At 55.3% G+C, this 106329-nt stretch overlaps 2 protein-coding genes across 3 annotated transcripts; one reads left to right on the top strand and one right to left on the bottom strand.

Annotated features, from left to right (window-relative positions):
• The first annotated feature begins 37475 nt into the window (after positions 1 to 37475).
• SPDEF (SAM pointed domain containing ETS transcription factor) lies at positions 37476 to 44811 on the top strand. Its single transcript, XM_004424246.3, has 5 exons — positions 37476 to 37926; positions 40058 to 40255; positions 41596 to 41643; positions 41752 to 41898; positions 44102 to 44811. The coding sequence occupies exons 1-5, from the start codon at positions 37491 to 37493 to the stop codon at positions 44278 to 44280; spliced, it is 1008 nt and encodes a 335-aa protein (XP_004424303.2). The 5' UTR covers positions 37476 to 37490; the 3' UTR covers positions 44281 to 44811.
• A 2575-nt stretch (positions 44812 to 47386) lies between these two features.
• On the bottom strand, positions 47387 to 103196 carry PACSIN1 (protein kinase C and casein kinase substrate in neurons 1). 2 transcript variants are annotated; one of them, XM_004424247.3, is made up of 10 exons: positions 103053 to 103196; positions 55590 to 55715; positions 54483 to 54639; positions 53071 to 53306; positions 52547 to 52702; positions 52276 to 52451; positions 51732 to 51852; positions 51506 to 51633; positions 50669 to 50856; positions 47387 to 50180 (listed from the first exon to the last, which is right to left on the bottom strand). In XM_004424247.3, exons 2-10 carry the CDS (start codon positions 55650 to 55652, stop codon positions 50071 to 50073), a joined length of 1335 nt encoding a protein of 444 aa, XP_004424304.1. In that variant the 5' UTR covers positions 55653 to 55715; positions 103053 to 103196; the 3' UTR covers positions 47387 to 50070. The 2 variants fall into 2 exon arrangements, with proteins under 2 accessions (XP_004424304.1, XP_014638289.1); XM_014782803.2 differs by lacking the exon at positions 103053 to 103196 and adding an exon at positions 65801 to 65875.
• Between the last annotated feature and the right edge of the window lie 3133 nt (positions 103197 to 106329).

The raw sequence follows: 106329 nt of genomic DNA, 5'->3' as shown, positions 1-106329 counted from the left end.
AGGGAAGGTTGCTGCTTGAGTCTTACAGACCAGGACTCAGGGCTCCCAGATGCTGGCATTATTTTCACTTAATTGCAGACCCCAGAATTGGGCCTTCACCCTGCCTGGCAAAGCTATGTATTCTAAATGATGGTGGCCCTGGATGTGAGCTGGGCCATCTAGGCTGTGGGAGTTGTGGGGAGGGGATTCCCTGGCCAACTCCCCATAGGCAGCTCAGTACGGGAACCTGTGGCCACAGATTGCGTGAGAGAAATGGAGGCACCACATGAGAACTGGTCCCTGTCCCAGAGGCCCAAATGCAGAACTATTTCTCTGTATATATAGCCTGATACAGAGCCCAGGGCGAGGGAGCCTGGAGATTGGCCTGAGACCCCTGGGTGAGTGCCCTTGCCCCCGCCCATGGTGCCATGACAGTGCTCCTGCAACCTGCTTCCTTCCCAGTGCCCACGGAAGTTTGTTCTCTGCAGGAGAGGGGCCCCCACCCTGTCTGTCACCTGGGTCTTTTGGCAGCTCAGACCCATTCCCAGGCCTTCTCCAACACCCCCACTGCTGGACAGTTATTTGCTTGGCAGAATCTGTTTGTCTTTGGGGCTGTAACCTGTCAAGAAGTCGCCAGGCCCTGGGAGAAGGGAGCAGGTTTGTTGGTAGCTCCTGGCTTGAGCCATTCCCACGGGGGCTAGGTGACAGGGAGGGGGCTCTCAGCTGAGCTTTTGTCAGGGGGGTGGGGAGTGGGGGAGGCAGTTGCAGTGGACCGGGCCCCGCCTTTCTGGCAGAGCAAACAGGTCCTCAGGCCGCCTCCCTGCCCCAGCTCAGGTTGTACTTGGTGCCTCCCACCGTGTTCTTGAGAAGGCCCGTCCCTCATCTGCTTGCTGTGACCCGGTGACTTTCCCAGACACCGCCTGGTGTCCAGCCCTGTCTGGCGGCCAAGAGAACCAAGGGCACTCGTAGCAGCCCTGGATTTTGAAAGTAGGAGTGGAACAGGGAACAGACGAGACTGCTTTGAGATAGGGGAGAACGTGTGTGAGTTTGGGGGTCAGGGTGTCCGCAGAAGGGGTTGTGACAGGCCAGCATGACTTTGGGTCTCAGGTGCCTCCTGGATAAAATGGAGGTGTACTGGTTTAGAAACCAGGACCTGGATGGAACTCGTGCAAGTTTTTTATGTATATCCTTTTTAGCCTTGAGTTCTGAGATGCTCTGATCTCGGGCAGTGCTTCTCAAACTCAAACATTTTAAAATGCAAATTCTGATTTAGTATATCTTGGGGAAGAGGGCAAGATTCTGCGTTTCTAACAGGCTCCCAGCTGGGTGGACACCGTTGGCCCTCCCCTCAGACCACACTTTGTGTGAGGATAGTAGGGGATGGCCTGAAGTGTTGCATGCCTTCCCTCCCCCATCCACCTGACCTCTGAGACTGAGTCGGATCTAGCCAGGGCTGTGTTGGCCAGGCCCACTAGAATTAGAGGGAGCTAAAGTCATCTAGAACAGTAATATTCAAAATGTGGGCCATGGTTCCCAGCACTTCCCAGGGTTTATCCAGGCTGTGATTTCTGGCTTAAATGTTATTTTCTAGTGTGCTGCTTTTCTATCACAAACAGCAAATATCTAAGTGTCCACTATAATTATGGTAATATTGGCTGATGGTTATTGACCACCTCCTGTTAAACTCTTTATTATGAATTACCTCATTTAATCCTCACAACTATCCAGATGCAGCAATCGAGGGCAGGCTGGTCTGGTGCTCAGTTTGTGACAGGTAACTCCTAAATGTCACAACTACTGTGAAGATGGAGTGCAGGTGCTGGGGAGCATGGAGTAAGCGGCCTTAACTTAGTTTAGGGGTATCTGGGAGGCTTCCCTGAGGAAGCGACACTTAAGCTGAGACCTGAAGATTGGGGAAAAGGGAAGGGCAGCGAGGAAATGTCCTATGGGAAGATGGGAGAGAAGTTGCATACTTGAGACACACAAAGGAGATCAGTGCTTCTATGAGGAATATTCCTCCCGGGTGGTCCTGTTGCTGTCTGTATCTGGAGAGGATGAGGTATGAAAACATGGGCTTCCCAGTTGCTGCCTCAGCCCATCGTGGCGAGCTCTGCTGCCCTTCCCACTTTGCAGGTCATTTACTCATCCATTTATTGAACATTACTTATGTGCCGGGCACTATTGTAGGAGCTGGAGATACAGCAGTAACCAAAAGGGACAAAACCCCTGCCCTCGTAGAGCTGACGTTTTAGTCAGAGTAGACAGACAATTAACAAAGACATGTGAAGAGGTGACAGGTGCTGTGGAGAGAAATAAAACGGAGGATAGGGAGTGCTGGTGCGGGAGAGGATTGCTGTTTTGTACAAGACGGAGAAGCCTTCACTAATAGGCACAAAGGGTAAGAACGTTCCAGGCAGAGAACAGCAGATGCAGAGGCCCTGAGATGGGAGCGTGGCTGTTGGAGAGTGAGCAAGGAGAGTAGTAGGAGATGAGGTGAGAGAGGTGAGGGGGTCAGGTCGTGTGGGGCTGGGAGGTGACTGAAATGGCTTTGGCTTTCACTCCGGGGGAGGTGGGAGCCATTGAAGTGTTGTGAGCACAGGAAAGGACACATCCGACATCCTTGAGAAGATCCCTGTGGCTGCTGTGTTGAGAATAAACTGTAGGGACCAGGGCAGAAGCAGGGAGACTCCATGTTTACTGGATGGTGTCAGTGGAGGTGGTGAGAAGGAGTTAGATCCTTAAAAGATTTTGAAGATTGAGTCAACAGTTATTTGCTGATGGGTTAGAGGTCTAGTGTGAAGAGAGAGGACTCCTGAGATTGGGGCCTAAACAGCTGTCATCGACTTACTAGATGGATGAGTTGCTCTTACCTGAGACAGGTGGGGCTGCATGGGGAGCAGGCTTGGGGGTAGAAATGAGGAGTCAGTTTGGGACCTGTTTTGGCATCCATGGGAGGTGCTGGGCCAGCGGGTGGATATAAAGTCTGCAATTCAGAAGGGAGGTTGGGACAGGAGATATAACGTGAGAGTCATCGCTAATTGGATGGAATTTCAAGTCTCAGGACTGGATGAGATCATCAAAGAAGTGTCAGTGGGTTTGACCTCATCTGTCAGAGACTCCCTCAAAGCCTGCTCTTAGCCCCAACTCTCTCTGTGAGGGTCTTCTCTGACCAAGAAGACCCCTCCTCAGCTCCAGAGCTCTGATGACTGCAGTTGACCTCTCCCCTGTCCTGGCAATGCCTGTCCTGTCCCTAGACCTTTGTGTCCCAGCCTTCTCCCTGCTGGTCCCTCCTGCAGATGGTTATGGAGTGAACAAGGGGCTAGATGCTGTCCAGGCCAGGGGTGGCCCCCACCCAGGAACCAGGCAGCAGGGGCGTGAGGAGTGGAGCCAGGGCCCACTTAGCTTAGCTCTTGTGGTCCTGTCTTCCCTGGAGCCAAGTTCTAGAAATTCTTCCTGCCGGGCTATGGGAAAGGGGAGCAGTCTGAGAGAAGGGGCCTGTGTCTGAGTGGAGGCCTGAGGAGAGAAGCCCTGTGGGGGCCACGCTTACCTGCACCAAGCCCCCAGCCCTAATCAGCAACCAAGACACACAAGATCCCTGAAAGGCTGGGCTGTCACTGCTTGGGGCCTCTGAGCAGCTGAGGCCCCCGCACACAGAGGGCCGTGGGACAGCAAGGGCCAGGGAGGGATTGCGGCTGAGTGGCGACGAATGCCTTCTCAGGGGTGGCTGCCCTGAGCCATGTTGTGGGTGGGGGGGGGGAAGCGTGGAGTGCAGGAGGCCCTTGAGGGGACTGCACAAGGCCAGCAGAGGGCGCCATGTGTCCCAGGTCTTGTTTGGAAAAGGCTGGATACTGTCCTGGCCTGACGCCCCCTGCAAGTATGTTTTCCAAGTCCCACCTCTTCCAGGGCAAGTGCTGCCTCTGCTGTCCACTCCAGGTAGGCAAGCTTGGGTTTGCATGTGGGCTCTGCTGCTTGTCTGCTGTGTGACTGCTTTACTTAAGCCCTCAGAACCTCAGTGTCCCAATCTGTAAATGAGAGCAGTTCCTTTCTCCAGAGGTATCATGAGAATTAAAACCCATCATAAAAGTCGAGCATCGTATGCCTGGCACATAGTAAGTGTTCAGTTTGTGGTGACTGTTATATTTTTGTGACCTGCCAGATGTGGGAGGTCTGGGCTCCTGAGGAGAGGGGACTGGGACACTGGGCGTTTGGGAGGCAGAGTCCAAAAAGTCCGCAGCCTGCTCAGGAATTTCTCCCTAGACCACAGGTCTTATTTCCTTGCCTTGCTGATATTTCTTAGTCAGGTGGAAGTTGGGATGCTGGAAAGGACCATTCTGGAAGAGAGTCTAGACGAATCCTAATTTCTTCTAAGAGGCTCTAAGGGAGGAAGCTGTACTCAGCAGTTGCATACAGTAGGCTCTCAGGCCACATTTGTTTTTGTTGTTGTTTTTGGGGGTTTTTTGTGAGGAAGATCAATCCTGAGCTAACATCCAGGCCAATCCTCCTCTTTTTTGCTGAGGAAGACTGGCCCTGGGCTAACATCTGTGCCCATCTTCCTCCACTTTATATGGGACACCACCACAGCATGGCCTGACAAGCGGTGCATCGGTGCACGCCCGGGATGTGAACCCAAGCCACGAGCAGCGGAGCACGCGCACTTAAGCGCTACGCCACGGGGCTGGCCCCCAGTCCACGTTTATTGAATGGAAAAGTGAACAAATGTGTAGGAGAAACTGGGGGAGAAAGACTAGGAGAGACTTCCTTGGGCTGGCGTGATTTCTGGAGCTGGACACTGCCCAGCCCAGCTTAGACCCCAGACAGTGGTGGGGGCTCCTGGAGAGAGGCAGGGATCACAGGTGTGCCCAAGGTTGAGAGTGACAGCCCAGAGACTGGGAACTGGTTTGGCTGCTGTGGTTTACCACTTCCCAGGGCGCGGCATGGAGGCTGACACGTTTGCATCCAGGTGCCTGCAAGAATCCGTGTCAGCACCAGGGCCAGGGGGGAGGCCAGGCCACAGGTGGGCACCGAGGTGGCATTTGCACCCCATCCTCATGGCACTTGCTGGTGCCAGACGGCACCCGAGTCCTCCACGCACCTCCAGGTGTTGCTTCCATGCTGCTTCCTTCACTTCCACCTCTCCTCCCACACATCCCGGCTTCCTGATAGTTGAGCACACTCTAACCAGGAGCCATGGGGTGAAGGCTTGGGGTTGGGGGTGCCCACAGAGAGCTGATGGGTTTGGGGCGGTTGTTACCAAGACGGGTCAGGAGGGCAGTGTGTGTGTGGAGCCCCCTTTGTGGGCCATCCAGGGCTCACGAAAACGCACGTCCCTGATGGGGAGACAGGACCTAGGAGACAGGAAAAGTGAGCACCGGCGGAGAATTGGGTAGGCTGAGAGTCCTGTGAGTGGGGCCCTCAGTAAATATGCCATGCAGGAGGGTCTGGGAGAGCCAGGCCTCTCTCCAGCACCTTGGGTTGGGGACGGTGACATTCAGAGCATCCCCAAACAGGAGGCCAGGAAGAGACTTAGAGCCCCACCAGAGAGAGCACTGCGTTTCCCAGAGTCCCACAGCCAGTGTGGGCCACTCCCAGCCCAGGCTGTCTCCAGGACACCTGAGCCGGCGGAGAGAGCCAAGGCCCCCCTAGGGAAGAGAAAGAGTCACTGGTTGGGAAACGGGAACCCACTCCAGCTGGCTCCTATCCCCGAGCTGGGTAGCCAGGCCAGGGAGGTCCGGGGAGAGTGGCGGTGGTTGGGCCCCGAGGGGAGGCCGCCTCAGCTCTCAGAACTCATTTGCATAGGGCGAAGAGGTATTTGCATCTTTGAGAAGTTACAGCTGTGGGAAGGGAAGGGGCCCTGGGAGCCGTTACCCAGGCCTTCAGTCTCCTGTCTCCCCCGGGAGGCGTGGGTGTGGGGGAGCAGGCCCTATGCCAGCCTGGTATGAGGAGCACAGCTGAGTCCCAGTGCCTTTGGCTCAGCATTCAGGCTCTGTCCGGTGTATAACATGAGGGTGCAGAGAACAGAGTCCTCTACATACCTGCACGTGCACACACATTCACAAGTATGTCCTCCAACATACATGTGCAGGTCTGTGCAGCACTCAGACTCAAGAATGTATGTTCACACAACACACGTGAATCCACTCACACAGGGCACTCATTACCTTAGTTCATACACAGACACACCACCACACCCTTAGGGTCATGTAATCTTTTTTTTTTTTTAAAGATTTTATTTATTTATTTTTCCCCCAAAGCCCCAGTACATAGTTGTCTGTCATAGCTGCACATCCTTCCAGTTGCTGTATGTGGGACGTGGCCTCAGCATGGCCGGAGGAGCGGTGCCTCGGTGCGCACCCGGGATCCGAACCCGGGCCGCCGGCAGCGAAGCGCACGGACTTAACCGCTAAGCCACGGGGCCGGCCCCAGGGTCATGTAATCTTATACCAGCCCATGCCACACCAAAGCTCACACCCATATGCACACATTCATACTTAATAATAGTTGATATTTTTTAGTAATTTTCTTTGTAAGTCAGGTATATTTGAAATTCTTTCTGTTCTGTCCTCACAAGAACCTTCTGGAGTCAGTACAGTTTTTCTTTGTTTTTGAAGTACACTTTACATGCAGTAAAAAACACAAAGCTCAGGGGTTCAACATGATGAACTCTCGCCTATGCACACCCTGCCTAACCGTCACCCAGGTCAAGATCTAGAACACATCCAGAGCCCCAGCAGGTTCTCTAGTGTGCCTTCCCACTCAGCAGCTCACATGAGGAACCAGTATTCTGTTAAGGTAAGTGCCCGTTATTCCCATTTAAGAGGTGAGAAGTCCGAGGCTCAGACCCACCGGCACATACTAAGAAGCGGCCAGACTGGAAGTTCTCTGCCTCTGGACTACCACACTCCATAAATACCCATTACTGTACGTGTGCACACCCTCACATTAATAGAGGGCCATGATCACAAAAGGGCTGGAAGGGCCTATTTTGTTTTTTCCATGAGGAAAGCAGCAGAGACAATTTAAGCTTTGTTTTCAGCCTGCCCTTAAATGGGCGTATCTTGGCGCACAAAGGATCATCGAGCTCTGTGAGCTCAGGGGCTGCGGCTCCTACCCTGAGGCATAGTGCATCCATTGCGTCGGGGGACACATTTGAGGAGACTTCGGCACTAGAAAAAGCCATTCAAGCATTTTTATCGTGCCCTCCATCTGCAGAAGCACTTTGGTCACGTGTCGCTTAATGACGGGGATACGTTCTGAGAAATGCGTTGTTGGGCGATTGCATCATTGTGCGAACATCGTAGCGTGTACTTACACAAACCTAGACGGTATAGTCTACTACATACCTAGCTATATGTTACTAATCTTATGGAACCACCGTCAGATATGCAGTCTATCATTGACCGAAGCATTGTGATGTGGTGCATGACTGTACTGGTGAGGCTTGACATTCATTCATTCATTCTGTCAGTGAATATGTATTGAGCACTTACCTACCTTGTGTCTAGTCCTGTCCTAGATGCTGAGGATGCAGCAGTGAAACACAAAAAATATCCCTGCCTTGTGGAGCTGACAGACAGTGAAATATCTGGTATACTGGGTGATGAAAAGGGATGTGGAGAAATGAGAAGGGGTAGGGAAGGGAGGGGGAAGTGCAACTTTAATAGAAGGCGAGGGGGTCCCCACTGAGAAGATGTTTGAGGAAAGATGGGAAGCAGCTGAGGGAGTGATCATTGTGGATATCTGGGAGAAGAGCATGCTAGGCAAGGAGAACAGCCCAAACAAAGCAAAAAGACAGATGCCTGTTATATTTAGATGTCGATTATGGATTTTGTGAAATGCACATTCTGGCACCTGCCTTGCCCTTAGTGCTGTGTGACTTTGATGGAGCCACTCCCCCTCTCTGGGCTCTGTCTTTTCACCCACGTGATGTGAGGCTTAAATAATGAGCTGCACTGTCCACCCGAGCACTCTCTGTGTCCTCGAGGCCCTGCCCTACCCAGCAGAGGGCATCTATGGTCACCACCAGGTCTGGTCACAGGGCCTGGCAGAGTTCCACAGCACTGTCTCTGGCCTCGGCACCCTCACTCCACAGCTGGCCACAGCCTCAGTCCAGGGCCCTGACCCCTTTGATACAGTGGCCAGGGCTGGTAGTAGGGGAAATCCTGGCATATTAGAGCATTTTCAAATGTTGGCTACATGTAATTGGGAGAACGGGGTGGTGGTAATGGGGACTTGTATGTGCTTTGGATGCCATATGTTTATCAGCAGATTTATTGTTGAGGGGAACAGTGGATGAGAGCTGAGTCTAGGACCCTCCCTGGACACTCCCAGGCCTGGGTGATCTCTAGAGGATCTCTCTCCTGGGTACCCCCTGACCTCCTCCCAAGTTGGCTTCACATCTATTCCCTGTTCCCTTCTCTTCATCCCCTTTGCTTCTCAAAGCCCTCCATAAGTGAAATGGTCATCCAAGACCATCTAGACAAAGAAGGAGATGGCAAAGAAGAAGATATTAACAGGCCCTCTTGAGTCATTTAAGAATTGCATTTGGCTGCAAGTAACAGTCCTGAAAGACAGTAGCTTAAACAAGATAGGGATTTATTTATCTCTTGTTAAATGTCAAGTCTGAAGGTAATTACAGGCTGGCTTCCATCCTCGGGGCCTCCTTGTGGTCACAGTGTAGCCACCACAGCTCCAGCCATCACATTCCAGTTCCAGGCAGAAAGGAGGAAAGACTGAATCAATCCCTTTTTGAAGGAAGTGTCCTGGAATCCTTACCCAACAACTTCATGTATATGCCATTGGCCAGAACTTGGTTAACTGTTCTTTCTGTCTGCAAGGAATGCTGGCATTATTTCATCCAAGAAAATTGGGATTCCATTTGTAAGAAAGAAAGAAAGAATGGATATTGGGGAAGCAAATAACGCTCTCTTCCCTATACATGCTCTGCACTCTTCCATCTCTGTACTTAAAAGGCTCATGCTGTTCCCTCACCTCTGAGGCCATCTACCCTCACCTGCACCTGTATATTCTCTCCTAAGGAGCCCGCAGCACATTTTCTGAACCTGTGGAGGTCACCAGTAACAGAAACCCTCCAGGGTTGCTCGAGGGAAAGAGGCAGGATGGAGGTAATTGTAAGAACACAGCACACCAGCCTCTGGTGTCCATCAGAGGCAGGGCAGGGCCTCCCCACCCCACTGCTCAGCAGGGACCAGAGCTGGAGACACAGCAGTGGACAAGCCAGGTCCAGTCCCTGCCTCCAAGGAGCTGACATTCCAATGGGGACAGACAGTCATCACACCAAAACCTAAAGAAGATTGATTCAGGCTCCTCCAAGGGCCAAGAAGATAAACCAGGGGAAGGCGGTGGATAGAGACAAACCAGGTGGTCGGGGAGCATCAGGCGCAGTCGGCACTCGGTAAATGTGGCCCTCAGGAAAGTGGCCCCGAGTCAGAGGCTGTAGACCCTTGAGGGGCAGGTGATGGGACACAGCTCCAGGTGGAAGGCCCAGGGCAGGTGTCAGGCAAGCCTGGAGAAAGGACAAAAACATCAGAGAGGGGTCTGGGTAGGGGCTCCTGTGCCAGTACTGAGGCTTTTCAGAGGAGCTGCTGAGTCCAGACACCTAGCAAATGCCAAAGGTCCAAGACTGTGGTCCCTATGGGTCCCCTGAGTGGTCCTCCCTAGTGGGTTGGATCCCAGGTTGTGGTTGAATGGTGGACTCCAGGAGGCCTGATGAAGGAGGCAGGGCCTCCCCACCCTGGATCCCTACAGTCCCAGGCAGACCCTCCTGGCAGCTCACTGGGCTTGGAGAGGAGCCAGCCCTACCCCCAAACCCACCATGTGAAAGAAGTAACTTTCACCAGCAGGGCAGAGACCTAAGTCCCGGGCGCCTTTCCCCCTGGAGAAAGTGCCTCAGGGTGCTGGGGAGGAAAGAGAACGGGCTGGCTCCCGGAGCTGTCCCTTTCTGCAAGTCCTGCTGCCCAGACTTTGGCTCTCACCATAATATCTCTGAGGCCCTGAGGAAGATCAAACAAACTCCTTCTCACCAAGGAGCTACGGACTGATACTGCTTAAGGTGGCAGTGCTGTTAGTGCGTTATAATACTTCATGTACACATGATGCATTTTCTCATACAGCGGCTCCCTGGAGCCTCCCATGGACCCTCCACAGAGAATATTGTCTGCACCCCCGCCCCCCGACACATGAGAAGACTGAGGCTCAGAGCGAGGAGACAAGCCTGCTCATACTCCCCCAGAGGGAAAGGGGAATGGCTGTGGGGGAGGGGCAGAGCTGGATCCTGCCGTCAGGGGTCTCAGATGCCAGGCTAGGACATTACGCAGTGGTAGCAGTGAGCACTGTGGGGTCGTCAGCTATCAACCCACATGATACGGACACACGCCCACGTCCATCCTGGGGCTACTGTTTTCTTATCCTTCTGACCGTGGTCACAAATTCTGCCTCAGCTGTTTCTCCCATCCATCAACTCAGAAGGTGTATATTATCCCTATTCTACAGTACAGGAAACTGAGCCCTAAGGAGGTGGAGACCCTTGCCCAAGGTTTCAGAGCATCTGGGCTAGGTCCTCTGGTCCCAGGCCTGCCCTTTGTGCCCAGCGCCCATGTGGCAGTGCTGAGAGGCGGGTAGGACACAGGCTCCAATGTCACTCATACCTGGCCAGGTATGACCTCAGGCAGTTCACTGATCTGCGGGGCCTCAGTGTCCTCACCCATGATACGGGGCTAGTTCCTGCCTCATAGGGTCTTCGTCAGACTGCACTGGGCTCACGCCCACCTGAGGCCCCCGCCCTCCTCTTGAGGCCAGGCAACAGCTGGGGGGCAGCTCCCGCTGTGCCCCGGTGCCCCCTTCCCCGCCCTGGCCCTGGGCCAGCTAGGCCCGCCCGTGCCACATCTTCCAGATGGCACCATAAAGCCATCCCCAAACCTGGGCCGCCCGGGAACAAACAGCCCCTCCCCGGCCCCTCCCAGGAGGCCACACCCTCTCGGGCCCACACCACATGGTCCACTTGCAGGGTGCCTCGTGGCTGGGGCCAGGGCTGTGGTCTGTCCTTTCTGGGAAGGGGGAGGGGAAGCCAACCAGGGAGACTGAGGCCAGAGCAGGGAGCTGTGAGAAGGGGCTCAGGACAACTGAGACCACCCCCTGTCCTTTCCCTCCCTCACCTTCCTTCCTCTCTCCTCTCCTCTCTGTTTTCTGCTCTTCCTCCTCCTCCTCAAGAGAGGCAAACCCACCTGCCTTGAGTCAGCTCTGTGACCTTGCGTAAGTCACTGAAACTCTGAGCTCTAGATTTTCCCGCTGTGAAATGGCCCCGTACCTGGGCTGGCTGTGAGGACTAAAGGATGTTTTAGGAGGCCTCAGGTGAAGGGCAGCCTGCTGGCCTCTCATCTGGCTGGCCCCTACTGTGTGGGGGGAGAGGGGATGGGGGAGGAGGACGGGTGATGGGACAGGAAACCTGGAGAGCTGAGGTCCCGGGCCAGGCAAGCAGGGCCCACATCTCCTCCTGGGCCCCCAGGAACTCATCCCCTCAGCCTGATATCCCCACCCTTCTTCTCAGAGGGCCCTGCTGGACGGAGCTCGGGCCTCAGTTATCCCATCTGTGCAATGGGAGGGGCAGGTTGGTGTGGGGGTAAGGAGGTGAAGTGCCTGTAACCTGTGAGGTGGGGACTCAGTATCTCGAAGGGATCAAATGCCTTTTCCAGGAGACCTGTGCCTCAACCCTGACCACCCCTTCCCACACTTGGGTCACCAGGACTCGGGCTTTCTCCTCTGGAACTTTGATCTCCCTCCCGCTCAGCTTCCCTTGGGCACAGAGTCTGTCCTGTGCAGTTCAAGTCTTAATTACAGATTGCCTGTGAGCTATTGTCCTTCGTTTCATGTGTGTTGGGCGGCAGTAGAGCGCCATCGGGCCAAGCTGCCAGGGTTCAAGCCCTCACTCTGTGCCTGCTAGCCGTGTGTACCCGGGAGGTGATGTAACCTCTCCTCAGCCTCAGTTTTCTCGTCTGTAAAATGGGGTTGATAATAGTAGTGCCCGCCTCCTAGGGTAGTTGGGCGGATTTAACAGTTTAAACGTGTACAATGCTGAGAACTGCCAGGCACTGTGCATGGTCTTACTGTTATTCTTCTTGTCCGCCTAGTGAGGCAGAACCTCCCAGAGGGCAGGGCTTGTGCTGCATGGCGGCACCCAGGGAAGCTCGCTGGTGGAGCAGCACAGGGGAATGGTAGCTGCCACTCACCGTGGTGCACGCTGCCAGCCCCTGCCTGTGAAACGCTGAACCGTGCAAAGATGGTGCCCCCAGGATCCCAGCCGAGGCCTGAGCAGCCCCAGGCGGTGGGTGGCCACCAGGCAGGCCCAGTGAAGGCACCCCGTCCTGAAACCTCCGCCAAGTCTGTTAGGCTGGAGGACAAGCCAGTTGTGGTCTCCACTGGGCCAGGTGACCATCTACCCTGCGAGGAGAGGCAGGGGCATGAAGATTTTGGCTTCTCATTCTACCCACTTACCTACTCTCTGTGGGGCCTTGGCCGCCCTCCTACCTTCTCTGGGTCCCAGTTTCCTCATCTGTAAACTGGAAATGAGAGCTTCCTCAAGGGTGTGTGGAGATGAAATGAGGCAGCATATGAAAAGAGCCTGCCCAATCAATGTGATAGTGTTGTTGGGAATGGTGATGGAGAGTAAATTCAGTGAGGGGCAGAGGCAGGTCTCTCCCCACACTGAGAGGGCTGTGAGCATGTACTGAGAGGGCCCACGAGGGACCTAATGATAGACTGTCTAATCCAACCTCTCAGCTTTCAGGAGACCAGGCTCAGGCCCAGAGAGGGAAAGGAAATTGTGGAGGTTGCACAGCAAGTCAGAGGCAGGGCTGGGGCTAGAGCCGGGTCTTGAGTCCCTTGTTCCAGGCCCTTGGCCCGCCCACCTTTAGGGGTACAAAGAGAGGGTCTCCAGCCTCAGCTCTTCTCTGGCCCCTGGACTTCCAACCCACTCCTGCCTCAAATGCTCTGGGATGCCTGGTTAGGCAGGCCCTCGCTCTAGTGGCAGGGCCTGCTCAGTGGCAGCTCTGCCACTGCCCAGCAATGGGCAGGTCGCCTCACCCCTGCCCTGCCTCAGTTTGCCTGTCTCTGAAATGGGGGGAAGAACAGAACTCTGCACAGGGTTGTTGTGAGGACCCCCGGGTGATCAGCCCCCCCACCCCCAGCACTTGCTTTACGCGTGTCAGAGGTTAATCCTCGCCTCAACTCAAGAGGTCTGCACTGAGGCCCAGGGAGGGGACACAACTGAGGTCACATAAGTTGTCACCCTCGCCCCACTCATATGTATGCCTCACATGTGAGAAATGCCAAGCACGGCGCCACCTCGGAAAGCTCTGCACGTGTTTGTTCCCTTCCCCCCTCACACCTCACCAAGTCCTGGCCTGTCCCTCAAGTCCCGGCTCTGACGGCTTCTGCCATGATGCCTTCCCGGCCTCTCAGACCCCCGAGACCACCCCCGCTTCCTGCTCCTGGTCCTTCCTTGTCTGCCTGTCCTGTTCACACGGGCAGCTGGTCTCAGCTCCCCAGCCGAGGGCAGGGCCTCGGCCAGGCACACGTGGGGCTGAATGAAGAAGTGGTGGATGACTGTGAGTAAGGGAGTGGGGGAGAGGGGGTGACCGGCTGCAGGGTGAGGGCTTGTGAGTGACACCCGAGATGCTGGGCGGGTCCTGCTTCCTGCAGCTGCTGCCAAGTGTGTCCCAGACTGGGCGCGGGGATCCTGGCTTCCCCGACATGACGCAGGAGCAGCGTCAGGTGGCAGAAAGGGGCAAGGGTCATCGGCAGGGGGTAGGGCAGTTCCTGGGGGCCACCAGGCTGCTGGTCCAGTGAAGGGTGCACATGACAAGAGGCCTCCAAAGGTGGAGGGAGGGGCTGGACAGAACGACCTTCCTGGGACTGACTGACTCTGACCCCTCATCCATCCCGGCCCATGTACAGGCAGGACAGAGTCGTGATCAGAGCTTGGGCATGGCTAGCTTTGCATCCTGGCTGTTTGTTATTACCTGTGTGTCCCTGGGCAATTTAATTAACTTCTCTGGGCCTCAGTTTCCTCATCTGCACGTGAAGGTTATGATACCTACCCCATAGGGTTATTATGAGAATTAAATGGCATTATGTCGAAAAGGCCTTTGTTCACAGTACCTATACCATAGAAAGGCTCCAGTAAGTGCAAATAGTAATATTATTATTATATTTATTAGTATAAAGGCACAGAGACAATGAGAGACTGAACTGAAGCCACACAGCAGGCAGAAGCCAAGGAGGGACCAAGATTCCTACTTGGTAACTATAGCAAGGGGTAACAAAACTTGAGATTATGCACGAGGCCCTGGAGCCAGGCTGCCTGGGCTCACAGATTAGCTCTGCCACTCACAAGCTGTGTGACCTCAGGCAACTTCCTTAACCTCTCTGTGCCTCATCTTCCTTAACCTCCATCTGTGACTCAATTTCTCCATCTGTAAAATAGGGATTATAATAGTGCACCTGCCTCATAGGGTTGCTGGAAGGATTAAGGAGTTAATATGTGTAAAGTGCGTAAAAGAGTGCCTTATACAGAGAAAACACTCCATAAGCTCAGCAGTTATAGTGCTGTGTGACCTTGAGAAAGTCCCTTTCCTCTCTGGGCCTTTGCTTCATCCCTGTAAAATGAATCATTTGACTAGTTCAGCTGGAGCTTCCAGCTCTGAGATCCATAGTTCTCGGGAGTGGAGGCACACTGGCTTCACACCCCTCTCCTGCTTTTACAGTCCCCACACACCTGATGACATCTCCCCTCCCTGGCCTCTGTTTTCCCTCTCTCCTTTCCCCTCCTCAAGGAGGGCGGCCAAAGGAGAGGGGCAGCCTTAGTGGTGAAGGAGGTGGGGAGGCGGTCACAGGATCGAGACACTGGGAAGCTGATGGACTTCCTCCCACCAACCCTCTGTCCTGTTCCCGCTGCCCACTGGTGCGCCAGGGATGGGCAGGTGGGTCAGGCCCCTGCTCATCTCCGATGTGGGTGGGACCCTCAGAGGCAGGCCTGGCTTGCCCCCTCCATCAGGAGGGAGGACCCGCAGAGAGGCCTCCTCCTTGGCTTGGCAGAGCTGGGCAGGCCCTGCCTGAGAATGAAGACGGCAGAGGCCATGAGTGTCACCACAGCTGTGTGACCTCGGGCAGACCCCTTATTCTCTCTGAGCCTGTCTTGAGGTCTGAGCACAGGACAGGCAATGTCTCAGCCCCTCCTGGAGCTGATGACACAGAGGTCACAACCCAAGGAGGTAGGAGCTCCGTGTTTCCCACGCCCAGGGCCCGACGCAGGTGGTCTGTATGCCCACGTCCCCTGCAGCCCTCTCCACTTGACAGAGCTTGAGTCACTTCAGGGGAGGGGTGCCTCTGACTGGAGCCCCAGGGTGGGGTGGGAGCGGCTGGAAACCCCAGACCAGGAAGCAAGTCCTATTCATCGTCACCCCTCCCCTGACCCTCCTTCTTCCCACAAGCCTGCGGCCATTGTTGTCCAGGGCACTCAGGTCTCGCACCGGAGTCAGGAGGAGGGAACCGGTCCCTGCACCCTCCCCACACCCTCTGCCCTCCCAGAGACATTCCCAGACATACCTCAGCCCCAGCCCCCATTCCCCTCCCACTTCCTGGTTGGTACCCCCAGCCCCAACACATTCCACCCATCCATCCATCCATCCCTTTATTCCGTGCACAGCTGTTTGCCAGGCACTGCACTGGAGTCCAAGGGTGCCAAGCAAATAAGACAAAGCCCCCGACTCTGCACCCCCAGCCCAGAGCAGGAGACAGACAACAAGATGGACTGTTTGATAAGGTGGGATCCATGCTGTGATCCCAGGGTCCGGGAATGGCAGGGTCAGGGAGGGCTTCTTAGAGGAGACGACGCCCATGCTGGATTCTGAAGGTGAAGTACAAGGGCATGTAGAAAAATCTAAAAGCAAGAGCCACTGTCAGCCCCATGAGGGCAGGGCCTGTTTTGTTCACCCCTGTGTCCCCAGTGTCTAGAACAGGGTGACATGCAGTCGAAGTTCAGTAAATGTTGGAATAAGTAAATTTGGGGAGAGCTTCTAGCAGCTCCTAGAGCTGAACCAGCACCTGCGGTTGTGAGCTGAAGCAAAATGGGCGACTGGGGCAGGGTCACACACGGCCTCCTATGCCCCACAATCCCCTTGCACTTGCCCTGAGGACAATGGGGAGCTGTGGGGGACTGTGAGCTGCAGAGTGACAGCCCCTGCCTCACCCTCTATTCCCTTCCCAACTCGGACTCTCGGATCCAACGCACAGCCCAGCCCCAGCTGCCCTTTACTTCATCCAACAAGTCTATATCTGTTGATCTGTGGAAATATGCACATATTAAGCACCTACTGCATGCCAGATGTTTTGCTGTTAGCTGGAGGTGAATCAGACAGTCCTTCCCACACATTACCCAGGATCCAGGACAGGGACTCTTAATCTGGGGTTCATGGAGGGTTTTGGGGTGTCTGTGAGCCCCTGTAATTATGTGTGTGTGTGTGTGTATTCTGAGTGGGGGATCTATAGCTTTTAGTAGGTTCTCAAGAGTGACCAGCTCCCCCATACAGGTCAAGACCCACATGTGTGGGGAAGACAGTGGCTTCCCCGGGCATTGCATCTGGACACCCCAGGACCTCCCAATCTTAGCCTAACCCTGACTCTGCCCCAGACCCCAAACCCTCCCCAGCCCTACGTCAGGAGCTGGCCATTCCCGGCAGCAGGTGAGGGCACCGAGCACTTCCTGGCTGGTGGTGCTGCTGCCCGGCAGGAGCGTCCCGCCCACAGTCTAGGCCCCTGAAGCAACTTTAGCTGTATCGGCTTAGGATGGTTCTGGGAACTCTGTGGCTGCCACTGGATCTGATAAGTCACCATGGGGGAGGGGGCAGGACTCAGGGTCAGGGCCCGGGCAGTAGGATCTGAGGGTCAGATCCACACAAAGGGGCACAGGGGCTCCCTGAGTGTGGCAGCTGGTAAAGGGGCATCTTTCAACACTAAGTCCCACCTTGCCCTCCCCCAACCCCTCCCCACCCCCCAGCTCTCAGAAATGCTCTGTATTTTTTTCTTTTAATGTCTCTTTTCCCCTTCTAGCATCCTCATTCATTCACTTATTAATTTCTTTCATTTATTCTTGGGCACCCCCCGGAAGGAGGCTAGGAGAGTGATTAGGAGCCCCAGGCTCTTGTCAGTGAGCTGGGCTGGGAGGAGTACTGGGTGGGGTCGAGAGGGGGCTGTGGGAGGCCCGGGCAGGCAGGGAGTGCAGGGCCAGGCAGGCTGCTCCCAGAGGCTCCCCTAGGTGTCAGAGCTGTGGAAGATGGGGCCCTGCGGGGGGAGGGGGCTGAGCCTGTGGTCGTAATCCCCTCAGCTGAGCTACAGGACATGGCAAGGGTGGGGTGGGGGTCATGTGAGGACATCACTGTCCAGGGCTCTGGAGCCCAGAACAGGATGTCAGAGGAAGAACGTACCTGGTGCATCTCCAGCATCCTTCAGTGGAGAGGATGCCCGAACCCTCAACTGTGCCTCAATTTTCTCATCTGTAAATTGGGGACAATTTAGAACAAAAGCTATGGGACTGATGTGAAGAATAAGTGAGTTAATACATGTAACATTGGTCCTGGATTGGCAGTGGGTTCACAATATTCATTATATTATTAAAAATTAAGAGAGGGCTGTGCATGGACTCATGGTGGGTGTGTGTCATAAACCCAGGATTATGACTAATCTGATTAACAGGGGTCCTTTAAAAAAGCCTCTAAGGGGCTTGGCCCATGCTGAGTGCTCTCTAAACTCTGGCCACATCTAGAGGAGCGAGACAGGGGTCCCGCAGGGAGAACCCACTGCTGACAGCCTGGCTGTGTGCCAGGCATTGCACTCCCTCTCGTTTGCTCCTTACAACATCCCTTGAAGAAGGAATCCTTGTTGCTCTTTTACTGAGGAGGGAAACTGAGGCTGAGAGGGGAAGTGACTTGCCCAGGGTCACGCAGTGAGGATGCAGCAGAGCTGGGATTTGAACTCGGTTTCCAGACTCAGTGCTCTTCTCCAGCAGCCCAGCCGCCTCGGGCTTCTCCAGCTCATAGAAACAGTGTCCTGAGGGCCTCTGACACCATCCCCCACAGCCCAGGACTCCAAGGGGGTGGCCTGCCTGGCGGCCCACTAGCCTGAGCTCCCTTCAGCATCCACTTGCTCATCCGTCTCCTCAGAGCCCACCGGGCATGAGTCAGACCCCAGGATCTGCCCAGCCCGGCCCTGTGACTCCACTGCCACCTGCCCATGGCTGCTGCGGCTGCCCACTCCTCCCTTCCAGGCCACTGGCCCCTTCACAGGAGAGCAGGCCTGTGTTGGGAGTAAGGGGGTCGGGAGTAGAAAGGGGCTTCTAGAAGAACATGCCCTTGAGGTCAGGCCATTGGTGGACCTGGACCTCCAGGGGCAGACGGAGAACACAGACAGGTAGGCGAGGGAGCCAGGGGACCACGACACTGAGCGGGCGCACTGAGGGCGGAGCTCCCAGCGTCACAATGCCATCCACATGCACCCCGTAGTCATCCAACCAGGGTCTGAGCCCCAACCCTTAGCCTCAAACAAGACCTAGCGGGCCCCTTGGCTGCAAAGGGCCGTCAAATGGCTGTAAGCATCTGCACTCTTAGGCTCAGCCCACCCCCCAGACTGTCCTGCCCAGGGCCCTGGCCGTGCCCCAGGCTGGGGGCAGCAGGAATGGAGGGGAAGGATCCTGGCTGGGCTCTAACTCCTGCTTGGCTCTGCTGCCGTTGTCCTGTGTGACCTTGGGCACTTCACTGCCCTCTCTGAGCCTCGGTAAAAAGGGAGCTTGTAAGACTGGTTGATCTCTATCCTCCTCTTGGCTCTGCCCTTCTGTGTTTGTGCGTCTAACCCCACAGAGAGAGAGAGTTAGAGCCCTTCGGGTCTTGATTCAGACATCACCTTCTCAGGCAGGCTGTCTCTGACCCCTCGCCCCTCACACACTCCAGATTGCCCCAACACCCCTGTCCTGCGTCCCTGCTGCACCTGTGCCCCAGAGCAGCAGTCACCGCCTTCTGACATCTGCTGCTACCTATTTGTGTTTATTTCTCCTCTGCCCCCAGCACAACAGTGTCCGCTCCGTGGGAGAGCGGGGCTGGGTCTGTCCTGCTCACTGCTGTGCCCACAGCATGTAGTAGGTGCGCAATCAACATTTGCAGAGGGTGTGACGGGGGTGCAGGCGTGTCATGGGCCTGGCTGCTGAGGGAAGCCGGCCAGGGGCCGGGGGGAGGGGAGGGAGGCTGAGCAGGAGTGCTGGCGAGAGGAGTCTGGATGGAGGGGTGAGGGGGCTGCGGGCTGCAGGCTCAGTTCGAGGGGGCAGTGTGGAGGGCAGGGAGGGCCAGCGCTGGGGCAGGGCAATCACTTGGCCTGGGAGGTGCCAACCAGCAGCCCAGGTCTGTGTGTGTGAGAGGCAGGGCCCCCCTTCGGTGTCTCTTTCCCAGCACGCGTCCCCCTACATTGTCTCCTCTGGGCAGAGGCCGAGCCAGGCGGAAGGCCGCCTTCCGCAGCTGGACACGAAGGCATACCAGCCCTCCCCCAGAAAGCTCGCCCCTGATAAGGTGGGTAAATTTCAAAGGGGCTAATGGGCAGGGGGTGGGCAGAGCCGCTGATAGCAGGGCCCAAGGGCTGCCAGTGGCCCCGCGCACTTCCCATCGCCCCGCGGCCCAGCCCCCCAGCCGGCCTGCGAGCAAAACAGGTTCCGATTGTGCTCTTATCTGGGCCTGCGGTTTTGTCAGGCCCTGCTGGCTCTGCACTAATGGGGGGAAAGGCAGCGTCCAGCTCTCGGGTGTGGGCAGTGACGCAGCCCCTCCACCTCCACCCCCCACGACGGCCGGGCCGGGGGTGCACCTGGCGCTCTGGAGCGGGCCGGGAGGGATGGCTGACGCACTGAGCAGGGAGGGGGTTGCTTCGGATCTTGGCTTCACGCCTCACACAGAAGCTACCACCCTCTCCATGCCTCAGTTTCCTCACTGAGGTTAAAATAGGGACACTACGGATAGGGGTGCCATCTCTATGGGCTGTAAAGACAATTACATGAGTTAACTTCTGTGAAGCAATCGGCATGACATCTGGCTCACAGTGCACCAGACAAGTGAGGCACTTGGCAGGGAAGGCTGGAGAAATGAGGGGCCGCGGCTTCAAGGCCCTGGAGTCGGCTCTACACCGCCTCCCTGGCCTCATCCCCCTCCACACACCGCCCCCGCTCCAGCCACCCTGGCCTCCTGGACACTCTGCAAGCATGAGCCACCTCACGGCCTTTGCTCAAGCTTTGCCTCTACCTGGAACACTCCAGATAACTGCAGGGCTCATGGCTTCACCTCCTTCATGCTTTCATTCAAATCCTACCTTCTCAAGGAGATTGGCCTCGACCACCATATTTGACGCTGTTCTGCACGCCCCACCCAGCACTTCTGACGTCCTCCTTTTCATGGTGCTCATCGTCTTTTAGTGTACTATATAATTTACTCGTTTATTACTTTTACTGTTGACTGTCTTTTTCCTCTAGAATGTATACCCAGCGAGGGTCACTGCTAATCCCGGGAGCATGGCCCACAGGAGGCCTTCAGCGCGTGTTTGTGGAGTGAGTGGGTTCGTGTAGCAGAGACCAGGCCAGGGACACCACCCTGCTCCACCATCGCAGGGATCTGCAGGGTAGGGAGGATGTTTTGTGTGTGTCCTGTCTGCCTCCAGGCCTGCAGGGTTCCCCAGGCTTGGAGCCCGTCTCAGGCAGGATCCCTGCCTGGCTCGATCCACAGGGAAACTCCAGGGACCCTAAGGGCTGTGCTGGGGCCCTGTGGTGGGGTGAGGCCTCCTCAGGTGGTGTCCCAGGTGTGAATGGCAATGGGCGTGGGTGGGTGAGGCTACAGAGAAGGGTGTGTGGGTGGGGTACAGCCAGGCCTTGGACATAGGCCCATCTGCTCAGGCCCCCTCTGGTGCTTGGGGTCTCTCTGAGGGGTCACTGTGGGGACAGACAGAAGATGGCATTGGTGAGGACGTCCAGGGCCTGGGGAACAAGGCCCCGAGCTGGGCGGCCTTTGGCATCTCCCACCTGTCAGCTTCTCCTAGAATGGAGAGGCTTATGCATACAGTAGGTGTTCATGAAACCAGTAAGCCCACACATGGCCAGCCTTGGGAAGGATGCTGGGGGTCATCTGTGCCCTCTAAGGCAGAGAGACACTGAGCGGCTGTGGCCACCAGGCCACGAACTCCCAGGCGAGACTGTGCCTGGTCACTACTTCCCTGGTCCTCGTGCAGGGCCTGGCACAGAGTAGGCACTCCAAGTGCACGGTGGCCTGTGCAGAGCAATGTGTCAGGGCCCGGGGGCACCAAGGGCCACCCTGGGCCCAAGTGGGCTCTGCATACTCCAGTTGATGGAAATGCCTAGTTATGTGGCCCCTGAGGACCCAACTGCCACCCCCTAGGCTGTTCCTGGTCCCCTTGTCCCCCATCTAGCTGCAGCGTGGTGTCCTGGAAAGAGGACTCCAACAGAGCCAGCCCGAATCCCGCCTCTGCCACTTTCTAGCCTGACTCTCGGGAAGCTCTAGGAGCCTCTGTTCCTCGTCCGTGAGTGAGAAGGTCAGCGAACCCCTCAGGTGCTGGACTTAGTAGGATTAGATGAGCTAGCACGTGCCACATGTGAGCACGGTTCGGGGTCTGCATTCAGATCCCAGCCCGGTTCCCCAGCCTCTCTGGTCTCAGGGTCTCCCTCCGCACCACAAGGGCTGCATGGTCTCTGAGTCCCACAAACCAGGCTTCCTGCACATCCTGCCCCACAGTCCCATTTGGGTGAGCAGCCCCAGGCTCTTCACACGTCAACAGGGGAGCCCTCCCTGCTGCTGTTCCCACCTTCTCATAGCTGGAGCCTGGGATGAAAACAGAGCCCTGTGTCAAGGGGGCAGGGGGCAGGCAAGAACCTACTGGCAGGCTCGTCTCTCTGTGGCTGGCATGGGTCCCAGCCTTGTCCCTGCCGTCACCCCCAGGCTGCAGCTCCTAGCAGGGCAGGACCCAAGTAGGAGGGTGGGGGTGCAGGGAGATGGGGGCAGAAGGGAAGATAGGAAGGCCGCAATCTGACCAACTGACCAGCAGAGACAGACTGCCCTTTCCAAAGTACAGCCACTTCTGTCAGTGATGTCCACTCCTCACAACGTCCTACCCCACGGGGCAGCAGGGCGAGTATTATTTCCATTTCCGGGGAGGTGAGGGAGGCTCAGAGGGGCCTGAGATGAGCACACCACTAGGAAATGGCAGCACGGAAACCGAGCCCCAGGCCCTGCCCCATGCTCTTCACTCTGATGGGCTCTGGTGGGAGAGGACGCACGGGGGAGGGGCGCGCAGGCCAGCTGCTCCAGAAACCCTAATCTGCGCGTTGGGTCTGATGCTGCCACTGCTCCAGGGGCCCTGCGCTCAAGGAGTTGGAATCCTGGGGAGAAGAAATGCTGGGAAACAACCGGAACACAAAGCACTGTGCCGTGTGAGGCCTGCCCGGGCTGGAGCGGCCGCGGGACAGCGTTCTGGAGGAGAGGGCTCTTGAGGAGAGGGCTCAAGTAGAAGAAACTCAACTCAGACCCCTGTGAACAACAGAAGAAGGAAGCGACCGGTTCCTCCAGGTGTTCACACGGCGGTGTCAGGAGGGTCCTTCTCCTCTGCGCTGTGGCGGCACACTCTCCCCGAGGCTGGCAGCTCCCAGCTTACACTCTCGAGCTCAGAAACCCCAGTGGCAAGAGAGAATATGTTATCTCAGTAGGTCAGAAAAAAGTTCCAGGATAGAGTCACGCGGGGCCAGCGTGGGTGGTGTGCCGGGGTGGCTATGGGGCAGGCATCGCCCACAACAGATGGGTGGGGTCTGGATGGGGAGAATGGGGCAGTGGGGGGCACATTTCACTCGATGGGAGCTGGCCAGAGGGGGGTTGAAGAGGAGACCAGCCCGGGGCAGCTGTGGGCAGGAGGCAGAAGGTCTGGTGGAGCCAGTGACCCATGCCAGGGACCTGGGACTTGACCCTGAGGGGGCGGGGGAACTAACAGGGTCCCCTCAGGCACAGCGTGATCAAGGAGACTGCAGATTTGAGTTTGAATCTGCTTCCCAGCTATGACCTTGGGCAAGATATTTTAAACATTCGGGCCTCAGTTTCTTCACCTGAAAAATGGGCCTAGTAATATCTATGTGGAAGGGCTGCTGTGGGGAGTAAGATGTCATGTGTCAGACATGGGGTGTGTGGTTGGTGGCTAGCGAGGCTTTGGGACAGGCCGTCTGGGTTCACAGAGCACTTTCACCAACATTATCTCCCTCCTCACAAGGGCTCTGAGAGTTCTCTGGGGATGGTGGGGGGGGGGTTGTCCAGCAGGTTTCAGACACTTGGCCAAAGTCACCAAGCTGGAAGGTGACAGAACCAAGACATGTATTTGGGTCAAATGCTGAGCTGGTGCCACAGCACTATGCTGGATGGATCAAGGTGTTGAGGGGTGTCTGCATCCCGGGGTCCCTTCATGGGTTAAGGATGGGTCCTAATTGGCCTTCTCTTCCCCTGGAGCCCACCACAGTTGCCCCAGGGTGGGCACCAAACCTGCCTTGAGCCCGCCACTAATGTCCATCCCAAACAGCCTCTTAGCACTGTAGTCTAGTGCTAAGCGCGAGCTGAGCAGATGGGGAGTCCTCTCCTTGCTGCCTCCTGGACCTTTCCAGCTTCCAGAGGCTCCAGGCTCTTTGATTCCCTGCTCCAGGCTTGGGCAGGTAGAATCACTGTCCACACTCTGCACGGCTTAGCCTGATCCGTCCATTAAGACCCACCCATCCCTGGAGACACCTATGAAATGCTCCCTTGGGCCCAGAGCAAGGCTGTACCCAGCCTTCAAGGAGTAGACTTCCCAAGGTCAAGGTTTTTTGTAGTATGACCAGGCCCCTTCCCAAAGCCACCCAGCAGTGAGATATCTTCTCTGACTACAAGAGTGTTCTGTCTTCATCTGTCTGTCTGTCTTCTGGTCTATCTTGGCTAGGACCAGGCTTGGCTTTGAATAATAAAGACCCCAGTTAACAAAAGCAAAACGTCTGTTTCTCTCATAAAAGTCCTGAGGTAGGCAGTCCAAAGCCAGTATGGGGATTTTATGCACTCCTCAGAGACCTAGGCTCCTTCCAGCTGCTCCACTCTCTTGTCCTCATGGTCCAAGATGGCAGCCAAAATTCCAGCCATTACAGCTTCATTCCAGGCAGCAAGGTGGAGGAAAGATAAAGAAGAAGAGGGCAAATGGTACCTTCCAGTTTACTTTTAAGAAAGATTCCTGGAAATTGACACATGACACTTTTACTCGGTCACATAGTCACATCTAGCTGCAAGGGGGTCTGGGATAGTCTTAATTCCAGGTAGCTGAGTTCCCAGCTAAAAATTAGGGGATTTTTTACTGAGAAAAGGGGGGAATGGACCTTGGGGGTAACTATGTATGACACCCCTTCCATTCCATGAGCATTTATTGAGTACTCCTTGTACTTACCCATGTTGTAGTACTCATACTATGATTAATACCCTAGCATCTCATGAGCACTGAACAGTGCCTGGCATACAGTAGGTGCTCACTGAGCAGCGGCTGTTATTGTGACTGCATCAGATATAAGCACAGGCTTCCTGAGAGTGGGGAGGAGGGCTGGCTGCTGGGCAGGGGAGCAGGGTATAGAAAGGCATCCTGGAGGAGGTCCTCCATGGGAATGTTGGGGGTCTTTCTTTTTATTGACCCTGGAGGGCTAGGATGGCTGGCTGTAGCCATTTTAGGACTTTGTGTTACCTCCCCCAACCTCCATCCTGTCCTATCTCAGCCTTCTCTGGGGAACGACTCTGACAACTCATCCTCACCGAGGTGCCCATGACAACAGCGAAGAAGAGGGCTCTCCAGGGGGAAAAGTGCAACCATATGTTGGAGAATTCTGGCATCAGTTAAGGTGAGGGGCTAGTTCTGTAGGCCTTGGAATCTTCCTGAATCCCCAGAATACTCACGCTGTGGGCGGTCATACAATTCCTACTGAAATTAGAAAATAACAATACACATTATCTAGAATGCCCTCATCTGACAGAGGCAGGTACCAGGTGCTTGGTGCCCTTCCAGAGTGATCCAGAGAAAGGAAGAGCCAGCCCCTGCCCTCCGGGGACAGCCCTCAACCCACCTGGCAGGACGAGGAGGAAGCTGAGGGCTTGACTGCGTGGCCCTCCTTGGATTCATGGGGGTGGAAGAGCCCTGGTAGTGGGTGCCCGGATGTGGTCTCCACCCTTCAGGGACTGTGGGAGAGAAAGCTGCTGCTGGCCGAACCCCCACTCTAGGCCTGGGAAAGCGAGCTACCAATCTTTCCTGAGAACCGCTGTGTGATGGCCCTATGCCAGGCCCTGTGGGGCACAGACAGCATGGCTGCCATGTGGGGTGGGTGGGCCCATGAGCCTCAGGTCCCTTTCCCCAGGGTTCCCTCCATCCCTGGCCTGGAAGCCAGACAGCACTTCCTTCAGGAAGCCCTCGCTGACTTCCCTTGCCTCAGTGCTCCCGTAGCCCTGCACTGGAGTGTGAGTGACACTGAATTTCCACTGCTGTTTGCTTGTCTGTTCCCTGCTCTCAGCTGATCCCTCTTAGTGCCCCGGCCTGGGTCCCCCTCGATGTATCCCCAGTGCCCCGCACATAATATGAGCTCGGTAGCTATGCATAAACTAATGAACGGGTAAGTGAGTGAGTTAATGAGTGAATGAATGAGTTAATGGATGAATGAATGAATGAGTGAGATCCTTGGCTGCCAGGGTGTAGGTCCCCCAGCAAGGAGGGGAAGGCCTGCAAGGGTTAACCGGGAGCCCGCCTGCGGTCTGAGGTAAGCAGGGAGCGTATTTGTTCAGGTAAATAAGGAAGGATTACTTATAATGGGAAATCAGGCCCAGGCCAACTCTTCATCTCAGGCTGCCTGACTTCCTCCCAGCACATTCCTGCACTCCGCCTGTGTCCACACTGCCCCACAGACCCGGTGCCCTGAGCCCACCGTGGCCCCCCCTGTTAGTCCCTCTGGCTGGGTCCTGCCACGGTGCCAGCAGGTGGCCCTGGGCCGGGGGCCAAAGGCTCCCTCAGGGCACACAGCCCTGAGACCTAAGAGGGCCACCCCTCAAGGGTGGCCAGGCCCCCGGCGGCCCACCCGAGTGCCACCTCTGCCCCCAGCCCTGCTGGCCTCTGGTCCCACTGGCCCCTCAGATGCCTGGCTGAAACCCAGCAGTGGCCCCAACTGCCCACGCCTCCTCCTGGTCCCCAAGGCTGGCACTGCAGCAGACGACTCCTTGGGCACAAGGCAGCTAACAGGTGAGTATGTTGGGGGCACAAGGATCCCTGCCATGGGGGCTTTCCCCTGCCAGCTGTGGGGCAGTGGGCGACTGAGGGCAGGACTTGGAGGCACACGAATGATCTCCCAGGCAGCTGTGACCTGAGTCCTTCACCCTCAGAAGCCCCTGACCTCTCCGTGCTGCCCGCTCTGCCTCCCTGGGCTGACACCAGAGCCTGGATGAGCCCCCTTGGCCTAGGGAGGCATGGGGTGCCCATGTCTTGGTGGCCCACATCTGGGCTCCACTCTGCACCCAGCCAGCACAGCCTGAGGGAAGGCAGCTCGGCAAATGCAGAGCCTCAGCCCCTGAGACCAGGCCAGTTCTACTTGGCTAGCGAAACACAAGCAGCCTTTCTGCTGCTGCCAGCCGCAGCGGCTCTGCCAAGGAAGGGTCTCCCTGGGGCCAGGCCGCAAGTAGCCAGGGGCTTGCTAGAGCCTGGAGGCTCAGGGCCGGGGTCTGTGTTGGAGTACAGCGGACAGGCCCAGAGCCCAGGGGCTGGACGGGGCAGTGGTGGGCACAAGAACCAGGTGGTCTGGGGAGCTGTGGAGCAAACCACCTGGGTGCTTGGATATGCAGGGAAGTGGAGGGCCTGTGGGCGGGGTCTGGGCACACTAGGAAAGAAATGGGGCTGGGGGGGTGGTCCTTGAAGGTGCTCATTTCTAAGATTTGCCAGGTGCTTCCTGTGGGGAGAGAAGAAAGTGGATGGCAGAGAGGACAGAGTGGAAAGTGGAAGGATCTAGATGGCAGGGGCTCCCCGAGGCTAGACAAGGGGTGTGTGTGTGTGTGTGTGTGTGTACGAGCGCACATGTGTGTGTGCGTGTGTGTACATGTGTTTGTGTGCGTGTTGGGGAGTGAGCAGGCCTCAGCCCCAGACCCCCTCACTCACCCTGCCATCTGGGCCCACCCAGCAGCCACGCCCAGGCCACAAGCCTCCCATGGCCCGTCCACTGTATGACGGTCATGGCCTTTCTCCTCTTTCCTGGCCAGGGCTGGGACTTGGCCTCACTTCCTGCCCCCACCTCCCCAGTAAACAGCCTCACAGCACCCCCAATAAAGCGGCATCTCCCCAGCACCAGCTGCTCGGCTGAGTAACAAAGCAAACAGGCATCCAGGCTGCCCCGGGCTCTAGGTGGCGGGCAGGGATGGGCAGGAGACTCGCCACCAGACAGGTAGGCCCAGGCCACGGCCCAGCCCAACTGGGCCCGTCCTGCTCGCCCTCTGCCCACCTGGGGGAGGGCCAGAGCCAGGGACTCCCAACTTGGGGTCTTACCACCCCAAACTCACAGAAATTTGGGGAGAGGGAGCATCCTCAGGGCTCCCAGGGAGGGTGGGGTGTGGAGGAGGTGGTGTCTCTCTGGGCAGGAGACCACTCTCCCCTTTGAGAGCCTGAGAGTGAGTGGACAAGCATTTCCTCTGCTCCAGGCACTGTGGGGGGCCCCAGAGCTGAAAACTCAGTCCCTCCTGGACATGTTTATTGTGTGTTACCAATTATAAAACACTTCGGCAGATGCAACCTTCTGAATTAGATAGAGCTTCTCTGTCAACCAGGCCTGAGGGAATAGCATGCAGTAGGTGCTCAATAGATGCTCAGAAACTATGCTGCCGGCAGTAAGTAGAAGAACCACGAGAACCCACTTTTTACCACTGAGGTTGTTGCAGATATAAAGTTAATGGCCCCAAAACAATTAGAGCACAATTTTGTGTGAAACACTGCAGCTTGAGTGTAACCTGGGTAAGTCAGTTCAGGTTGACGTAGGGACAAAGACGCTCCGGGTGGAGGGCAAGAAGGGATGGGTTAAGACCCACACTTGTGACCTCGGGTAAGTCACTTTTCCTCCCCGCACTTGCTGGTCCTTGTCTGTGTAGTGAGAAGGTTAGATAAGGTGGCGTTTTCTGTTAAAAGAGGCTTCATGGAAGAGACAACTTGGAGCTCGGTTTTGAAGGCTGTGTAGGAGTCGGTGAGACAGGCTGGCCAGCTGGATTTGGCAGCTTTGCAAGATTTGTGTGCTTTCCTAGGCTTGTCCCCTAGGCTGAGTTCAGCAGAGGTGAGTGGCTCTGGCTTTGGCTTCTTCTAGAGGCCAGGGAGGGGTGGGTGAGGCCAGCAGCTGCCCTGCACTGGGCTACAGAGCAGGAAGATCTCAGGGCAAGGCCCAGGCCTCCCTCACCACTGTCCTCAACAATCCCGCAGGCTCCGCCCTTCAGCCCCGCCCCCCGCCCCCCCACCCCCACTTCTTCCTTTGTTCCCCTCATTCCTCGCCACATTGCCTTTCCTTCCTCTCTTCCCAGTGCCATCCCCTCACCTGCTCCCAAGAGCCACCTTCATGCACGCTCAGCTCATCATGATTCACAAGGAATTTCCATCCACCCTCTCCCTCAATCTTCACAACCCCTTTAAGCCATGCTCTTGACAGCCCATTTAACAGACGGGACAACTGAGTCTCAGAGGAAGCCGAGTCACTTGCCCCAGGCCCAGAGCAGGGAGTCCGGACTCAAATTCCATCTGGACCCTCCCCCTGCCCCCATCGCCACCCCACCTCATTCCACACCCCACCCTGTGCCCCCAGCTAAGCCAGTGGCCTGTCAGGTGGAACAACACTTCCCAAAGCAAACTTTGCACAAGCCCAGTTGCCTTGGGCTCTTCCTGACATTTAATGCAGGCTCCTTCTCTTGCCTCATTTGCATGTTCCCAGGCGAGAAGTGCCGCCTGCCAGATGCTTCTCTCCACCTCTCAGTGGCTGGGCAGGGCCTCCAGACTAGGGGACCACTGCTCTCAGCCTGCGACCTGAGTGTGACTCTGCTGGGGGCCAGACGGACCAGAGCCCACTGGGACCAGAGAAAGGGGCCATGAGGTCTCTGTGGGCATCACCAGAATCCAGGCACCCTTCCCTCTCCCTCTGGCTGTGGGATTGAAGACAGAGGTCTGGGGGTGACCGCCCAGGCTACGGCCCCAGCACCTGAGAGTGGTGACAGGGGCGGGGCCCAGGTCCCTCTGCTCCTGAGGCAGCAAGTTGGCTTGAGGGCCACTGGGATCCAGCTCTTCCTGTCTCCAGCTTCCACATCCCCCCCGCCCCCACACACACAGGGCTCTAAGACAGAAGGGCGATATGTCTCTGTTGACACTTCACGGATGGGGTTGTGTCCCAATAACCCCCTCATAACCTATCCTCGCCCATTTAAACCTTTTTTGTGTGTGTGTGGGAGGAAGATTGTCCCTGAGCTAACATCCATTGCCAGTCTTCCTCTTTTTGCTGAGGAAGATTAGTCCTGAGCTAACATCTGTGCCAATCTTCTTCTATTTTGTATATGGGACGCCACCATAGCATGGCTTGATGAGCACTGCATAGGTCCACGCCTGGGATCCGAACGTGCGAACCCCGGGCCGCCGACGCGGAGCACGCAAACTTAACCACTACACCACTTGGCCAGCACCCCCTAAACCTTTTTTTGAAGCAATTCTGTTCTTAGCCTCTCAGAACAGTTCAGAAAATTTTATAATTTTCTGTATTGTTTGATTGTCTTGACTTGTCCTAAAATCCCCTTTCCAAGCCCAAGGTGGGCTCCCTGGCCCTAGGCTTGGGGCTCAAGGCACATTTCCTCCCTCAGACATGTCAAAACTTTACAGATTCACCAGCAGGAGTTTATGAAGCGCCTCTGCCTTTCCGTCGCTGTTCTGGGCCTGGAGGAGGCTGCAGAGACATGGAGGATAGAGATGAGAGTAACCGACGTGTACACACACCTTTTGGGAGAGTGTCGAGTCTTCCCACATCACTGTCCTGCCTTGTCGTGCCAAATCCCAGAGACACAATTATCATTACGAGTCCCCATTTCACCAATGAGGAGACTAAGGCCGAGAGGATGGACCACGGGGCCCCAGGCAGAGCCAAGTGACATTCACGTGTTCTCACACCTTCAGGGGCCCGCCACCCAGCTGGGACTGGAGTGTGGGGAAGAGACACCCACAAAACCTCAACACCCCTATGGTGTAGCGAGTGCTGGGAGGGTGGTACAGATGAGGTGCTGGAGGAGGGTAGGGAAGAGAGAGGGTGCTGTGACCCAGCCCCTTCAAGGAGGGTTTGTGGGGCCCAGGGGAGACTGTGCTAGAGAGAGGAGGGGCAGGGGGAGTATGCAGATGGCCGGGGTGTGGTGGTCGAGCTGGACTGGGGTGCTGAGACATGAAATGTATTTCCACACAGTACGTGCTCCACAAGGGCTGAATGAAGAAGTGATCTGCAGTTTCTGGAAAGCCCTGAAAGTCAGGCAGGATTTGTACTTGATGTGGCTGGAAATTGGGGTTCTGGCCGGACTTGCCTGGGCAGGGAGTCTCCGCTGACTGGAAGACGTGGGGAGGAGATGCTGCTGGGGCGGGAACCTTGGGAGGTGCAACTTGGGAGGTAAGGGGCGGCCTGGCCGTGGCCCTGCTTGGTCAGAAGGGTGGGCCAAGTCTTTGAGAGGCTCTGGACACCAGCTCCAGAGGAGGGTGGGCAGAGGGAGACGTAGCCACACCCCTCATTCTGCCCAAAATGTCATCCCTGAATTATGTCTCTGCTTGCAAGGGGAGTCCCTGGTGTCCACCTCTGTTTCTCCTCCACCTTCCTTCCAAGTCAGGCTGAGGGGGAAGATAGGGGTCATGCAGTCATAGAATCCAAACAGTGTCTGGGCTAGAAAAACCCTGGGAGATGACTCACCCCCTCGGAGAACAGAGGAGGAGACTGAGGCCCAGAGGGGACCAGGGGCTGGCTGCCCAGGGCCTCACATGCGGTGGGAACAGTGCAGGACATGAACCCACATCTCCAGATGTTGAGGCCTCGAGTTCTTTCCAGACCACACACCCCCTTTGGAGCAAACTCAAAGATGGCGGTGAGCTCGAGGCTGAGGTGGGTCCCTGTACTCCAGGCTGCAGGCGTCCGTGCCACCTGAGTCCACCAATACGACCTCTGTGGGGCTGGGATTTTCAGGGGCTGGGTCAGTGGGCAGCCTGAGCAGAGGCAAAAGGGGTGGTCAGCAGCAGTGACCCTAGAGGTCGGCAGGTGCTGAGTCATTAGCACCATCTGAGAAGAGGGTGGGGCTCAGTCTTGAGTTCCAATCCCTGCTTGGTCACCTCGGACGTGTGCCTGTAGCAGGTACAGCACCATGTCGGTCAGGTGGGAATAATACAGGCTGCCCCAGGGCTGGGAGAGCCCAACGAAGCCATTTATTTAGTTGGCCTTCACCTTGTCCCAGAAAGGGTTGGAAGCGATGTCAGTGAGGCGCTGTGGATGCCAGCTGTACCCAGGCAGTGGGAGTGAATGGGAGACATAGCTGGAATAAATGTGCCTTCGGGCTCTGGCTGCCCCTGGGAACTGTGGGCAAAGCAGACTAGACCAGATTTCCTTGATGCTCCCCTGACCCTTTCGTTTCCTGTGCCCTGTCCTCCTGCTCGCTGGCCCTGTCCCCCAACTCCCTACCCACCCTCTGATCTCTCCATAGCCTCACCCCATCCCCAGGTCTCCCCACACACCCAGCTCCTGGGCCCAGAAGCTGGCTCCTCAGTTGAACCGCCAGAGAGCAGGGCTCCTGAGAAAGTTAGGTCAGTGGCTGGACAGGTCTGGGATCTGAGAAGTTGGGGGAAACCCAGGGATCTAGAAGAAACCTACCTCCCCTACTCTCAAGCTGAGCCTGAGACAGGCAAGTCCTCCGTCAGCCACCCCCTGGACCCACCTCCCTTCTCTCTGCCCTGGGGGGCCCCGGGGCAGTGGGTGCTTGGGAGGGGGCTGGAACTGCCTGGGGGAGGCCTGCCGGGGACCCCTTCCTGGGTAAGAGGGTGGTCTGTCCAGTAAGGACCGTCTGGGCAGTGAAGCGTGGTCAGTAAGGAGGAGGCTGGGCCCTTTTCTTGGGTCCAGCTAGTTAGAAAAGCAGTTTCTTAGGGCAAGGGAGCTGGGGTTCCATGGGAGGGCAGGAGCTGTCTGAGGAGAAGTGAGGGGCCGGGAGGGGGAGCAGAGGCTGAGAGGGGAATGTCTAGGAGAGAGGGAGGCTGGCCAGGGGCAGGGAGGGTTCAGGGAAGCCAGACACAGTGCAGGTCAGGGCCTCCCTGTGGCCTGGGCAGGCCCGGCTTCTCTCCAAGGTGCTGACCAGCTGACTGGGGGGCAGGCCCATGTGGCCCCTGCCTACTCTGCCTGACTCCTGGCCAGATCCTAGTGGCACCCCCACAGCCCCCTGATTCTGACTCATTAAAGGAGGCCCTTAGCTGGAGGGAGGGAGGGGCTGACAGCCAGGGCTGTGGGCCGCAGTGGGGCAGCCAGAGGAGGTCTGCTCCCGCTGGTGGAGCAAGGCCGACTCAGGGCTGAGTGGTGGGCTCTGTCACCCCCTGCCTCACCCGCTGTCCCTCCGTGCTCTTCTCACTGAGGTCTGCGGCCAGGGCCTGGGGTCTGGGCAGACTGAGGTTGGGTCTCAGGATGGAGGTGGGGCTCAGGCACATTTATCCCACTCACAATCCCCCTGGGGGGAAGACAATCACAATCCCCCTGGGGGCCTGGACTGAGCAGAATGTGGGAGACAGGCTCCAACCCCATAACTTTAGTAAAGACCTCCCCGTAACTCCGCTTCCCTGAGACTGTGGATTCAGGGGGTATCAGGGGATCTTTTGCTGGTGCCAGTATGAGTGTGAGTGAGAACCTGGGAGGCTGGGGAGCTGCAGGGCACATTCCTGGCCCCAAGAGGTAAGTGAGAGCAGGCCGGACAGTGGCAGGAAACAGCTGCTATAAATCTGCCCTCTCTCCTGGATCTGCCTTCCTGGGGGGATGGAGGTGCTGAGAGGAGGGGCCTGAGGTGGCTAATCCCTCTGGCCGCTGCCCTGCCCATCTGGTTCTGTGTCTGGGCCTTGGCCTCCACCAGCTGTTACCAAACTTTCTTTGTCTGGAGTCAGAGCCAGAGCCTCTGGGGCGGGAGGGAGCCAGGACATGCTGAGCCTTAATCCAGACACGTGGCTTAATCCAGAAAAGATCAGCTCGAGGTTTGGGAGCTGGACGCATCGCTCAGGAGACGGGCAGCCCCTTGGGCCTGGCCAGCAGAGGCAGTTGGGAGAGCTGGGCCTGCCGTCTGAGAGACCTGGACCTGGCAAACGTCAGGCTTGTCTCAGGACCCTATGGAACCATAAGGGTCAGCAGGCCTCTAGTCTGGTCCTGGCTCTGCTGTGTGACTAGGGGCACATCCCTGCCACTCTCTGAGCCTCATTTTTCCCAGGGCACATGTGTCCTCATGGACAGACAAGCACCCATGAATGTAATCACGGCTGAATTGCATGGCACAGATGTGGAGACCTGGGAAGTCAGAGGAGGGAGATGTTGGGGAGGGCTTCTTGGAGGAGGAGGGCTTTGGGCTGAACTGTGATGAGAAGGAAGGGGCATCTTCGGCAGGGGGACAACAACACAAGAGAAAATAGCCATGTCGTGCCCACAGCACAAGGGCCGAGGGAGAAACACTGTCCTCATTAGATCCTGGATATGGTCACCATGTTGATGGATCTCTGGTTCTGGTTCAGACCTTGCCACTAACCAGCGAATGAATCCCTTCCCTGCTCTGAGCTTCGTTGTTCCTATCTATAAAACGATCACATAATATGCAGTCCCTTCCAGCTCTGATTATCTGCGCTGGGTAGGAGGTGGGCTCAGAGGTGGGCACCAGCCATAGACATCAGGCAGGGTAGGCAATGGGGAGCCATGGGAGGTTCTTGAGCACAGGGGTGCCCGATGAAAGCGTGTTAGAGGGAAATGAGCTTGACAGTGGGGTGGAGTGAGCAGCTGGGAGGCGGGAATGGACTTTGGAAGATCAAGCTGGCCAATCAGGAGGTGGGAAGGACCCTGGGAAGATGGGACGGGCCACAGCAGGAGCCCCAGAGGGAACATGGTACGATGAGCAGAGCCCACACATGGTCAGCTGGGGACCTCAGGCAAGCTGCGTAAGCTCTCTGAGCCTCACTGTCCGCATCTGTAAAATGGGCTCTCGAGTGCACGTCACCCGGGCTGTGGGTAGGAAAGGGGGTCACATGCGTGGGTGCTCTGGGCATAGGAGGCGCTCACTGTGCAGCTCTCCCTTCCCTCCCGAGTCCAGCCCTGGGTCCTGGAGGAGATGCTGGAGTTGCAGACTGGGCCCACCAGCCCCTGGCTCCCTGACCAGTAAACCAAGGTCCATCCAGACCTGGCTGCTGGGGTCAGAGCATTCCCCCCACCTCCCCACCTGCAGACAATCAGATCTCTCCTCCTGCCACACAGTTAATCATTAACTTATTTCTCACCAGGGAGGTGTTGGAGCTGGGAGCAAGCCTTGGTTGAGAACAGGTCCCTTGGCACTTAGGAGCAAGGTGACTTGGGGAGCTGGAATGTGAGGTGTGGAGGACGAGGCAGGAATTCTCTGCTGGTGAAGGAGCCCTGTGCCAGGCGTTGGAAGCCCTGGCTCCAAGTCCCTCAGCTATCTGTAGCTGAACCTCCCCATCCACAGAATCGGAGTGAGAACAAGGCCTGGGGAGGGGACAGGTGCGAGGGCTGTGAAGGTGACTTGACAAATGTGTCAGGGTTGTGTCATCACATCCCAGCCTGACAAACACTGCCACCTGCCCTGCCCATTCATCCTCACTGACCCCTCATGCCACAGTGCCCGGAAACATAGCAGCTGCCTCCCGTCCTACCTGTAGCTGAGGCCCAGCAATAGGAGGCCGCGAAGGAAGCAAGTTCTCCTGCTTGGAAAGATTTCTGTCTCCCTGGCATAAGGCCCAGGGTGTTGGCAGAGACTGTCCTAACGTGGCAGGGCTGAGAGCTCTGGGGACGTGGACGGGGAGGGAGCTAGGCAGGGGGTGATGAGGGAGGGGTGGGGGGTTGAGAGGGGCTCTCCAGGGGTGGGGCTACCTAGGGGGTAAGGCGTGGGCACAGGCCAGGGTAGGGACCCAGGGACAGAGCGAGCTGTTGGTGCTGCCTGGGTAAATAATACGGGCCCACAGCACACACGTGTGTTTGCACAGAAGGACTTGAAATGATTCCAGGCCTACCCTCTGTCCCCCGCAGCCCCGGCCCCCCTTCCATCCCTGCGCACCCCACCCCACCCTGGCCTTTCCTTCCTTGTCACTTAAAGGAGCCCTTAAAAGAGAGAGTTGAAATCAGAGGGAACACCTTTCTATTTTTCTGGTATTCTCTCCGCCACAGGAAAATGCAGGGCTGCCATGTAAAGTGGGGAAGGTTGAGGACAGCGCAAGAGAGGGGATGAGAGGGAGCTGAAATTCCTCCTGGGCTCCATTCACTGAGCTGTGCTACCCAGAAAGAGAGGGTCTCGTTTTCTGAGTTGTACCAAGGTGTGGAACGGGCTAGCTGCAGCCCTAGAGGAGCTGGAGGTGTCTTCCGAACAGTTCTTTCCCTGTCCCACCTGCAGCGACAATGCCACTCACGCTGAGGTTGAGCAGGTCAGTCCCATGGGGTGACTGGAGATGCTCCAGGGAGCCCCCACTCTGTCCCAGTGTGGCCCCAGAAATTCCACCAGTAGAGAGTCTAGTGGTCCTTTGATGAAAGTCTCTCCCTCTTGCTGGCCTGATGCCATTAAAGCCGGGGTTCCCAAACTTGCCCATGCCTCACAATCGCCCAGAGGGCCTGCGGAAACGCATTGCTGGGCGCCCCCACCCCACCCCGGAGCTTCTGACTCAGGAGCTCTGAAGAAAGCCTCAGAATGTGCATTCCTAACAAGTTCCAGGTGCTGCTGGTACTGCTGGTCCAGATGCCACGTTCTGAGAACCACTGCTTTCAAATATAAACACCCCTGAGAAAGGACACACATGAGCAGGCGCTCCTTCCCTCCTCTCTGAATGGCCCCCTGTGTTATTGGGGGCGTATGTTTGTTGGTAATCCTTCACCTCTGTCCTGATTTATTCTTGAGTCTCGGGCCCACAAATCACAGAAATATCCCAGAAACCCCGGTATTCTGGTATCCGGACATCTCTCAAGGGCCCCGCCTCACCTGAACCACATACTCCAATATGGGGTTCAGAGAAAAGGCCGGGCAAAGCAGAGCCTGGGTGACCAATGGGAAGGGAGGCCTCCAGGTCCTCGTGTTGAGCCCAATGGCAGGGAGGAGAGGGTGTCTGAGTGGCTGAGGGCCTCTGTCGTTCCCGGAGCCTGGGCCTTCTCACCACCCCCAGCCCCCCTACACCCTGCACCCCACCCCGAAAGCCGGGCCTGGAGGTCAGCACGTGGGCACCGCCTCGGGCAGCTGCACGTCCCTCCAGGGCGTGAGGGGAGAGGAGAGGGCTCTGAGAGCAGGGAGGGGCCTGGGGGCTGCACTTTTCAGGGGAGGACCACGTGGGGTGCATACAGGAACCCAGCCCTGAGCGGGGGCCAAGCACACCAGCAAGTAGTTGCTCAGTGGCCACCTCAGCAGCATGACTCTGGGAATTTATTCACACCCCCCAAATGGCCCTGTGGGAGGGGGACATGGCCCCTCCTCCCCAACTCGTGAAGGGATTCTACCCTGCCACACCCCTCCCTTGCTCCTTTCTTCCTTCACCTGGCTGGTGAAGATGGTGGTAGCCTTCTCCCTTCCTGACCCACTTCAAGGGCAGAAAAAACGAAAACAAGCTTTGCTACAGCAGGAAAGATTTAGATTAGCTCTCAGAAGGAACTTCCTCCACAGAATGGCAGGGACTAGGATCTGGGTGTGGGCCGGCCGAGAGACAGAGGGCTGGACATTAAAGGCTCTTTGTCCAGGCCTCAGTTTGCTCATCTGCCAAATGGGGCTAATCGTGCCTTCCACTGTGAGGACTGCGTGAGGTCAAGAACCCCAGAAGGTTGTTCGAAGCACATGACGTGTCAAGATTGGCTGCTCCCAGCCAACCTGGCTCCCTTGGGGGAGAGGGAGCTGTCCATTTACAGTCCTACCCTCCTCCCATCTCACTCTCTCCCAGCCAGAAGGCCAGTCTGCCCAGCCCTGGCCTAGCTGCCCAGTGACCCGGAAGCCCCAACTCTCTCCCAGGCCCAGCTACTGCCCACAGGGCCCCTCATCCCTGTAACCAGCTTAGCAGCCCCCACGGGGACAGGGAAGCAGCCAGAATCTGACTCTCCCTCCTCTTTGATCTCTGCAGACGCAGACGCCGGGCCGAGCAGCAGCGGCATGGGCAGCGCTAGCCCGGGCCTGAGCGGCGTGGCCCCCAGCCGCCTCCTGCTGCCCCCTGACACAGTGTTGCGGACAGGCCTGGAGAAGGGGGCCGTGGGGGCAGCAGGACCTGAGAGCCGGGACTGGAGCCCCAGCCCACCTGCCACACCCGAGCAGGGCCTGTCCGCCTTCTACCTGTCCTACTTTGACATGCTGTACCCTGAGGACAGTGGCTGGGCCGCCAAGGGCCCCGGGGCCAGCCCCCGGGACGAGCCGGCTGAGGAGCCTGAGCAGTGCCCCGTCATCGACAGCCAGGCCCCCGGGGGCAGCCTGGACTTGGCGCCGGGCGGGCTGACCCTGGAGGAGCACTCCCTGGAGCAGGTGCAATCCATGGTGGTGGGCGAGGTGCTCAAGGACATCGAGACGGCCTGCAAGCTGCTCAACATCACCGCAGGTGAGCCCCTCTGCACGCCCGCCTCCATAAGGCGGGCGCAGGCAGAGCTGAGGTCGCGGGGAGGGGGACGCTGCCTGGCCCAGCCTCAGGCAGCCCCAGGATGCCAGTCCTTCTACACATACAATCAGCCCAGGACACACAGCAGCTGTGAGCCTGGGCTGGCAAGGTTCCAGCCCTCTCTGTGCCCCAACTGCACCAGCCCAGTGTCCCCAGGTAGGTGATGGATGAAGTGAATTCGAGTTCTCCACCGTCTGGCCCACCACTTCCTCTCGGGCTCATCGCCACTCTCCTCATTCGCTCTGCTCCAGCCACACCTGTCTCTGCTGTTCCACAACACTCACACCTCAGGACCTTTGCACCTGCTGGTCCCTCACCCTAGAACCTGGCTCACCCCTCACCTCCTTTAGGTCTTGACTCAAATGGCACCATCTCAATGAGGCCTTCCCTGACCCCCGCTATTGACATTGCTGCCTATACCCCCGCCTCTTTTTCCTCCTGCCTGCTTTCCTTCTCTCACAGCACAGACCATCTGATATGCTGTGTATTTTATTTATTTATCTTGTTTACTGTCTGTCTCCCACCCTGGAATGTACACACCCCAAGGGCAGGGGATTTCATTTGTTTTATTCACGCTACATCCTCACTTCCTAGGCTGGCACCTGGTACATGATAGATGCCCGAGAAACAGTAGCTTCTTTATATGCCAGGCCCTGTTCTGGCACCGGGGGATTGAGTGGTAAACACAGCGCAGAAGCCCCTTCATTCGTGAAGCTGACAATACAGTGAGGGAAACAGATCATAAATAGATAAATGTGTCACTGGTCCAGTGGTGATGACGGAGGGGACATTAGGAGGCTGGGCGTGAGTGTGTCTGCCAGGGCCTAGAAGGTGTGGTTGTGGAGCTGATGCCATGGGTCAAGGGGCTGCTGGGTCTCTAGCCCCTGTTCCTCCATCGTCTCTCCAGCTTTGGGCAGGCCTGGCTCACCTCCTGGCCTTCGGATCCTGGCATTTGAACGTCCCACTCTCTGTGCTGCTTTCACACAGGAGGGGTCTCAGGCATCCCTCAGGCCCAGTACCTCCTCCCCGGAGTCATCTGGGCTCAGCCCCTGCCCCCCAGCAGTCCCAACTGGTGTCCCCTGGAGGCAGCTCCTGCCCATGCCCCAGTCCTCCGGGTGCCCAATACCCAGGCCTGGCCCTCCCAGGGAGGTTCTCCCACGGGGCCTCCGCTCCCACACTGGCCTGGGGAGGGGCCTGCCCTCTGAACAATGGGAACAGAAACAAATTGCTTTGACCCTGGAGAGGAAAATGGGTTTATTAAGTGGGGGCAGCCCGGTCTGCAGGTCACCCGGCTGGGGCACCAGCTTAGATCACGAAGTTCTCTTGGAGGTCCCATTGTGACTGTGCCCACAGCCTAGCCCCCACCCGTGTGCCCTGCCGGGCTCCCCCCAGAGCAGCTCCCTAGAGAGACATCTAGGACCCAGCCAGTGACTCCCCTCCCGGCCCCTGAGGCCTGTAGCTGCCCCATGACCACCCTGTGCCCTGACACTCATTCATTCGGTGCACGTGCTCTGAGCAGCTACTAGGCGCCCAGCCCTCTGTTGGGTGTTGGACAAGGGGATGGAAGTCTTTGTGCCTCAGTTTCCTCATCTGTAAAATACAGTGGGAGTTGGGGGCGGGCGTTGAGGGCTAATTCCTGGTTGGGTTTTTCTCTGGTTCCTTGAGGGGTTTGGGGAAGGCAAGAGGCATATGGGAAAGAAGCTCGGGTGTTTCTGGTTTAATGTCACTGTCCCCTCCAGGGCTGAGGCTCCCCAAAAGGTCCTTTGGAGAGGCTGGAAAGGTCTGAGAGGACTTGAGGTCTGGGTGGAGTGGGGGGTACAGAGGCCCCAGGCTACCCTACCCCAAGCTGAGTTTGTTTTTAGGGCCCTGGCTCCTCCCTCTCACTCCCCTCTCTTCTTGGGTACCCCCCTCCACAGGGCCCCTCAAGGCCTGTCTGGCCTGGCCTGGCCTCACCCCAGGAGTGCATGGTCCCAGACCACTAGTGCCCACTGGCGCCCCATCAGAGCAGAGCGGGCCACATTCGGGGTGGTGCCCTCAAGCAGCCCCTGGGGCTGAGGGAGTGTCTCTTGCCTAGACCCTGTGGACTGGAGCCCTGGCAACGTGCAGAAGTGGCTCCTGTGGACGGAGCACCAGTACCGGCTGCCCCCCGTGGGGAAGGCCTTCCAGGAGCTGGGGGGCAAGGAGCTGTGTGCCATGTCGGAGGAGCAGTTCCGCCAGCGCTCGCCCCTGGGTGGGGACGTGCTGCACGCCCATCTGGACATCTGGAAATCAGGTGGGACATGGCGTGGGTGGGGTCCCTCCCAGGCTCCAAGCCAGGGGTCCCGATGGGGACAATTAGGCCATGATGTCGGCCAGGAGGTTACTCTCCTCTGGGGAAGAAGCCCCTTGGTCTCAGTCGGGGCTCCGTTCTGAATCCCAGCCCCAGTTGCAGCTGCCTGCCTGTATCCTGGGTGAACTCACCAGCCCCGACCCACTCCCAGCCCTGGTCAAGCCCCCAGAACTTAGGGAAGAGCACGTGGGAAGTTAGACTGTCGAGGACACAGGATCTCAGAGCCAACGGGGACCGTGGATACCATGAAGCCTTTCCTCTTCGTCCTCTTGTTATTTTGTTTGTTTGTTTTTTATTAAAGAAGTAATGAGGTAATAAATGTGCAGGATTGAAAAAAGACCACAGTGAAAAATAGTCTACCATGAGAAGTAACTCTGCCTCCCACTCCTGACCCCCAGCCTTCTAGTCCCCTCCCTGGAGGCAACCACTGTGACCATTTCTTGGCTGCCTTGCCAGGGAAAGTCTGTGCATATACAAGCAATTAGATATGTGTGTGTTTTACCCTTTTTTAAAACATGAATAGTATCAGAGTATCACCCTGTTCTGCGCTTAACAGTGTATCTTGGATCTTGTTCCCCATCAGTATCTATACAGCTGCCTTGTTTTCAACGGCTGTGTGCCAAGCCCTTCATGTTTAAATCGTCTCAATCTCACTGGGCACCCACAGTGTGCCCGGCACAGAGCCATCCATGCCAGTGCTTGCCCCTGCCATTAGGGGTCTGGGATGAATAAGGGGACAAGACCCACTCATATGCCCAGTCAGAGACCAGTGGTTGCAAGGGCAGTGGACAGTGCCAGGCTGAGAGCCGGGTGGTATGTGGGCAGACGTTGGCTGCCTTTGCCCCCTCTGCCTGGTCTGGGGGTGGGAGAGACGGGGAGGGGGCCAGGAGGAGAGCCGGAGGGGACGGAAGAGCTCGGTGAACTCTGCAGTGGGAGGGCACTGTGCAGACTTCATCACCCTGGATCCTGGCAGGACCTGTGAGGGGGTCCTGGCCCCACTTCACAGGTGAGAAAAGGGAGACAGAGCAAGGCCCTTCCGCTCTCCAGTCTGGACAAGGACTGCGTGCAGGGCCTCTATGGCCCCTCCCAGCTCCCAAATCCTCAATTTTCTTCCAGGCAGCACCTCTGTAAACAGCTTGTCTTCCCAGACTGGCAGGAGGAGGGGAGCCAGAGGGGAACCTCCAGCCGCAGGAGGGCTTCTGTGGCCCCACAGCCCCACCCAACGCCCTCCTGGACCCATGGGGTCTCTCCTGGGTCCCCAACTTTCTCTCCTTGTCCCGCAGCGGCCTGGATGAAAGAGAGGACTTCCCCGGGGACGATTCACTTCTGTGGTGAGCTGGCGCTGGGCAGGGAGGGGCCGGCCCGGGGTCTGGAGTTGAGGGGGGGCTGCCACTGAAGCAGGGGGCCCCCACTCACCGCTCCCCTCCCTGGCCGCCCAGCCTCGCCCAGCGAGGACAGCTGGGCCGACAGCGAGGTGGACTCGTCCTGCTCCGGGCAGCCCATCCACCTGTGGCAGTTCCTCAAGGAGCTGCTGCTCAAGCCGCACAGCTACGGGCGCTGCATCCGCTGGCTCAACCAGGAGAAGGGTGAGCGCGGCCCGCGCGGGCCACGGGGGCCGGGGCGCTGGTCAGCGGGGGCCCGCCGGGCTCCCTCCCGGCACCGGGCGCGGGGCGGATCGGGGGTCGGGCAGAGGGGTGGAGCTGCCCCCACCTTGGCCCCGAATGCCAGACGCGCTGCCGTCCTTGGACGGGACGGGAGTCTGTGCGCAGTTTAAGGCCACGTCCGTCCCCCAGCCAAGCTCTTGTTTGGGATCCCCAGCCCCGCACAGCGCCTGGGACATAGCAGGGGCTTAAAACTGCTGAGAACGGGACACAGTCTCTGCCCTAAAACATCCTAGCTTCACGGGGGAGCCTGATGGTGTCCAAAGAGAAATACAGTGCGAGCCTCCTATGCGATAGGTAGCCACATTAAAAAAGTTTTTTAGGGCCGGCCCTGTGGCTTAGCGGTTAAGTGTGCGCGCTCCGCTGCTGGCGGCCGGGGTTCGGAACCGAGCGCGCACTGACGCACCGCTTGTCCAGCCATGCTGAGGCCACGTCCCACATACAGCACCTAGAAGGATGTGCAGCTATGACATACAACTATCTACTGGGGCTTTGGGGATAAAAAGGAGGAGGATGGGCAATAGATGTTAGCTCAGAGCTGGTCTTCCTCAGCAAAAAGAGGAGGCTTAGCATGGATGTTAGCTCAGGGCTGATCTTCCTCACAAAAAAAAAAAATTTTTTTAAACAGGTGAATTTATTTAACCTAATATTATAAAGTATTATAATTTCAACATATAACCAATATAAAAATTATTAATGAGATGTTTTCACTAAGTCTTTGAGATCTGGTGTGTATTTTACACTTACAGCACATCTCAGTTCGGACCCGCCACATTTCAAGGGCTCAAACATGTGGCTGGTGGCTACCTCAGTGAACAGTGCAGAACTAGACGGTGTGCATGTGAGTGTTTTGGAAAAGGCTCAGAGCCAGGAAACCTGGGTTCCAGGCCCCATTCTGCCATCAGTAGCTATGGGTGCCTGGACCTCAGTCTTCTTATCTGTGAAATGGACTAGATTCATTCATCCAACAAACCTTCATTGAGCACCTCCTCTGGTTCCGCACTTGCTCAGCCGACATTTACAGAGAATGTTCTGAGGGTGCCGGGAGGATTCAGCTGTCCCCCATCCTCGAGGGTCCTACAGTCTTGTAGGAGAACTAGCAGTGAAATGAACTGGTGTACAGAGCATGTCGGGGCTGCGACGGGGCAGTGGGGGCAGCTGTGCCCGGGTCCAGAAGGACTTCATGGAGGAGGTGACTTTGGAGCTGAGTGGGGAGGATGAGAAGGTGCTGGAGGGGGTAGAGAAGTTCCTGCACAAGACGTGGTGACCCTGTGTGTATATTTGAGACTGAGAGGGAGCCGGTCCTCTGGGGAGACAGTCCCATGATAGAGTTCTAGGAAAGGACATCAGGGAGGTGATCTGGGAAGGCTGCCTGGAGGGGGTGTGCTGACCCGGGCCTTGCCAGGAGGTCTTAGGTTGAGAACTGGGGGTATTAACAATGTAATAGCCCGTCCCAAGAGGCACTTCCTTCAGGCTCCACTCTAAGCACTTTCTGTAAACACTCAACAACATGGTAGTCACTATAACCCCCTCTTACCGACAGAAAAAAGGGGCCTCAGGCAGCTTCTAAAGGTAGAAAATGGCAGAGCCAGGATTCAAACCCAGGTCACCCTGGCTCCAACTCTTTCCACCACGTCCTCTGAATTAATCCTGCCAGAAAGGGCTTCGTGGGCTGAAGTATCTGAGAAGGCAAAGAGGTCTTTCAGGCTTGGGAACTGCGAGGGGAAGGCAGCGGGGGTGGGGGTGGGGGGTAACCTTGCCAAATGAGCCCTGGGCACAGCCCGGAGCCCCATGGGACAAACCCTACAACAGGAGCAGAGGCTGGCAAGGGCCAGGCCCTCCAGGCCCCAAATAACCCACTAACGGACACTGGCTCCCCTGCATCCAGGAGGTTGTGACTCCACAGTATCATTTACCACTTACTGGGCCTGTGGCACACTCTGCACGCATTTCTTTAATCCTCACCACAGCCTTGGGAGGAGGTGTGATGCCCCCACAGCCTGGCCCCTGCCCCAGCCGACACTGGCTCTCTCGGCCTTCTGAGAGACTGACCTGTTGGTCTCGGTCTTTCTCCTTCCTGCCCTCCACTTGCACGGCTGGCTCTCTCCGGCCCCTCCTGCTCCCCCAGGCATCTTCAAAATTGAGGACTCCGCCCAGGTGGCCCGGCTCTGGGGCATCCGCAAGAACCGGCCCGCCATGAACTACGACAAGCTGAGCCGCTCCATCCGCCAGTATTACAAGAAGGGTATTATCCGGAAGCCCGACATCTCCCAGCGCCTCGTCTACCAGTTTGTGCACCCCATCTGAGGGCTGAGGGCCAGGCCTCGGCCTGAAACGTCCCTCCTGCCTGCTCCTGCCCTGGCCGGACCCTGAGCCGGGGGAGAGGGCCGGCGTCTGCCAGCATTCTGAGTCCAAGGTCAGGGAGGGCATGGCCCACCGCTCCCAGGGGCATAAGTCAGCTTTCCGAGGCCTGAGTGGGGGTGCTTCCTCCTGAGGCCTGACTGATCACTTGCCCAGCCCCCCAGGGCATGGAGGGAGCAGGGGTGAATAGGGAGGGCCCTCCCTCCACCCGAGCCTCTGACCCCAGGATTTCCAGAGCAGAGCCGGCAGAATGGCAGTGACTTGGCCAAGGCTACTAGAAGTCCAGTGCTCTGTGCCGCCCATCCTGCACCATGGATGCATGGTGCACCCCTGAGTTGGAGACGTCCACACCCCTGAGTTGGGGTGCCAGGGGTACCCCTGGGAACAGATAATAAAGATACCAGAGAACTGACACCACCCCAGTGTCTGTGCAGTGAGTCAGCAGGACAGCTCAGAGGCCATCAGTGCTCAAAGTGGTTGTGGTCACAGGGGCCTGGGGTGGTCATGGGAGGCTTCCTGGGGGAGGTGGCATTGAACTGAGCCTAAAAGGAAAGGAATACTTGATTGGTAGAAGCTGTGGGAGGGAGGCAGTGAGTCCTCAAGGCCAAGGAGGGGCTGGAATGGGTCTCATCTCCCCCCACCCTGGTGTGGGCCGAAAGGAGGGAGGGCCCTGGGGTTGAAGAGGGTCTACCATAGGACTGGAGAGAAGGCGGCGTCCTCCGCACCCTCTTGCTCTGCTGTAGATCAGGGCTTTCTGCTTGCGGTGGGCCAGGGGGCTGACTCTCCTGAGAGGGGTCCCAGAGCCCTTGTATCTGCTTGGCCAACCAAGGGGGCTCTGGGGTGGGACAGCAGGGGTGCAGGAGAGGGTGGGCGCTTCAGTCCCCTTCGTAGGACGCTGGCTCTACAGCGAAGAGAGTTCAGTTGATCTGTGGTTTCTCCCTCTTGAGCAAGGTCACAGACCCAGCAGCGCCCTCTGTGAGGCTGCGAGCCCTGTGAGCGGGGTGTGCGGGGGCGAGCACGTGACAGAGAAAGGGTGTGGGGTCACAGCGCGCGTGTGCTGGCGGAGATGAGGACCCACCACCCAGTCTCCCGGGCAAAGCAACTCACTCAGCGTCCTCGTGCTTCGTTCACATTCGTTCACGGGCTCACGTGTCCTGAGGGCTGACTACCCGCTAGGTGCTTCCACTACTTTTTGTCATTAGCCTTCCCAACAAAACTGTGAGGGAGGGGCTGCTCCCCCATTCTACAGAGGATGAAACTGAGGCTCAGAGCGGCTAAGAGACTTGCTCACAGTCCTGCAGCCCATCAGTGGCAGAACCAGGAACTGAACCCACAAGGACAGGGCTCTCTCTGCCCCTCCATGCCTCCTGCTTCGTGACTGGTCAGTGCCCTTAGCCTCTGTAACCCTTAGCTTCTGATGACTTGCTTCCAGGAGACAGGACAGGAGCCAGCCAGGGCCACCCAGACCACTGAGGGTTAAATGCTGCCCTGTCCTGCTGCCTTCTGCCCTCAGCAATTTTATTGTCTCCAGAAGAAAGTTTACTCCTGGCAGTGAGCAAACAGCACCTTGGCATCTGTCAGCTGGGATTGGACCCGGAGGAGGAGGGGGCCTTGCCGCAGGCCTGTGCCTCGCTGGGCCCCTGCTGTCTGCCCACCCCCAAGGAGGGGGCAGACTGGGACCCTGGCCAGGACCAGCTCGGCTCTGTTCAACTGGTTTTGTCTCCAGCCTGCCCGCCCTGCCCCCAGCTGAGTCCCTGGAGCCACCAGCTGGGCCTGGGCCTGGAGAGGCCTCATCTCAGGCTGGGATGCGGGGGAGGAGAGGGGGATTAGGGGCTAGGAGTGGGAGCTGGAGCCGCTCCAGAAAGGGGAGCTGTGGGGAGTTGGGTGGGGCAGCTCCCTGTTGTGTGGCTCTGCCACGAGGCACACGTCTGCTTGGCAGGGACACACCCATCCAGAGACACCCTGTATGCTGGCAGCGAACTTCGGATTCCTCTTCCTCCTCCGCACACCTGCCCGTCAGAACCCCATCTACCCTAGTTGTTCCCTGACCCTCTGCATGGGACCCCACCTCCTGGGCTCCCCATAGCTGCGTGGAACAGCCTGCACAAGTCAGACGAGGCAAACTTTGTCTTTATTTGAAGAGTCCTTGTTTGGCTAAAACCAGGGGCTTGTCACTAGAGGCCGATTTAAGGGATGAAGGAGATGGGGTGGGGAACAGATTCAACCCAATTGATCCCTGCTCCCTGCCCTGGGCGCGCCCTGAGGCCGGGAGAGAGCTGAGGTGAGGAGACAGTAGTAGATTTGCCTTGAGTAGTGGGTTTGTGTGGGGCCTGCCGGGCTGCCGGGGCGGGGGCCAGAGGGGCCTCCGAGAGACATCTAACCAGCAGGAAGCTGACGCCCCGGTGGGGATGGGGTGGGGACACAGGGAGCTGATGGCAGAACGGGGACTGGACCTGGGACTCCTGCCCTGTCCCAGGAGATATCCCGCCGGGGGCGGGGAAGCTGGGGCAGGAGCTGGGCCTGGGCAGGGGCTGGGCCTGGGCCTGGCAGAACAGAGTTGAGCGCCCAGAACCCCGGTCCTGCCCCCTCCCCTGAGAAACGCTCCTGGAGGAGCCCTCCCAGGGGTCCCACACAGAAATGCAGGCAAGACACAGGGAAGGGTTGCAGGGCCTGATGTCACACCATAGGGAGCCTGGGACTGTGGACTACCGGGAAACACAGGCCTCAGCAGTCACTTTTAGAATTTTGCCTTAAAAACTGAAACCTCTTTGGGGGTCAAATTCACCCTTGAACCGTGAGTTTGGGACCCCAAATACCCAAGCTCTCTTGGTCAGTCAAGCACCCGGGACCCTAAAGGCCACAGCTCAAGAGCCTCAGAGAGCAGCTCATGTAACCCTCTCTGTACAGACAGGCCCTGGGCTCTGGAAGGTGAAGGGGCCAGCCCTCAGTCCTCCAGCCGCTGGTGACCAGCCAGGACAGCACCAAGTTGTGCTGGGCCCCACCTCCCGACAGACATCCCGACCACAGGCAACTCTCAGGGCTCGGAAGACACATGACTCAAGACAACACGGTCCAGCCAGGTTGACACAGTTCTGGATTTTATCCACAGTCATACAATCACAACTTACAGATATATATATTTGTATTTATATACCTTTAAATTACACAGTCATGTACAAAACAGGTGCATTGCTGAGACCACAGCACTTCTCGGAGTTTCACAAGTGTCGGACTAATGGAGTCAGAAGCCTAGGGCGGCAGACGGCGGGTGTGGCAGAGCCAGGCCGCAGAACGGTGGTGAATGGGGACAAAACACTTTAGTCGCTGAGCCCCACAGGGCGGGCCCGTGCAGCATCAAGGGTGGGGCAGGGGCTACAGGAGGCAGTGGGCACGGTGAGGGGCGTGGCCCCCCCACTGGGTGTTGAGTGCCCTGACACCAGCACTGACAGGTGGGGCTGGGCCCCGGAGCTCAGGGGACTGTCAGGTGGGAGACCCTCCCACTCCAGGGTCCTGAGGAGCCTGGGGACCAAGAGAGAGTGGTCCCAAATGGGGCCGTGGAGATGGTTGCTCAGAATGAATGGGGTTTTGAGTCCTTGCCCCAGAGTGGGCAACTAGAGTGCTGAGGGGGACAGGCCTGGGGTCCAGCCAGGGCCACAGCCCCTCCCCATGTGCCGGGAAGCCACTGGCACAGAGAGGGGGAGCCCAGGCCCCAAGGTGCAGGTGCCTGCTTCCTGCCTTTCAAGGGTACGGGGTGAGGGGCCGAGGCCCCTAACCCCAGCTCCTGCCTGGGGGGAGGCTGAGGGGCTTTTGTTCTGGAGTCTGAGGGCTTCCAAAATCTTGCCTCAGGCTCTGAGGGGCTTCGGGCACAGCTCAGGCTGCAGCAGAGGCCCAGAGAGCAGTGACAAGAAAGGGGATGCTGGGGGGAGTCTGCCTGTCCCTGGGGGTGCCATTGTCCCCACTCCCCAACTCCCCTGGCCCTGAGGGAGGCCTGCCCCAGCTCAGGCCCCTGCCAGAGTCTGCCAGGATCCTGTGGCCACACAGCAGGGTCGGGGCCTTGAGGCTGGGGTCCACGACCTCCTAACAGTGGGCTATTGGGAGAAGAAGCAGGGAGCAAGGGAGGACTGAGGGGTGACAGTATCACACTGCCTCTACCTGGAGGCCCAGGGGGCCAGGAGCTGTGGGAGATGGAGGGTGTCTGCAGTCCCGAGGCCCAGAAGTGGCTTCAGCCCTGAAGGTCACCTAGTGCTGCAGGAAATCTCGGGGCCTCACCCCAGAGGTTCCAGGAGACTCCTCTTCCAGCCATTCCCCGCCTCTGGGGGTCTTGTCCTGCCTGGCTCACACCCTGCGCCCTCTCCTGGGGTACTGATACTTAGTACCCAGCACCACTTTCTTCCACCAACCAGAGGAAACGCTCCTGCTCTGGGCAGGCCTCTGCCTCCTCCCACCCCCCAAAGTCCTTTAACGGGGACCCAGGCTTGGTGATATGGCAGGGCTGCCAGCAGGGGGAATGTTGCTCCAGGGGCTAGGGCTAGGGTTGGGGGGAAAGGGACAAGGAAGAAAGACCTGGTGACTGTCCTGCTCCTGAGGCCAGGGCTCCTCCCTCCTGCCAAACCCGTGCCTCTCCCATTGGCTGCAGGCTTTCACCTGCTGGTCCCAGGCTGGACGCTCCCATGGGCCCCGCAGTGTCTCCCCAGGCGGGCCAAAGAAGGGGAGAGAGGGGTGGGAGGCCACAAAGCTGGGTCTCATGGAGGCTTGGCTGAGCCTAGTGAGTCTGTGGTTTGAGATGGACATGGGGGGAGGTGGGGTGGGTGGGCAAGATGCCCTCCTCCCCAGGAAATGGGAGGAGGCTGCTACTGTTGCTGGCTTTGCCCTGGGCTGTGGGGCCCCGCCCCGCCGCCTGAGGATTTATGAGAGGGGCAGGGTCTCTGCAAGGGACAGAGGGGTGTGGCTCCAAGGAAAAGCCTGTGCCCAGTGATGACAGCTGGAAAGAAGGGCCCCAGCAGGGCCTTGGTCCCTCAGCTGAGCCTGGCGGTGGGAGGGCTGAGGGCCTGCTCCCCCTTCACTCCCCCTCCTACACCCAGCGACACTGTCACGGACTCCGCTCGCCTCTTCTCGTGTCTGGGGGAGTCTAGGGGCCATGGGAGAGGAGGGTGGCCATTCCTCCTCCAGCCCCACTGGTCCTGAGGGGTGAGGCCAGGAGAAGAAGGGCACTCCCCTGGGCAAAGTGGAAGACCAAGGACTGGGAGGCCCCCTTCTCAGGGTCTGGAGGGGGCGCCTTTGAGAGCAGGTGGTGGAAGGGGAGTTGGGTGGGGCAGGAGGAAGAGGTCAGGAGACCAGGCCCAGAGGAGGGGGCAGGTGCTGGTAGCCTGGGTGGGGAGGAGTGGGCTGGGGGAGCAAGGTGGGACAGAGGGGTCCAGGAGACATCCCTCAGGGCTCAGGAGACTCTTTGGCCGGATCTGAAGGGCAGATGTGGTGATGTCTCTGTTGGGCTAAGTCCTAAGACCCTCACCTATCCTGGGGCCCTCACCAGAGTCCCACCACCCTGGCCTCCAGGCGGCCCTGCAAATGCTCTGTCTCTTTCTATTTTTTGTTTTCTTCTGTTTTGACTTTTAAAAAAATAAAAGCTTGATCGGAAAATATGTCTGGAACTCTATGGCAAAGGGAGGGGGACAAGAGTGGACAGGAAGGGGAGGGGTGGGCGAGGACGGAGGGGAAGTGGGGAGGGGAGCAGGGCAGCTAGATGGCCTCCACGTAGTTGGCGGGATAGAGGCCCAGCTGCCCGCTGTCCAGCCGCCCGCGGCACCAACCCTGCTCATCCTCCTCGCCCAGCTTGGTGAGCTCATCTCCTAGAAGGGGACACAGGGGAGCTCACTGACAGGGGCTCAGAGAGGGGTGACCCCCAGCCCCACACTGCCCTCCATATCTACTATTATGCTGGGCCCATCCCAGTGCCCACCCCTGCCCCAATGCCCGCCCCCGGAGACCAGCCCCAGCCACACCCAGACACCCACGTGCTGCCCCAGGACACACATCTCATCTGGGGCCCGGCCCTGCACTCAAAGCCAGGCCCCGCCTCCAGCTTCATTTCCCCGGTCCTGTCCGTCCTCGTGGCATCCCCTGCCCCCAGGCCCCGCCCCCAATCCATGTCCCCGCCCCGCCCACCCAAATTGCAGATCCAGACTCCGCCCCTGGCACCCAGCTGCCACTCTCAGGCCCTGCCTTTGCCCTGCAATTCGACTCTTGGCCCCGCCGCACAGGTCACCCTCCAGGTTGTGGCCCCGCCCACGCACCAGGCCCCGCCCCACGCCGGGCTCGGACGCCCCGCCCTCCGTACCAGCCTTGAAGCTGAGCTCATCCTGCTCCTGCCCGTCGTAGTCGTAGAGCGCCCGCACACGCACTCCCTTGGCGTCGTCCTCGAAGGGGTTGGAGCCCCCGTTGGCCTCACTGCCTCCAAATGGGTTCCCGCTCTCGTCGTCCGACCACTCGGTGGCATAAGGCTGGCCCCGGTCGTAGCTGCTAACGCTGAGACGCAGAGAGAGGACCCAGCATGAACTGCCTTCCACCACGTCCCTAGGGCTGCCCCCTCCTACCAACCAAAACCCTCCCAACCCCAAATTCCACCAAGGCTGGAGCAGGCATGGGCCTTGTAAAGGGGGGTCCAGGGCCAGTGACTTATTGACAGCTCTTTAAACAGACGTGAGGCAGGACTATTAGCATTATTACTCAGCCCTTGAGTGAGGGGGTGCTGAAGGGGAACCCAGAGAACCTCTGACGGCTCGTCTGAGAGCGGCAGTACAACCTAGTGGTTAATAGTGAGGATTCTGGAGCCAGACCTCTTGGGCATCATATCGTGGCCCTGAGGCTTACTAACTAGCTGTGTGACCTTGGACAAGTCACTTAACCTCTCTGGGTTTCAGTTTGTCCATCTGTAAAATGGGAATATTTACACACTTCTCAGAGTGCTGGGAGGCTTCTATGAGTTAATATACGGAAAATGCTTAGAACAGTGCCTGGCACACAGTAGGTGCTCTCAAAGGATTAGCTGCCATTGTCTCTGAGAGGAGCACGAGGTTGCTGGGATTTAGATCATTTCTTGTCTCCTGAGGTAACACTCTGCTGCCCCAGTGTGTGGGCCCCTCTGGCCCCAGGAAGCTCCTTAGGAGGCACTCACCTGCCACGGTCCCCAGCCTGGGATGTGGACTCCGCTACCCCAGTGGCATTGGTCAGCGTCACCCCCTCTGCTTTCTTAGGCTGTTTCTCCTTCTTGGTGGTGGTGTGAGGGAGATCTGGGTTCCACTCCTGGTGGGCGCCAGGGGAGCAGTCAGTCTGGGGGGCTGCCCCCTGAGGCCCCTTCCCAGCTTTTCAGACTCCCCTTCCCCATCCCCACACCTCCTCACCTCAAACTGGGGCCAGTTCATGGGCATGCCAGGGCCGCTGGTGCTGCGGAACCACCTGAGGTCGTCCTGGGCGTCGGCCCCTCGGATGGCCTGCTCCAGCTCCCGGTACACGTGGACATAGCTGTGCACAGGGGAGATGGGGAGCTGGGGGGCAAGATGCACCATGGCCCCTTCCTGTCCTCGGTGAGGGCTGGAGCCTACTCAACGGACCAGGGTGCTGGCGTGCCCCCCAGCTAGGAATCAGGCGGGCGTCCCAGGAAGCAATCTCCGTGTGGACGGCCCCGGGCAGGCGCAGCGGGCACCCTTCTCCATCCTCACCTTAGCCACTCACCCATCCGTCCAAGCATGTATCTTGAGTACCTACTGTGCGTCAGCTTGTACCCAGGCAGCCACTGCTTTTGCAGCCTCTTCCCTCTTGGCCCCTACGGCTCTGCCTCCCTCCCTGCTTCTGTCACTATAACACAGGGCCACCGGGGATGCCCTGCACACCCGTCCTACCCTCTGCTGCCCGTGCGTGTGCCCACCACGCTGCCACGCCAGGTACCTGTTATTCTCAGCGAGGTTGAGGTGACGTTTCATGTCCAGCAGCACCTCCTTGAGGAAGACTAGCCGCTTTTCCTCAAATTGCTGGCACTGTTCAAACACCTGCTCCATGCCCTCCATGTACTGGGGTGTGGTCTTGCCCACGTCGTCCAGCACCTTCTCATACTTCTCCTGCGTCTACGGGCACCAGGGCAAAGCGAGCGTGAGCCCCAGGCCTGCAGCTCCCAGCCACCACCCACTCCAGGGGCGCTCGGGGCCCGGCTGGCCGGCACCTTCTGCACATCCTGCTTGCACTTGTCCACTTTGTCCTGTAGCTTCTTCTGCTGCTCGGGGGTGACCGACTGCTCCGTCTTGCTATTCATCTCCCGAGTCACGGCCAGCTTCTCCTCTTTGCAGGCCAGATGGTAGGCCTTCTTGGCTGCCTCCAGCTGTGGGGAGAGGGGCACGGGGCGGGGCTCCTACTTGTAAGCAGGAGCGAACGTGGTCACTCATCAACTCCCCCCACCTGCCCGGAGCTGTGAGCACACGGTCTTCAGAGGCAGAAGGGACGCAGCCCCAGGTCCAGGCATTTGGGAGCAGGGCCCACCCTTCTGTGGATGCTTCCCTGCAAGGCACTGCCTGCTGCCCCTGTGGACACCCTCCCGCTGGACACTGCGGAGCCTGCCCCATCTGTGGAGTGGAAGGCAGTGCTGCTCCCCTGTGGGCAGAGCACTCTGGACCCCTCCTTCTGATCAAAGTGCCCTCTGGGCTAGGCCGCCCACCCTCGCCCCATCTGCGGCAGCCGCCCACCGGGCACCTCCTTCATCTTCTTGGCCCAGGGCTTCTGGGCCTTCCGGAAGCCATCTTCAGCCTCCTTGGTCTCCTTGAAGCCGCCCATGATCTGCTTGTGATAGGCGTCCTTCTGCCAGTTCTTGACCTTCTCCAGGTCCTCGTTCAGCAGGCTGTTCTTCATCTCTTGGTGCAATTCGCTCACCTTGTCTGCCTCCGTCATCATGGCACCCCAGGCCCGCTCCAGGCTGCCATACTGTGGGCCTGGAGAAATGACCACGGGGTCACCAGGCCCTCATCACCCCCTGCCCAGAGGCCCCCCTCATGCCTCCTTTCTCTGAGGTTTTCCCCATACCTCCCATGGCAGCAAAAATGCCCGCCTCTGCTCTCCCTATAGTTTTATCTCCCAGGGCCCAAGTATAGCCACCGCCTCCAGGAAGCCTCTGACTGCTCTATCGTCACACACCTCAGCCTACAGCCCTCACTGAATTCTTCTTATAGCATCTGCCTCTGTGCCTACTCCCTGTCTCCCCTATCAGCTTGTGAGCCCCATAGTGGGCAGCCTGGACCCAATGAGCTCTCACAAGCCCAGCACAGCAGCAGGCATACAATAGGCGCTCCAGGAATATGGGCTGAAGGTAAAATTGAAGAACCAACTGGTGACAGATGCCAGGAGGCCACTGGGACCAAACATTCCACAGTCATTTGTTCGTCTGTAGCCTGGGCATCAACTCTGGGCCAGGCACTGTGCTAGGCATTATGGGCCAAGCCCCTGCCCTCATGGCGTTTAGAGTCTAGTGGAAGAGAAAAACATTAACCAATACATGTAAACCCCAACTTGAAACTCTTCTAGATTAAAGGAATCTAGAGACATGACAACTACATGCAATATGAGATTCTGGATTGGATCCTGGGCCAGCATAAACAAGTGCTATAATAAAATTTGTATATGGGCCATATTAAGTGTCCTGAATTTGATAGCTGAACTATGGTTACGTAAGCAAATGTTCTCTCAGGAGATATACCAAGAAGTCAGGAAGAAGGGACATGTCTCGAACTTACATGGTTCAGAAAAAATATGCATATAAATAGAGAGAAAGTGAGAAAACTAACGTGGTAAAATGTTAACTGGTGAATCTGGGTGAGGGGTATATAGTTCTGTGTACTATTCTTGCAAATTGTCTCTAAATTTAAATTATTTCAAAATAAAAAGTTGTGGGGTTTTTTAATCCAACCTAAAATTGTACAAAGTAGAGTTGAACAGAGACAGGGAGGCCTGGCTTGGTCTGGGAGGGGAAGAACGCAGGTGTGGGGACAGCGCCCGCGGAGGCCCCGTGGCTGAAGGATGCAGGCGCATCCCGGTGGCTGGCACTCCCCAGACCCAGACAGTCGGGGGCTGGTGAGCCTGGGGTGCGCGCCAGGGGTGGGGGTGCGGCGCACCTTTCTCGATGAGCTGGCGCCAGCGCTTGGCCCAGTCGGTGAGCTGCTGCGCGTACGCCTTCTCGATCTTGGCGCGCTCCTGCACGCAGTTCATCAGGTCGTTGCACAGGCGGTGCCCGTCATCGATGCGCTTCACCGTCCGCTTGTAGTTCCCCACCTGGCGGCCAAGCAGCGAGCGCGACTCCCGCGAGCTCCCCGCCTCCTGCCCCGCCGCCCGCCGCCCTGCAGGGGGCACCCGCCGCGTCCATCCCCACCGCCCTCTCCCACCCTTCACCGCTTCGCCGCCACGCGGGGACGCACTGGGCCTCCGGACCCTCCCACTTTCCGAGGCCTCGGCACCCTGCATCGCATCCCACCGTCTGCACACTCCTCCATCCCATTTTAAACGTAATTTCCTCGCTGCCACAAAATGTGTAAGGATTTTTATAATTTGGACTTGGACTAGAATGAATTGTTCATTTTGTTCTTGTGAGCTAAATCTATTATATTTATATAGAGTCATATAAGCGTTGAGTTGAGCTGCAGCTTCTTGACATAATATTATGTTTTGCAGACATCTCATTAAACACTTATTAATTTAGATTTGGCAGTTTTCTCTTTGGGTTTTGGAAGCCAACAGAAAAAATGTTTTTCTGGGTCTCAGATATTTTGGGAGGCTCCTGAAATCCTGGCTTCTAGTCTGGTCTCCACCACTATGTTGCTGTGGGGCTCTCAGGACTTACCCCACTTCTCTGTGACCCATGCTCGACCCCCTGCCCACTTCACTTCAGCTGTGAAAGGCTATGTACACTGTCAAGTGCATGCCTGCCTGTGTGAATGCCAGGAGTCTAAGCTAGGGCCCCCAGAGCAGAGGGTCAAGAGGGCCTGTTCCACATTATGAAAGACTGCAGGATCTCTCCAGGGGCAGCTGTGGGGCAGAGGGGCTCCAGATTCAGTGGGCAGTCATTTTCCCCCCCTTTATGGCTACCACTGCCCATTAGACATAGGGTTTTGGAGGGGCCAAGGGGCTGGGGAGTAAGGCTTGAGGTCATGGGGTGGGTGGGAGCCTAGTCCTCCACATGGCCAGGCTGTCTGGTCCCCAGGACCTGGGGAACATCGAAGCCTCACCTCCCAGAAGCTGTCGGTGGTCTCCTCTGGAGCTAGTGAGGCCTCATCGTAGGAGCCGGACATGGTGTGGCCGTGGGGGGATGGACAGTTGTGGAGCAGTGGTCACCAAGCTGGGCTGCTCATATGCTGGGAGGGCAGGAGAGAGATCCCTGGAGATGAGGGAAGAGCCCCCGTGGGCCCCATTCCAAGCCTGGGGCCCCAACTTGCTGTGGGGATGAGGGCTCCGCAGGCATGAGCCTCGCATCGGGATGGGGACTTCCTGCCCAGGGACTGGCTCACCATCCCTAGGGTGACCCCAAGATTCACCCCTAGTACCCCTCGTGCCCACCTCCCCTTCTGTCCTCCAAGAGCCCTTCACTCTATACCCTCTCCTTCCTCCCTCCCCCAAATCCGTGCTCCTGCTCCCACGTGGGCACTTCTTCTCCGAAGCCTGCCCCCACCACCAGAGCCATGGTGCCGGCAACTGTTTTGTGCTCCTGGACTCATAGAGCTAGAAGTTGGGGCCAGAAGTTAGAAGTTAGAAGTTGCATATTTGCTTTATCTAAATCTGCGGTTTGCTCCGTAGACACACACAGCTCCTCAGAGCCAGCAGTCAGGCCCATCTGCATGCAGGTCCTGCAGCCCCTCCCCAGGGCCTGGCACTGGGGCTCAGTGAACCCTTGCTGGCTTCTCTGCCCACCTCATCACTGCCCACTCTGACCCAGCTGGATCCTTGCGCCAGGCCCAAAACACCCTCCTCAGCTCCCCCACCCAACGCAGAGTCCCTGGTCTTGCCTCCAGATCCTCCCTGAACCCCCCACCTGGAGCTTGGACCCAAACCCCCTGGGAAGCTGGCAGCAGGGCCCCCTCCCACCTCTGGCCCAGGCTGAGTGCCTCCTCAGTTCTCTGAGCTGCCGGGCCTCTGTAAATGCCCTTCTGACTGCCCTGGTACCCAGCCTCAAAAGCCTCCATTAACGGGCCGGCCCCGTGGCTTAGCGGTTAAGTGTGCGCGCTCCGCTACTGGCGGCCGGGGTTCGGATCCCGGGCGCGCACCGACGCACCGCTTCTGAGGCCACATCCCACATACAGCAACTAGAAGGATGTGCAACTATGACATACAGCTATCTACTGGGGCTTTGGGGAAAAAAAAGGAGGAAGATTGGCAATAGATGTTAGCTCAGAGCCGGTCTTCCTCAGCAAAAAGAGGAGGATTAGCACGGATGTTAGCTCAGGGCTGATCTTCCTCACAAAAAAAAAAAAAGCCTCCATTAACCACTTACATGTCTCCTATGAGTCCTGGACATGCAGCTTCCTGGCCCACAGCTCAGACCACCGCGATCTGTGTGAGTATCAGGCAGCTGTGTGTGCCCTGGATCTGTCGGCTAGCATCATGGCTGGCCAATGTAGGCAGTGTGCTGCCTCAGGGCTGGAGGGGGCACTGCCCTCCTCCCATCCCCCACCCAGGCCTTGCTGCCACCTCAGGCAAGAATGGCTCAGTAGTCAGGAGACAGGACCCAGAGGGCCAGGGGCCTGGTCTTCAAAGGGGCAGCGAGTCCAGGCCGGGCCTGACCCCACTAGGAGCTGCCAGCCTCCAGCAGAGGACAGGCAAGGGACAATCAGGGGACACCTTGCTGCCTCTGCACTGTAGAGGACTATGAACCCTGACCAATGAGGACGCTGGGTGAGGGCTAGCCTCTGCAGGATTCAGCCCAAACTGGGGGTCCAGCGGACCCCCACCCCTCACCAGTAGCTAGCCCTCAGGCTCAGAGCAGATGGTACCAACGTGTGGGGATCGCTGGTCAAGAATGTCCCTCCCCCTCTCTGGCCTCAGTCTCTCCATCTGTCCAGGGGCTAGTGCTCTTTTCCCAGTAATAACCCAGTATTGCCTCTTTGATTCTCTCAAGCACTAAATATACTTTGTTCCTTTCCCCTTAGCAAAACCTCAGACAAACTCCCACAAACTCATTCACAGTCGGGGTGAGTGAGAGAAAGGGTGACTGGATTTCATCAAGGGACAAGAAAAGAGTCTCAATTTTTTTCTTCTTAATTTGGCACTTTTCACTTATAAAGCAGTACTCGCTTCATAAAGACCACTTTGAATTTAGGCATGGAGAAGTAAAAGGCAGGGATATTTGATGAAGGACTTTCAGCCAGCTTAGGTGAGAATCCCTGGGGCCAGAGCCCGGTCCAGAACCCTTGAAGTCACAGAGAACTCTGCTCTTTGGGGTCCTCATAACGTACAGCTTGTCAGCGGGCTGGCGGTGGGGGCAGGAGCAGGGTGGAGGGTAGGGACATTTCCTCATGGGAGTGAAGGGCGAACCCACCCCTGGTAGTGGGGAAGTGACCAGACACAACCTCAGTGGGGCGACTTGGTGCTCTCTCCCGCCACTGCAGAGGTACACATCCTTCTCCCAACAGCCCCGCTCCCAAGAATTTACCTTCCAGCCAGCTGGGCGAACTGAGGACGCCCAATTTCATTTACTGCAGCACTGCTTGTAAAAGCCAAAGGCTGGAAACAACCCAGATGCCCGTCCAGGGACTGGTTAAGTAAATTATGGTGCAGGCCTGCAACGGAATGCTCTGGTCCTGAATGGAACTGTCCCCAAGCCATGCCACTAAAACAAAACGAGCAAGGTGCAGAACAGTGTGGCTGTGATGCTGCCATTTGTATGGGGGGAAATATGTTAGCAGGGAATATTTTTGGAAAGCTGGTAATGGTGGTTGCCTTCAGGGAACTGGGTGGCTGGGGGATGGGGTGGGAGGGAGATTTTTCACTGTAGGTCCTTTTGTGCCTTTTAAATTTTGCCTTGTGTGCATAAACTGCATATTTTTTAAAACCCTCCAGCTTGTGTTGGAGGAGAGCCAAGGGTGCACTCGAAGCATGGAAGGAGGGGACAGTGCAGCTAAGACCTAGCATGTCAGGCTAGAAGAGAACGCACAATGGTGGAGACCACTCTCCACCTTGTCCAGACCCAGGGAGGGTGGACTTGCTGTGGTCCCTCCCTCAGTGCAGGCAGGTACCGGGTCTCCCGGGCCCCCAGCAGAGGTAGCATGTGTAGTGAAAATAGCTGTAGCCTTGGGGTCCCTGCTCGGCCACCAAACTGCTGTGTGGCCTTGGGCAATTCACATGGCCTCCCTGGACCTTGCTGTGAAATGAGGATGATAAGACCCAATTTAAGAATTAGAGGGGACAGGGCCGGCCCTGTGGCTTGGTGGTTAAGTGCGCGCGCTGCGATGCTGGTGGCCCGGGTTTGGATCCCGGGTGTGCATCGAGGCACCACTTCTCCGTTCATCCTGAGGCTGAGTCCCACATACAGCAACTAGAAGGATGTGCAGCTACGACATACAACTATCCACTGGGGCTTTGGGGGGAAAAAATAAAATAAATAAAATCTTTAAAAAAAAAAAAAAAGAATTAGAGGGGACAATGCGAGTCCAGTCCACTCCAGACCAGGGCTGTGCCCACACAGAATTGGCTCAGGGAGTGGATGTGGGAGGGGGCGTGTGAGCCCCCCAGCACCACACAACCAGACCCCCCATCCCACCCTGCCCCCACCTCCTCCAAATCAGCCCCACACCCCCACCCTGGGGGCACGGGGGAGGCTTAATTCTTACCAAGTGCTCTCAATTCCTTCCTGAATGGCAGTCAGGAGCTGCCATCACGGAAAACCTGCACTTCTCAGAGCCAGGAGGCTGGTGTGGCTGGTATCTGCCACTCCCCATGGGCAGGCCCGGTACACTCAGCTTTCGTCAACCCATCAAATGGGCACAAGGCCCATCCGACTTTCTGCGGCCCTCAAAGCCCTTTATCATGAATAACGATAGCTGGCAGTTATGGAGCACACACTTGCCGCCAAGGACTGTTCACATGTCTTAACTCATCCAATCCCCACGAGAACCCTGTGAGGTGGGTGCTGTTATCACCCCACACTGTAGACGGGAGCCCCGAGGCTGAGACATGACGGAAAGAGTTTGCCAGCTCTCATTACCCATTTGTCACCATCGCTGTTGTAGTGGGGGGTGGTCCCATTGCAGGGTGGGCCCTCTCTGTGGAGCCTGGGGAGGTGCCAGGCCTCTCTTCCCATGAGGACAGTGTAGCCCTCGGCCTGCAGAACGGGGGGGCCTGGGACCCTGGCTCCAGCCTACCCCCTGCTGGTGAGATCTTGGCCAAGCCCCTTCAGCTGGGCCTCAGTTTTCTAACAGGTATGGTGGAAAAAATACTTGAGTTTCTTTGGAAGATCAAATGATAAAAGAGTAGTAGCTCTTTTTTGAAAAACACAGACCACTGTGGAAATGTCCCGTGTTCGTCCTGGCCTTCACCTCTCCTTTAGGGAGAAAGGAACCCCAGGGTGAAAGGTGCTGCCCTCAGGCCCCAGGCCTGCTGCACTGCCTCTCACAGACCCCGGAGGGCAGGGGCCCTGGTCGTGGTCTGCCTCCCCCTGGCCTGCAGCAGGGACAGAGAATGAAGAGGGCGAGCCCAGAGAGGGCAGGCCTGGCGTGGACGGCGCAGAGTGGACTCCTGTGTCTTCAGTCACTAACAACCACAGGCCTCTGACCCCAGTGCCTCGTTCTCCTCCCACCCGGCCCAGTCCATTAGCAGATCCTGAGGTCGACTTTCCACCACCCTGGTCCCAGCCCCTATCCCCTCCCTCTTCACTGGTCTTCCCGCCTCTGACCTTGTTTGTCTCCCTCCAGCCCCAGTCTGCTCCCCACACAGCAGCCAGAGGGAAGTGGGGACACCTAAGTCACATCCCACCGTTGCCCTACTCAGAATCCTCCTGTGGCTCCCATTTCAGAGCAAGAGTCCAACTCCTTGCCGAGAGGCCCTGCGTGACCTGCTGTCCCACCCCTCACCCCTCTACCGTCACCTTCCACCACTCTCACTCTCCTCTAGCTCCACTGATTTCCCTGCTGTTCTAACCCCAGGGCCTTTGGACCTGCTGGAATAGTCCCCATCCCAGATTTCCAGCTCTGCTCAAATGTCCTGGCCTTGCCCCATTTAAACTTGCAATCCTTTTCCACCTCCAGCACTCCCCTCCCTTTCCTCACTTTATTATTACCCACAGTACTTGCCACCATGTGACAGGCTCTTAACATTACAGTATTCATCATGTTTAGTGTCTTCCCCTCCCACTAGAATGTCAGCTCCGTAAGGTCAGCAATTTTTGTCTGTCTGGTTCTCTGGTATTTCCAGCATCCAGACCAATGCCTGGCACATAGTAAGTAAATACTATACAATACATAAATATGATACACATTTGTTGAATGAATGAATGCCAAGGACCTTCTGGAACATTTATTCATTAAATAACAGAAACACTGAATTCTGTACTCCAGAGCCAAACACAGTCACCCACACACAGTAGGTGTTCAAATGTTGATAATGACGGTGATATAACCAAGAGCTAGAATCCCACAAGAGGGGGTCCCAGATCCCACCTGTCCTCTGTTTCCCTGGATTCTCCTGGCATCCCCTTCCTCTCCTCTTGGTCGACCCTCAGGGTCCAGTTCCAGGGCCTCATCCTCCCTGATCCCCCATGATGATTCTGCCCTCCAGATGGTGCCCTCCCTCCTTAGGGATCTCACGGCATGCAGACAGAAGAGGCATCCACAGCCTCGGGCTGTTACATTATCCCTCTCTTCACTCTCCCTTTATATCAACTAAGACAACCATTTTTGAGTACCTGGGATGTGCCAGCCTCTACATATACTTTATTTCTAATCCTCATGACAACCCATTGAGATGGGTGGTGACTTCCCCGCCTTATCTGAGACTCAGAGAGGTTAAGTGACTTGTCCAAAGTCACACAGCAGTGAGAAGGCAGAGTCAGATACAGACCCAGAGGTGAGTCCCTCCCCTGCCCCTTCCTCCCAGGTGCCTGGTCCAGAGCCAGCACTCCGTAGGGGTCACCCCAGCCCTCTTGGCCTAAGGGACCGGCTCAGCTCAAACCTGGGAAGGGCCATGGGGAAGCCAGAGCTGGCCCCCCAACCCAGGGTGGGTCTCAGGTCCCACCAACACTCCCAGCAGCCCCCCTGCTCCTCGCCTCACCCAGAGACGGACGGGCTCACCACACCTGACTTGGGGCCACACGAGGACTCTTACCAGCCTCTGCTGGGGCTTCAGATGCAGCCAGAAGGGTCCAGGTTAGCTGTAAGGTGCTGTGCTCCACTCCTCCCCCTGACATGCACCCCAGGCTCATTCCAGCCTCTGCTCCTCTGCTCACGCCCTCCCCCTGCCTGCAGTGCATGCCGTCCTCCCCCCAATCACCCACCTCTCCCCAAAATAACCCTGCTTCCCTTCAAGGGCCAGCTCAGTCCCACCTCCTCCTAGAAGCCTTCCCTGAATATCCCAGCCCTCACCTACCTCACCCCCACACGCTGGTGTGGTTCCTAGTCACCCTCTGCCATAAACCCTGTCTTGCTGGATCAGGGTGGCAACCTGCCCTCCCGACACGCACAGACACTCCCGCCAGGTTAGCACTGAGAGCAGACTAGTCAGGAGCACTGCCGTGGGGCCAGAACAACTGGATTCAAGTCCCGGCTTTGCCACTTACTGGCTGTGTGACTGGCAAATTGCTTAAACTCTCTGTGCCTCAGTTTCCTCGCCTGCAAAATGCAGGTGACGATACCACCTACCCATGGAGTTGGTGTGAGGACAAGATGAGTAGCCAGTGACAGGAAGCACCATGTTAACTGTGATGATTCTTACAGGTCTTGTTACCCGTGCCTCCCACAGCCACAGAGCTTTCCAAACAGGAGACTCATCTCTCTGGATGACCTCACACCTCCTTCTCCCCTCTGGGCTTACACCCCACAGACCTTGGGTAAGGACTGAATTGTGTCCCCCCAATTCATATGTTGATGCTCTACCCCGCAGTGTGACTGTATCTGGAGACAGGGCTTTCAGGAGGTAACTGAGGTTAAATGAGGTCATAAGGGTGAGGTTCTAATCCACTAGGATCAGTGTCCTTATAAGAGGAGGAAGAGAGAAGTACACGCACTGCTCTGAAGAAAGGCCACATGAGGACACAGCGGGAGGGCAGCCGTCTGCAAGCCAGGATGAGAGGCCTCACCAGGGACCCAGTAGGCTGGCACCTTGATCTTGGACTTGCAACCTCCAGAACCATAAGAAATAAATGTCTGTTGTTTAAGCCCCCCAGTCTAGCCATTTTGTTAAGGCTAGCACAGAAAAAGGCAAGATGCATGGCCCGGTCCATGCAGGACGTCCTGTCCAACCCGACGCCCCTGGGCTAACTGCCCAGCCAGAGGGGCATTGGATCCCCCCTCCTTGAGGGCCGAGTCACAGGCCCCCCATTACAGCACAGACGCAGAGGGCCAGCCACCCAGGCAGAGACTCCTGGCTTTCAATTGCAGCCCTGATCCCTGCGGTGCAGCTCTGGGCTACAGCAGTGAGCGAGACAGGAAATTCCCTGTCCTCATGGAGCTGACATTCTAGAAGGCCTAGACAGACAACAAACCAGATGACTAAGTGTATGAGCGCATGTATTAGAAGGTGACAGGGCTACGGAGAATAAGGCAGGGAAGGGGACAGGGAGGGACGGCGGGGCTCGGAGTGACGCTGTCTTACACAGGATGGTCAGAGGAGGCCATTCTCAGAAGTGACATTTGAGCAAAGACCTGAAGGGGGTGAGGGAGGGGGCCTGCAGATATCTGGGGGCAGAGCAGGCAGGCAGAGGGAAGAGCCAGTGCAAAGACCCTGAGGCGGAAGTGTGGCTGCCACAACAAGGGGGTCACGTGAGTGAGGGGAGAAGGGAGGGTGAGGTCAGGGAGGCTGGGGGAGGATGCAGATCACATGGGGCCTGGTAGGTCAGAGTGAGGCCTGTGACTTTTCCCACACCGAGTGAGATGGGAGCCACTGCGGGGTTTGAGAAGAGGTGGGAAGTGATCTGGCTTAGGTTTTAAGGGATCCCTGGCTGCTGGGGGAAGCAGACCACAGTGGGGCAAGGAGGACGGGGAACCTGCTGGCAGGCAGCTGCCATTCTCCAGGTGAGAGAAGATGGTAGTGATGCTGCACGCAGGGGGAAGCGGTTGGGGTCTGGAACTACTGTGAGATGGTTTGGATGTGAGAGTGAGAGGGAGAAAGAGTCAGGATGGCTTGGGGTTTGGGCCTGAGCAGCTGGCAGGTGGGGGGCTGTTTCCCGAGATGGGAGCACGGTGGGAGGAACAATTTGGGGGAGATGGGAGCTCAGTTTTGGAGCCCTGAGATGCCCATTCAGAGCCAAATGGAGACGTCTCCTCTCTCCCCCAGAACTCCTGTATTGGGGGGCATGTGAGGAGGGGCCAGCCTGGGGCTGAATTATTCCTCCAGTCCTGGGCCCCAGCCCCCTGGCTGAGCCCAGGCCTCTGAGTGCTCCTGGGGCCTCGCTTCAGCTCCCGCTGACATGAGGAAGGCTGCTGCGGGGAGGCTGGGGCCCCGACCTGGCTTGTAGGCAGGTGGGCCCACTGGGTGTGATGGGGTGTGGTTGGGAAATGTACCCCAGGAGGCCATTCCGGTGGGCTCATTGCCCCAGAGTCTGGGGGCAACAGAGTGTAGGAGAGAGACAGAGCAAGCAAAGACAGACCCCAGGGACACGTGGGACAGAAAAAAGGCGAGGGGGAATGTGGCCTAGAGAAGGCAGGCCAGGGGTGGGGGAGGAGGGCCAGGGACAGCCCCTTCCAGCTCCTGCCAAATGAACTGCCCCCAGGCCTCAGCAGCCCCCTGTTCTGGCCGGGATGGGGCAGGCGCAGCTGCAGGAGGCGAAGCAGGGCGGACGCCAGCGCCGGTCCCAGGCCCTGGTGGGCAGCAGGGCGACGGGGTTCCGAGAAGCAGGGCGAGACAGCGACAATGTACACGGGGTTCTTGGCTGCCGGCTCCTGGGCAGATCTATGTCCCCACCCTGCTCCTGCCATCCCAAGACCTGCCCTCTCACCTCTCAGGCTCTTAATCCCAAAGTGGGAGGCCCCTGTGCCTAATACTCAGCAGGTGCAACCATCAGTTGCAGAAATGAACCAAGCCATGTCAGCCTCTCAGCATGTATTCCCCCACCCATCACAGGCCCCGGGACCCCTCCTCAGTCCCCGCACCAGGTGCTCTGACCCCCAAGTGCCCAGGGGAAGGGGAAGCTCCACAATGTGGTACCAGGGCCCAGCAAAGGGCCCAGCCAAGTGCTCAGGGGGTGCCGGGTAGATAAGGCAGTGGGAGAAGGGGCAGACCCTTTGCCATCCAGGCACCCTAAGCACACCTAAGGTTGCACACACCAACCCCCTGCCCCTCTCAGGCCAGGATCTCCTCCCCACGCCAGCCAAGGCCCTTCAGCTCCATCCCAGGGCAAACCCAGACCAGGTGCCCCGCACCCACTGCACTACCACAGGCCGATGCTGTCCCCGGTGCCCAGAGCCCAGGCAGTGCAGCCCAGTTCCTCCCCAGGCCCAGCCCCACCCCCTCTGAGCACCGGCAGAGGCTCCTCCGCAGTGCCCGAGCTCCCCCAGCAGCAGCCCGGTCTGTCCCCAAGAGCGATGCAGCACAGAGACAGAGAGAAGGGGAGGGAGGGTCACAGGCACCCCCACCAGATCGGGGCCTGCTCTCCTGTACTCCGACATGGAGACCCTGGGCTTGCTGGGGGTGGGACAGGGGTCCTTTGGGGGATCTGGGGATCTAGGTCTGTAGGGAGAACAAAGAGGGGGAGGGCCTGAGCTTGGAGGAGAAGGAGAAAGACACCTCCTCCCTGACCAGGGGGCTCAGCCCAATGCCTGAGACCATCGGGGCCAGCAGGGCGGCTGCTGGTGTGGGGTGGGAGGTGGGTCTGTCTGTGGTTCCAAATGGCCAGGGTCTAGCAGTGCCCTGAGTAGGGGCAGGGGACATCCTCACTTCTCCCTGCGCGCCCCCATAGCCTCAGCCCTGGGAGGAGCAGCACTGGGGGTCCCCAGAAGCTCCAGCCCCTCAGCCCACTTCCCCAGGGAGGAGGGCACTTCTGCAGTCAGGACCTGTGGCAGTGGTGGAGACAGGGACGAGGTGCAGAGGAGAGGCAACAGGGGCAGTCCCCCTGACCAGGAGGACCCCAGTTCTGAAGAGGGCCTCCCAGGAGGCTGGCTGCTCCCTACCGAGGCCCACTGGCTCTGGCCCCTCCAGCCCCTGTGCTTGCTTCCAGGTGCTGCTGGTCGGAAGGCAGGGGCAGCGCCGGGGCCCCACTCCAAATGCAGCCTCTTGCAGCTGTCCCCATCAGGAGGCCTACCTGGGCCCGTCTGGGCACCAAGCCAGGGGCAGGCAGGAGTGCACTGCCCCCGCTGGGCCAGGCCAGGGCCAGAGGGGCTGGCCGTCCTCCTTCTCCGTGGTGGCGGGCGGGGAGGGAGCCTGGCGCCTGGGCGGGGGGCTCTGTCCTCTTGGGTCCCCTCCACCGCTTGCTCAGGAAGCCAGCAGCGCCAGAACTGCAGAAGCCAGCTCCCCGCCCCCCACCGCCACCTCCTCCCCCTCCCTCCTCCCAACCCACCTCCTTCTCCAGCCACCCACCTCCTTCAGCTCGTTTCTATGGCAACTGAGCAATGCTCGCCGACAGCCTCCCTCCCGTGTACACCAGGCGACGCCCGCCTTCTACATGGCGCCCCCATCAACACCGGGCGGGCGCGCAAACTTCACCTTCACAGAGACGCTGGTGAACACAGGCTCCCGCGGCCACTCTCGACTGTGGGGGACCCTGCTCCAGCCCCTTTTCTCTCTTTCTCCTCAAGACCCTGCCTCCCAGCGTCCCTACCAGACACTGTAAGCTGTATCTTTCCATGCACTTCCCTCAGGTCCTTAAAATCTTACTGCAGCTGCTCTGTAAAACACTATCTGCTTAATCATTTATTCTCATTCAGGCATTCCTCAAAATTTTATTTCGAGTCTTTTCTGGGTCAGGCCAAGTGTGAGATGCTCATCTACAATCTCATTGCAAGAGATTCCATACCCATTTTACAGATTAGAAACTGAGGCCCACAGTAGTAAAACAACTTGTCTGGGCATCCAAGACCCCTGGGCTTGTTATTGCCAGTGAGGCCTTGTGATTCCAACTCTGGCGCCTCTCCCACAGGCACGGCTGTCACATACCTCTCAGAGCAAACATCTAGGCTTGCACTACACACGTATGATCCATATGCCCCAACATGTGTCCATGCACACGTGCACCCCAACAACACACTATACATACAAACACCCCTTACATGTACTTCCACACATGCATTTCCACAAGCCTGTGTGTCTACCTATACACACACAGGTAACACACACACACACGCACATAACTGTAACACTAATATCAGCACACACACATCTTTAAGACATGTGTACACACATCTACATGGATCCAGAACGTGCAACACACAAACCCTTCCTACACAAAATTGCAGCTGTAGACACAAGCCCCCAACACTAGCCTCATGGGAGGGGATCAATGACACAAGTAAAAGTGTCCCAACCAGGGGAATGGATGACGAGCCACCTCCTGGGAAAGGATCTGTCTGCTCCACACCTGCCCTCTAGGGATCGGATGCTAATCTGCCCTCTGTGTCCCAGCTCTGCTGCTGGAGGAGACGAGGGTGGGGGTGGGGACAGGGTTACCCTTCCCGATGCCCCCTCCCCCCTTCTGAAAGTCCTCTGTCTGGTCCAGACTAGATCCTCCCTAGAGCCCCTGGGCCAAGGATGCTCACAGATATCCCCACCCACCCCCCTGGTTGCTGTCCAGTCCTGGTACTTGGAATTATGACAGGGTAGAGAAAAATGGGGCCCTCCTCCTCAGAGGGAACTCCAGGCTTCACACTGCCTTGCCGCCCCCCAGGAGGGACAAGGTCCAGTGGGGCGGGGGCGGGGGGTAGACCAAGTGGGGACTGGGGCCAAGGACGCACAGCGTGCCCCACGGGATGCGCTGTCCCCAGCCCAGCACCACCTCAGAAGGACCTCAGGCAAAGAGCATTGCAGCCCCTGTGCCCCAGGGCAATCCTCAGGGACCCCACACAGCCCAGAAGGGGCAGATACAATCAGAATGAACCAGAAGCCCACTGAAAATTAGGCAAAAAACTGCCTCTCAGTAATAATGATGGCCCCTTCCATATTTCATCCCATCTAAGACCCTCTCCATCATACGACTGCTGCCAATCAAACTAAGACACGCTATAAACTGTATGGAGCATCCAAATTCCAGAGATGTCAAAAGTGAGGGGGAAGATCATCTCAGAAGAGATGACATTGGGCTTTTCATTCATTCCACAGATACTGACTAGGCACCCGCCATGTGCCAGGGGCTGTTCTGGGTGCTGAGACACAGCCGCGGGCAAAACACAGTCCCTGCCCGAGGGTGACAAGCTCGTGGAGTCCCTGACTCCTGTTCTCCCACAGGTGAGGTCACAGGACTGACTAAGATACAGAGGCTCTGAGAGACTGAGCGATTTGCCCAGGTGACAAAGCCAGGAAGTGCCTGGGCTGGGATTTGAATCCTCTGTCTGCCAAGTTTTCTCCAATGCTCCACATTGGTTCTATTAAGAAAGATCTGACTGGGAAGCAGAGCAACAGTCACCAAGCTTCTAGGAGTTTCACAGCCAAGTGTACTTTTCATCCTTAGATCAAAGGCAGGACAGGGTCACATGCACTTCAGTGCCAGTCAAATAGTGGGCATGAGTGAGGATCCCCACAAACGCCCTCAGAGGTGATTTCCAGCCTGGCCTTCCTTGGGCCAAAAGCCTGACGCTGGGGGTCCCCAGGCCTGGAGGTCCTCAGCAGAGGGTCAGCTGGAGGCCAAGGCCAGGAGGGTGGGGATGCCTGGCGCCTGAGAGCAGAGGCTCCCTGGAGAGCAAGGAGACCTCAGAGAGGGGGGGAGAGGGATTGAGTTCCCAGGCGCTGTAAGCAGAGCCCCCTGCCCGCCTGCCCTGCCGGCCCCCAGCCCCAGATCATCTTTCTCCTAAAGAGCCGGCTCCATTCAGGACACCAAAGACAGCCGCCCCCCATCCCACCCCTCCGTTAGCCTGACCCAGCCCCATCTGCCGCCTGGCAGACCCCCGGGTTCTGCCCTACTACACTCAGACAGGCTCTGTGGGAGAAGCTGACTCCTCTGTCACCCACTCCTTCCCCAGCCCAGAGAGCATCCACTCCCACCCCACCCTTTCTGTCAGCCTGATCCAGCCCACCTGCTGGTGGGAGGGTCCCCAAGATAGATGTTATGAGGAAGGAAGACAAGATTCGGATAGCCTTAGTGTTTGTCAAAGTCTACACAATAAGAGACCCCAAAACCAGCAAAAATATGAGTATTAGGTTATGCCATGTCAGGACAGCCTGTGCCCCTTGAAACTACTCTATCTTTTACCATCTCCTACCTCCTCTGTCTCCCTCTTCCCAAGTGGAACCCCACTCAGGGGAAAGTTGTCTTCTGCCAGTTTTGTTGGAGCTGTCTCTGCATATGTTAATTGGGCTAGAAACATATTAAGGAGTCATCCATCTGCAGTCCCCTACTCCCCCACTTGCAGGCCCCAGACAGGCCCAGGGACACCCCCTACACCACACACCACACACCACACACCACACACACACACACACACACACACACACCATGCCCGACTCAGCTCCTAGTCTGGGACCCCCTACACCACACACCACACACCACACACACACACACACACACACACACACCACACACACACACACACACACACACACACACACACATCATGCCCGACTCAGCTCCTAGTCTGGGACCTTAACCATGTTCCAGTGCAACAGGTGGGATCAGTGTACAAAAGAGGAAGAGGCTCACCCAGGCCACAGAGCAGCTGCCCTAGAGACCCCCAGGAGAAGCCCACCCCTTTTGTCACCGCCTTCTCGCCCAACCTGAAGAGCATCCATTGCCTCCCCTCTCCCACCCAGTCCGCACAGTTATCCCACGTGTTCCCAGCACCAGGGCAAATGCAACTCAAAATTCGGGCTCATTAGCTGCTGCTTTGCATCTCATTTGCATAATGTTCCCATGACTGTCAAAATGCCAGAATCCTCTCCAAACCCCCGCCCATGACAGGCAGGGCTGGCCAGCTCTGCAGAAACACAACGGACAAGGCTCTGGTGAGGTATGCATGGGGCTAAATGTGTGGGCAGAGGGAGAGCAGAGGGAGAAAACCAGCGTGACTCGAGCTTCAGATCTCAAAGGCACCCAGAGAAGGGGCAAAAGATGCTCACAGAGCACCTGCTAAGTCCAGGCACCGTGCACAGTGCTTTACACACTTCACCACTTGTTTTCCACAAGAAGCCATTTTACAGGTGTGGAAACCGAGGCTCAGAGTGGTTAAGGTCTCACTACTCAATACCTGGAGCCCAGGACCAGCAGCTCAGGCATCACTGGGAGCTGGCAGGAAATGTAGAATCTCAGGTCCCACCCCAGACCTCCTGAATCAGAATCTGCATCGTCCCAAGATCCCAGGAGATCAGAGTGAGAAGCACTAGGTTAAGGGACTTGCCCCGTGATTCAGCTGGAAGATGAAGCTGGTGTCAGAACGCAGGTGTGTCTGACCAAATCCCATGCTAGTATCTTCAACGCATTTAACAAATATTTCCTGGGGACCTACTATGTGCAGCATCGCTCCGGGCAGTGGGACACAGCAGACAACTACGAGATAACCTGGTGGACGTTTCATGCCAAAGGGGGAGACACACAACAAATGAACAATAGAAGTTCAGGTGGTGACTAGGACTATCATGAAAAATTATGTGGGTAAAGGCAGAGAGAGGATGAGTGGGGGCCATTTTAGAATCCCTCTTGGAAGAGATGACATTTGAACAAAGACCTAAATAAAGGGGAAAAGGGAGGTATGTGATGATCTGGGGGAAGAGTGTTTCTGGCAGAGGGAACAGCAAAAGCAAATGTCCTGAGGCAGAAGTAAGCTAGGCACAATGAAGGCACCCCAAAACTGAATGGATGGATGGATGGACGGATGGGTAGGTAAACGAAGGGATGGCAGACAGAGGTGGCCAACAAGGTAGGAATAAAGAAGAGGCTGGCAGGGGCTGCATCTTATAGGGCCTTGTAGGCCATGGTAAGGACTCTGGATTTTATGCTAAGTATGTAGGGAAGCCATTGGTATTTTTGAGCAAGGCGGGAAAGGATCCGATGTATGTTTTCAAAAGAACACTGTGGCTTTTATGTGGAAGAGTGACTAGAAGGGGCCAAGGGCTGAAGCAAGGAGACCAGTTAAGAGGCTTCTGCAATATTTATTCCCAACAGAAATGGGTGCTTGCGGCCACTAACGCACATGTCCAAGAACATCTGTAGCAGCTTTGTTCATAACAGCTGGAAGCAGCCCAAATGCCCCTCCACAGGAGGACTGATAAACAAATTGTGTGGTTTATTGTCTGAGATCGAGGTAGTTTGCTTTTTCACTGCTGTATAGGATTCCACTGTGCAAATTCTACCGTGTGGTTTGTTCACATAGTTGAATACTCTACAGCAATGAAAAATACCCAACCACACACCACCACATGGAAAAATTTCAAGACATCACGCTGAGCAAGAGAAACCAAACTTTAAAGAACATACATAGTGGATTCTATTTATATGAAGTTCAAGAACAGGTAAATCTGGACTTCTGGTTCCTGGGAGAGATGGAGTAGATGTACTTCTCCCTATTCCTCCTGCAAAGTACAGCTAAAAGCCTGGGATGTTATATACAAAACAAGCCTATGAAGACTCTAAAAGGGGAGAGAAGAAGGCAGACTGAGTAGGGACCTCACGACCCAAAAAACAACAGAACAGTGAGTTCTCTGGGTTTTCTTTTTGCCCAATATATCCCAGATTTGGAGCTGAAGAAGTCAGCAACCCAGAAACACCAATGAATATGGACAAAAACAGCCCCAAGAAAAGCCTGCTCTCTCTAGCCAGAGGACTGGGAAAGGCACATTCTAGCAAGACAAAAACCTTTAAAACAATAAATGCCCTACTCTAGCCAAACACCATGAAAAAAACTGCAGCCCCAGCCCCATGAGCAGGCGGAGTGGGGAGCCTTGCCTGGCTGTGAACAGTGCCCCATCCCCCACCACCAGGGTGGTAACAGAAGAATGAGTGGGGAGCCAGGACCTCCACTGTCACCCGGTGGTAACAAAGCACCCCTCCCCCTCCACACTGGGTTGCTGTCAGAGGAGGCCTAGTCAGGACTTTCACCATCCCCCAGCAGTAACAAGTCAGTGGAGACCACATGGGGAGCAGTGATGAGCTACCTCTCCCTTCCCAGGCAGGGAAGTATCAGTGGAGGTCTAGTGGGAAGCCAGAACTCCCACCCCTGTCCAGGAGTAAGCAGGCACCCTGGTCCCCCACCAGGCTGTCAACCAAGGTCAAGTAGGGAACCTAGACTTCCACCCCGACCTGGCATCAATAACGTGCAGTATTAGAGGAGGCCTGCTAAGACAGAAGATTTCAGCAAGAGCCAGGGTCTCGTAACATAATACCCCAAACATCCAGGATAAACAAAAAAGTCGGGCCGGCCCCGTGGCTTCGCGGTTAAGTGCGTGAGCTCTGCTGCTGGCGGCCCGGGTTCGGATCCCAGGCGCGCACCGACGCACCGCTTCTCCGGCCATGCTGAGGCCGCGTCCCACATACAGCAACTAGAAGGATGTGCAGCTATGACATACAACTATCTCCTGGGGCTTTGGGGGAAAAAATTTAAAAAGGAGGAGGATGGGCAATAGATGTTAGCTCAGAGCCGGTCTTCCTCAGCAAAAAGAGGAGGCTTAGCATGGATGTTAGCTCAGGGCTGATCTTCCTCAGAAAAACAACAACAACAAAAAACAAAAAAGTCACGTGTCATACCAAGAACCAGGAAAACCTCCACCTGAACGGGAAAAAGCAGCCAACAGATGCCAACACCAAGATGACACAAATATCGGAATTATCTGCAAGGATGTTAAAGCTGCAATCTTAAACACGCTTCAACAAGCAATTATGAACACACTTGAAACAAATGAAAAAACAGAAAGCCTTAGTAAAGAAATAGAAGATATTAAGAAGAACCAAATTGAAATTTTAGAACCAAAATCTCATTGAATGGACTCAAAAACAGAATGGCAACAAGAGGAAAGAATTAGTGAACACGCAAATAGACAATAGAAATTACCCAATATTAACAACAGAGAGAAAATAGACTGAAAAGAAAAATGAACACAATCTCAGAAATCTGTGGGACTATAACAAAAGATCCAACATTCATGTTGTTAGAGTCCCAGAAGGAGAGAAGAAAGAATGTGCGGCTGAAAAAGTACTCAAAGAAATAGTGGCTGAAAAAAAATCCCAAATTTGGCAAAAGACATATGCCTACAGATTTAAGAGCTTAGTTAACTCCAAACAGGTAAACCCCAAGAAATCTACTCCAAGTCACATCATGATCAAACTCCTGAAAACTAAGGACAAAGAAAAAATCTTGAAAGCAGAGAGAGAAACGATATCCTACCCAAAAGGGAAAAATAATTCAAATGACAGCAAATTTCTCGTCAGAAACCATGGAGGCCAGAAGTGGCAGAATATTTTTCATTTGCTGAAAGAAAAGAACTGTCAGCTCAGAATACTATCTTCAGTGAAAATATCCTTCAGGAATTAAGAGGAAATCAAGATGTTCTCAGATGCTTCTGGGAGCCATCAACAGGAAGGAGCATGAGGCTGCTTTCTGGGGTACTGGAAATGTTCTCTACCCTAATCTGAGTGGTGGTTTCACAGGTGTTTACACATGTACAAATGCATTAAGTTACATACCTAAGATTTATGAACCTCACTGTAAATGTTATACTTCAATTAAAAAAAAAAATGAGGCTATCGCAATAGTCCAGGTGAGCAACGATGGATGATGGTGCAGCGGTAAAGTCTGATTCAGGACACCCTCCGGAGGTGGTACCACAGGACTTGCTAAGGTTTGGATGGATCGTCCCCCGTGACACCACTTCCATGAACACCACCAGCCATTTTCTCCCCACTGGTATCTCAGGGGAATTAAACTGAACAAGGATGCTCACAACCAGAGTGTGACACAGCAACTCATACCAGCTTTAGCACTGGGCATACAGCTGGTGCTCAATGCATGCTCCAGCCTGGCCAACAGTGCTGACAATACTCATAACCCCTCACTTCCAACTGGTGGTTCAGATTCACAGAGCACTGTCCTCCTCTTTCCTCTGGAGTCTGTACTTAACCTCTGTCTTACACACAAGGAAACAGAGAATGAGAGAAGCTCACAGCGACTTGAATTAGGCCTTTGGATTCCAAAGGCAGTGCCCTTTCCAGGGGCTCTCAGGCCTTAGCAAGCATCAGAACCAACTGGAGTTTTGTATAAAATGGAGATTCTGGCCACAGCCACAGAGATTCTGATTCAGTAGGGATTTTGGTTGTCTATTGCTGCATAACAAAGCTCCCCAGAATTTAGTGACTTCAAACAATGATGTATTGTATTGTGTGATTCTGCAGGTTGGCTGGGTTCAGCTGGGGGGTTCTTCTCTTCTCCACGGCAGAAATGTCCAAGATGGCTTCTTCATCCACATGACTGACCCTCAGCTGGGATGGCTGGGGGAGCCAGCAGCTGGCTGGCTGCCTGTCCCTACGCCTCCCCATCTCCCTCCTGTCCCCCCCATCCCTGTCTTTCCCCCTACATGGTCTCTCCAGCAGGGGAGCTGGACCTACTTACACAGCAGCTCAGGACTGCAAGAGCAAGCACTCCAAGAGGACAAGCTCCAGTGTCTGAGCGCTTGTCTATCAAGCCTCTGCTTCAGTCATGCTGGCCAACGTCTCATTGGCCAAAGCAAGTCACATGGCCAAGTCAATGCCAGGGAGCGGGGCCACAGCAGGGTGTGAACACCAGGACGGTGGGTTCACTGGTGGGGTAGGGAGCACCAATGTACCACACCACCACAGTAGGTCTATGGTGGGGCCCAGGAATTTGCATGTTTTATGACATTCTCTCCAGGTAGTTTCCCACTGTGATACTACGGGCGTTCCAGTGACCACACTTCGAGATCTGGTCCTATCCTCTAACACCTGTTCTATAACACCACCATCAAAAAGGTTTTTAAATCTCCCCACCTGTTCTGGCCACTGATCGAAGGGAATGCCACAGACACAACTGCTGTCCTGGGGGGCTGACACACACACACTGGGACACAAGAATGCTGTTCAGACACTCGCTTCTTCAACAAGCCTGAGACTCTGGCATTTCGTCCTGACTTGGCCCCATTCCAGCCAAGTGACCTGGCACAGGTCGCTCTCTCTCTGGGGGTCAATTTGCTCCCCTCAAAGTGAGAGGGTTGGACCAGATTAGCAATCTCTAACCTCTGCACCACTGGGGGACCCTTTATGTATTTCTTCACCCAAGGAACCCCAGGTTTTGAAAGATTTTTATGTACCAAAGACACATGCTAAGTAATTTTTAAAAAATTGAAAAACAAATGAGTTTTTACTCAAGTAATTAATGAGTAGAGTTTCTGATCAGCATGGGATAACTAATATTCTATGCTGAATTGAGATAACTCCCACCAAAAGCAAAGAGCCTATAGACTAGGCTGCCTCAGCTTGGGAAATTTAATTTGGGCACAGCTTTTTGCAATATTCAAAATAACCAAGCCCCTCTCTCGAATCGTGGGGGCCTCCAGCCGAGAGTGACTGGACAAGGTGTCCTCTAAGTAAGACCCCGTCCAGCTCTAAGTAGTCTGTGTGCTGAGCGCCTCTCAGGGCCCACCATGAGCCAGCACGCTGCCTACTACCATGGGGAACACTCAGGGCATCTAAGGCTGCACTGACCATTACAGTAGCCACTAATGACATTTGACAATTGAAATTTAAGTTAAATAGAGTTAAATAAAATTAAAAATTCAACTCCTAAAAAAAAAATCATTTCCTCAGTTGCACTAGCCACATTTCATGTGTTCAACAGCCACATGTGGCTAGAGGCTACCACACTGGACAGTGCAGACACAGAACATTCCCATCATCATGGAAAGTTCAAATGGACCATGCTGGAAGGTATGGCCAAATAATAAATGTGGGCACGTCCAACATGACACACTCATGGGGCCCCCAAGGAGAGTTCCTACACATCAGACTCCAGCTGCTCCACTGCTGGTATGATACGACGGAGCTGCCTTTCTTGGACAAAAAAATTGGCTCCAAAACAGTGCAAAAATCACACTTAGGGATGCAGCCAACCTTTAAAATCATGTACTATATTTAGAGAGAAGATGATTAAGCTCCTGGTAAAACTGCATTGCCAATAATACTTGCAGTAAGCCACCAAGCATGACTCCTGCCAGAACCCAGTCCCCTTCAGATTCCCCCCTCCTCCAAGAGGAGAGAGCGAGGGCCTGTGTGTTGTCTTATCCTGACAGAGAGAAACCTCTTTGACTCTGCAAGTCCCATCCTTTGCATTCTATAGTATTTCTGTGTCTATTTCTAAAGAAAGGGCTGCTGTGCAAGGGGACAGTGTGGGAAAGATGGTGGGCGTGTCTGATTTATTGTGAAAGTACTTTTTAGTGGCAGACACTGTTGGCTGTCTTACCAACAGCCATTCTGCCTTTGCCCTTGCTGACCAGAGTCCTCACTGCATTACGAGTGACTCGGAGAACATGCTGATTGGCCTAAGGCAGGGTTTCTTAACTTTGGCACTACCGACATTTGGGGCTGGATAATTCTTTGCTGTTTTGTGTGTTGTAGGATGTTTGGCAGCATCCCTGGCCTCTACCCACTAGATGCTAGTAGCACCCACCTCTGAGTTGCAACCAAAAACATCTCCAGACATTGCCAAATGTCTCCTGGGGGGCAAAATCAAGTCAGGCTGAAAACCACTGGTCTAAGCCTTAAACTCTAAGCCAGTGGTTCTCAAACTTGAATGTACACCAGAATCGCCTGGAGGAATTGTTAAAAGACAGATTGCTGGGCCTCGCCCTCAAAGTTTCTGATTCAGTAGGTCTATGGTGGGGCTCGAGCATTAGAATTTCTATTAAGTGCTCAGGTGATGTTGATGCTCCTGGTCCAGGGACCCCACTTTGAGAACCACTGGTCCAAGTCATCCTATTCCCCCGGCCAGTTAGACCAGAGGAAAGGGCTTCCAGGAAAGGTTTCCTTACTGATGATAAGAGACACTTGGGAAGAAACAGTCCCTTGTCTCCTTGGATATTGTCAAGTTTGCACTGATGTCTGGAGCTGTGGTGGCCATCCTGTGACCCCAAGGGGGGAGCTGGCTTGAGGACCAAACCTACCAGCTGAGGCTGGGAAGAAGCTGGTTCCTGGAGGTGGCTGAGTCACAGAACTAAGCAACGCGGGAGCTGTCCTCAGGAGATCCTGGAGAGTGAGATGGCGAGTCTTCCTTTTCATTTAAGCAAGTAGTTCCCAAACTTTGCTGCCCATTAGAATACCTGAGAAGCCTTAAAAACTCCCCCACAGCATTTAAGCCAGAATCTCTGAGTGTAGGACCCAAGAATCAGTATTTTTTTAAATTTCCCCCAAGTGTCTCAATGTGTGGCCAAGTTTGAGAACTCCTGCTACTGAAAGTGCGGTTGGTGGACCACCAACATTAGCATCACCCAGAAACCTGCGAGAAAAGGAGAACCTCAGGCCTCCTCCCACAGTCTGAGACCTACTGACTCAGAGTCTGCATTTTAACAGGTAATATGTGCTCTCTACACACAATAAAATTTGAGAAACAATGGTTTAAGCCATTGTGAGTTGTTTTTTCTGTTATGGGCATCTCAACTGCTACCATCTTGAATATCATCCCAACTGTAGGGCTCACACATCTGAACACAGGGTTCACATACCTAAATCATATTGAAATAATTCTTTCAAGAGAGACCCCAGTAGTCTTCCCAACACTGGAGAGCACTGTGGCCGTGTCCCATAAAGTTGACCACGCCTATCCTACGACTTAGGAATCCCACCTCTGGGCATACACCCTTGAGAAAAACTTACATGTGCTCAAGAAAACAAACACAAAAATATCCCTTGCAATTTTGTCACATCAGAAAAGGGAGAAAACCTAAATGTCCACAGTCGGGGAAATTGATAAATAATTATGGTATATTCGGATTACTATAACATTAGCCAACACCTACGGAGCAGACATTGTCCTAAATGCTTTACATGGATTACCTTGTTTAACCTCATAGCTTCCCCACAGGGCAGGCCTGATTATTATCCCCATTTTATAGATGAGGAAACTGAGGTACAGAGCAGTAACCTGTCCAAGTTACTGCCAAAACTCACTGAGCGAGGTGAGATTTAAACCAAGCAGTCTGGCTCTAGAACTGACCCCCTGACCTTTCTCCATGGATGTGCCCATTTCTCTGCCCACACACACCATGTCTGTCACAGTGCTGGAATACTTAACCACAACTATTATTTTCATGCACATCTGCTGACCTCCCTTGGAGTGCTTCTCAACCCAGATGCCTATGAGAATCACTTGGAACACTTTTTTTCAAATTTTGGTAAGACATACATAACATAAAATTTACCACTTTAACCATTTTTAAGTGTACAAGTAAGTATATTCACATTGTTATGCAACCATCACCACGATCCATCTCTAGAAGATTTTCATCACCCTAAACTGAAACTCTGTCCCCATAAGGAACTCCCCATTCCCCTACTCCCTCCAGCCCCTGGGAATCACCGTTCTACCTTCTGTGTCTATGAATTGGACTACTCTAGGCACCTCATATAAATGGAATCACACAATGTTTGTCCTTTTGTATCTGGCTTCTTTCACTTAGCGTAATGTTTTCAAAGTTCACCCACGTTGTAGCGTGTGTCATAATTTCATTCCTCTATAAGGCTGAATAATATTTCATTGTATGTATATGCCACATTTTGTTTATCCCTCCATCCATCAACAGACATTTGCGTTGTTTTCACCTTTTGGCTACTGTGAATAATGCTGCCATGAACATTGGTGTACGAGTATCTGTTTGAGTCCTTGCTTTCAAACTCTTTTGGGTAGATAGCTAGAAGTGGAATTTTGGAACATACTCTATGTTTAACTTTTGGATGAACCACCAAACTGTTTTCCACGGCGGCTGCACCATTTTTACATTCCCATCAGCAACACAGAAGGGTTCCAATTCCTCCACATCCTCACTAACACTTGTTATTTTGTGGTTTTTTAGATAATGACCATCCTAATGGGTGTGAAGCAGTATCTCATTGTAGTTTTGATTTGCATTTCCCTAATGATTAGTGATGTTGAGCATCTTTTCATGTGCTTATTAGCCATCTGTATATCTTCTTTGGAGAAATGTCTATTCAAGTCCTTTGCTTATTTTTTAAATGGGTTGTTCAGTGCTTTGTTGTTGAATTGTAGGAGTGCTTTATATATTCTGAATATCAATCACTTATCGGATACATGATTTGCAAATATTTTCTCCCATTCTGTATATTATCTTTTCACTCTCTTGATACTGTCCTTTGATGCAAAAAAGTTTTAAATTTTGAGGAAGTTCAATTTATTTATTTTTTCTTTTGTTGTCTCTGCTTTTGGTGTCACATCCAAGAAATCATTGCCAAATCCAACATCATGAAGATTCTCCCCTATGTTTTCTTCTGATAGTTTTATAGTTTTACTTCTTACATTTAGGTCTTTGATCCATTTTGAGTTCATTTTCATATGTGGTGTAAGGTACGGGTCCAACTTCATTCTTTTGCATGTGGATATCCAGTTTTCTTATCTAGGACACTTTTAAAACTCCTTCAGTCCAGGCTGCACCCCAGAATCTCTGTGTTGGGGCCCAGGCATCAGTAACTCAAAGCTCCTCAGGTGGTTCCCAGGGGCATCCTGGGCTAAGAACCCACAGCACTGAAATCTTCTTGGTTCTGGATCATCTTGTATTGGTCTTGCATTCCCAGTTCCTAACACAAGGCATGGCCCGTGGAGATATTCAATGGTTTTTTTTTGGTGAGGAAGATTGGCCCTGAGCTAACATCTGTGCCAGTCTTCCTCTATTTTGTATGTGGGACACCACCACAGCATGGCTTGATAAGCAGTGTGTAGGTCCACACCAGGGATCCAAACCCGTGAACCCTGGGCTGCCGAAGCACAGTGTGCAAACTTAACCACTACGCCACCAGGCCAGCCAGCCCCCTCAATGGGGCTTATGCTGGGCCTGGGACCACTGTGGGAGATTCTAGCCCTGGAACTTTTCAAACACATGGTTCCCCAGCACCTTCCACGCCAAGTGCTATGCCAGGTGCATCAGAGGAGATGAACAAGAACTGGCCATGGGTTCAGCCCAGAGGAGCTAGGTGGACTTGGGAGAGGCCACAGAGTCAGATGGTAACAGGGTGCTGGACAGCGCGGGGAGGCTGTCCGTGCCACAGCATCAGAGAGGGCCGGCTGCTGGGGAGGGCTGCCTGGGGCCAGGGCTGGGGTGCAGCCTTGGAGGGCCAGAGAAGAGGGGGAGCTCAGAGCAGGAAGAACTCGAGCAGAGGTGCAGAGGTGAGCACTCAAGGAGCAAAGGGGGAGGCCTCGCTGGAGAAGCTCCTGGAGGAGGACAGGAGCAGTCGTAACGGCAGCTGCCATCTGCTGGAAGCCTGTCCATCCAGACTTCCCACCGTTATGTTTCCTCATCTCTAAACTGGGGACAACAGCAGCACTCACCTCACAGGGCAGCCGGGAGGACTAGGTGACTTAGGACAGGAAAAGGCCCTGGAATCATGCCTGACACAGAGGAAGCACTCAACTATGCCAGCTATCTATTCCATCATTATTATCTCCTATAATCTCAACAACCCTAAGAGATGTATACCATTACCTCTATTTTTAAAGATTTTATTTATTTATTTATTTATTTTCCCCCCAAAGCCCCAGTAGATAGTTGTCTGTCATAGCTGCACATCCTTCTAGTTGCTGTATGTGGGACGCAGCCTCAGCATGGCCGGAGAAGCGGTGCGTAGGTGCGTGCCTGGGATCCGAACCCGGGCCGCCAGCAGCGGAGCCCGCGCACTTAACCGCTAAGCCACGGGGCCGGCCCAATTACCTCTATTTTTAAAGAGGAAACTAGGGATCAGAGAGGTGAAGTCAGTGGCCCAATATCACACAGCAGGAATGAGCCAGGATTCAAACTCTATTCTGTCTGACTGCAAAGCCCATGCACCAATCTTCCAGACCTGGAAGAGGCCTCCCAAGGCCATCGTGTCTGGCCAACTCCTTCATTTTGTAGAGAAAGACAACCAGAGAAGGGAGGTGACAATGTGAGGTCCCACAGCACGTCAGGCTGAAGGGTGACGTGGTTCTGAGGCTTCCTGGTAGACCAATAGGCAGGACAGGTCACTGCCTCGGCCACTGATCACCACCCACTGGGTCAGCGAGCACCGCGTGCCCCAGGTCCAGGCAGGTCAGCAGAGTGCACTGAGGAGCCAGGCATCGTCCTGGAGGAGAAGGCAGAGAAGTCTTTGTGCAGACAGCTCACCTGCCTGCCGTCCCCCTCAGGCTGGCAGAGATCATCCCAGCCCCCCACGCCCCTCAGCTTGGGCCTGCAGCCCAGAGACCCCTGTGAGAGGCCCCCACGGAGCTTCCTACCCACTCCAGGGAGGAAGTCAGGCAATTACAGATGACCTTTGCAGGGGAGCAGCATGTAAACTGGAACTCATTTGCCTGTGCGATCTTCATAATTACCACAATTATTCCCAATGAGCCATTGTGACCACGGCTTCAGCACAGGCGCTGAGCCCCCAACATGCATCAGCCCCTGCCTCCCCCTCACAGGCTGCCCTGTGTCCCACGGCATCTCCTGCATCCACACAACCCGCTGTCTCTCCACTTTCCCATGACAACCGCAGGGGTGGGCCACGGGGAGCCAGCTTCACCCCACTGCAGAGACGAGGAAACAGAGGCTCACCCTCACCGAGGATGAGCAGCCCGTAAGCAGTGAGTTCTGGTGGGAGCTGGCCCCTAACACCTCCCCTGGGCCCCATTTCTTCCCACTCCACAGTTTCCTGGGCGAGATAGAGGGACCCCTGAGGAATTCCCTCTCCTTTAGAAACAGAGGGGAAGTGGATACACAACTTGCACCCACGGTATGATTTAGGGAAGTAGTTTCTCAACCTGGATGTGTGACAAAATCTCCTTTAAACAAACGCATGGTACAGTCCCCACCCTGGAGATTCTGATGCTGCTGATCCGGGTCTTGTTTTGTTTTATTTTTTCAAAGTTCCTTCATATGATTTCAATCATTAACCCAGGTTTGGGAAATGTTAGGGGGTCCAGGAAAGAATTCCTGATTATTTCCTGTTCTTTCCCTCACTGTTAACTTTTCCAACAACTGAAAGCTTCTTCTTTTTCACATCTAAATAACCACTGGAAGAGTTAAGGGAAGAGATGTGAGTCATTCACACTTTAGCATAAATAAGTTTACTCAGCCAGCTTTCTGCCTAATGCCTAACTGAGATCCTGCCTGTTTGCGGGGGAGCAGGGTAGGAATTAGGAGTGTTGATAGAAGAGGAAAGAGAAGAGAGTAGGAAGACAGAGGGAATAGAGGTGCTCCTGAGAGAGGTATTAAAAGTAAGGGACTTTGAACCAAGCCAAATGACTTGAATGGTATGTCTCATAATGGGAAACCTGGAGAGAGACTTGAACTTGTAGTAACTCATGACAGAGTCCAGACAGTAACTAACCAGCGTTTGCCTGAGCTCCATGGGGGAGACCAAGCACAGCGTAAAGACCTGCCTGTACAGCCCACAACTGGGGAGTGAGCTAACTCCTCACTACTCAAAGTGTGGTCTGTGGACCACCAGCACTGGCATCATTGAGAGTTTGTGAGAAATGCAGAATCTTGGGCTCACCAGACATCCTGACTCAGAATCTCTTAGTCCCCAGGAGACTCCTGAGCACATCAAGGTTGGAGCAGCTCTGGTCTAACCAGCAGTTGGCCCCAGAGAGCCCTGGGAATGACCTGCTTCTAGGAGGACACTGACGGGCAACAGGCAGGGGTACACCATGAAACAAGGGGGGGCACTGGGAAACTGGGCAGAGGGGGTTAAACCCACCAAGGAGCTGGCCCTGAGCTGCTTTCTAAAGGAAGGAAGGAGGGCAGAGGCCAATAAAACCAAGAAGTAAATGTGGGGGCCTGGACGTGGAATCCACCACTGGGTTCATGCTCACTTTGCCACTAACTTGCTGTATGACTTTGCACAAGTGATTGGCCTCAGTTTCCTCTTCTGTCAAATGGGGCTGATGCTATGTTCTCTTGCTGCCTTTTAGGGCTGTTATGAGGCCCAAAGGAGCTAAGATGAGAAAGCATTTTGGAAACCGTGAGACACTGGACTGGGTGAGTCACCATGGCTGCTTCCCAGTGTCCTCATGAGATCCCACATAAGCGTGGCCTTGCAGGCAGCAAAAATTACCTGCTTGCTTCCCATGACCCTTCAGAGCCAGAATCTCAGGTTGAAAGGAGTCGGACAAAACAAGTAACACTCTCTCGTTTTAATGCATCTGCCAGGATTTGGTTTTGAAGAAGACCCTTGGAAATGGAGAGCAGGTACACAGGTAGGGGTGGTCCCAGGGCTCCCCAAATCTCACATCCACCTACCTACCGTGGAGCAGTGGTTCCCCACCCTGACTGCACATAAGAATGATGGATTCTTATGGGGGGCCAGCCCGGTGGTGTAGTGATTAAGTTTGTTGCACTCTGCTTTGGTAGCCCAAGGTTTGCAGGCCTGGATCCCAGGTGTGGACCTACACACCACTCATCAAGCCACACTGTGGCAGCATCCCACATACAAAATGGAGGAAGATTGGCACAGATGTTAGCGCAGGGATAATCTTCCTCAAGCAAAGAGAGGAATATGGGCAAGAGATGTTAGCTTAGGGCCAATCTTCCTCACCAAAAAAAGAAAAAAAGAATGATTGATGTCTGGACCACCTGAATGGCTAAAATAAAAGGACAGACAATATCGAGTGTTGGCAAGGATGCAGAGCAACCAGAACTCTCAAACACTACTGATGGGGGTGTAGAATGGTACAGCCACTTGGGAAAACTATTCATCAACATCTACTAAAGTTCAGCACACGCGTACCTTAGACCCACACTTCCACTCTTGGGTAAACACTCAACAGTAAAGACCGCACGTGGCCACCGAAAGACATACACACAAATGCTCACAACAGTAGTATTCATATTAGCCCCCAAACAACCCAAAACAGTTGAAAGACTAAATCATTTCTGTGCTGTGCCATCCAGAAGCCCTGCTTCAGGACAAAGGTACCTTTCCCCAGCTGCGGGCTGTACTTACTGCTGACAACCCGCAGAGTCTCTCCCCAAGAATTGCCCTCCACCTTACAGCCCTCCCAGCGGGCAGCTCACATCCAGTAACTGTTGACACAGGCCTGGATCCCTTGCCTTAATTCAGCACAACTCGGAAGTGCCATCCCAGCCTCAGTGCTCCCCATGGGATCAAGTGAGGCCTGGGTTCAAACCGCACCTGGGTTCAACGCTCCCTCCCCCTGCCTAGTCCTGCTGCCCGCCCCTCTTACATGTGTTGTTCCTGAGAGTCCCTCCCAATGGCCCTCCCGCACACGAATCTTCATTTCAGAATCTGTTTCCTCAGGAACTGAACCTAGCCAACTGGTGTCAGGGGTGAGTGGTTCTAGAAAGCAGCCCCTGAACACTGGGATGGGAGAGGGGTCACCCACGTGTGGCTGGCAGTGGCTCCACGACTGCAGGCAGCAGCGAGGAAGCTGCTGACCCTTTCCCAGATGGAAGGGGCAGCCTGGGCACTGCAGGGGCAGTATCTCCCGGGTCTGAGAGGCTCGGGGCACAGGCATCAACGATAAAGCCCAGGGAACCAGACGGCTGGGGCTGCGGCCTCGCACGCACTGCAGAAGACAATCAACGGCTGAGAAGGCTTAATCCCTAATTTAAGACCAAGTGTGAAAGCCCAAGGCCTCCTTAGCTGCATATAAATCCTCCTCTCCTGCAGCTAGAGGGGAGGGGAAAGCTGAGGAGCAGGCGCAGGGCTTAATTATAAGCGGAGCAGAAAGTCACAGAAGGTTGAATTCTCAGCCCAGGAGGAGTCTGCGGCAGCAAGGTCAGGCCCTGCTTGGGAAAGAGTGGGACGGGGAAGTGAACCCTCAGAGCCTAGCACGTCCCCTCCTTGAAGACGAGGCTGACGGTCCTCGCTCAGATCCACCCCCTCCTCTCGGAGCCACCAGGCCAATAACTAGGGGAAGTTACACCTCAGCCGGGCGGCAGGAGGGAGGCTTCTGCTCTGGCAGAAGCCAGGAGAGCAGGTGGGATGCAATCTGAGAGGCTGGATCAAGGGTGGGGGTGAGGCGTAAGGTTGGGTGAGGGCCTGATGCACACTCCCTTTGCTCAAACCACGGGAAAGTGGTGGAGCAAGGGGCGTCAGCAGCCTGACAAGCTCGGGGGTGAGTATCCTCTAAGACCCGAGAGCAGGAGCTGCTGTTACAGAACTGGGCGCCCCGACAGCAATGGAGATGCGAGGACCCCCAAATAAGAGGCCAGCTGGCAGCACTTACTCGTTAGAAGCAAGGTGGGTGCAATTATTAAAACTAATGGCAAGGTCAGAGCGGCAGCCGGGAGGGCCTGACCCACAGAGCTAAGGATGTGGTTAACAGAACCGGGGTCCCCAGGGGCAAGCCAGACGGGCACCAACAAGGACACTGCCCACTCCATACAATCAAAAGAAACCGAGGCTTGATGATCAGGGGGCTGAGGGCTGCAGCCCAATAAAGAGTCATATCCCTTGCCCAGTTTCCAGAGCTGAGCAAGGCTGCAGGTCCAGGTGAGTAAAGGAGGGAGCAGGTGCCCAGGGGTAATGGTCCTGTGACCCCAGAACAAGTGGACGTGTTAATGATTCCACCAGGCCCTCCCAGAGGGGCTCAGCCAGCCATCTATTTGGGTAACCACCACTGGAGATAGCCAGGCATTTCAAGGACTATTAGACACGGGGTCCACGTGGACATTGGTACCAGGGACCCAGAAAGTCTCCCCGGCCCCCTTTTAGGGTGAGAGCATATGGGGACCAGGTGATGGATGGATTCCTGGCCCAGGTCTGGCTCACAGGGAATCCACTGGGTCCACCCTGTGTCACTGTGTGACCCCGGGCAGTCACCTCCCCTTGCTGGGCTCCGTGTCGCCCTGCATGTGAAGGGCTGCACAGGCAGGGAGGCTGGCAGAGCGGGCGGTGGACTCATCCTGAGATCCTGCCGGAACACCCAGAGGAGTGAGTGCCCTCGGAATCCGCCAGGCCCTCTTCACGTCCCAGGCCTGCCCCTTCCTGGCAAGTCACCCTTGGGCTCATTTCTCATCTGCATAGCGGGAGTGAGGCACCTGCGTCAGCGGCGGCTGTGAGCACCGCGAGGGAGACCCGTGTGTCACAGCACCTCCTGCTTCCTCTCTCAGCCGCGACGGGCACGCGGCTTATGCGCTGAGGAACCCGGAGCGGTCTAAAGAGAAGGCCCCACCCTCCGCCCCCGCCCTCGGCCCCACGCCCACCCCCAGGCGGCCTCCCTCCCGCGCCCGCACCAGCCCTCCTGGCTCTCCACCTGCATCACTCCAATTCTCCCCCAACATGATCAGGTTTTCCCTCCATACGAAATCTCTCCCATCAGGAGAGAAACATGGTGCTGTTCCTCTCATTTAAAAAAAATAAAAAAGGCCTCCCTATTCAGCTCCTGCCCCAGGGCCTGCTCCCTTGGCTCACAGAGGACACTCCTGGGAAAGCCGTCCATACGGCCTGTCTCCACTCCCTCCAGAGGCCCCTCCAATCAGGCTCTGGCCCTCCACTGCCACGACTAACCCCCACGGTGCCAAAGCCCCTGGTCCCTCCCTAATCCTCCTCCCAGGACCACTTGGCTGCCACCCCATCGGCCCTGACATACGTGGCCCCTCGGCTTCTCTGACATCAGGCCCCCGCCCCCACTCCCATCACTCCTCCGTCTTCCGAACTCTGTGGGCCGGTACACCCAGGGCTCAGGCCGGGGCCTCTTCCCTTCCCCATCTCCACCTGCTCTCCAAGTGATCTCATGCAGGCCCGTGGCTTTAAATACCCCACTCTTATATTTCCAGCCCCAACTCTGCCATTGAACTCCAGTCTGTAAATCCCCTCACCCCCTCAACATCCCGTCTGGATGTCGAACAGCCTGACATGTCCCAGTGGAACTCCTGAGTGCTCCCGAGTCTGCTCCCACCCTGGTCTTCTCCATCTCAGAGTGACACCACTGTTCACCTGAAGCTCAAACCTAAGGCCTGGATTCCTCTCCTTCCCTTGCCCCACATCCCATTGACGCTCCCTTCCCTGTACCCAGAACCCAGCCACCCCGCCCCCGCCATAGACGTGCGGGTCCACAGCATCACCATCATCTCTCCTGGAGGATGTCTAGTCTCCTGACAGGTCTCCCTGCTTCCACCCTTACCCCTGCCAGACACCCTTCCCAGACAGTCATCTTTTTAAAACACAAATACAGTTTTGATGCATCACACTCTGCTGAAACCCTCGGTGACTCAGCATCTCACTGAGGACAGATCCTGGGCTTGCCGGCCTGCAGGCGAATGTGGAGACCCCCGGCCTGTCTGTTTATCCTCACCTCCAACCACCCCCAACCCCATGCCCCTCCAGACACTGGTCCTTTCTGTGTCCCTCACATACACCAGGCACTTTCCCGCCCCAGGGCCTTTGCATTTGCTGCTCCCGGTGCTGGGATGCTCTGCCCCTGATGTCCACAGGCTCACTTCCCGCCTTATTTAGGTCTCTGCCTCCACCCCATCTAAAACAGTAAGCCCACCCCTGTCACTCCCTAGCCCCTTGATCCTGTTTAATTCTTTCTTTGTAACACTTAATCACTCCCTAACGTTACTTCTTTTAATTAACAGACTATTTTTAGAGCAGTTTTAGGTTCATAGCAAAATTGAGAAGAAAATACAGAGAATTCCCACAATATCCCCTCCTCCACCCCCACAGGCCCCCCTACCATCAACATCCCCATCAGAGTGGTACAGTTGTTACAACTGATGAACCCACATCGACACATCATCAACCCAAGTCCACAGATTACATTAGGGTTCCCTCTTGGTGTTGTACATTCTGTGGATTTTGACAAATGTATAATGACATGTATCCACCACTATAGTATCATACAGAGTAGTTTCATTGCCCTAAAAATCCCTTGTGCTCCAGCTCTTCATTTCCCCCCTCCTCTCCTCCCTCCCTGTCCCCAAACCCCTGACAACCATGATCTTTTTATTGTCTCCATAGTTTTGCCTTTTCCAGAATGTCATATAGTTGGTCTTTTTGTGTGTGTGTGTGTGTGAGGAAGATCAGCCCTGAGCTAACATTCAATGACGATCCTCCTCTTTCTTGCTGAGGAAGATTGGCCTTGGGCTAACATCCGTGCCCATCTTCCTCTACTTTATATGGGACGCCGCCACAGCATGGCTTGACAAGCAGTGCATCAGTGCGTGCCTGGGATCCAAACCAGCGAACCCTGGGCTGCCGAAGCGGAGTTCGAGCACCTAACCACTGCGCCACCGGGTCGGCCCCAGAATGTCACATAGTTGGAAGCATAGAGTATGTAACCTTTTCAGACTGGCCTTGTTCACTTATTAATACATCTTTAAGGTTCCTCTGTGTCCTTCACGGCTTGATAGCTCATTTCTTTTGAGTGCTGAATAATATTCCATTTCCGGATGTAGCACAGTTTGTTTATCCATTCACCTATTGCAGGATGTCTGGGTTGCTTCTAAGTTTTGGCAATTAAACTCCTTGACATTCACAACACACAAATAGCAGGTTTAAGGCACTGATGAGTCCTGCAGTAAAGAAAACTCTTTAGGGGCCGGCCCAGTGGCGCAAGCGGTTAAGTGTGCGCGCTCCACTTCAGCGGCCCTGGGTTCTCAGGTTCGGATCCCAGGAGCGCACCAACGCACCGCATGTCAAGCCATGCTGTGGTGGCGCCCCATATAAAGTAGAGGAAGATGGGCACGGATGTTAGCCCAGGGCCAGTCTTCCTCAGCAAAAAGAGGAGAACTGGCAGATGTTAGCTCAGGGCCGATCTTCCTCACAAAAAAAAAAAAAAAGAAAACTCGTTACCTTGGGTGAACCCAGTTTTCCCCAAACTTGACCATTGACAGTGCATCCAAGTGCAACCTCCCACCTCCTGGGGCCACAGGAGCTCATCCTAGGAGGACAAGCCCTCTGGGCTGGGGCAGCCAATAAAGTTTCTCCTTGAAGGAACAGGGGCTGAGAGCAACAAAGCAGAGGTGGGGGCACCGAGGTAAAGGGAATGGTTGAGTTTGGGGTTTGGAGGATGTGGGTCAGGCTGCGGTGAGGACCCCAAGAGGAGCAACGAGAACTAAATTGGCGCCCTGGCTCTGGTGCCCCACAGCCACGTAGCAGCTGGGTGCCCTTGGGTGGGCCACCTCCCTCCTCTGCCTCTCAGAGGCCCTACTGCCCAGAGCTTCTGAGGCCATGCGTGAGTCCTGAGGTTGGTTTCTAGAGTTCAAGAAGCCTAATGCTTCTAACACCCAGACTGAGTCTCTAGAGACCATTCCCCTTAAATGGATCCACAGGGAAAGAACAACCCACAGAAATGGGAAAAAATATTTGCAAATCCTATTTCTGAAAAGGGTCTGATATCTAGAATATATAATGAACTCTAAAAACTCAACAAATTACCCAATTAAAAAATGGGCAAAGCGGCCAGCCCGGTGTTCGCAGGTTCAGATCCTGGGCACGCACCGACGCACTGCTTGTAGAGCCATGCTGCGGTGGCGTCCCATATAAAGTGGAGGAAGATGGGCACGGATGTTAGCCCAGGGCCAGTCTTCCTCAGCAAAAAGAGGAGGATTGGCATCAGATGTTAGCTCAGTGCTGATCTTTCTCACAAAAAAAAAAAAGAAATGGGCAAAGGATATGAAAAGTCATTTCTCAAAAAAAGGTACAAAAGGCCAATGAGCACATAAAAAGATGCTCAACATCATTAGTCATTAGAGAAATGCAAATAAGACCCATAATAAGATGTCACTTCATACCCACTAGGACGGTTATGATAAAAAGATGCAACAAGTGTTGGTGAGGATGAGGAGAAATTGGAACCTTCATCCATTGCTGGTGGGAATGTGAACTGGGGCAGTCTGGAAAACAGTCGGGCAGTTCCTCAAAAGGTTCAATGTAGAGTTATCATATGACCCAACAATTCCACACCTAGGTATAAATCCAAGAGAAATGAAAACACATGTCCACACAAAAACTTGTATATAATGCTCAGAGAAGCATTACTGGGCCGGCCCCGTGGCTTAGCGGTTGGGTGCGCACGCTCCGCTGCTGGCAGCCCGGGTTCGGATCCCGGGCACGCACCGACGCACCACTTCTCCGGCCATGCTGAGGCCGCGTCCCACATACAGCAACTAGAAGGATGTGCAGCTATGACAGACAACTATCTACTGGGGCTTTGGGGGGAAAAATAAATAAATATTAAAAAAAAAAGCATTATTCATAAAACCAAGAAGTAGAAACAACTCAAATGTCCATCAATGGATGAATAAATAAAATGTGTATATCCACAAATGGAATATTATTCAGTTATAAAAAGAATAAAGTACTGACATGCTACAACATGGATGAACCTTGAAAACATTATGCTAAGTTAAGCTGGTCACAAAAGACTATATATTGTATGATTCCATTTATATGAAATATCCAGAATAGGCAACTTCATAGAGACAGAAGTAGATCAATGGTTGCCAGGAGCTTGAGGGAGAGGAAATTGAGTAGTAACTGCTAATGGGCATGGGGTTTCTTTTTCAAGTGATGGAAATGTTCTGGAATTAGACACTGGTGATGGTTACACAACTTTGTGAATGTGCTAAAAGCCACTGAATTGTACATTTTAAAAGGTTGAAATTATGGTATATGAATTATATCACAATTTTTAAAATGTATGTATATAAAAGGATCCACAGCTCCTTGGAGAAACAGCTGATCGCAGCTCTGAGGAGCCTAGAACGTCTTCATTCCAGAAAGCAAGGACACTTGCAAAGACCAGTGTGGTGCTATGAAAAGGATGCCAGAGCCAACCTGAAGAGGCTCCGCCTGGCCAAAGATGGGACAACTTGAGCACCACTGAGAATAATGAGGGCAAGGACTGACACTCCTCAAATTTATACAAATCCACAATGATAAAAAAAATCTAAATCTAAAAAAACAAAACGTCTGATAATAACAAATATCTGCAAGAATGTGGAGCACAGGGATCCTACACACACTGCTGGTGAATGTGTGACCTGGCCCAAACACTTTGGAAAACAGGCGAGCATTCTCTAGTAAGTTTGAAGATTCACATCCCCCAAGACCCAGCAGGTCCACTCCCAGGTACACACCCCGCAGAACCGCAGCATATGTTTACCCAGAGACATGAATAAGAACGTTCAGAGCAGCATTATTCACAACAGCCACAAATCAGAAATGACCCTGATGCCTGTAAGCAGTAGACTGGACAAGTAAATCGTGGTATACTCCCATATTGGAACACTATGCAATAATGAAAAATGAAAGGGCTATGCTACAAAGAACCATCTAGATGGTGGGAAAAGAAAATGTTAGGGGCCGGTCCCGTGGCCTAGTGGTTAAGTTCAGCATGCTCCGCTTTGGCAGCCTGGGTTTGGTTCCCGGGTGCAGACCTACACCACTCATCTGCAGCCATGCTGTGGCAGTGACCCAATACAAAACAGAGGAAGACTGGCACAGATGTTAGCTCAGGGACAATATTCCTCAAGCAAAAAGAGGACGAGTGACAATGGATGTTAGCTCTGGGCCAATCTTCCTCAGCAAAAAAAAAAAAAAAGTTAAAAAAACAGACAAAAAAGAATACATAACTCCATTCATTAAAATTCAAAAAGAGAACTATTTGTTTTTGGATGCATACTTACATGGTAAAACCCAAAATAAAGCAGCTAATAACCCTAATTATTTAGAATGGTGGCTGTGGTGGGGAAAGGTCTGAGGGGGTCTTTCGGAGCTGTGGCAATTCTCTGCTTTTGACCTAGATGGTGGCTACGTTGGTGGTGGTTTTATATGAATTTTTTAAAATGTGTAACGTATTTTATATACTTTTACATTTTAAAAATGGGAAAAATACTGGTCACCTTTGGAGGTTGCTAGAGCACCAACTCATTTCTCTAAAAATTGATAAAGGGAAAAAATTGAGCCTTTATACTACTGTATGCAGCATATTCCAGAATAACAAAATAGGTGAAGAGAGAAAGTTCCTTATAGAAGTCTAACGCAAACAAAATGATCAAATTAGAAAAATCACCATCTGGTGAGGAGAAAAATGTGATGGAAATTGCACATTAACTTGCAGTCAACATGGGACGGTCACAGCTCTCAGGGCTCCCCACCTCTCCTGGCCCCTGCATCTCCCCAGCCCCTGAGGGGAGCACCTGACTTCCCCGCAGACACAGGGCTCCAGCCATCCGGCCAGGCCATGCCAACAGGGAGACGGGCTGATCTGCGTGGGTTCCGCATGCTCTTTTGTGTCCAAAATTTGCACAAATATTCCCAGAGTTCTGCCAAGAGGGGCACAGGCCCCTCCTCAGCGCAGCCCCTGGAGGAAGCCTCCAGGCCTGAGGTTTGGGACAGAGCCTGGGGTCTCCATTGCCCAGCTCAGCTGAGCAATGGGTCAGGGTAGCCTGGGGGTGCGGAAGTGAGGGGGTCCCAGGAGGAGCAGGGTCTCAGGATCTGGAGCTGTTGCAGGCTGGGGCACCCAGTCTCATTCTACTGTCCCACAGACCCCCAACACCAAGGCAGTCTGGGGGGCCCTTCCCATCCTCACATCCCTCAGGTGGCAATGTTGTGACTTGATTTCTCCCTGTCGGGCTTGTCTTGGCCCTGTGTGGGGAGTGATGAGGCGAGAAGGAAGCCAGCTGTGATTTGCCACCCACCCCCGGCCCTGTCCAGTGGCACCCAGGCCAAGCCAGCTTTGCAGCTTACCAGGCCAGCTGGTGCGAGGGGGGAGGGCCCAGCAATGCCCAGGCCGCCGGGGCTGGCAGAAGGGCCCACCCAGCCAGTCAGGGCCAGTGACAAAGGGGCTGGGAAGGAGGGCAGAGGCAGGGATCCTGGGCTCTGTAGGGTGGGGAGGTGCCCCGTCTGGGACAGGGCCAAGTGGGGCAGGTGAGATGGCAGCTGGTCACCCAACACTCGGGGAGCAGGCGGTGGTGGCAGCCTGGTGTCCGATGGAGCTGCTGATAGAGGTGACACCAGATATCCTGCTGTGGGTGGGACCAAGGGAGCGGAGGCAGGAATGGAGAGAGCCGTGTTCAGACCGAGTTTGAATCCCTGCTCTATCACACATTCACCAAGGGTCCTGGGCCAGGAGCCTGTAGCCCCTCTGCAGCCTCGGCTTACCCATCGGAAAACGGGGCCTGTGAAGGTGAAGGCAGCAACAACAGCAGGAGCCTGGTACGGCGCCCAGCACACAGTACGTCTTGACAAGCATCACATGCTGTCATGATGGACACGGGGGCTGCTGGGGGCTCGCAGGGGTAAGCAGGGCGGGGGACAGCTGAACGCCAGGCAGATCCACAGACGCAAGCGGCTTTCACCACTTCCTACGGGCACACGGCACTCAATACGTATTTGCTGAATGAATGCATGAGAGTAAAACTAGGAACCAGCAGCCACTAAGACAATTTATCAACCAACCAGAGGACCCCAAGGAAATATCTGAGTTCAAATCCCAGGTCTGCCTCCTTCCAGGCTGTGCAACCCCAGGCGAGTCATATCACCGCCTCCCCCCAGAACCTCAGCTTCCTCATCTATGAGATAGGAATAATGGTAATTAATGCATACCTTCCTCATAGGCTTACGGCAGGGCTCAAAATGGATGTGAAAGTGGAGGTGCTGTGGGTGCCCCTTTATCAGAAGGGGTGCCCATCCCCCAGGCGCTGTGGGTTCTGGCTGCTAACAGCTCATAGTTGCCCCCTTCTGAGAGTTGAGTGGCTTCTAGATGAGCTGCCTCACCTGGAGATGCCTGGGAGGGTATGCCCTCTCCCGGGAGGCAGCCAATGACTCCCTGGTACAGGGTACAAAGGCCTGGGCCCTTGCCCTAAGGAAGGACAACCCCGCAGAGTGCTCCCAGTTGCCTGTGGGATCAGCCCAGAGCCAGACATCAGCTGAAAGTGCGTCTTTCCCCAGCTCCTCCCCTGCCCCACCAGGCGCCTTCGCTCCCTTCCGTGAGCATCCCTGCAATAAATCACTCGCCCAGGATTCCCTGTCTCGGGTTTGGCTCCCAGGGAATCTGACCTAAGACAGAAGTATTTTGTAAACTATGAAGCACCATGCACAAGTACAGGGTTGTTTTATCTTCCAGGAAACACCGAAAGGAGAGAAGCTGACAGGGTGTGATGTAAGTGGAAGAGGAGGTCCACTCTGTGGGCAGAGCCGTGCTCCCCTGCCCTCCTGGCCTCACAGGCAGGTAGGGGAGACAGACAAGAAGCCAACAAGACTGTAACATCATGCATGCATAAGTGCTATGAAGGAAAAGAAAGCAGGGTCAGAGGATGGAGAACAACAGGGGCTATTTTAGATGAGGTGCTCCAGGAAGGCCTCTCTGAGGAGGTGATGTGGGCAGAGATGTGGACATCGTGAGCCAAGCAGACCTCTGGGGCCAGGTACAGGGAACAGCAGTGCAAAGGCCCTGAGGCAGGAGGATATTTGATGCATCCAAAAAATGGCCAGGAGCCCAGTGAGGATAGAGTTGCGTGAGATGAGGGCAGAGGTATTGGGTAGCCAGATCACACGGGGTCTTATAGGCTGTTACAGCACTTTTTTAAGGGACTTTGGGTTTTATTCCAAATAAGAGGGAGTCATTGAAGTTTTGAGCAGTGGAGGGATGTGATCTGATTTAGGCTTTAGACGGCTCTCTTTGGCTGCCGGGGCAAGGAGGCGGGCAGGAAGACCAGGCAGAGCCTGCTGCAATAATCCAGGAGAGTGACAGTGGCGGCTTAGAAGGGAGGGCAGCAGTGGAGGGGTGAGAAAGGGGTGAGTTCTGACGCCCACGTCAGATCTGGGCATCCTGAACGTGGAGCCAGGCGGATTTCTGATGACGGCATGGAGACGTCAGAAGACAGATGAATCCAACTCCCAATTTACAGAGGGGACAGAGGAACATGTTAAACCACACCACGGGGACGCCAACAAAATCCAGATTGTGGGAAATTCCACAGGACAAATGACCTGGTTTCACCAATGGATAAACTGCCAAGAACAGAGAAAAACATGGAGGGGAAACTATGGATGAAAAGAGACTAAGACATATCAGCCAATCACAACGTGTGGACCTTACTCCAATTTTGAGTCAAACTAACTGTAAAGAAAAAAAAAAAGACACGTCTGCGACAACCAGAAATGTGAATACTGAGTGGATATTTGACAATATAAAGGAATGGTTCCTTCTTAGGTGTAATAACGGTATTGTGAATTGTGATTAAGTTAGGAAAAGTCCTTACTTTTAGAGATATATCTTGATATATCCGTGATGAAATGATGCCTGGGTTTTGGTTTCAATTATTATGGGGGTGGGAGGGGGGGTATAAATGAAACAAGACTGGCCACGTGTTGATAACAGTTGAAGCTGAGCGATAGGTACATAGTGGTTCATTACACTATTCTCTCTACTTTTGTAAATGCTTATATTTTTCCATAAGAAAAAGTTTAAAAATACAGGACAGAGGAGGGGCGGGCCCGGTGGCATGGTGGTTAAGTTCACGCGCTCTGCTTCAGCGGCCTGGGGTTGGTGGGTTCGTATCCTGGGCGTGGACCTATACACCACTTATCAAGCCGTGCTGTGGCAGGTGTCCCACATAAAACAGAGGAAGATGGGCATGGATGTTAACTCAGGGCCAGTGTTCCTCAGCAAAAAGAGGAGGATTGGCAACAGATGTTAGCTCAGGGCTAATCTTCCTCACCAAAAAATAAAAAAGTAAAAAATAAATAAAGGACAGAGGAGGAAACTGAGTCCAAGGGATGGCATCCAATGGCCCAAGGCCCCTGTGTGAGTCAGTGTCAGGGCCAGGACCTCACCCTGGGCCTCCAGACCCCCAGCCGTGCTCCTGCCCTGCCTCGGCTGTCTCTCTTCTCCTCTGGCGGCCAGTCAAGGCTGGACCCAGACAGGCCAGGGATAGGGAGTGCAGCCCCAGGGAAGGCCAGGTGGGGCAGAGGGGGGCTGAGGGATGCTGGGCCCTGCGAGGAGCCGGGACAGCCCTAGGCCACCTGCCCCAGCAAGCCCAACGCGGCTGATTGTTTAAAATATCCGGCACCTGCCCCACCAGCCTCATCTCCCACTTCCTCCCTCGGGTTCCTGCGCTGATTTCCTCCCCAGCCCCTACGCCCACCTCTCACGTTCCAGCCGCTGCATCTTTGTCCCCGCTGTCATGTTGCCTGGAAGGCATCTTCCAGCTCTGAATCTACCATCCTTTCCTTCCAGGTCTACCTCCTGCAGAAGACGCCATGATCAACGCACCCACCCCCATCTTTGGGAGCACTCCTGCCCCCACTCTCTGAGAGAGGTGATCATCTCCACCCCCCAGCGAGAGGTGCAGTGGCACAGAGGTTAAGAGCTCCGCCTCTGGGTCAGACTGCACGGGTGTGAATCCTGCCTCAGCCACTTACTTGCAGTGTGACCTCAGGCAAGTCACTTAACCTCAGTTTCCACATCTGTAAAATGAGATAACCTCATAAGGTTACTGAGAAAACTAAATGAGTTAATAAATATCAATAAACAGAACAATGCCTGGCACATGTCAGCGGACCTCAGGCCCCCCAGGCCCCCAGCACTGCTGTCCAGGCCTGCCTCCCTCTTTTGTGGCCCCCACAGGACACCCCAGTGCCATGCACACCACGGATGCTCAATCGCCACGCCCATGGATCCTCAGCGATGCTCCTTCTGCAGTCCTCCTGATACGCAGACTTACCTTACCCCCTTTCCCATCCCAGCAGGGCTCATCTGCCCCGGGTTGGGAGGAGGAAGGAGAGGAGAAACAAGCCCATGAGGGGACCAGTTAGAAACCAGCCAGAAATAAAAACTCGTCCAACTCAAGTGGCAGCATCTGACTCAAATTAAGGGGAATGCAATTTAAATGTTCATTTTTTTAGATTTCTAAGAAAAACCCCAGGTATTTTCAAGTGTAATTTTAACTATGTTTTTATGAGTCATGACATTTGTTGTATTAAAATGCAAACAGCACAGGATGCAGAAATAAAGAGGAAACATTCCCCATCTTGCCTGGTACCTGGCCTCTCAATACCTGGCCCGGAGCTAAGCTCTTAAGCTCTAATAACAAGCCGGGACGCAGCCTTCTAGACAGTTACACGCAATATGAACACAGAGATACATACGTATACTTTAAAACGGGATCATGCTAAACACATTGTTCTACGGAGTCACTTGCTTTAACTTGCCAGCACATTCTGAGCGTCTTTCCCCCGCGCTATTAAGCTCTGCCCCATTCTTCCTTCTCAGCATCCCCAGCACCTGAAACGGTGCCTGGCACACACAGACGTTCAGTCGAAACTCACTGACCAAACGAAAGAATGAACAGCTGCCTAAAATCACATCGTCTGGAAAGGTCCTAATTATGTCACCAGCTCTTCTGATGGACATCAGCAGTGCCGCGCTGACCACCTCCACCCAGCTCTCTTTGCACCCTGCTAAGAGGGTACCTGGCGGAGAAACCCTGGATGTGGAACTGCTGGGTCAAAACTTTGACGGCTATTGCCAGAGGCAGTGCCAGCCTGTCCTCCCGGCAGAGGAGAGTTCCAGTTTCCCACACCCTCCGCCACGTAAGAGCTTTATCATGACGATGACTTTTATTTAAGGATTAACCTTATTTAGTGACTCCACCCTTGATCATCAAATCTCCTTTTGTCCCTCCTGAATAAAAGAGAGGAGGTACATTTTATTATTTCTTTTTCTTTTTTTTTTTTTGTTTTTGGTGAGGAAGATTGGCCCTGAGCTAACATCTGTGTCAATCTTCCTCTATTTTGTATGTGGGACACCTGCCACAGCACAGCTTGAAGAGCGGTGCGTGTGTCCACGCCCAGGATCTGAACCCGCAAACCCCAGGACACTAAAGTGGAGTGTGCGAAGTTAACCACTACGCCACCAGGCCAGCCCCCATTTTATTATTTCTTTTCTTTTCTTTTTTTTTTTTTCGGTGAGGAAGATTAGCCCTGAGCTAACATCTGTTGGCAATCCTCCTCTTTTTGCTGAGGAAGATTGGCCCTGGGCTAACATCCAGGCCCAATCTTCCTCTACTTTATATGGGACGCCTGCCACAGCAGGGCTTGATAAACAGTGCGTCGGTGCACGCCCGGGATCCGAACCTGCGAACCCCCAGCAGCCGAAGCAGAGCGTGTGCACTTAACCACTACGCCACCAGGCTGGCCCCCCATTTTATTGTTTCTGAGCAGCACTAGGGAACCAAAATCCACAAATGGGAGCAACTCTCTAAGAGAGTAAACAGAAACAGTTTACAGACGCAAAATTTGAAACATCTCATTAATTTCTAAAAATGGACATGTTAATTTTTTTTAATTGTCAACTTCAAACAAGTATACATTGACCCCTCCCCCAATACAAAAGAAGAGAAAATTAGGACCCTTCACTCCCTCCCTCCCATTCTCTCTCCCCCTCCCCATCCCAGTCTAGGGTGGCCAGATTTAGCAAATAAAAATGCAGGACACCTAGTTAAATTTGACTTTCAGATAAACAACAACTAAAAATTTTAGTACAAGTATGTCCCACGCAATATTTGAGACATACTTATACTAAAAAAAAAAATTGTTGTTTATCTGAAACTCAAATGTAAGTAAGCATCCTATATTTTATATGGCAAGCCCCCACCCAGCGTTTTAACATCAAGAGTGTGTGTGTGTGTGTGTGTGTGTGTGTGTGTGTGTGTGTGTGTGTGTGTGTGTGTGTGTGTGTGTAAGATCAGCCCTGAGCTAACATCCATGCTAATCCTCCTCCTTTTGCTGAGGAAGACCGGCTCTGAGCTAACATCTATTGCCAATCCTCCTTTTTTTTTCCCCCCAGAGCCCCAGTAGATAGTTGTCTGTCATAGTTGCACATTCTTCTAGTTGCTGCATGTGGGACGCCGCCATGGCGAGGCCGAAGAAGCGGTGCGTCGGTGTGCGCCCAGGATCCAAACCCGGGCCACCAGCAGCGGAGTGCGCGCACTTGACCGCTAAGCCACGGGCCGGCCCTCAAGTGATTTTTAAATAGTAGTGGAGGCCTCCTCTGCCCTGCCAGTCATCAGGCATCCCGCTGCCCCTCACACCTGAGCTCAAGGCTCCAGAGGCGTCCGCCCCACCCCCACAGACGCGCTCCCCACCCAGTGATGGGCCCAACAACTTCCGTGACATCAGAGTTCCTGTCCCCAGGGCCAGCGGGGCCAGGCTCCTGCTGGTCTTCTCCCATCAGCCCATCCCCCGGGTTCCTGCCCACCCATCCTTTCACGTGGTGCACACTGTCTGTCGCCCAGCTGCTGGAGGTGCTGTGAGCACGTGACCCTCAGCTGGCAGCCCCTTCGGGGACTGCTGCTGCAGAGCCACCATGCCCCAGGCCACACCCAGCACCTGAGGGACGCTGAGGTCTAAAGGCCTGACCATTCCAGGCAAACTCGGCTCTAAAGGGCCACTGTAGCCCCAGAGCGCCCCGAGGGTCCCCAAGGTTGCCTGTTGGGCCTGCATCAGAGCTCCACGTCTCCCTCCAGCCGTCCTGCTTCCTTCCCTGCTGTCCACAGGCGAGGCCTGAGGACCACCCCCTGCCTGCACGCTAATCCCCATGTCCATTTCCTGGGACCCTGACCTGCCCCACCCGCCCAGTCCCCACCTTCCCACCCCAGGCACCAGGCCCCTGGCTGAAAACCAGCCACAAAGTGCCCACAGTGCGTGGGTCTAGTGCTGGCTGATGGGTTTTCTTCATTTGGCTTTCCAGTACCTTCCAAATTTTCCACAACGAGCACATATTACTTTGGTAACAAAAAATAATAAAAGCTTTTTTTTTGTCTTTAAGAAAAATGTAAAAGCAAACCAAGCGGCCCTCCTCCACCTGGCACACCCACTCCTCCCCCATCCCTCCCACTTGCTTCCCCAGGGAGGACTCCCCCCAGATCAGGGAACCACCCCAAACGCTCTCCCCTGTCCTGCCAGGCCCACAGGCAGTTTCACTTCTCCAGTGAAGACTTTCCACCACCAGCTTGTCCTGGCTGGGGGGTTATATGCAAATTTAAGAATGGCTTCCCCATCTCCTACTGGGAGAAGAAAAATGCTGTGTGTCCGGAGATTGGTGAGGAGAGAAAGTATATGATGGGACCAATAAGCATTCACTCATTCTACAAGTACCAGCTAGGGCGACTCTGCGCCAGCGCTGGGGACGCTGGGAACAGGACAAGACCTTGCCCCTGTGGACTTCACAGCCCCAGGGTGAGGGAGGGGGATGGGGGCCAACAATCAAAAGGCCCAGAGGATTCTGAGTGAGGGAGGTGGGTGAGGTGTCGGGAGGGAGGGTGCATGGTCAGGGCTCCCAGCCCAAGCCTGAAGCTTCTGGGAGGAAAAGAAGTCTCCGTGACCCCTGAGGGTGAAAAGGAACGTGTAGGGAGGAGAGGGGAGAGTGTTCTAGGCAGGTGAACAGCCTATGCAAAGGCCTGCAGGTGTCAGAAGCATAACTTATTGGAGGAACTGAAAGCAGTTCAGAGCAGCTGGAGGGCAGAGGGCGGGTGAGAAGGGAGAGGAAGCCCAGGCTTGGGGACAGTGGCAGGGACACTTTAGGGAGACTGCACTTTGTCCTCAGGGCAAGGGGGAGCCATTGAAGGATGCAGAGCAGGAGAGTGACAGACTCAGATGTGCATCTTATAAAGACCACTCTCCTGCTCAAGGATACCCATTGATATGGGTGCTATTATTCTGAGCATCCACAACGGTCACAGTCACACTTAATCACGCACATACTACCGGTCACAGTCACACTTAATCACGCACATACTACCGTGCAGGAACTTTAGCACAGAGTACCTGAAGCCTCTATCTCCACGGAGACAGCAAGCCCCCAGCAGCTAGGTCGATAGCCCTCTTGCTCTTGCGATAGGGAATACAGGTTAAGAACATGGACTCTGGAGCCTGGGTTCAAATCCTAGCCCCTCCGCTTCCAAACTGTGTGACCTTGGATAGATAACCTCTCTGTGCCTCGGACTCCTCATTTATAAAGTGGGTGCAATAACAGTACATACCTCACTGGGCTACTGTGAGGACTGAATGAGTTAATACATGAAAAATAGTGGGAACAGGAGCTGGCACATGACAACTGCTTCGGACTGTTAGCTTGTACTGTGAGGACTGCTCCCTGCCCTCAAGGCCCCCAGGGCCAACTACCTGCAGGCACTAACTAAAGCCTCCACCACCCGCCTCCCTCCACCCCTGAGGCACCTCTCCCTTATCCCTGAGTCTCTCCAGCACTAGGGGCGAGGCCAGAGCCAGAGAGGAGGGACCGCTGGGTTCTAGGACAACCAGGCACTCTGACCTGGGTCTGTGGCCCAGCCGCAGCACCCTCGAGCTGGACCTGGAGCGCTGGACCTGGAGCCAGGAACTGAGTGCCGCCCTGGCTCTCTGTAAGACGAGGACAAGAGCCTCTTGCAGATGTCCTATCAGCTCGGGCTGGGAGAGAGCTCTGCAAATGTCCACATCTGGCACAGACCCAGGACCTGTGGTGGCAGCCTCTTCTGGCCTGGGTTTGCACCTCCACACGGAGTCATGCGATTTGCTCAGAACTCGCTATGAGGACCCAGAGGCTGAGCATGCCCTGGCTCAGGCCTTCCCAGACTCCCTGAGGCTGACCTGGACTTCCCCAAGGTCTGCACAGAGACAGAGACCCCTGATCTGAGCTGAGCCAGGGAGAAAGCGCCAACCCAGAGGCCTGAGGAAAGCCACACCTTCACCTGGGGCCTTCCGCCAAGCCTGGACCAGGCCAGGGCACCCACACCAGGGGCCCAAAAAGACCGTGTGGAGCCATCGGGACTGCGGCGTTTACCTCCAAATGCCACAGGTGCCCGTGAGTTCCAGGTCCAGGAAGGGCCTAAATGGGACTGTTTTTGGTGGCTCTTTGGTCTTGGGGTGCGGAAGAAAAGCCCAAGAGGGGTCTCAGCCCCATCCTTCAGGTTGCCAGCTATTTCCCAGAGTTCAAGTTCATTCATTCACTCATTCCACAAACATTTACTTGGTGCCAGACCCTGGTCAGGTGCAGGGTCAATGGCAGAAATGAATCAGACAGATTCCTACCCTGAAGGCACTTCAGGTCTAGAGGGCGACAGACAAGACATAAATAACCAAACCACAGGCAGACTAGGTGGGAGAAGGCAGGGCAGGAGGCAAGGATCTCACCTGGGCTATCAGGGAAGCTGCCTGGAGGGGGTGGCTTGTGAGTGATGATTTGGACCAGTGATGTGATGGGAAGGCCAAGTAGGTGAGGGACAGAACCTCCCAAATCATTGACAGACAGTTCTGTTTGCACCCCGCTGTGCCAGAGCCAGGGCAATGTGGGTTATTTATGGTTGTGCCCAGAGAAAAGCGGCCACATGTGTCACTGCACGTGGGGTGCAGAGCAGGGTGGGGGGTGGGAGGAGCTGGGGCTTGAAGCTGGGTCTGGCCAAGCCCTGGGGTTTGCCACTGTGTCGCTCACACCCTGATGACCTTTTAAGCTTTTCACCGCCTCCTGCAAGGGAGAAATAAGGGAGAGAGATAGCTCCAACAGGCAGCGAGGGGCCTGGGGGGTAGAGAGGAGGGCAATGCCAGACAGACCACGGCTTCTGCTGTGTCTGGGGGCCGCGTAGCGTCACCTCCTTCTCCTCTCACCGCTCCCATCCCAGCTGTGGGGGAAGGGGTAGAGGAACAGAAGAAATATCTTTAATTGTAAACCAGACAGGGGACAGAGCGCATCAGCTGCTGGGTTTCTCCCCAGCCCACTCTGATCCATAAATAGCCTACGCACCAAGCTGGCGCCAGCCCACCCGCCCTGCTGCTACCGGAACACCCCAGGCCAGAGACTCGGACCCCCAGGTCCTGGGTCCCAGCTTCCCAAGGAACCTATTTCCTGCGTTTTCCCCAGGGTAAAAGCCTCCGTCGCCAGCTCCCTCTCCCAAGGGTCCAAAGCAGGGGCATCCTGGCACAGCCCGGGTGATGCCCGAGAACCCCGGCGCTTGCAAAGCACCTCGGGCCTGGGTTTGCACCTCCACACGAAGGAGTCATGAGATTTGCTCAGAACTCGCTATGAGGACCCAGAGACTGAGCATGCCCTCGCGCGCTCACCTCTCTCCAGGTAACTGTCCAATCTCCCCCCCAACCCCGACGCTCCGGCAGGGAAGACGTCAGCCTCTGCGCCCACCGCGAACACGCACTCCCTAACTGGACCCCTTCCTCCCCGCCTTCTATCCAGGGCCAGACCCCCTACCTGGGGGCAGGAGCGCCCGGCACCATCGGCGGCGCCACGGGGCAAAGCGGGGCGTCTGGGGCCCGGCCTCAAGCCCGGACGACTTCCCGCGGGAAGAGGAGGCTGTGCAGCGGCCGCCGCCACCGCGTCTCTCCGGCTCGCGCCGGGGCTGCGGGAAGGAGGAAGGTCAGAGCCGGGGAGGAGGGGGAGAGGAGGAGGAAGGAGGCGTGCACAGATGGGCGCAGATTAGAGAGGCATTTTTAGCCAGCCAATGGCAGCGGGCGCAGGGAGGCGCGTGTCTGCGCAGGTGGACGCGCCGCGGCGGCTGAGGAGGCAGCAACCCGCTTAGCAGGCGCCGGGCGTGGGTGTGGGGCAGAGGGGGCGCTCCCCCAGCTCCCAGGCCCGCGCCCTCCTCCGGGCGGTGCTCCCGGAGGGCAGAGGGGCTCTGCGGCGGGCGGGTGCAGAAGCACCTGCCCTGCGCCCTCCTCCCCAGCCCTCCTGCAGCGCGCTGTGGACCCGGGGGTGCCGCTCCCCTCCCCTCTCTGCCCTCTCGCCGCCTTCTTGGACATTCCTCCGGCCTTGTCTGTCCGTCAGTCGCTTTCTGGCCTCTCCTAATCCTGCATCTTCGGGTCCGTGCGGTTGCGTGTGTGTGGGCGTGCTCTGGAGTGACGGTCCCTCTCCACCACTACCACCCCCCGCCTAGCCCCCCCCCATTAGCTTCGTCCAGAAGTGCCCGATTGACCCCATGGGGGCATTCACTAACCCTCCTGCCCTAGTTCCAGCTGGACCTGCTGTCACCAAGACAGACTCCAGGCCATCTCCTTGAGGCTCTCTGGGGGGCTTGTTGTGACTCCCAACGGCCTTCACTCTTCCCGCCTTGAACCCTGAGCGCTTCTGGGAGCCTGGACCCTGCAGGGGGGAGTAGGCCAGTCTCTTCACTGCAGAAACCTGGTAGGAGCTGATGATTTGTTCAACACTCGTCTGTTGAGGGCCTACTATGTGCCGGCACTGGGGAGGGGCTGGGCTACAGCAGAGTACAAAACAGACCAAGTCTCTGCCCTCACCTAGTTCACGTTGGTGAGAGAACGCAGATGTTAAATATAATAAATAACGTAGAGAGGATATTTTAAAGTGGTCTGCACAGAGTGGGAAAATAAAGGTAGAAAAAAGACAAGAAAGTGAGGGTGGTCAGGGCGAGATTAGGTCCCAGCCATTTGTGGGGAGTGAGGGTGGCTGAATTTGATGGTAAACCCCTCAGGTAGATGTGCAGACTAGTCGGCCACAGACCTCACCACTCCCTATTGTTGGCACCTAGGCTGGTCACACATTTATATTTCCTGCCCTCCCTCTCCCTCCTCCCTCACCGGAGGCACTGAAATTCATGGTCCCAGTGACCCAAGAGAATGCCCAAGTGCAGCATTTATTCACTCAATAAGCATTTGCCGAGCACTGACTGCATACTAGGTGTTAGAGCCCAGAGGAACTCGACACCTAGTTGGGGAGGCCAGATGAAAGTATCTACCCCAAGGATGAACAGGACAGCCAAGCGAGTGGTCAGTGTTCCAGAGAAGGTCAGAGGGCTCTGGGTTAGGGTCATCCAGGAAGGCTTCCTGGAGGAGGCATCATTCTGATGGGGATGCTGAACAATAGCTGGGGTTCTTTTTTTTTTTTTAATTTTATTTATTTATTTTTTCCCCCAAAGCCCCAGTAGATAGTTGTATGTCATAGCTGCACATCCTTCTAGTTGCTGTACGTGGGACGCAGCCCCAGCACGGCCGGAAAAGTGGTGCGTTGGTGCGCGCCCGGGATCTGAACCTGGGCTGCCAGCAGCGGAGTGCGTGCACTCAACTGCCAAGCAACAGGGCCGGCCCTAGCTGGGGTTCTGATGAGCCAGATGGGGCAGGAGGCAGGGAAGGATTACTGGGAGAGGCCAGCAAAGCCAGGGGACGTTTGGCAGGTGGCTGGGACTGGGGTCCTGGAGCATTTCTGGACACCCTCCATGTAAGGGGCATGCTGGTGTCGAGCTGTCGAGTTGGTGTCCCCCTCTATCCCCACCCCGGAAGTTGCTGGTGCCAGCTGCCCTCACCTCAACCTGGAATTTCGCATTGCCCCAGGAGGAGAAGTGATGGGCATACAGGAGGAAAAACATCGACTTCACGCAGTTGCTTGTTTGCTGGGTAAAAGTGGGTATGTTACTTACCCCCTCTGAGGTTCAGCCTCCTTATCTTAATAATTGTGTGACAAGTTCCTTAATCGATCTGTGCATTTGGAAAATGGAATGGCAACAGCACGTACCTCACAGGCTGTGTGAGTGTTACACAAGACAACCCAGGTGAACTGCTTAGCACATAAGTACCCAGTTCATTTTGTTGTATTTATTGTATTTATGGTGATAATTACGCTTGCCTCCTAGGGTTCTTGGAATCAGACAAAGGATGCAAGGCCCCTAGCATGGTGCCTGGAACCTAATAGGTGTGCAGTAAATAGTATCTATTATTCTCATTAACTACATGCACCCCCAATCTCTCCCCTTTTGGTCTACCACAGCGCTGTGAAATTCCCATTAGACAGAATTTTCTTAATGTGAAGAGGCTAATTCCCCAAGAGGCTCTTAAAGTGCAATCTAGGATGGATAGACTAAAATATCTGCACCACCCCCCACCGCAGTACATAGGCCTGGCTCAATGTGTCATCAGGGGCTGTGATGTAGATGGATTGGAGCCCGGGACTGGTAAATTTTGGAAAGGCAGTGAAGTCCAGATCACAAGACAATGACTGACATAGGACACTAGGTGTCCCTTGGCAGCCAGGCATTGGTGGAGGATGGCAAGAGTGGGAAGGGTACAGGCGTACAGGGGATGGGCTCATAATGCGGAGGGCTAAGAGAGGCTGGAGGGTCACAGAAGCTGGGCCCGCTTGGGGCAGCTGTGGGGAGGGCAGGAGAGGGGCAGACCCGTTGAGGCAGATGATGGTGAGGGGGTAGGGTTGTGGGGAGAAGGGGTGAGGGAGCAGAACGCTGGACTTACTCCATTTGAAGCTGAGGTATGCCTGGCATTGAATTAAGGCCTTACCAGACCCAAGCCCTGAAAAAAAAGAGAGTGGAAAATACACACACACGCAAACACATCCCCCCTCACATCCCTGCCCGTGTGTAATCCAAAAAATATGTCATATGTTATTATGGAAATTGACACAGAACTTCCATGCTTCCTAAAACTAAACTAGCTTCCATCTAGATTTTCTGATTTCAAAACTTATGTCTATCAAAGCTAAATACCCCCCTTATTGTTTTGTGCCC

This window comes from Ceratotherium simum, chromosome 13 (genome assembly GCF_057802395.1).
Source record: "Ceratotherium simum simum isolate JZ-2026a chromosome 13, ASM5780239v1, whole genome shotgun sequence".
Classification (NCBI taxonomy): Eukaryota; Metazoa; Chordata; class Mammalia; order Perissodactyla; family Rhinocerotidae; genus Ceratotherium; species Ceratotherium simum.
The sequence above is the reverse complement of the archived record's forward strand: the minus strand, read 5'-3'. Positions and strand labels throughout refer to the sequence as shown.

Excerpts from the sequence above, each read along its gene's own strand:
- SPDEF (XM_004424246.3), top strand. The coding sequence starts at position 37,491 with ATGGGCAGCGCTAGCCCGGGCCTGAGCGGCGTGGCCCCCAGCCGCCTC. Across the intron at positions 40,256-41,595 it reads TCTGGACATCTGGAAATCAG|CGGCCTGGATGAAAGAGAGG; the intron begins GTGGGACATGGC and ends CTTGTCCCGCAG. Across the intron at positions 41,644-41,751 it reads GGGGACGATTCACTTCTGTG|CCTCGCCCAGCGAGGACAGC; the intron begins GTGAGCTGGCGC and ends CTGGCCGCCCAG.
- PACSIN1 (XM_004424247.3), bottom strand. The coding sequence starts at position 55,652 with ATGTCCGGCTCCTACGATGAGGCCTCACTAGCTCCAGAGGAGACCACC. Across the intron at positions 54,640-55,589 it reads CCACCGACAGCTTCTGGGAG|GTGGGGAACTACAAGCGGAC; the intron begins GTGAGGCTTCGA and ends CTTGGCCGCCAG. Across the intron at positions 52,703-53,070 it reads GGGCCAAGAAGATGAAGGAG|CTGGAGGCAGCCAAGAAGGC; the intron begins GTGCCCGGTGGG and ends CTCTCCCCACAG.